Genomic DNA, 144179 nt, shown 5'->3' with positions numbered 1-144179 from the left:
AAACACGGCATCCAGGAACCTCCAGGCATTTATTAACTATTTACAAATGTGTACAGATTCAGATAAGCACGAGGCTCCTTCTCGAAGTAACTCTCTCTGAATCCCAGTGACAGCTGATCTGATGTCACTGATGATGCACATTAGTCATCAGCTTAATAGCTATTACCCTTTAGAGTATAATCATGTTATGGAAACTAATGGGAGTTTTCTGCAGCAAAGGACCATTCCAAAGTCATGCAACCCATTCACTCAGAGAAAACATTTCTCTTGGGTACCAATTATCCTCTCTCAGAGTCTCTAGCACATGACTATTTATATCACTGTTATATCATGATACATGTCGCTGATCATTACCATAACCATTCTATTAAGCTATTATAATACAAAGGTATGGTATGGGATACGGTCGCCTATTGGTATTGTCACTAGACTGGTAAACCAGAGACCCAGGGTAATGCTCTGTGAGAGTGGGTTTGAATCTCACCATGGCAGATGGTGGAATTCGAACTACATTTTAAAAAAATCTGGAATTGATAGGCCAACGATGGCCATTGTCGATCGTCGGCAACAAAACTGGTTGACTCTTAAATGCCCGAGCAAGCCTCCCAGTTCAAGGGTACTTAGGGAAGGGCAACAAAACCCACGCCCGCTTCCTGTAAATAAATAAAGTAAGAAGGTCAGGAGGACACGATAATAGAGAAAGCTCACTAAAGCTCGGCAGCAATAGTGAAACAGTTTTGACCTCTCAACATTCAGATTCTGAGTCTGTGGCTCCCCTCACACAAAGCTCTGATGGTAGAACCCACATCCCAATTTGGACTAATTTTAATATGGCGAAATCATTGGCAAATCCATCTCTACACATGCAATATTGGTGAACTGTTGACTTGGCCGACTTAATAGCGCTCGCATGTGTCTGAGGCCGAAGGTTTATACCCTATCGTTCCACATCTTGGCCGTATAATCCAAAATGGCATTTTGGTGTCGCGTTGGCCGGGCCCTCTCTTTTAAATACGACATTAAGTTAAGGCTCTGTCTGCCCAAATGGACATAAAATGTCCCATGATTCTGTTGTCATAACCACCACCCCCTCCCCACCCACGAGGATGACCGGGAAATCACCATTGATCTTCCCGTTGGGTTCATGGAGTACAAACTCCCCAGGCCACCCGCCTGGGGCTCATTACGTACTGACATAAAAGCCGGCCCAAAGTGGGGTGGTTAGTTCTCCCAGAGAGGACGGTGCTGGGAGCGATATGCCACTTTGGGCAGAACTCTGTAAATAGTTTAATCAATTAATGTTCATTTACCACCGGCGTCCTCCAGTTGCTAAAACCGTATGAAGAGAAGATGGGAGTTGGTTTGTACATGCTGTCCAACAATCCTCCCTCAGCCATATTTTCGCTAAGCATGTTTGAATATAAGATCAGCTTCTTGCAATATCATATTGCCGTGATAGGTGTGTTTATTTTAATATAAATTTAGAGTACCCAATTCATTTTTTCCAATTAAGGGGCAATTTAGCGTGTTCAATCCACCTACCCTGCACATCTTTGGGTTGTGGGGGCGAAACCCACGCAAACACGGGGAGAATGTGCAAACTCCGCACGGACAGTGACCCAGAGCCGGGATCGAACCTGGGACCTCGGCGCCGTGAGACTGCAGTGCTAACCACTGCGCCACCGTGCTGCCCTTAGGCGTGTTTTTTTTCAACAAAGACTTTTCCACATGGGGTTTGAATGTTTAGTCATAAACTGAAATTCTTCTCATAAATGTATAGGGCATGAGTAAGATGTAACTGGGAAATCTATTGACGTGCATTCATCCTTGCACTTCAGACTCAATAATCCATTTATCAGTGACGCTGGGGACATATAATCTTTTACCTGAGTTGCAGGATGTGTGACTAAGGCACGGGGAAGATAGTTCAGTTCTAAAGGTGAAGCATCTCAAAAGATAAAAACAGGAATCTCTCCAGGAGTTATCAAGATATGGAATTCATCCCAGTGAGCAAGGAATGACACAATGTGCTGAGTTCAAGACTTGTCAGTGACTGATGCTACTCAGCAGACACTGCTACTTCCCCATTACTTCCCCATGAGAGGTATGGACAGGGTGGATAGCAACAAGCTTTTTCCAAGAGTGCGGGTGTCGATTACAAGGGGTCACGATTTCAAGGTGAGAGGGGGAAAGTTTAAGGGAGATGGGTGTGGAAAGTTTTTTACGCAGAGAGTGGAGGGTGCCTGGAACGCTTTGCCAGCGGAGGTGGTAGAGGCGGGCACGATAGCATCATTTAAGATGCATCTAGACAGATATATGAACGGGTGGGGAACAGAGGGAAGTAGATCCTTGGAAAATAGGCGACAGGTTTAGATAAAGGATCTGGATCGGCGCAGGCTGGGAGGGCCGAAGGGCCTGTTCCTGTGCTGTAATTTTCTTTGTTCTATTACAGAACCTCTCGAAAAAGAGGCAGACCACAGATTTTTTTATAAATGAAAGGTGGATGGTTTTAACGCTCTTCCACTGCATATCTTCAGAAGTGATGAAAGAATCCAGGTAAGCAGTTTAAATAGCAGCAAATACAGGACTGATAAAATAGTAACAGGTGTGAAGAGTTACACATTATAGCAACATAGTGAATAGGAGCAGGAGGCCATTCGGCCCTTCGAGTCTGCTCTGCGAATCATTATCATGATTAACCATCTAATTCAGTAGGCTGATCCTGCCTTCAACACCCCCCCCCCCGCCCCCCCACCCCCACCCCCGCCCCCCACCCAATATCCTTTGATCCCAGTGTTAAAAGATGAGGTGAAATTTCACCGTCCCGTCTGGCAGTGGCAAGGGAGGGCCACAAAATGAAATGCTGTGATACATTCGAAAGTCTGTTGACTCCAAAAATCCCACCAGCTGGAAGGGTTGTAAAATTCTGCCCACGATGTTCAGTTATTCTGCTCGGTAATTCTCTGTTTTAATTTAAATTTGGGCTAGGATCGGGGCCGCGAGAAACTCGGGGGGGGGGGGGGTGGGGGTCGCGAAAGCAGCGTCGTCAGTGCGCGTGGGGCGGCGCCGATTAAATGACGCGGTCGGCGCCGTGTAACTGGCGTCACCCGCGCATGTGTGGTTGCCGTCCTCCCCGAGGCTGCCCCGCAAGGAGATGTCGGATGGATCTTGCGGGGCGCGGAGGAAAGGAGGTCCTCCTTCAGGAGGCTGGCCCGCCGATCGGTGGGCACCGATCGCGAGCCAGACCCCTTTTGAGTCCTACCCCGGTGAAAGAACCCCCCTCGCCCCCCCACAGGCCCGCCCCCCCCCCAGCGATCCCGCGCTGTTCCCGCCATCAGCGACCAGGTGTGGATGGCATCGGCGGGAAGCCATCGTTTTGGGCAGGCCGTTCAGCCCATCCGGGCCTGAGAATAGCGGGTGTAGCGGAGAATCGCCATTTTGGGTGTCCTGGGCGATTCTCCGGCCTGTGCCGTGCAGAACTTTACGGGGCCATTCTCGCCACTTGGGTGAATCGTGGGAGGGCGTCGGACCATCGTCGCGGGGAAAAATGGCGCGCCAGGGGATTCTCCCAACCGGCGCGGGAGCGGAGAATCGTGCCCAATGTGTGGGGGTTACGGGGAAATGGAAGGGAATGGCACTAAGTCAAGATATTCATTCGGAAAGCCGGTGCAGAAACAATGCCCCGAATGGCCTCCTTTGGCGCCGTAACAATTCTGTGATCCTGCGAATGAGGAAAAAGTCCCGGTGCCCAATGTGAAACAAAGTTCACCAGTTGCGGTTACATTCTAGTCATGTGAGCTACTCACGTGAAAAATTAAAAAGGGCAGATGAAAGTCAAATCTTAACCGTTGACGTTGCAGGACTTCATACTTAAAGCATCGGGTTTCCTAAACATCCGCGGTGATTGCCCCTTTAAGGGCAACACAGCAGAGTAAGGGTCACCTGACCTCGGTGACCAATCTGGGCTCAGGGTGGGGAATCACCCCAGAGGAAGAAGTCTCCGAGGCAGGAGGCATTCCAGAACATGCTGCAGGCATGCTGCTACTCTTGTAGATCCCTGTAAATAAACCCTTTGTCGTTCACTGTTGAAGTCTCTGACAGTGCATCATTTTAAAAATCCTTTCAGTGCTAAGAAATATTTTGATTTGTTTTTTAAAAAAATCTTTTATTAGTGTCACAAATAGGCTTGCATTAACACTGCAATGAGGTTACTGTGAAAATCCCCAAGTCGCCACACATCGGCGCCTGTTCGGGTACACGGAGGGAGAATTCAGAATGTCCAATCCACCTAACAAGCACGTCTTTCGGGACTGGGGGGAGGAAACCGGAGCGCCCGGAGGAAACCCACGCAGACACGGGGAGAATGTGCAGACTCCACATGGACGCGACCCAAGCTGGGAATCGAACCCGGGTCCCTGGCGCTGTGAAGCAACAGGCCTAACCGCTGTGCCGCCCAAGCAGGAGCTGCTGAATGCAGGATGTAACTGTACAAGGATATGTATATCTTTTTAAAGCAATAACTGTAAAAGTTAGAATCAAAGGGAAAAGTTATATTTAAGCCGATTGGTGTTTCACAAAAAAATTGAATTAGAGCAAAGGGCGGAATTCTCCGACTCCCCGCCGGGTCGGAGAACCCCTGGGGGGCAGCGTGAATCCCACCCCGCCGCTCCGATGCCGGCTGCCATATTCTCCTGCGCCGGTTTTTGGATGAGGGCAGGGTTTACGCCGCACCAGTCGGGGGCCGTTGGCAGCAGCCCCCCCCGGCAATTCTCTGGGCCCCGATGGGGCGAGCGGCCATCATTTCCTGGGCAGTCCCGCTGGCCTGAAATGGACATGGTCTATCACGGCGGGACCTGGCTTGTCGGCCGTCTAGCGGGGTCCTCGGAGGATCCGGCTCCGGGGGTGGGGGACCAACTGTGGCCTGGCCCACGATGGGGGCTCACCGATCTGCAGGCGGGCCTGTGCCGTGGGGGCACTCTTTCTCTCCGCGCCGGCCTCTGTAGGGCTCCGCCTTGGCCAGCGCAGAGAAGAACCCCCCCTGCGCATGCGCAGGAACACGCTGGCCAGTCTGCGCATGCGCGGAACCACGCCGGCGTTTCTGCGCATGCGCCAACCCATGTCGACCCTTCGGCGCTGGTTGGCGCGGCGCCAACCACTCCAGCGTCAGCCTAGCCCCCAGAAGTGCGGCGTCAGCCTAGCCCCCTTGGCACTGGCGTCGGGCCATCCGGCCAGTTGCGGGAGTATCCCGCCCAAAGTGTCTGAATCGATCAAACATTTATATCATATGCCATTAATGTTTTCTTCCCTATTAAATGTTACAATAGCATTGCAGATTTGGAGGGCACACCAGTGGTTCAAGCAATTATTTCACTGGACTATCTACACATATATGACTTTCCCTAGAGTGATTTGCAGTGTATTCTTGTAAAAAAAAAACTAATATTATTCGCTGTTCTGGTGGGAGTTCTTGCAACAATTCTCGATGATCACCCATCATCTGTTACCTGAGCCCCGGATTTTTGAGTTCCCTCCATGCATCTCTTTGCTTCCCCATCTGGCTCACCTCCTTTAAGACATTCCTTAAAACCTACCTCTTTGACCAAGCTTGTGGTGTTGTGACTCAGAGTCAAGCATTGCTACAGTCACATGACTTTGCCTTGGGACATTTTAGGCCGTTAATAGACTCTGGGCGGGATTCTCCACTCCCGCGCCGAAGTGCCCACGCCGTCGTGAACGCCGTCGAATTTCACGACGGCGCGAAACGGCCCCGATCCCGACCGATTCAGGCCCCGACAATGGGCTAGGATCGGGGCCGCGTCATCTACACGCGCCAGGCCTTGTCGCCGCGTAAAGGCGGCGGCGCGTAGATGACGTGGCCGGCGCCGCAAAACTGGCGTCACCCACGCATGCGTGGTTGCCGTCTTCTCTGAGTCCGCCCCACAAGAAGATGGCGGACGGATCTTGCGGGGCCGCGGAAGGAAGGAGGTCCTCCTTCAGAGAGGACGGCCCGACGATCGGTGGGCACCGATCACGGGCCATGCCACATTTGAGGTATCTCCCCGGTGCAGGATCCCCCCTCACCCCCCCCAGCGTTCCCGCGCTGTTCCCGACGGCAGCGACCAGGTGTGGACAGCGCCGGGGGGAACCCGCCGTTTTGGCCTGGCCGCTCGACCCATCCGGGCCTGATAATCGCGGGGGTGCCGGAGAATCGCCATTTTGGGTGTCTCTGGCGATTCTCCGGCCTGCGGCCCGCGGAACTCGACGGGACCATTCCCGCCGCTTGGGAGAATCGCGGGAGGGCGTCGGACCGGCGTCCCGGGAAATTTTGGTGGCCCAGGCGATTCTCCCAACCGGCGTGGGAGTGGAGAATCTCGCCCTCTTTGTCATAGAACATGCAGTGCAGAATGAGGCCATGAGGCTCATCGAGTCTGCACCGACCCACTTAAGCCCTCACTTCCATCCTCTCCCCATAACCCAATAACCCCTCCTCACCTTTTTGGACACAAAGGGCAATTTATCATGGCCAATCCACCTAACGTGCACGTCTTTGGGCTGTGGGAGGAAATCAGAACAGCCAGAGGAAACCCACGCAGACACGGGGAGAACGTGCAGACTCCGCACAGGCAGTGACCCAGCGGGGAATCGAACCTGGGACCCTGGAGCTGTGAAGCCACAGTGCTATCCACTTGTGCTACCGTGCTGCCCGTGCTCGTTACCATACTCTCTGTTGTTTGGGAAAGCCAAGAGAGACAGTTTGTGCGGACGCTGAGATTTTTCAATTCGAAATTTTCAACAAAATGCACTCTGGAGTATCGATAGAACTGTGGAAGCAAACTAGGGCAGTAGGAGCAGACGGTTGTGCAATAAGGCTTTGTGTCACCTGAGACGGAAGGCGGGAAATATGGCGGACGCATCTTTCTGCAGTAGGTATTCTGGCGCAGTTAGCCTGTCTTTATGTTAGTGAATATTTCGTATGTTCCCCCTCACTTCTGCTGGAAAGCTATTGGTGACCATTCCTCTAGCGACCGAGGCCCTTAGCTGTGGAATTCTCTTCCTGAACATTGATGCCTCTCTTTCCTCCTTTAGGATACTCGTCAAAACCTAACATGTTTATCAAGCTTTTGAGGGCAGCACGGTGGCGCAGTGGCTAGCACTGCTGCCTCACAGCACCGAGGTCCCAGGTTCGATCCCAGCTCTGGGTCACTGTCCGTGTGGAGTTTGCACATTCTCCCCGTGTTTGCGTGGGTTTCGCCCCGCAACCCAAAGATGTGCAGGGTAGGTGGATTGGCCACGCTAAATTGCCCCTTAATTGGAAAAAATTAATTGGGTACTCGAAAAAAAAAAAAATTTTAAATCAAGCTTTTGGTCACCTGCCCCAACATCTCCTGATGTGTCTCTGTGTCACATTTTGTTGGATAACTTCGCTCCTGCAAAGTACGCTGGGATATTTTGACATTGTTCACTCAACTTGGCCAAATTTCACCCAAAGAAACCTCGAAAAATTGGTGCCAGCTGGTCTACAATGTTATTTGCCTCGAACTCAAAGAGTTCAGTTGTCATAAATTGCCCGAAGAAGTTCTATTCATTAATGAAGTGGCGCCAGGTAACTAACTTCATTAAATTAGCAGAATTCTGCTAATCAGTGGTTTTGAGAAGCCAACCATTAATCAGGGAAGCTCTGTCGGTGACCTTCGGAGTCAGAACAAAGGAGAAAAACTGGATCTTTACACCTTCCTGAATCAACCAATTTGTCAGGTTCGAATACGCGGCAGTCACGTGGCGGTAGGCGGCCTGATAGCCAATCGAATGACCAAAATTCTCTGCTGCATCAATGACTGAATTTAACAGCTGCTCCCAACAGACTACAAAATAATGGCCCTGTCATAAACAAAAGGGGGAAGATTAATGGTCCCTCGGTTTGGTCTGTCAAATTAGAGAAATCTATTTGTCCACCGCCTAAAGGTGAGCTCAATCATTCTCATGCAGCCTCCAGCCACCAATGTGGAGACCTTGAGGTCTTGTCTAGGTTTTGACCTTGAAAGAAACAGGGAAGAAGTTCCTAACCATCCAAACCAGTTGTCCAATGTTTTCACCGGGCCCCTTTTGCGAGTTGGCGTGACCTAATGAACCCCAATTCATTAAAGTCGATTCAATGAATGACAGTGCCATAATTAGACATTATGTCAGTCTGAATGAGTGTGTAATAATAACCATCCCTTGGGGAATGTAAGTGTTTTTATTCTGTCAATGACCTGGGTTAATGCTAACAATGTAATCAATGATGTGGAAATGGTGGCGTTGGACTGGGGTGAGCACAGTAAGAAGTCTTACAACACCAGGTTAAAGTCCAACAGGTTTGTTTCTAATCACTAGCTTTCGGAGCACTGCTCCTTCCTCGGGTGAATGGAGAGGTAGCTTCCAGAAACATATATGTAGACAAAGTCAAAGATGCAAGACGATGCAAACTGTCCTGGCTTGAGACAATTCACACCTCTTCCACTTGGGGTTACCCCTCTCTCTGGCTCTGTAAAGACTAAATTACCTGCAAATGCTCGCATTCAAAGTATCGTCTTGCACCTTTGACTTTGTCTTCATAAATGTTTCTGGAACCTACCTCTCCATTTACCTGAGGAAGGAGCAGTGCTCCGAAAGCTAGTGTTTGAAACAAACCTGTTGGACTTTAACCTGGTGTTGTAAGACTTCTTAATGTAATCAATGGATGTTAATATAGTGGCCGAATACTTTGAAAACTGACTTATAGGCGGTGCTTCCTGCACATGGTTCATACGTCCATGTAGGCCTAGTTTATATGGTCTTTTGCTTTCCAAGAAAGCGGCACACCTCCAGTCCTGGCTGCCCGCATGTTCTCAATTTGCATTGTCCTCCCTTTGGCAGCTGTGTGTTGAGCTGCTGAGGCACTAAGGGCGGGATTCTCGCACTAACAATCTCCATCTTTGGCTTTGCGTATTCCCCAACTGGAAGCCATGATTTAACAGGGAGATCCACGCCCGACTGAAGTCTCGGTCTGAGGCATTCAAGACGGGCAACCCTGACCTATACAAGAAATCCAGGTACGATCTCCACAAAGCCATCATGGACGCCAAGAGACAATACCAAATCAAGCTGAAGTTGCAGATTAACGACAGGGACTCTCGTCAGTTGTGGCAAGGCTTAAACAAAATAACGGGCTACAAAGCAAAGCCGAGTAGAATCTCCGGCAACAGAGCAGCCCTCCCCGATGAACTCAACTAAGCTCGGTTCAAGCAGGAAGCCAACAAACCGTTGTCAACTGCCCCAGCAGCCTCGGATACACCCTTACCTACCGTCACAGCCTCAGAAGCCAGATCGTCCTTCTTGATAGTGAACCCACGGAAAGAAACGGGTCCTGACGGAGTCCCTGGGCACGGCACTCAGATCCTGTGCAGACCAACCAAAAAGACGCGCACTATTTTCTTTTTAGCTGAACCCGCTAATCGCAGACTCCCCAAGCAGGGGAAATAGGGCAGAACTTTATGGCCCAGTCGTGGAGGGGGTGGGATTGGAAAATCTGGAAAGTCATTCATCTGTCCATTAACTTCAGCGGGTGAGGAAATTCCCACTGGCAGAAAATCCCACCCATATTTTCTCTCTACCCACTCTATCTGTGCCTCGTAATATCGTCAAAGCTCAGGCCTGGATTTTTCTCCAACTCCCCCCCCCCCCCCCCCACCACCACCACCACCACCACCACCACCACCACCACCACATGGAGGGTTTCCTGCGACGGAGGCCCCTCATCCTTTGCCACCAGTGGGTTCTTCCGGTCCCTGTGAAGTCAATGGCCTTGCATTGCTCGCCAGTCGCGCCACCGGGGAACACGCAGCAGGGGGTGTCTTCCCGACCTGCTGGAGAATCCTGCCCTTAGATCAAACCATCTTCAGCGTCTAAATTCCAGGGGATACAACCCTAGCTTGCTTAATCTTGCTTCGCAATTTAAATCTTCCAAGTCAGATATCGTTCTGAGCCGTGACAATTCTGTGAAAGTCTCCAGGCCTGAAACTGTTTTGAATATACTGAGATAAAAACTAAACACTAGAAACTAAAAGCTGAAACATGGGCAGGATGTTTTCCCTCGGGAGAACGGGATTCTTCGGTTCCGATTCGGCGAATGGAGTTTTGGCCGAGCACCAAGTTCGACGTTCTCGCTGGGGGCGGACTTGGATCGGTGAACCCCGGCCACTAACTGCCCCTCACCCACATTCCACCTGACCTGCAGTCAGTTCCCAGCGTTTTGGGGGTTTATTACTTAAACGTTCTGGGCTGCGTGTCCTCCATCCGGGAAATAAAGTGATGAAGGTTAAAAAAGAAGATTTGTAAAATAAGGCCAGAATTTTACTTTTGCAAATCAGGACCTCTGCCATCTCGTACATGCGTAAAATTCTGCGCGGTGACGTCAAGGTCCCATAATATGGTAGGTGGGCGGGCACTGAAATTGGCCGCCTGCCCACCATTTAAGAAAAAGAATGATTGACAAGCAATTGGGCTTGTTGGCAAGCCAATTGATCCAAATGTTACGCTGCCCGCGACACAATCTGGTTGGCATGGGCAAGCAAGCGTGAGTGGGAAGTTCGCTTTGTCAACATCTGGGGTGGATAAAGCAGGGAGGAAGGGGATGTACATCATCTGGGGATGCCCTGTGCCCATCAGGGGTGCCCTCCTCCAGTGTGATGCCTTCCTTCCCTTTGTACCTGCCCGGACTTCATAAGACTGCGCCCCCCAGCCTAACCCCAAACCCTCCCCCGGGCGCCTGGCCCCTCCACGCCCACAATGTACATGTGCATCCCCGTGTCCAGGATCCACTGCTCTCTTCGCCAAGGGGCTACTTGCAGTACCAGCGGTGGCCACGAATGAGATCTGGCACAACTAGGATTGCTAGACCAATCAGATTGACCCGGAAGCTCTCAATGGTGGGACTCCCTCCCACTGAGGGGCAGTGACCCCCCCCCCCCCCCCACCACTCCTCCACCACCAACCCCTCCTTGTATGTTTACTCACAGGGTGTTATCATTGTGGGGCTGCTTTTTAAAAAGTCAATCAGCTCTGCAGGAAATAGGCCCACTCATAAAATCCAGCCCTAAGATGAAGAAAATATTTTCATGAGGTAATAAGATGAGATATTCCACCTGGGGGCATATAGACTGAAGGCGAGGGGAGTTAGTTCCTGTATTAAAGCTGACAATCAGATCAGAAAAATGTTTTGGCGGAGTAATTATTTAAGTATTGATGCACTATCAATTACAACGAGACGAGAGTAGACTGTAATCGAGGCTTTATTACACAGAGATGTGTGGCCTCCTACAGCAGCTTACGAAATGGCTGCTGTTCGGAGAGCACACACATTTATACTCCGCCTCCTGGGCGGAGCCAGTAGGCAGGGATCTACCCCCGTACCTGTAGTACAGGGGCCTTACCGTAATACCCATATATACAATATAATACAACAGTGGTGACTACCACAAGTATTTCTAAGATTCAACAGATTTCATTCAACTTCACTTAATTACCTTCTTTGGCATAACAATTTTAATTAACAAATTTAATCCTGCTGATACGAAACACAAATTCCCAGATTCACACAAAATAATTGCAACTCAAAAGCATTATTTGATTTTAAAAATTAACTTTCACAATGAGTTTAGTTAGATTAACAATTTTTACTACATGGTTTCTACTAATCACCACGGAAACCGTCGCAGGCGGGGCTGGAAGATTTGACAGATCATCCAGTGTGTGGGAGATCTCACCCAGAACCATGGGATGTTTAACATTCACTGGGGCCAATGGAAGAGCCAGGCAGGACCTCCATTTAACATCTCAATTAAAGGGTGGTTCACTATCCTAGTTTTGCAGTAGAGTATTAGCTTTCTTGCTGCGGGGTCTTAAGCGAGGCACTTTGGTCTCGGAAATGAGAGTCCTATGAACTGGACCAAACTGATGCACACAAGTTCATGACTAAACATTGCACCAGTTGTAAACAGACTGACGGTTGCCATCACTACACTGTTGCAACACATTCATGTGTCTTTCGCCTCACTCCCATCCATCAGCCAATCAATTTACTCGTGAGAAGTGATGAGTGGCCTTTACTTGAACCAAGTGATTACTCTCTTCTCTGATGTCATTGGGGAGAAGACAAAATATGATCAATAGCTGTCATCTTCAAGAACTCAATGCTTCCTCAAAGGCAAGACTACTATTGATTTTATCTGCTTTTTTTTGAAGCAGTCTTTTAGGTTGATTAGTTTAAATTGATCAGATTTTCCATAACATGCAGGCTAAGTAAAGTAAGGAGTCCTGAGGAAGTTTTGACCAAGATAGCTCTTATATATGTGGGTTGTTATTGTTGCGTTGTTGCATGGTCCCTTGAAGAGTTGAGTCACCTGGTGTCATCGGCTACTTTGCTGTCTTAGAGTCAGTCTAGACCAAGACTTTGTGCAGTTAACAACCATCTTCTAAGCCTCTGTTGATTATTGTGTTCAACCCACGTGCTTCAGCATTTCCTTTCTGTTATCCTGCAAGTACAACGCACAACAAGATCCGTCCATGATCCACCTGTGTTCTCCAAAGCTTTCCCTCGACCTGAGCGTTTTCGGCGATTCCCTCTATTTGTGGAGGGATGCGCACTGCGGCTCGATTTTTCACTTCAATTCACTTCCCAGGCCCGTAATCCACTGGATAATGATCCGAGAATGTGGAGATTCCCCATGTGCACCATATGCGTTCACAAGGATCGCACTGAGAATAAACCCAGGATGCGAGGTCAGAAGGAAATTAGTTCTTATAGAAACTTCCACTAGAAGCACCCATTTTGTTAATAACACATCATTCGTTAACATATCATTCCCCTGGGGGAATCAGTTCTTGCTTCTATTTTTTTAAGAACACCAACAAGGGCTCCATTTGTATAGGGTACGATTTGAACACTTAGTTCAATGTCTGTGTCCAATAGAGATTACTGAAAAGCAATCATCACAGAATTATAGAATTTACACTGTAGAAAGAGGCCATTTGGCCCATCGAGTCTGCACCGGCCCTTGGAAAGAGCACCCTACTCCACCCTATCCTCACAACCCAGTAACCCCATGTAACATTTTTGGACACTAAGGGCAATTTAGCATGGCCAGTCCACCTAACCTGCATATCTTTGGTCTGTGGGAGGAAACCGGAGCACCCGGAGGAAACCCACGCAGACACGGGGGAAACGTGCAGACTCCGCACGGACAGTGACCCAAGCCGGGAATCGAACCTGGGATCCTGGAGCTGTGAAGCAACAGTGCTAACCACTGTGCTACTGTGCAGCCTCAAAGAGAGGCTGGATTTGACTGGCTTAACAGGGGGGGAAAGCAGAATGAGATGTGCACAGTCCATTTTCTCGCATCTTCACCGTTACATACTGTCAAATTGAGCATCATCCACCAATTAGCAGCCGACCAGCGGGAATGCCAGCTAATTGGCATGGTGCAGGAAGGCTTTGCGGTAAATTGGGTGCCAAAGGCGGGTTGGGGGTTAGGCCATGTACCAGAGGTCACTCCTGGCCATCAATGTAAAGGATTCCCTACACTACCACTCTCTCCTGGATTGTTTCCTCAGCCTTTTCGGGCCTGAACAAACTAAGGTTGGAGGCTGGGAATCCTGGACGAGTAACCCACCTCCTAACTCCTCAAAGCCTGTCCAGAGCCTGCAAGTAACAGCTCAGGAGTGTAATGGAATACTTTCCACTTGCCTGGATGAGTGCAGCTCCAATAACATACAGGAAGCTCGACAGCATTCGGGAGAATGTAGCCCCACTTTTGATTGGCATCCCATCCGCTATCTTCAACATGGACTCTGTCCACCACCAATGCACAGTGGCAGCGGTGTGGGCCATCTACAAGTTTACTGCAGCAACTCACCAAGGCTCCTTGGACAGCACCTTCCAAACCCATGACCGCCACCATATGGAAGGATAAAGGCAGCAGACACATCATAATACTATCACCTGGAGATTCCCCTCCAAGTCACTCACCATCCTCACCAATCACTCACCGAAATATATCGGTCGCTCCTTCACTGTCGCTGAGTCAAAATCCTGGAACTCCACTCCTGACAGCACACTGGGTGCACCTACACTGCATGGACTGCAGCGGTTCAAGAACACAGCTCACCCCCACTTTATGGACGGACAATGAATGACAGTCTAACCAGTGGCGCCCACCTCCCATAAGTGAACATTTAAAAAACACTAACGTCCAAATGCCTTCTACAGGCTGGTAGAGCCTTGTGCCTGTTTTCAGGCCTTTTTGTGCACTCTTGTGCCACCTCTCTGCTTATCCTGCACACCTCATCCCCAATGTTTTTCCCATGTACCTGCAGAGAAATGGAGTGGGGCAGGAAAAATCAAAGTTGACCAGGTTTTTAACAAGCTTCACACCTTGTGATTTGACCCTTCCGTGAAGACTTTTGGCCTCTGATTTTGGGATCCGCTAACCTTCCGCATCATCGGCGAATGGCGGGGTGATATTGGATGGTCATCCGAGTGCCACTTTTCCATATTTTATGCGGGCTTCTAGCGGGTAAGGGGGACTGCCTGATTTGTCTATGTAAAATCCAAGGGTGGAGAACATTGGTTTATTCCATTGGCGTGGAAGGCTGAGTCAAATTGGAAGACCCTCGCCCGATCCCACAGCCACCCCAGCCGACATTAACAAACTGAGCAGAGTCAGGAGATGGAGCATTGGACAAACCGGATGGATACAGTCTGCCCGAAGGAAGTCCATGTTTGGTTGTGCAGTCTCGTATTATTTGTAAATAAAAAACAGAAAATGCTGTGTGATGAATGTAGAAATTGTTATTTATTCTATTTTACATTCTGTTACAGCAATGTGGCTTAAAACCCTAGTTTAAAATGCATACAGGAAGTATGTCTGCTAAAGCTGTAATTAAGGAGTTGTAAAAGGTGAGGTCATGATTCATTGCAACCACTTACTTGATTACAGATAATGGTATAACAGAATATTGTTATGATTGCTGGGGATTCCCTGGATAGTAGATAACTTATGAGGGAGTGCAATTTAGTCCTAGCTAAGCAGGTCATGTCGAACTTAGTGGGATACAAATTATGTAATTAATGGAAGAAGCCAGGTCTGCCTGTAGTTTTACAGTTTGATATAGGATTTTAAGTTGAACAGCAGTTTTGCCAAATGCTGCTGGGTTCAGCAGAAGTGGACTGGTTCCACTCTTGAAAGAATCCTTCTCTCCAAAAGTCTCAACACGGCTAAGCAAGTAATCTGTTAACTTTATTTATAAGTGCCATTTGAACTGTATTTGGTTGCTTAATTGGAGTAAGTGCCGAGTATAGATAGTAAGTTCAAGTTTTTCCTTTTGTTGAAGAACTAGTTAACTGATAACTGCAAAGCTATTTCTTTGATGTTAATGTGGTTAACTCTGTGTTTAAATAAAAGTCTGTTTTAACACAAAAGATACGTACTGGTCAGCATCATCACTCCTGAAGTATCCTTTCCATGCAGTTTTACAAATTTAAATAAATTGTTTGGGGTATTCTAACAAATGCTCGATCTCGCCAGGTATCCTAACAGCTGGATAACACAGTAGGTCCGGCAGCATCTAGGGAGAAAAGAACATTTCAAGTCCACATGACCCTTTTGCATCCGTAGTACTTCATTGATATCATTTGGCGGGATTTGCCTCCCACCCCCGCATCGTTTTGCGGCACCGGAGGTGACCCACCATTGGCCAGCATTGGGATCTTCCCGTTCCGCCGCTGACAATGTCACTGTTCACCCCGGCCGCCACTAGGACCCACGGCGGAGGGTCAGCATGTCCGTCAGCTGGAGCGGTTAGAAAATGATACCCTTTTGTCTTTGTTTAATCGTTAAACATGCCGCCGTCAATCCTGAAATAGATTTGGGAAAATGACAGAGGGGAAGCAATGTTGAATTCTCAATGACATCTGCGTAGATTTTAAATACTCCTGCTTTATGGCTGGAGAGTTAATTGAGTTAGTTTTATACTTTTGGCCAGCCTCTTACAGCTGCTGTCTCTGTCAATCAATCAGAATAAATGTTGAATACTTCCTCACTAATTAGTGCACTCAATATATGCAACTGCATTGACTGAAGCATGTTTGTCTTGTGGTAAAACGATCGAGAGTATTTGGGAAGAAGTGAAGCCTTGAAGGATTTGCCATCCATTTGCACATGAATTAGCAGTGAATAAAATGTGGATTTAAGAAAATGGCTTATTGTCACAAGAAGGCTTCAATGAAGTTACTGTGACATCTTAAAATCCTGTTACTGCCACATTCCGGCACCTGTTCGGGGAGGCTGGTACGGGAATTGAACCCTGCTGCTGGCTTGCCTTGGTCTGCTTTAAAAGCCAGCGATTTAGCCCAGTGCTAAACCAGCCGATGCATGAATTCAGATAAAGTATGTCATATTCAAGCCTAGAAATGGAACGCAGAAGGACCAGAGCCCTGATTCCTTCTCGGCTTTTCAGGATTTTCTGATGCTGGAGGAGGCTCGCTGATGGCCGCCAGTAGGAACTTTCAAACCCGCTGCCGACGAACCCGCCCATAGAATCTTTTTTAACAGCGGATTTGTCCTTTTTCTCTCACGGGATGTCAGCACGCAATTGTTGCTCTGACTGACGCAGAGAGCAGTTGAAAGACATCGCTATGGGCTCTGGATTCACATGTAAGGGTGGCAGATTTCCTTGCCGAAAGACGCATTAGTTTTTAGAACAGCAATAGTTTCATGGTCACCATTACTGAGACGGGCTTTCAAATCCACATTTACTGAGCGAATTGAATTTATCCTCCACCAACTGCCGTGGTGGGATTTGAACCCGTGTCCCCAGAGCATTAGCCTGGGCCTCTGGATTAATTGTCCAGTGGCATTTTCACGAAGCCACCATCTCTCCTTCCGGTTGTGTATACAGTTGAATATTAGGCTGGTACAGTGGCACAGTGGCTAGCACTGCTGCCTCACAGCTCCAGGAACACGGGTTAAATTCCGGCCTGGGGTTCACTGTCTGTGTGGAGTCTGCACGTTCTCCCCGTGTGTGCGTGGATTTCCTCCGGGTGCTCCGATTTCCTCTCACAGTCCAAAGATGTGCAGGTTGGGTGGATTGGCCACGATAAATTGCTCCTTAGTGTCCAAAATTCGTTTTGTGAAAAGAGGTTTTTCACAGTAACTTCATTTGAAGCCTACTTGTGGCAATAAGCAGGGGCTATTTAGCACAGGGCTAAATCGCTGGCTTTGAAAGCAGACCAAGGCAGGCCAGCAACCCAGTTCAATTCCTGTATCAGCCTCCCCGAACAGGCGCCAGTATGTGGCGACTAGGGGCTTTTCACAGTAACTTCATTTGAAGCCTACTTGTGACAATAAACGATTTTCATTTCAAAAGGTTAGATTGGGTTAAGGTGATGGGGTGGTGGACTGGGCAAAGGTAGGGTGCTCTTTCAGAGGGTCGGTGCTGATATGATGGGCTGAATGTCGTCCTTCCGCACTGTATGGATTGACTGATTCTTTTTTAAAAATTAATTTACTGGCTGTGGGCATCGTTGGTTAGGCCAGACTTTAATACCCATACCTTGTTGCCCTTCAGAACATGGTGGGGAGTTGCCTTCTTGAACCATTGCAGTCACCAAGGTGTAGGTACGCCCACTGTGCTGTTATGGAGAGAGTTACCGGATTTTGCCACAGCGACAGTGAAGAAACGGCAATAGAATTCCAAGTCATGGTGGTGAGTGACTTAGAGACCTCCAGGTGGTGGGGTTCCCAGGTGCCTGCTGCTCTTGTCCTTCTAGATGGTAGTGGCCATGGGTTTGGAAAGTGCTGTTTAAGAACCTTGGTGAATTACTGCAGTGCATCTTGTAGATGGTGCACACGGCTGCCTCTGTTCGTCGGTGGTGGAGGGTTTGAAAGTTTGTGGAAGGGGAGCAATTAAGGCGCTGCTTTGTCCTGGATGGTGTTGAGCTTCTTGAGTATTGTTGGAGCTGTGCTCATCCAGGCAAGTGGAGAGGATTCCATCACACTCCTGACTTGTGCCTTGTAGATGGTGGACAGGCTTTGGGGAGTCAGGAAGTGAGTTACTCACTGTATGGTTCCTAGCCTTTAACCTGCCCTGGTATCCACAGTATTAATATGGTTAGTCCAGTTCAGTTTCGGATCAATGGTAACCCTCAGGAAGTTGAGTGTGGGGGATTCAGCGATGGCAATGCCATTGAATGTCAAGAGGCGGTGGTTAGATCCTCCCTTGTAGGAGATGGTCATTGCCTGGCATTTGTGTGGGGCGAATGTAACTTGCCTCTTGTCCGCCCAAGCCTGGATATTGCCCAGGTCTTGCTGCATTTGGACATGGACAGCTTCATTATCTGAGGAGTCGCAAATGGTGCTGAACATTGTGCAGTCACCGCAAACATTATGATTCTATGAAGTTATGCATCTAGAAAGTGCAAAAACATTACGCCTTTATACTTTCAGCAGCTGGTCAGCTGGATGTTATGAAAACAGCCTGGTCTTGTCACTCAAAACTGCTAAACAGATAATCAGCTCAAGAGCTTCTTCCGGGTGATTCACCCGCAGAGTCAACAACTGGATGGAGGGGTTGCCGTGACAACCTGGCCCTCTGCGGAAGAAGCCTAGGTTATGTTATTAACCAAATGTGATCGCAAATAGACACCAGCGTCTGACACTTCTTGGCGTCAGAAGGCCGTGGGTTGAAACCATACTCCAGAGACTCGAGAACACATTATGATGCAGGCTGAAATTCTAGTGCAATGCCGAGGGAATACTGCACTGTCGGCGGTACCATCAATCAGGTGGAAAGTTGTGAAAGTCTGCCCAGTTCAGGGGACGTTAGTTTTACAGAGGGAAGGCTGTTTTCCCAGAGGGGGAAGATGGAGGAGAAGAAGTGAAGAATCACAAGGTGGAGAACAGATTGTACGATGAATAGGGCAGCACGGTAGCACTATGGCTTCACAGCGCCAGGGTCCCAAGTTCGATTCCCCGCTGGGTCACTGTCTGTGCGGAGTTTGCACGTTCTCCCCGTGTCTGCGTGGGTTTCCTCCGTGTGCTCCGGTTTCCTCCCACAGTCCAGAAACGTGCAGGTTAGGTGGATTGGCCATGATAAATTGCCCTTAGTGACCAAAAAAAAGGTTAGGAGGGGTTACTGGGTTAGGGGGATAGGGTGGAAGTGAGGGCTTAAGTGGGTCGGTGCAGACACGATGGGCCGAATGGCCTCCTTCTGCACTGTATGTTCTATGAATACAGTGGAGACAGGACTGATGAACTAAAAGCACAAAGTGCTGCATTCACATCAAATGATGCTCAATGGTAGTGAGGAACTTTGCTGTGCCACATCTGAATTTCCTGCCTATGAATGGAATCACGGAATAATGCTGCAGAGGAGTGCGATGTTCTTTGGCTGTTTAAATTAATATTATTAAGGTTGTAGTGTTGCTGCAAAGAACACGCAGATTTTGTGCTAAATCAAAGCTAATTTATTTACACTACACTATAAATTGTGAATTCTTAAGTATGCCAAAAAAGTTAAGAATTAGGTTAAATAATTACAATACACAGAGCTACTGAAAAACACGACTGACTCCAACCCTCTCTACTAACTAGTGGGCAGCACGGTAGCACAGTGGTTAGCACAATTGCTTCACAGATCCAGGGTCCCAGGTTTGATTCCTGGCGTGGATCACTGTCTGTGCGGAGTCTGCACGTTCTCCCCGTGTGTGCGTGGGTTTCCTCCGGGCGCTCCGGTTTCCTCCCACAGTCCAAAGATGTGCAGGTTAGGTGGATTGGCCTTGCTAAATTGCCCTTAGTGACCAAAAAGGTTAAGTGGGGTTACTGGGTTACAGGGATAGGGTGGAGGTGTGGGCTTGAGTAGGCATCTTTTTCTAAGGGCCTGTGCAGACTCAATGGGCCGATTGGCCCCCTTCTGCACTATAAATTCTATGATTCTATAAACTCACTCCCAAGACCATGTGGACCACCGTGTGGGTTATGAGATGTGCTCTTACTCCATCTAGTGCCTGGATGCTGTAATTTCACACTATTCTACATGATCATTCATATATACACAGATGATATACTCTATATCATTACGAGGAGGAGGCCATTTGGCCCATCAACCCTGCACTGGCTCTTACAACCAATCCAGTTAATCCCATTCCACACTTTCATCATGTCCCTTTCATGTATTCATCCAATTCCCTTGTGAAAACTACTGGTGGATTTGTCTTCCACCCTGTCAGTGCATACTAAGTTCTAACCACGTGTTTGTTCTCCGCCATCATTGTTGATTCACATAATCACAGAAAAATACAGTGCAGAAAAGGCCCTTCGGCCCATCGAGTCTGCACCGCCACATGAAATGAAAAATGAAAATTGCTTATTGTCACAAGTAGGCTTCAATGAAGTTACTGTGAAAAGCCCCTCGTCGCCACATTCCGGCGCCTGTTCGGGGAGGCTGGTACGGGAATTGAACCGTGCTGCTGGCCTGCCTTGGTCTGCTTTAAAAGCCAGCGATTTAGCCCAGTGTGCTAAACCAGCCCCAAACCAGCCGGCGAACCCGCCCATTGAATCTATTTTAACAGCGGATTTGTCCTTTTTCTCTCACGGGATGTCAGCACGCAATTGTTGCTCTGACTGACGCAGAGAGCAGTTGAAAGACATCACTATGGGCTCTGGATTCACATGTAAGGGTGGCAGATTTCCTTGCCGAAAGACGCATTAGTTTTTAGAACAGCAATAGTTTCATGGTCATCATTACTGAGACGGGCTTTCAAATCCACATTTACTGAGCGAATTGAATTTATCCTCCACCAGCTGCCGTGGTGGGATTTTAACCCGTGTCCCCAGAGCATTAGCCTGGGCCTCTGGATTAATTGTCCAGTGGCATTATCACGAAGCCACCATCTCTCCTTCCGGTTGTGTATACAGTTGAATATTAGGCTGGTACGGTGGCACAGTGGCTCGCACTGCGGCCTCACAGCTCCAGGAACACGTGTTAAATTCCGGCCTGGGGTTCACTGTCTGTGTGGATTCTGCACGTTCTCCCCGTGTCTGCGTGGGTTTCCTCATGAAAGGCACCTGATCTGCCAATCGTAATCCCATTTGCCAGCATTTGGTCCATTGCCTCGTGAAAATGTGCCAGGTGCTCATCCAGGTTCTTTTGAAGGGATGCGAGGCCACCCGCCTCTACCACCCTCTCAGGCAGTGCGTTCCAAACCATCACCACCCTCTGGGTAAAAAGGTTTTCCTCATGAAACAATTCATTCATTCCAGGTATCAATCTAGTAAACCTCCTTTGAACCACCTCCAACGTCTTTACATCCTTCCTTGAACAAGGAGGCCAAATCTGCACACAGTATTCAAGACGGAGTCTCACCAATGCTCTACCTAACTGAAGAATAACATCCTTACTTTTATGTTCAATTCCTCTCGTAATAAAGGATAGTTTTCCACTGGTCTTCTTGATTACATGCACACTAACTATTTGTGACTCAAACACAAGGAACATCTGAATCGCTCTACACCTCGGTATTCCGCAGTCGTTCTCTCTTTAACTGATACCCTGATTTTTTAAAATCTATCCTATGTTAACCACCATAAACCTGTGCCCTCTGATTATTCATCCTTCGGCCATTGGGAACAGTGGCCGGAATTCTCCGGCCTTTAGGATTCTCTTTTCCCGCCGGCAGCGCACCCCTGCCCATGAGGTGCCTTCAACGGGAAATCCCAAAAAAGATTCAAGGCGGGATTTAAACTTCCTTTAAACTAAAACAGAAAATGCTGGACACACCTCAGCAGGTGTGGCAGCACCTGTGGAGAGAGAAGAGAGCTAACGTTTCGGGTCTGGATGACTCTTTGTCAAACTTGTTGCTTGCTATCATGTATTCTGGGAATACTGCCTGCTAATGGGACATCATGCGGCCTGCGGCGACGTCAGTGGAGTGTTTTTGCGCAGACTCTCAGCTCGCCATCTTATGCCGGAGAAGCAACATCTCGGAATAAACCCTGCACTGTGTTTTACGAGCGTGGCACCTCTACTTCTTTTCTCTTTGCGGCTGACAACAAATAGTAACGCTTATGCAGAACGCAATTAAGGGACAGACTCGGGCAACTTAAAATTGTGGCCCTTAATGAGTATTAAAATATTCAGTGACATTAACATTGGAAATATGAAAAACCTGTATTTTCAGATCAAGGGATTGATAGTGAACATGTTGCTGAAAGATGGTTTGGGGATAGACATCCTAGAACATAGGAATATACTACCAGGAGTAGGCCATTCAGCCCATCGAACCTGCTCTGCCATTCAATATGATCATGGCTGATCATCCACTTCAATGACTTTTCCCCCACATTATTCCCTTCACCTCAATGCATGTTGGCAAAGCTTTTTGATTTGCACGCATCAGGACAAATTTAAAATTCCAAACAATTACAACACTTGATGATGTTGGAGAAAAAGGTGCAGATTGGTTAGCAAGCCAATATCCATTGGCCGAAGTGCTGTCATGGAGAGAGTAATGAGGGACTATAGGCTCCCCAAGCTCCCGGGTCATTTAAAAAAAAAAGTGCAAAGCTTGAACATATTCCTTTTGCTTGCAGGGAACAGGTCCTTGAATATGAATGAATGTCGCTTCTACTAATCGTAAATGAGCCACTTTATGAGCTGAATTAATTATCTTAAATCGAGTATTGGTGTAGCAATTAGCACACTCTGGATTATTTGGCAACTGCTGCCCAAGCACAGAATCACATCTACGAGTAGACTTGTTAGGAATGTAGGAACATAGCAACAGGAGTAGTCTATTCAGCCCATCGAACCTACTCCGCCATCCAATATGATCATGGATGATCATTTTTATAGCATTTTTTCCACACTATCCCCATATCCCTTTGCATCATTGGCATTTATAAATCATTGCTTTAATCATACTCAGTGACTGAGCTTCTACATCCCTCTGAGGTAGAGAATTCCAAAGGGTCACAACCGTCTAGTACAAATAAATTTCTCCTCATTTCGGTCCTACATGGCTTCCTCCTTATTTTGAAACTCTGTCTCTGCTCAGAGACTCTCCAACTAGGGGAAACATCTTTCCTGTATCTACCCTGTCTGTCTATTCCTTTAAGCCATTTGTAGGTTTCAATGAGATTACTTCTCATTCTAGAGAATACAGGTCCTTAATCTCTCTACAAAGGACAGTCCCGCCATCCCGGGAACAAGTCTTGTCAGCCCTCCATGGCAATAAAAGTAAGGGGACCAAACCTGCACACAGTACTCAAGGTGCAGTCTAACCAAAAGTTCAGAATAATTGAAGCAAGACTTCACCACACTTGTGTCCTCTTGTGATAAAGGTCAACTTACAATTAGCCCTCCTATTTGCCTGCTGAATCGACATGCTAGCCTTCAGTGACTTATTGACGAGGATACCCTTTTGTGCATCTACACTTTCTAATCTCTTACCATTCTGTGCATCAGTTCCTCCTATCAATTCCATCTACCAGATTCTTGCTCACTTTCTTGTTTGTTTTGGGTTTCGTAGGGATGGGCCGGGTGAGAACGGTCTGTCCTCTGCATATTCTGAGCAACCGGAGAAAGACGCTGTTTGATTTGATCAGCCTCCTTTTTGGGACGTACAGCCGTTGCTCCTGGCATCGCAACAGCACTGACATTGTGGGGTAGACAGTGGGGAGCCATTAGTTGTCCCTGCTTTCCTCATGGGTGGCATGGTGGCACAGTGGTTAGCACCGCTGCCTCGCAGCGCCAGGGACCCGGGTTCAATTCCGGCCTCGGGTGATGGTGTAGAGTTTGCACGTTTTCCCCGTGTCTGCGTGGGTTTCCTCCGGGTGCTCCGGTTCCTCCAAGTCCCGAAAGACGTGCTTGTCAGGTGAATTGGACATTCTGAATTCTCCTTCCGTGCACCAGAACAGACGCCGGAATGTGGCGACTAGGGTATTTTCACAGTAACTTCATTGCATGTTAACGTAAGCCTATTTGTGACAAGAATAAAAATTACTAAAATTACATTAGGATAAATTGGATTGGCCCTGCTATATTTTTCCCTTAGCATCCAAAAAGATTAGGTGGGGTTACAGGGATAGGGTGAGGGAGTGGGCCTGGGTAGGGTGCTCTTTTGGAGACTCGATGGGCTGAACGGCCTCCTTCTGCACTGTAGGGGTTCTACGATTCTATAGCAACGCCTCAACCAATCAGAGTCGATTTGTCATCCTTTTTCTCCAGTAGTATAAATTGTTGTCATCATTTGAAATTTGGTTTTCTTGCATTTGTCCTGACGAGTGCAAAGGGGAAAAGCTTCGAAAGCATGTCTTTCCAGCGATATTCAGTTTCTATGCCAGAAGGCGACCGAGCGACACCAGTAACTCAGTCCAGCCTCAATCTTCACCTCACTGTGAAGTTGGGCCTTGATGGCGGTCATGATATAAATCCAATAGACACGCTCTTTTACCCTCTATGATGTATTCACTGGGGAGAAATAATACTCTTGTGAAAAGAAATATACTTCTTCCATCCTTTCCATAGTCCCCTTGTCACCATGCTAATGACAAAGAGAAAAGCCGAGATTGATGAACACTTAGATTGTATTAAGTAATACTCAATTACAAATGATAGGACCTTAGGGTAATTAAGCTGCAATCTTCAATACCAATATGATTAAACATTTTTTTTTCTGATTTCATTTGATTCCGCTGTTTTGGTAAATTTATTTTAAAGGGCTTAATGAATGGCTGAGCCTGACGGGAATATTCGTGGCTAATTACAATTTTGTTTTGTTCGTACAGATGTATTTATAACTATCTGGAGCTCTTGGGAACTAAATTTATGGCCGAGGCCTTCGGAGTCTCAGGTTAAATAAGGTCGGCGGAGAGGAACTATTTCTGCCAGTCACAATCCTCAGGGCAAAATTACTGCTTATCTCTATCTTAAACGGAAAACTCCTTAGGCTGGATTCTCCGATTTTGAGGCGATATCCGGAGGAAGTGTCTAGTTTTACAATGAAAACGTTATCACCGCCCCCGCACCGATACTCCGCCTAGTGGGGGGCTAGCAGTGGCACTGGGTAAAACCCCCGGTATTCCCGACATAAGTGGCCGGAGAATTGCCAGGTCCGTGGCCGCGCATGTACGGAGCGACGACCTGCTGCAGTCGCCGGTCGCACACGGGCCCCGCCGGCCAAATAGTGTCCACCTGGACCTCCCCTTGCCACCCCCGGACCACCCCCCGCCAGTCCCCCCAAGCCCTCTCTGAAGCCCCCCCTGGCAGCAGCACGGGGGGGGGGGAGGGCCTCAAAGCGACACGCTAATGCCATCACAACGGCGTGCGCGGCGCTCGTAGATGATGCCGACTTGGAGCGGGCGGAGCATCCGAGAAACACGCTGACTCCGGTTCGGTCGCAGACAGGGATTCTCCGCCCGATCACCGAATACGATTTTGGGTCGAGCAATGGAAAATTCCGCCGGGGCTGAATCGTACCAGTTTTACGATCCCCTTGAGGTCGTAAAGCGGGATGCAATTGAGTCTTCCACACCAGGCGAATTGATGCATGATGTGGAATACGAGGGACTCCCAGGGAATCCCACTATTGGGCCGGCCATCCCCCTGACCCCCCCCCCCCCAACATCGCAAACAGCCCTGGCCCCTCACCCCCCACTTCACAGCAGTCCCCCACCCCCGGATTGCCTGGGTGCCCCCCTACCACCAGTATTACAGGGGTGACCCGCCCCTCCCCAGGACCCCTGTAAAAGGGGACCCCCCCCCCCAGGGACGCCTGTGGTCATTAAGACCCATTTGAATTCATTTACGTCCCCCCCACCAGCACGCTTCGTGGATCCCGTTCACGCCACCGCAGTGGATCAGAGCATCATATGCAGATCGGCACCTGATTTTGCCCCCATGGCCTGTTCTCCGTCCCATCGGGGAACACATTCTGGGTGTCCAGGGATGGAAAATCCCACCCCTTATTTTTAAACTTAGTCCCCTGATTCTACTCGCTAGTACCCTCAATAACGACATGAGAGTGTGGAATGGTAAATGAAGGCTTTAATAGGCAGAGAACTAGACAAGACGTGTGCTTACTGGGTGCTGCCTACAGGGTGTCACCTTGTATATGGTTCCTTGGTGGGCGGAGCCAGAGGCGGAGTCCTCCAGGGTTCCAAACCCGGTCTTAAAGGGGCATCACCTACATGATGTTAAGTGTACAGTAACCATTCATCACATATTCTCTCCCACAAGGAGAGCAAAGATAGTCAGGAATATGGAGCAAAGGAGAGTATAGGGAATTAGGTCACAGATCAGCCATGATCTCATTGAATGGTGGGACAGGCTCGAGGGACTAAATGGCTTCCTCCTGTCCCTACGTTCCTATGACACTGGGTGAAGGCTAACAATCCATTCAGACGATCCAATGGGGAGAAGGCAAACCTTCTGCTTTCAGTTCCTGAACTACTTTAGATTTGTGTTGATACAGCATGTAATCCTGTCCTTAGAGCTTCCCAATAGAATCGTGTTGGATCCTGAATTGGCCCCCGGGCCGCACAGTGAGGAAACAGCTAATCACTATGGGGGAATTTACAGGCACTCATCTTTGCCCCGTGGATCTGCTTAGCAACAACTCCAAGAGTAGGAGTAGACTGGGCCAAAGAGAAGTGGCACTTGTAACATCAGTAACAGACATTGAATGGTGCGCCAAAATGGCTTCCATAAAAATGCATTCAAGGGGGCTAATGTTAATATTTAAGCAGTCTGTATGATGTGCATCCTGATTGTATCAAACAGCTCTACTGTACAGTCCCCACCACTTACACCATCCACGTTATCAGAGGCAGCCACCTATGTTGAATGGTGCGAGGCATTTTCCATAATCATAAAGAGTTAATAGCAAAGTTCATAGGGCAACCTGGGCGAGCGAGTGGGCCGCATGAGTGACCCTCCTTCATCTCAGTGGGCCACAAGTGGGGCTTGTTCACTAAACATGACCCCATGAATAAGATTAAATACGTTTAATATATGTTGAATATTTCATAATGAGTTATAGGAAATGCTTCATCATTTATATATTAATAGAACTGTCATCAACTTCAAATGGCAAAAAACAAAATAAATATTTACCCTTTGGACGCAGAGGGAGCGCCCGGCTCTCGCAGTCAATGTTGTGAGTAACCAGCACGCACCTCACTTCACTCACCCTCACTTTACGTGCGAATCACTTCAGTCGCACCGGTAGGAAAAAAACTACACGGACGGGAATCAGCGGAATGTGGCGACCCTGCGCGTGGGCAACGGTCAACAGAATGTCTGGTGAGGGCCGCACTCAGAACCCAGATGGGCCGGATGTGGTGCCAGGCCGCAGGTTGCCCACCACTGGTTATTAGAGATGGGCAATAACCGCCGGTCTTGTCAGTAATGCCCGCATCAAGAACGATCGTTCTTCTGTTCGCTTCCTCTGATAGATTTTCTGTATTGGGTCTAAAATATTGATGGCAGTTCTTTGACTGACAATCAAGAATCATCCAATCAGGTAACAAAGAATCTGTTTGCTTTCCAATTGGCAGGAAGGCAACATGATTGACATGCCGACTGACCAATAGCATGAACCTCAGGCGGGATGGTTGGAGCTGGGAAGTCATACGATGAAAACTTCCACAAATAAATTGAACCAAGATGTTGGTAACCCCAAAGCCTTATGCCTCAGGAGAATGTTACGTTTTTAAAAATAAATTTAGAGTAGCCAATTAATTTTTTTCCCAATTAAGGGGCAATTCAGTGTGGCCAATCCATTTACCCTGCACACCTTTGGGTTGTGGGGGTGAGACCCACTCAGACACGGGGAGAACGTGCAAACTCCACACGGACAGTGACCCGTGGCAGGGATGGAACCTGGGTCCTCGGCGCCGTGAGGCAGCAGTGCTAACCACTGCACCACATGCCGCCCATAGAATGTTATTTTTAACAGTCTTCTAACTGTTAGGGTTAGGGTTAGTGTTAGGCGATTCTGCGTTTTCGCGAAGCGTGGTACATTGGCAAGACCATGTAGACGCTGCGACAACGAATGAACGGACATCGTGCGACAAACACCAGGCAGGAATGTTCCCTTCCAGTCGGGGAACACTTCAGCAGTTAAGGGTATTCAGCCTCCGATCTCCGGGTAAGCGTTCTCCAAGGCGGCCTTCAGGACGCGCGACAACGCAGAATCGCCGAGCAGAAACTTATAGCCAAGTTCCGCACACATGAGTGCGGCCTCAACCGGGACCTGGGATTCATGTCGCATTACATTCAACCCCCCCGACCATCTGGCCTGGGCTTGCAAAATCATACCAACTGTCCTGGCTTGAGACAATTCACACCTCTTTAACCTGGGGTAACCCCTTGATGCGACCATCAATTCACTCGAAGACACATGGAGAAGTAAACCGTGGCTTTAATCAGCTTAGAACTGAGCCTGCCTGTGACCGGTGCAACACTGAAAGCGGCCCCGCAGGTCGGCAGCTCTTATACTTCCTGTAAAGGGGGTGGAGCCATGGGCGGAGCCTGTACATGCCCCAACATATCCCCTGTGGGTGAAGCCACACAATGGCCCATAGGTAGAGCCCACAGGGTTAATAACATAACACAGTGCACTGGTGAATTATCAGTAATTATACATTCACCACACTCCTATCTCTGGATCTGTAAACACTTAATTAACTGCAAATGCTCGCATTCTAAGCATTGTCTTGCATCTTTGAATTTGTCTATATATACGTTTCTGGAACAGACCTCTTCATTCACCTGAGGAAGGAGAAGCGCTCCGAAAGCTAGTGTTTGAAACAAACCTGTTGGACTTTAACCTGGTGTTGTAAGACTTCTTACTGTGCTCACCCCAGTCCAACGCCGGCATCGCCACATCATGACTAATTAAAGTAGCTTATTCTTCAAAGGTTATGCCCAACAGAATCTTTGTTGATTTTCGTGCTCATTGGGATGAGTTGGGAGCTGGTGTAAACCTTTTAAACCTTTGGCACCGATTGCCAGGATCAATGCTCGCAAAATAGGAAGTAGATAGTGAGTGCCAGGGTATAGCGTCAAAGTTGTCAGCCCACCTGCCATAGATAGAGATAATCAAGGGATAATTAGGCTTTCTAACAAAGTCATTTGACCTTGATAATACACGATCCACATTAGAATCCACACCTCCGCAAAACCACACCCTCCAAGCCCATGATGGTTCTTACTCATGGGTGGCACGGCGGCACGGGTTGCTCAGTGGTTAGCACTGCTGCCTCACAGCGCCAGGTACCCGGGCTCAATGCTGACCTCGGGCGACTGTCCGTGTGGAGTTTGATCATTCATCCCATGTCTGCGTGGGTTTCCTCCGGGTGCTCCGGTTTCCTCCCACAGGCCAAAGATGGGCAGGTTAGGTGGATTGGATATGGTCAATCATCCCTGGGTGGTGTTACAAGGGTGGAGGAATTGGGCCTCGGATAAGGGTGCTCTTTCAGAGGGGCGGTGCAGATTGGATGGGCCGAATGGCCTCCTTCTGCACTGGAGGGATTCTATGATTCTATGAATGCTGCAGAATGGGTAAGCACAGGTTAGCGAGCTGGTGTTTGATTGGCGGATTTATCCTCCAAATCTACAGGCTCAACTTCCCACTCTGCAGTCCAGCCTTGTTTGGTGCCTTGCTGGATTTACATCTGATGCAGTAGTTACTCAAAGCAGGTACTCCTCATACCCCCGCACCAGAGCCACAGATCAGACCAAGCCGAGGTTCTGAGTTCTCAACCTCTCTGCTTTCCTTCTCTCTCCTCTTGAGTTGCTCCCAGCCGCTCTTTGACCAAGCTCTTGTTCACATCTTCTATTAACTCCTCTGGTTCGGTGTTAGATCCTATAGGGCAACACTCCCATAAAGCGTCATGGGGCTTTTTTTTAGTGAACTGCCCTTAAAGGCACTATACAAATGCAAGTTGGTGTGACAGATTTACACTGTCAGCTTAGTGGGGCGTAAAGTGGAAATTGTGTCACAGTATTGTTGAACAACCAGTTGGGCAGCACGGTAGCACCGTGGTTAGCACTGTTGCTTCACAGCGCCAGGGTCCCAGGTTCGATTCCCATTTTGGGTCACTGTCTGTGCGGAGTCTGCACGTTCTCCGTGTGTCTGCGTGGGTTTCCTCCGGGTGCTCCGGTTTCCTCCCACAAGTCCCGAAAGACATGCTGTTAGGTAATTTGGACATTCTGATTTCTCCCTCCATGTACACGAACAGGCGCCGGAATATTGCAGCGTTAATGTAAGCCTACTTGTGACAATAAAGAAAGATTATTATAAAAGCAAATCCAGGTGAGTTTCCTTGTTCCAAATCTACTCCACATTGTACTTTAACCTCACATTTTGGAGAAAACATTGGAGTGAATTCTTATCGCCACGCCTCACTGGTCTTCAAAAATTTCTGGGTTCTTCAGTCACAACTCGGCATGACTATTGCCGCTAAAGATTTTCTCTCGGAGCTAAATGCTACATTTGATTATCATTTTTTGCCGCGACTCTTGAACTTTGTCCTGAAGCGTAAAAAGTGTTATGGGCCAGGGCTTAGAAACTCCCAAGTGTATTATGAAGTCCACCTGACCTACAACCTTTACGTTGAATTGGGCTAGGATGCGCACAAGAGCCTTCCCTTCAGGTGTGATTCAACACACTTCCTGGACACTTTAATCAAAGCTTTATTCTAAGAACTTAGATAACATATATATATACAAACACAGAGCAAGAATTTTTCATCAATTACAAACATAATGACACCACACAGCTATAGTAATCTATGTATAACACTTAATGAATTCCCCCATTAACTGTTCCAATTCAAAAACTAAATCTAATAAACCAAAAAACCTTTTTCCAGGGCGTGGCCCAGCACTCTGCAGTCTCACTTGAATAAGACTGGCTTTTCCTGAGATTCTGATCCCGCCTCACCAGCAGATTTAAATTCCTTCCAGAAAGCAAACTATATTTTTTAAGTTACCAAAGCAGGTAGCTATAACCAATGGTTTTTTTACTGGAACAATGCTTTGAAATGAAACCATACAAAGACAGGAAAAAACCCCACTTCTTTCTCCCTCTGAGTCCACAGCAGTCAAAACTGAAAATGAAACTGAAAACCCTCACAGCCACAGCTCAGCTCCACCCACAAAATTACATTACTGAAGCCATGTGATAAGACAAAAGCCTTTCTTAAAAGGGTCACTCCCATGACAAAAGTGCTAAGGTTTTGAGCCGGCAGCAAATAGTCCCAGATAAGAGGAGCACGCAAAATCCGGCGTGGATCTCCCTCCGTTGCACCCGGTGTGTGCCTCAGCCCAAATCTCTGAAGGCGTGTTCTCGTTACGCCGGTGCGAGATTTTCCACTGACTGTCCTGGTGCCGGGTGGCCTCCCCGAGCAAGGTTAGCGAAGGGCAGGCTCATGGTCTGACACGGGGAAGCCACCGACAGGCAGCTTGCCGAGTCCACGAGTCTTTGTGTGGGGGGGGGGGGGGGGGGGGTCCCACGAGACTAACTGGAAAATTCAACTCGGCCTCTGTAAATGGCCAATTAAAGTTTAGATTAGATAATTGGTTTCTTGAAAAACCATCATGGCGGCTGACTGTGAATACGATTCGAATAAAACAAGTAATCATAATTCATAACATGGTTACAGATAATAATTCAAGTAAAGAGTGTAAAATAATAAAGGATTGCTCAATCATGATACAAATAATTACAATGCATTGCAAAATACAGGTTGCCTTCCCTACAGAATGCAAATGAATACCGAGCACTGTGGTCCAAGCATGCTGTCAGGTTAAGTTTATTTAATTCGCAGGCATTTGTTAGTTTTATAAAGTTGGGGATTTAGCTGTCTTAAAGTCAAATAGTCTTGACTTATTTAGCTGCTTGTGGGCGGGAAGCCCTTCTCACCCCCATCCAGACTCTGGAAAAATGGGAGAGGGCGGATTGATGCCAGGGAAGAGGCACATCAGCCGGTGACACAAGCTTTGTTAATGCCAAAAGTACATGAAGGAGGGATAATACAGCAGCCTGGCCTTTGGAAAGTTCATTCAGCCTTCAGCTCAGCAGAGACACCAACTCCTTATGGTTTCCCCCCTACCCCAACTGTTCCAGTTCTGTCCATTCATACTCTTTTGGAGGTCGAGCCAATCACCACTGTCTGTCTTTAATAAGGCAATTAGCTTAACAATGTAATTGCCAATGCACCCGCTTGCTGATACATTGACACATTAACATGTGTTTCCTCTGCTCACCTATGTGCTCACTTCTAAATATCCAGTGCCATTTGGCACTGCATATGCTATCTAAGATATGTCATGGGAATGACCCTTTAAGAAATGTTTTGTCTTCTCAAATGGCTGCAGTGATGTCATTGTGTGGGTGGAGCTGGGCTGTGGCTCTGGGTTTTACTTTTGTTTTGAGCTGGGAGCTGGCTGTGGCTCTGAGTTTTACTTCCGGTTTACACAGTTGGAAGCTGGATTCAGACAAAGCAGGTTTCTTTGGTCTCTATCTCTGCATGTTAAAAGGTGTCCAGATCACTTGATAATTTAAAAGTGATAACTGTTTTCTGGAAAGAACTCAAACCTACTGTTTTGGTATAAAGGGTGTTTTGGTTTTATTGGATGTTATTATCAAGTTGAAACAGCAGAAAGGGAAGTTATTAAGGGTTATATATAGGGAACCGTAGCTGTGTGGGGTATTTATGTTTGTAGTTGATAAAATACTTACTGTGTGTGTTTTTAGAAATGTTAACTGAATAAACTTTGTTTTTGATTAAAAGTGCTTGAGGCCTCTGTTGAACAACACCTGAAGAGTAGGCCCTTGGGATCCTCGTAACTAAAATTTAGAAACAGTTGTGGGTCAGGTGAACTCCATGATATACTTTGGTGTTCTCTAAACCCTGGCCCATAACAGATATAGGAGCAGAATTAGGCCATTTGGCCCATCGAGTCTGCTCCGCCTTTCGATCATGGCTGATCTCATCCTGGCCTTAACTCCACCGTCCTTCCCGTTCTCCATAACCCTGCAACCCATTACCAATTAAAAATCTGTCTAACTCCTCCTTAAATTTACTCACCGTCCCAGCATCCACCGCACTCCGGGGTAGCGAATTCCACAGATTCACGACCTCATTTTAAACTTGCTGCCTCTCGTTCTAGAATTCCCCACCAGAGGAAGCATCCGCTCCATGTCTACTTAGTCCACACATTTTATCATCTTGCATACCTCAATTTGATCTCCCCTCATTCTTCTAAACTCTAGAGAGTATGGGCCTAAACTGCTCAATCTCTCTTCATACGACAAACCCCTCATCTCTGGAATCACCCTAGTGAACCTCCTCTGAGCTGCCTTCAATGCCACTACATCTTTCCTCAAATAAGGGGACCAAAACTGTGCGCAATACTCCAGGTGCGGTCTTACCAGTACCTTGTACAGTTGCACCAACACTTCCTTACCTTTATACTCCATTCCTTTAGCTATTATTGCCAACATTCCAGTGGCTTTACTTGTTGTCCTGTTTTGGGCTCCGATCCCATGTTTGCACCGGGTTTTCAGCGCAAATCTACGGCAGACATAAGGGGCGAAATTCTCCTGAAACGGCGCGATGTCCGCCGACTAGCGCCCAAAACGGCACCAATCAGACGGGCATCGCGCCGCCCCAAAGGTGCGGAATGCTCCGCATCTTTGGGCGCCGAGCCCCAACATTGAGGGGCTAGGCCAGCGCCGGAGGAATTTCCGCCCTGCCAGCTGGTGCGGAAATGACATCTCCGGGTGGCGCATGCGCGGGAGCGTCTGCGGCCGCTGACAGTTTCCCGCGCATGCGCAGTGGAGGCAGTCTCTTCCGCCTCCGCCATGGTGGAGACCGTGGCAGAGGCGGAAGGGAAAGAGTGCCCCCACGGCACAGGCCCGCCCGCGGATCGGTGGGCCCCGCGCGCGGGCCAGGCCACCGTGGGGGCACCCCACCGGGGCCAGATCGCCCCGCGGCCCCCCCCCCAGGACCCCGGAGCCCGCCCACGCCGCCTTGTCCCGCCGTTCAAAAGGTGGTTTAATCCACGCCGGCGGGACAGGCAATTTATCGGCGGGACTTCGGCCCATCCGGGCCGGAGAATCCAGCGGTGGGGGCCCGCCAACCGGCGCGGCCCGATTCCCGCCCCCGCCGAATATCCGGTGCCGTAGACTTCGGCAACTGGTGGGGGCGGGATTCACGCCGGCCCCCGGCGATTCTCCGACCCGGCGGGGGGTCGGAGAATGACGGCCAAGATTCCTCCCACATCTGAACTCAAACCCAAAGGCCAATATCTAAACCAACCCACTCCTCACCCTCCATTTTGAATGATCCGTAACGATTGTTCATTTTGTTTTAAATGCCTCAACTCCAGTCTGGTGCCACGAGCTTTGCTACGGTAGTTTTTAATCAAGGCAAAATGAACGATTAGGGGAAAAAGTAGATGTCAATGGAAAGTACCTGGCTTGGAACCAAATACTTGACTGGCATGCCCGACTCATCTCCTATCAGCAGCACATTATCAGCAAAGAAATGAAGGACTCACCATTTGAATCCCAGCTATAATAAACTAAAAGGATTCGCAGTCGCAGGTGTGCCCAAGGCCAATTGCTCTGAAGTAAACTGACAGCCTCCCGTGTCGAAATGCAAAGAGATCCACTCGGCAGATGTGAATCAAAGTTAAAGAGAAATTTAAAGCTGCGATATCACCTGCTCCATGGGCGACCTTTAGGTGGGATTGTAGTGCGAGATATGATTCTGTTGAAAGGAAGAGTTTTGCTGAGAAGAAATATATATTTTTTTTAAATTTAGAGTAGGCAATTCATTTTTTTTTCCAATTAAGGGGCAACTTAGCGTGGTCAATCTACTTACCCTGCACATCGTTCGGTTTGTGGGGGTGACACCCACATAGGCATGGGGAGATCATCCAAACTCCACACGATCAGTGACCCGGGATCGAACCCAGGTCCTGGGCACCGTGGAGAAGAAATATATTGCTTTATAGAATTGTGAGTAAGTTGCTTACAGGTGGCCCGGTGGCACAGTGGTCAGCACTGCTGCCTCACAGCGCCAGGGACCCAGGTTCGATTCCAGTTTGGGTCACTGTCTGTGCGGAGTCTGCACGTTCTCCCCGTGTGTGCGTGGGTTTCCTCCGGGTGCTCCGGTTTCCTTCCACAGTCCAAAGATGTGCAGGTTAGGTGGATTGGCCATTCTAAATTGTGTTTTTAGTGTCCAAAAGGTTAGATGGGGTTACGGAGATAGGGTGGCGCATGGGCTTAGGTAGGGTGCTTCTTCAGAGGGTCGGTACAGACTTGATGGGCCACTGTAGTGATTCTAAGATACGCTATTATCAACAACTGTTAATTAACTCAAGAGGTTTTCAATTGACTCAAATGAAGCTATAACATGTATTCCAGTGTAGTATAGCATTGCTCAAATCGAAGTTCACTGGGGGAGTTTTCCCACTTTGGTGCGTCTAACATATAACTGTCAGTACCCAGCATTGTAAGTGGGTATATCAACATTGTATCTTACTATGCCTGCTGTCACAATGTACTTGCAGATCCTCACCGCCAGATGGCTCTGTGGAGTGAGTTTCTAAAGTCTGTCGATTCAGGTTTAATGAGACCTCCGAATAAGTCGGCAACTTTAGCAAAGTTTCACACTGAGGCCAATTTAAAGTAGGCAAATGGCCATCCGGTGAAATGTGACAGGCTATACGTCCCATCGAGTCTGCACCAGTGTTTTTCTGCCTCAAATCACAGAATCACAGAACTGTTACGAGGCAGAAGGAGGCCATTCGGATATGCATCAGATTTGCTCCTTTTCAAATCCTTTTAAATCTGTGCCCTCTCGTTCTTGATCCTTTTACGAGCGGGAACAGTTCCTCCCTAACTGCTCTGCCCAGCGCCCTCATGATTTTGAACGTCTCTTTCAAACCTCCTCTTGGCCTTCTTCACTCCAAGGAGAACAGTCCCAACCTTGGGCGGCATGGTAGCCCAGTGGTTAGCACTGTTGCTTCACAGCGCCAGGGTCCCGGGTTCGATTCCCGGCTTGGGTCACTGTCTGTGCGGAGTCTGCACGTTCTCCCCGTGTCTGTGTGGGTTTCCTCCGGGTGCTCCGGTTTCCCCCCACAATTCCCAAAAACCGTGCTTGTTAGGTGAATTGGACATTCCAAATTCTCCCTCCGTGCACCCGAACAAGCGCCGGAGTGTGGTGACTAGGGGCTTTTCACAGTAACTTCATTGCAGTGTTAATGTAAGCCTACTTGTAATTACCTCTCCAACCCACCCTCATAACTGAAGTTATGATCCAGTATTCCAGTTCACATTCCACACTCTTTTGGTCAAGCAACTATTTAATCCCCTTTGAAAAAAAACTCTTGAGTATCTAACCTCCTTAATTTTCTTTCCTGATTATTTCACGTGCGTTTCTTAATGCCACGTGGTTGACCAGTGGAAATAGACTTCTCTTGAATTGTAAAACGCTGCAAAATAATGCTGGAATTGTTTAGTATAATTCCACTACTGCAGACATATCGATTGCCGTGGGGATATACGAGAATTTTATGAAGTTCCCAATACCACAAAATCCTGAACAATATATGGATTGGATTTGTTTATTGTCACGTGTATCGAGGTACAGTGAAAAGTATTTTTCTGCGAGCAGCTCATTAAGTACGTGGGAAGAAAAGGGAAGAAAAAAGAATACATAATAGGGCAACACAACATATACAATGTTACTACATAAGCACTGGCATCGGATGAAGCATACAGGGTGTAGTGTTAATGAGGTCAGTGCATAAGAGGGTCATTTAGGAGTCTGGTAACAGCGGGGAAGAAGCTGTTTTTGAGTCTGTTCGTGCGTGTTCTCAGACATCTGTATCTCCTGCCCGATGGAAGAAGTTGGAACTCTGGACAAAATAGGCATTCATTTATCAAAAGCGTGTTTAATTTGCTTGGGAAAGAAATCATTTTGGGTGTGTCGGCAGAGGGAGTTTAGATGTGCAGGCCATGCTTAGAATACAGGATTTCTTGCCAGAAAACATTATTCATGCATTCCTTTCAAAGGAGATTGAGCGGGGCTTGACAAAATGATGAATATTAAAGCATATTGAAAGCAAACAGGAGCACAGGATTAGAGGAGGTGTTTCATGCATAGGAAAATGCTAGCACAGGTCAGATGGGCCAAATGGCCTGTTTGTGTGCTGTCCCGTTTTATGAGGTGGAAACTTTTTCCAGTCTAGGTTGGCCTCAGAGCCGAATTTATATCACGCTGTTGAGTTGCTTCCTCCACCGATTGAATCTAAACACTTTTTTCCTATCAGCAGAGTTTTCTGTACATAAGAACTAGGAGCAGGAGTCGGCCTTTTGGCCCTTCGAGCCTGCTCCGCCATTCAATGAGATCATGGCTGATCTTTTGTGGACTCAGCTCCACTTTCCCACCCAAACACCATAACCCTTAATCCCTTTATTCTTCAAAAAACTATCTATCTTTATCTTGAAAACATTTAATGAAGGAGCCTCAACTGTTTCACTGGGCAAGGAATTCCATAGATTAAGAACCCTTTGGGTGAAGAAGTTCCTCCTAAGCTCAGTCCTAAATCTACTTCCCCTTATTTTGAGGCTGTACCCCCTAGTCCTGCTTACACCCGCCAGTGGAAACAACCTCCACGCGTCTATCCTATCTATTCCCTTCATAATTTTATATGTTTCTATAAGCTCCCCCCCCCCCCCCCACCCCCCCCCCCCCCACCCCGCATCCTTCTAAATTCCAAAGTACAGTCCCAGTCTACTCAACCTCTCCTCGTAATCCAGCTCCCTCAAATCTGAAGGGTCAGCACGGTAGCCCAGTGATTAGCACTGTTGCTTCACAGTGCCAGGGTCGCAGGTTCGATTCCCAGCTTGGGTCACTGTCTGTGCAGAGTCCGTACGTTCTCCCCGTGTCTGCGTGGGTTTCCTCCGGGTGCTCCGGTTTCCTCCCACAATTCCCGAAAGACATGCTTGTTAGACGTGCTTGTTAGGTGAATTGGAACATACCTCTTCATTCACCTGAGGAAGGAGCAGTGCTCTGAAAGCTAGTGTTTGAAACAAACCTGTTGGAGTTTAACCTGGTGTTGTAAGACTTCTTACTGTGCTCACCCCAGTCCAACGCCGGCATCTCCACATTATGGACAAACACGCCAAGATCCCTTTGTTTTTTGTTTAAGATTGCAAAGATATCTTTAGCAGCAGCTATACAGAGAAAACATATGCTCAAGGGGCATGACTTGCCTGGGTGGTAAAGCTAAAAGTATATTCAGTAGTTTTAATCTAGTATTCATATATTCTGTTCTTTTGTTCCCTATGTATTTTTAGCATTTGGAATGAATTCCTGATCTCTACTGAAGACTGACTGAATGTCACTTCCTTTAGAGCTTGGCTCCCAGTTACTTATTGTAGAGCGCGTCTCGTTTACCTAAGTGTGCTGCCAAATAAATATTCATCCATCCTCCTGGAAAGCAGCCATAGAATCACTTGGACAATCCAAGTGAATAACAATGGTGAACCAACAGTCACATTGTGCCCATAAACAAAGCAACAACACAAAAAAGTATATGATCAAAGGAGAACGGAGAATGTTTATTCATGCGAAAGGCATGAGCCCTTCCACTGAAAATGTGTACCTTCGGCCCAAAATGAGCATGATGAAAAGATGAGATTTAGAAATTCTTCTGGAATGCCTAAAACTGATACGAGGCAACCCATTTAACAATGTATAAAACACTGGTTCAGCCACAACTGGAATATTGCGCCCAGTTCTGGGTCATAGAATCATAGAATCACTATTGTAATAATAATCTTTATTATTGTCACAAGTAGGCTTACATTCACACTGCAATGAAGTTACTATGAAAATCCCCTAGTCGCCACACGGCGCCTGTTTGGGTACACGGGGGGGGGGGGGGGAGGAGAATTCAGAATGTCCAATTCACCTGACAAGCACGTCTTTCGGGACCTGTGGGAGAAAACTGGAGCATCCGGAGGAAACCCACGCAGACACGGTGAGAACATGCAGACTCTGCACAAAGAACCAAGTCAGGAATCGAACCTGGAACCCTGGCACTGTGAAGCAACAGTGCTAACCACTGTGCCACCTTGTCGTCATGGTGCAGATAGAGGCCATTCGACCCATCGAGTCTGCACAAACCCGTCGAGAGACCACTCTACCCAGGTCCAGTAACCCCATCCAACCTTTGGACACTAATTTAACATGGCCAATCCATCTAACCTGCACACCTTTGGACATCTTTGGAGGAAATTGGAGCACCCAGAGGAAACCCACGCAGACACGGGGAGAACGTGTAAACTCTACACAAACAGTCACCCAAGGCCGGAATCAAACCCGGATCCCTGGCGCTGTGAGGCAGCAGTGCTAGCCAATGTGAAGGCATGAGCGAGGGTGCAGAGAAGATTCAGGAGAATGGTTCCAGGGATAAGGAACTTCTGTTACTTAGATAGATGGAAGAAGTTGAGCTGTTCTCCCTGGAGAAAGAAAGACTGAGAGGTGATTTGATAGAGGTGCTCAAAATCATGAGCGGTCTGGACAGAGTAGACTGGGGTGAAGGGGGGGGGGGGGCTGTGACGTTCTGCGAGGTTTTGCTAATGTATAATGTCCTCACGCTGACCGGCAACAGGGAAAAATACATCAGCAACATAATAAAGACAAGGAGACAAGAGAAAATCAACTTCAGTCAATGACTTCTGTCAGAATAGACATTACCGCCATCCATTGGAAACATTCGTGTCTCGGATCGTGTTTTCGGGATCCTTAAGGGGGAGGGGGAGCAGCCCCAAGTAGTGGTCCACATAGGTACCAACGACATAGGTAGGAAAGGGGATAGGGATGTAAGGCAGGAATTCAGGGAGCTAGGGTGGAAGCTTAGATCTAGGACAAACAGAGTTATTATCTCTGGGATGTTACCCGTGCCACGTGCTAGCGAGACGAGGAATAGGGAGAGAGAGGAGTTGAACACGTGGCTACAGGGATGGTGCAGGAGGGAGGGTTTCAGATTTCTGGATAATTGGGGCTCATTCTGGGGTCGGTGGGACCTCTACAAATGGGAAGGTCTACACCTGGACCAGAGGGGTACCAATATCCTGGGGGGGGGGAAATTTGATAATGCTCTTCGGGAGCGTTTAAACTAGTTCAGCAGGGGCTTGGGAACCTGAATTGTAGCTCCAGTATACAGGAGGTTGAGAGTAGTGAGGTCATGACTAAGGTTTCAAAGTTGCAGGAGTGTACCGGCAGGCAGGAAGGTGGTTTAAAGTGTGTCTTCTTCAATGCCAGGAGCATCCGGAATAAGGTGGGTGAACAGGGTTGGTACCTGGGACTTCAATGTTGTGGCCATTTCGGAGTCATGGATAGAGCAGGGACAGGAATGGTTGCTGCAGGTGCCAGGGTTTAGATATTTCAGTAAGCTCAGGGAAGGTGGTAAAAGAGGGGGAGGGGTGGCATTGTTAGTCAAGGACAGTATTACGGTGGCAGAAAGGACGTTTGATGAGGACTCGTCTACTGAGGTTGTATGGGCTGAGGTTAGAAACAGGAAAGGAGAGGTCACCCTGTTAGGGGTTTTCTATAGGACTCCGAAAAGTTCCAGAGATGTAGAGGAAAGGATTGCAAAGATGATTCTGGATAGGAGCGAAAGCAACTGGGTAGTTTTATGGGGGACTTTAACTTTCCAAATATTGACTGGAAACGCTATAGTTCGAGTACTTTAGATGGGTCCGTTTTTGTCCAATGTGTGCAGGAGGGTTTCCTGACACAGTATGTAGATAGGCCAACGAGAGGCGAGGCCATATTGGATTTGGTACTGGGTAATGAACCAGGACAGGTGTTAGATTTGGAGGTAGGTGAGCACTTTGGTGATAGTGACCACAATTCGATTACGTTTACTTTAGTGATGGAAAGGGATAGGTATATACCGCAGGGCAAGAGTTATATCTGGGGGAAAGGCAATTATGATGCGATGAGGCAAGACTTAGGATGCATCGGATGGAGAGGAAAACTGCAGGGGATGGGCACAATGGAAATGTGGAGCTTGTTCAAGGAACAGCTACTGCGTGTCCTTGATAAGTATGTACCTGTCAGGCAGGGAGGAAGTGGTCGAGCGAGGGAACCGTGGTTTACTAAAGCAGTCAAAACACTTGTCAAGAGGAAGAAGGAGGCTTATGTAAAGATGAGACATGAAGGTTCAGTTAGGGCGCTCAAAAGTTACAAGTTAGCTAGGTAGGACCTAAAGAGAGAGCTAAGAAGAGCCAGGAGGGGGCATGAGAAGTCTTTGGCAGGTAGGATCAAGGATAACCCTAAAGCTTTCTATGGATATGTCAGGAATAAAAGAATGACTAGGGTAAGAGTAGGGCCAGTCAAGGACAGTAGTGGAAGTTGTGCGTGGAGTCTGAGGAGATAGGAAAGGTAGGATGTATAATCATCTGGAAAGGAATAATTTGATTAGAGATAGTCAACACGGTTTTGTGAAGGGTAGGTCGTGCCTCACAAACCTTATTGAGTTCTTTGAGAAGGTGACCAAACAGATGGATGAGGGTAAAGCAGTTGATGTGGTATATATGGATTTCAGTAAAGCTTTTGATAAGGTTCCCCACGGTAGGCTACTGCAGAAAATACGGAGGCATGGGATTCAGGGTGATTTAGCAGTTTGGATCATAAATTGGCTAGCTGGAAGAAGACAAAGAGTGGTGGTTGATGGGAAATGTTCAGACTGGAGTCCAGTTACTAGTGGTGTACCACAAGGATCTGTTTTGGGGCCACTGCTGTTTGTCATTTTTATAAATGACCTGGAGGAGGGCGTAGAAGGATGGGTGAGTAAATTTGCAGATGACACTAAAGTCGGTGGAGTTGTGGACAGTGCGGAAGGATGTTACAAGTTGCAGAGGGACATAGATAAGTTGCAGCACTGCGCTGAGAGGTGGCAAATGGAGTTTCATGCAGAAAAGTGTGAGATGATTCATTTTGGAAGGAATAACAGGAAGACAGAGTACTGGGCTAATGGTAAGATTCTTGGTAGTGTGGATGAGCAGAGAGATCTCGGTGTCCATGAACAAAGATCCCTGAAAGTTGCCACCCAGGTTGAGAGGGTTGTTAAGAAGGCATACAGTGTGTTAGCTTTTATTGGTAGAGGGATTGAGTTTCGGAGCCATGAGGCCATGTTGCTGCTGTACAAAACTCTGGTGCGGCCGCATTTGGTGTATTGCGTGCAATTCTGGTCGCCGCATTATAGGAAGGATGTGGAAGCATTGGAAAGGGTGCAGAGGAGATTTACCAGAATATTGCCTGGTATGGAGGGAGGATCTTATGAGGGAAGGCTGAGGGACTTAAGACTGTTTTCGTTAGAGAAAAGAAGGTTAAGAGGTGACTTAATTGAGGCATACAAGATTATCAGAGGATTAGATGGGGTGGAAAGTGAGAACCTTTTTCCTCGGATGCTGATGTCTAGCATGAGGGGACATAGCTTTAAATTGAGGGGAGATAGATAAAGGACAGATGTCAGAGGTAGGTTCTTTACTCAGAGAGTAGTAAGGGCGTGGAATGCCCTGCCTGCAACAGTAGTGGGCTCGCCAACATTAAGGGCATTCAAATGGTCATTGGATAGACATATGGACGATAAGGTATTAGTGTAGATGGGCTTTAGAGTGGTTTCACAGGTCTGCGCAACATCGAGGGCCGAAGGGCCTGTACTGCGCTGTGATGTTCTGTGTCCTATTGATAAAAGCATGTTGCTCCAATCTGTGTGATTAGACAATTTCACAAGATTTTTTTTATTCAGAATACCCAATTCATTTTTTCCAGTTAAGGGGCAATTTAGCCTGGTCAATTCACCTACCCTGCATATCTTTGGGTTGTGGGGGCGAAACCCACGCAAACACGGGGAGAATGTCCAAACTCCACACGGACAGTGACCCAGAACTGGGATTGAACCTGGGACCTTGGCGCCGTGAGGCAGCAGGGCTAACCCACTGAGCCACCGTGCTGCCCTATTACACAGGATTGTATGGCTTTTTAGTCCTGACAGGCAAGTCTGGGGTTGCTTTGCATTAACTGGGGTTTAATTTAATTGAGGTTTATACAAATTGCAGACAAAAAAGACTTGTCCATTTAGCATGATTTGGAGTGGCGAGAATATGAGAGAAACATCCTTCACTGAAAATCTATTTATTTAATCATTACTTAGAAATGATGCTGCGCAATAGAAATTGATTTAATCCTTGTTTCAAAATACAAGGAAAAAAGTAATTTAATGTGATGTATTCAGCGTTGGTACACCAACAATACATAGCTCAACGTTTAGGCTTATACCTTTGACGAAATAATCAATACCCAGCTAAGAAGCAAAGGAAAAATAGAAAGTTAATTGCAGTGGGGTTGGGTCAGCCAGTGTTCTCTGTTTGATAGTGCAGAACACACCGTGAATTTGCATATAGGGGAAACAATCTTCTAAAAGTTTTTTTAAAATAAATGCCCAGGTTTCTAAAATCGTCTTTTCGAATTACCTCCATCCCACAAAGAGGAACACAGGCCATCTTATTCATGCAAAGTCGTCTTTTACTGAAAACAATGTGGATTATATAGAAATTTAACCAAAGTAATTTAATCAACACAGGGGGTGATTTTAAGCTTGGAAAACATTCTGAAATTAAATACCGCCTTTATATCCAAATCGTACAACATCAGGTTAATGGAAGGGGACTCCAGAGGCTCGGCAAAGATAGGTTACCTAGGGAGGAGGTGGTGTTGTCACTCGGTCAAAGACCCAGAGCAAAGCCCAGAATAATGTGCCAATCGATTCCCGTCACGGCAGATGGTTGACATTTGAATTGAATTAAAAAGTCTAATTATGACCGTGAAACCATTGTCAGATTGTTCTAAAAACACATCTGGTTCACTCATGTCCTTTAGGCAAGGAAATCTGCCATCCTTACCTGGTCTGGCCTACTTGAGACCCCAGGCCCACAGCAACGTGGTTGATTTTCCAGTTGCCCTCTGGAATGGCCTACCTAGCCATTCACTAGGGGCTTTTACTTCATTGAAGTCTACTTGTGATAATAAGTGATTATTATTATTATTAGCCATTCAGTTCAAGTGCAATTAGGACTGGGAAAACAGTTGACTTTAATTTTATAACAATAAATGAAATTGAGTAACCCAAAAATGAACACCACTTCACTCACACACGTTAACACACTCAAGAAATGCACGGCGGCACAGTTCTTAGCACTGCTGCCTCCCGGCCGAGGACCCGGGTTCGATCCCGGCCCCGGGTCACTGTCCGTATGGAGTTTGCACATTCTCCCCGTGTCTGCGTGGGTCTCATCCCCGCAACCCAAAGATGTGCAGGGTAGGTGGATTGGCCAGGCTAAATTGCCCCTTAATTGGGAAAAAAAAGAATTGGGTACTCTGAATTATTTTTTTTTTAAACGCACTCAAGAAATGTTACGGGGGAAAAAGGTAGTGCAGGTACAATTTATAATCAAAAGAAAATAAATGTTCATTGATCACTTGCCTGATGCAATTGGATGATTAAAGTTGTCGCCCCAATCATAGATCTTCATTTGTCAAAGGATCAGATCGGGGATTTCTATGAGGTACATGAGGTTTGTGGGAATTTCTTTTGATGGATGAAGATCGGTGTTTGATCGATCGGTTGAACAGCCGGTGATTTGGGGTTGATGTTCGGGTACATAGTCATCTTTTATTCAATCAGTCTGCAAAATACCTGACTTGTTCTTGCTGTGCCCCAATCAGCTTGGCTAGTGTAGTCAGAGCGGTAATTTAAAGGTTTTCTTGGGGGGAAAATTTTCCTGCGGCAGCGGGGGGTGGGGCTAGAAAATATGGTGACTGATCATAAGACTATAAGCTATAGGAGCAGAATTAGGCCACTCGGCCCCATCCGCCATTCAATCATGGCTGATATTTTCTCATTCCCATTCTCCTGCCTCCTCCCCATAACCCCTGATCCACTTATTGATCAAAAACCTATCTACCTCTGTCTTAAAGACACTTAGTGATTTGGCCTCCACAGCCTTCTGCGGCAAGGAGTTCCACGGATTCACCACCCTCTGGCTGAAGAAATTCCTCCTCATCTCTTTTATGAAGTCGGATATTGTGTCCTCTGGTTCTAGTTTTTCTGACAAATAGAAACATCCTCTCCACGTCCACTCTATCCAGGCCTCGCAGTATCCTATAAGTTTCAATAAGATTCCCCCTCATCCTTCTAAACTCCAACGAGTACAGACCCAGAGTCCTCAACCGTTCATAGTTGGCATAGGTCGTAGTTGGCAGAAGGCGCAGCTTGCTGTGTATCCTGGCCTCTTCCATCCCTGTGGTCAAAATAACAGTTTGATGGTATTATTTTAAAATATTTTTGAACTCGAACCATAGTGGTTCTGCTCTGATTGTTCTAGAATATGTTATTCTTTGAGAGACAGTAAGTCAGTTTCCTGACAAGGTTCTGGAATCCACGTAGCTTCTCTGTTCAATGCCAATGTTGAATAAGGTCCGAACTTTTAGGTTGGTACGCCACGCCATTCATGACAGATGTGATTATTAAAACGTTGGTGAATAATTTAGCGTTAGTTAGCAGTCTTCATTCTCCTTTAATTGGGGCTGCAGAAAGTGCGCAAGTTACTGGTAATCATAGCCATTAGTAGCAAAACTCCAGCCTACTCAAAGAAAACATTGGCCTTGAAATTATTCTGTGTGAATATTGGCAACTGAAGAGTTCAATGCATTTGTGTGACATTTCTTGCTTTTTTAAAAGGGGTTGTTAACTTGCTTAAAATTAATTTGGCATCAAGGAGCCCGGGCAAATCCGCAGTCAATGGGAATCAGGGGGAAAGCCGTCCGTTGGTTGGAGTCATACCTAACACAAAGGAAGATGGTCGTGGTGGTTGGAGGTCAATCATCTCAGCTCCTGGACATCACTGTAGGAGTTCCTCAAGATAGTGGCCTAGGCCCAACCACCTTCAGCTGCTTCAGCAATGACCTTCCGTCCAGCATAATGTCAGACGTGAGGATTTTCGCCAATGACAGCACAATGTTCATCACCATTCACGACTCCTCAGTAATGAAGCAGTCAGTGTCCAAATGCAGACGTCCTGGGCAAAATCCAGGCTTGAGCTGACAAGTGGTAAGTAACATTCGCAAGCGCAAGGCAAGGACCATCTCCAACAAGAGAGGGCATTGACATTCAATGGCATCACAATCACTGAATCCCCCATAATCAACAGGTTACCATTGATCAGAAATTGATCTGGACCAGAAATACCGTGGCTACAAGAGCAGGTCAGATGCTAACTCCCCAAAGACTTTGCACCATCTATAAGGCACAAGTCAGGCGTGTAATGGAATACACTCCACTTGCCTGGAAGAGTGCAGCTCCAACAACACTCAAGAAGCTCAACACCATCCAGGACAACACAGCGCACTTGATTGGTACCCCTTCCATAAACATTCACTCCCTCCACCAGCAATGAACAGTGGCAGCTGTGTGCACCATCTACAAGATGCACTGCAGCAACTCACCAAGGTTCCTTAGGCAGCACCTTCCAAACCCAAGACTGCTACCATCTAGAAGTCAAGGGCAGCAGATACCTGGGAACCCAGCTATCTGGGGGTTCCCCTCCATGTCACTCACCTGACTTGTTAAAGTATCGCCATTCCTTCACTGGCGCTGGGTTAAAATCCTACAATTCCCCCACCCCCATTAACAGAGTACTGGGCTAATGGTAAGATCCTTGGCAGTGTGGATGAGCAGAGAGATCTCGGTGTCCATGTCCATAGATCCCTGAAAGTTGCCACCCAGGTTGATAGGGTTGTTAAGAAGGCGTACGGTGTGTTAGCTTTTATTGGTAGAGGGATTGAGTTTCGGAACCATGAGGTCACGTTGCAGCTGTACAAAGCTCTGGTGCGGCCGCATTTGGAGTATTGCATGCAATTCTGGTCGCCGCATTATAGGAAGGATGTGGAAGCATTGAAAAGGGTGCAGAGGAGATTTACCAGAATGTTGCCTGGTATGGAGGGAAGATCTTATGAGGAAAGGCTGAGGGACTTGAGGCTGTTTTCGTTAGAGAGAAGAAGGTTAAGAGGTGACTTAATTGAGGCATACAAGATGATCAGAGGATTGGATAGGGTGGGCAGTGAGAGCCTTTTTCCTCGGTTGGTGATGTCTAGCATGAGGGGACATAGCTTTAAATTGAGGGGAGATAGATATTGGACAGATGTCAGAGGTAGGTTTACTCAGAGAGTAGTAAGGGCGTGGAATGCCCTGCCTGCAACAGTAGTGGACTCGCCAACACTAAGGGCATTCAAATGGTCTTTGGATAAACATATGGACGATAAGGGAATAGTGTAGATGGGCTTTAAGGTGGTTTCACAGGTCGGCGCAACATCGAGGGCCGAAGGGCCTGTACTGCGCTGTTATGTTCTATGTTCTATTAACAGTACTGTGGGTGTACCGACACCACATGGACTGCAGTGGTTCAAGAAGGCAGCTCAGCACCACCTTCTCAAACGCTGGGTCAGCATTTGTTACCCATCCCTAATTGCCTTGGAACTGAGTGGCTTGTTCGGCATTTCAGAGGGCTGTGGATCTGGAGTCACGCGTCGGCCAGACCAGGGAAGGACGGCAGATTTACTTCCCTAAAGGACATTAGTGAACCAGATGGATTTTTTGCAACAATCAATGATAGTTTCATGGTCACCATTACTGAGACCAGCTCTATGTTCCTTATTTTCTATTAGATGAATTGAAATTCCACCAGCCAACATGATAGGATTTGAACCCATGTCCTCAGAACATTAGTTTGGGATTGTGGGTTATTAGTCCAGCAACATTGCTGCTATGTCGCTGTTTTCTCACAAGTTGTCACCTTTTACAATCTTTCCCACCAATGTCCCAAACTCCCCCACGCCACTACTGAAACCCTAATCAATGATTTGACCACCAACCTGATTCCTCCAACACTTGCATCACAGGCCCCCAAAACTCTATTCAACGACACCAATGCATCCAGAACACGAACTTCACTTCCTGTTACAGGCCTCTATGTTCCCCGCCCTCAATGCACTCCATTAACTTTGGGTCAGAAAGTATATTGGTTTCAAAATCCTCCCTTTCAATTCTCTTTCTGATCCTGCTCCGCCACATCAATGAAATGTCGACCGAGTTTGAAACCCAGCAGACAGCATCCACTCTTCCAGCTCCAGCACACCTCCCACACTCTCTTCTCACTCAATGCTTTGACTAATGATTAGAAAGGGAAATGTCTGTGATGATTGCACAGTGCTCAGTACCTTTCGGAACACCTCAGCTACTGAAGTATAACACGTCCATATTCCATGGACAACATTCAGATTGGGCTGATAACTGGCAAGTAACGTTCTGCACAGTTGGCAGGTATTGACCTTCTCCATCAAGAGATAATGTAACCACTTCTCCTCGGCATTCAATGTCATTACCACCACTGACTCCGTCACCATTGACATCCCAGAGGTTAACATTGACCAGAAACCTAATTGGACCAGCTATATATATTCTATGGCTTCGAGAGCAGGTCAGAAACTTCTGGGTAGCTCCGTGCTTGACTCTTCAATGCCTGTCCACCATCTACAAGGTACAAAGTCAGGAATGTAATGGAATACTCTCCATTTCCCTGGATGACTGCAGCTCCAACAACACGTGGGAAGTTCAATGCCATCCAGGACAAAGGAGCCCACTTGATACTCCATTCACGACCTTGAATATCCACTCCCTCCACCACACATGCCCAGTAGCAGCAGTGTGTACCATCTACAACAGTTTTCTTCAAACTTTTTTTCCAGTGACCCATTTTTACCAACCGGTCAACCATCGGGACCCAACCCGGCCGACCTTTGCGATCCACGCCGGCCGACCTTCGCGATCCACGCCGGCCGACCTTCGCGACCCACGCCGGCCGACCTGCGCAACCTACCATTTTCTCTTACCTTATTTGCTGCTGACAAAAATGGAGTAAATGGTTTGGGGTCCCTTTGGCCCTCGTACACGCTCCTCCAATGGAACCTGCTGGATGAAGGTGAAGCCTCTGGTGTCGGAACGTATGGCGTCTCCATCTGTCCAAAGTTCTGCATTTTTTTCCTGTAAAATTTTATCAAATAAAACCCCCCCGAAATTGTAAAAAAAAGTAAAAATCAAATGAATAAAATAAATGGATAAAATTAATAAAGCCGCCCCGAACTTGAAAAACAAAAAGCTGCGGCCGTTTACAAAAAAAGTGGCCGCACTGCGCATGCGCACCGATGATTGGGCACGCTTGCGCAGTGCGGCCGCATTTTTTTATATGTTCATGGCCATTTTGAAGGCCGCTTGCAGCCGGCATTATTAACAGCCGGCTGCTGCGCGCAGATTTGCGCGATCGGGAGCGCTGCGGCAGACGGCTCCACGACCCTCCCTTGGGTTGTGCCCCCAAGTTTGACAATGCCTGATCTACAAGATGCACTGTGCCAAGGTTCTTTTGACAGCACCTTGCACACCTGTGACCTCCACCATCTAGAAGGACAAGGGAAGCAGCTACACTGGAACACCATAGGAACGGAGGAATTAGGAGCAGAAGTCGGCAATTCAGCCCTTCGAGCCTGCTCCGACATTCAATCAGACCATGGCTGATCTCTTCCTGGTCTCAAATCCACCTCCCTACCTGTTCCCCATATCCCTTTAACCCGTTTTGTTGATCAGAAATCTATCTATCTCCTTCCTAAAGCTATTTAGTGACTCAGACTGCACTGCACTATGGGACAGCGAGTTCCACAAATTCACCACCCTCTGCGAGAAGTAGTTCCTCCTCATCTCAGTTCTAAATCTACCGCCTTTCACACCTATATCCGTGACCTCTCATTCTAGATTTCCCCATTTAACATTTTTGTGGGCAGCACGGTAGCACAAGTGATTAGCACTGTGCCTTCACAGCACCAGGGTCCCAGGTTCGATTCCCTGCTGGGTCACTGTCTGTGCGGAGTCTGCACGTTCTCCCCGTGTCTGCGTGGGTTTCCTCCAGGTGCTCCGGTTTCCTCCCACAGTCCAAAGACGTGCAGGTTGGGTGGATTGGCCATGATAAATTGCCCTCAGTGACCAAAAAAGGTTAGGAGAGGTTATTGGGTTACGGGGATAGGGTAGAAGTGAGGACTTAAGTGGATCGGTGCAGCCTTGATGGACCGAATGGCATCCTTCTGCACTGTATGTTCTATGTTCATAGGGGGGAACATTTCTTCTACGTTTACTTTATCAATCCCTTTTAGTATCTTATACACCTCGATCAGATCCCCTCTCATCCTTCTAAACTCCAGCGAGTATGAACCCAAATGTTTAATCTCTCCTCATACACCAACTCTTTCATCACCAGAATCAATCTGGTGAACCTCCTCTGAACTGCCCCAATGCCACCACATCCTTCCTCAAGTAAGGAGACCAAAACTGGGCACAATACTCCAGATGTGGCCTCACCAACACCGCCACCTGGAGGTTCCCCTCCGAGCCACACGCCACCCTGACTTGAAAATATAACGGCCGTTCCTTCATTGTCGCTGGGTCGAAATCCTGGAACTCCCTCCCTAACAGCACTGTGGGTGCACCTACAGCACATGGACTGCTGCGGTTCGAGGTGGGAGCTCACCAACACCTCCTGAAGAGCAAGTGAGGTTGGGCAACAAACGCTGGGCATGTGATTGATGCTCTCCTGAAAGAATAAAACAAAAAGTGACCTTCTTACGTCCCAAATCCTCTTCCTGAAGTACTAGATTTCCAATCCAGCCCCCCAATGTCAGAAGTATGCAATTCGCTCCTCAACTATTCTTATGGCCATGTTCCCTAATTCACTCGCTCTCCCTACTGAGGTCCTGTTATTCGTAAAGGACTTTGCGACAGGCCGTGAAAGGTCCCACAATATTACAAGTGGCTTATTGGCACGGTGCTCTGCAGAATCCAAGAGTTTCACTGGATTTCTTGCTGGTTTTGTTCGTTTTTCTGGAATCAGCTCCGGTTCCTCCGGAATGCAGCAGAAACGTTCAAGGGTGCTGATCAATCTGTCAAAGATTACACTTCAAAAACCACATCGCTATAACCATCAGATCCGTGGTTTGAAGGGAAATGACACAGGGACTCTCATCTTTTATGAATAAGCAATTGCATTTAAAAGGTTTTATGATGTGGATCACTGATAGCTGATTGATGGGGCAAAGTAAAGAACAAGCGGGTTGCAAGGACACTACCTATCAGGGGAGGGTTTGAATTAAGAAAAATGATGGCGTAAAAGACGTATCGTTCGTTGTTGATGAATTTTATGTCAAAAAAGTTAATGAGGAGGGAGAAGGACATTTGAGGGCAGTTTTCCGCTGATCACAGGGTTGGCGACATCTCGTTTCAAATTATTAATTCTAAAAATATCAGAATAAGGATATTCTGGTTTAGCACACTGGGCTAAATAGCTGGCTAGGCAGGCCAGCTGCATGGTTCAATTCCCGTACCAGCCCCCCCGAACAGGCGCCGGAATGTGGCGACAAGGGGCTTTTCACAGTACCTTCATTGAAGCCTACTTGTGACAATAAGCGATTTTCATTTCATTTCATTTACATAAGGATATCAGCAGCACTTAATAACCAAAGGAAGTCTAACCCCATGCAAACCCTGGATCAGAGTACAACCCTTGATCATCGGAAAAGGGGATGCTGCGGATAGGGGCTAGTTCAGCAGAGTGGGCTAAACAGCTGGCTTGTAAAGCAGAACAAGTCCAGCAGCGCGGGTTCAATTCCCGTACCAGCCTCCCCGAACAGGCGCCTTGTGACGATAAGCAATTTTTATTCATGAGGGAAATCTGAAGTTAAAAATGGAAAAGGCTGGGAAAATCTAACAGGTTGTGAAAACCAGTGGAGATAGAGAAATAGTGCTAATGTTCCAGGCCTCTCATCAGGCCTGGGAAAAGTTGGAGCCGTAATAGGTGTTATGGGCCAGGGTTTAGAGAACCTCAAAGTGTATCGTGGAGTTCACCTGACCCACAGCTTTTATTAGATTGTGGTATGGGGAGCACACGGCCCACTCTACAGGTGTGGGACAGCAGAAATGGAAAAGTATTTTTTAAAACAGCAAAACAATGTTTATTCTATGAACTCAAGTTAACCTTTTTAAAACATACAGTGAACATCTTAGCAACCATCAATTCAAATACAACCCCCAAAGAATACAACACTAAGTAATCCGTAAGCTGTCCTTTTAACACCCAGAAGACTTAACAAACCTTTAAACAGAAGCACATCAGGGTTTACATTCACTACTGAGAACATTTATAATTCTGAATTCACCAAATGATCCAGAGATAGTCTTTCATGGCAGAGAGCTCAACAGTACACCTGCTCTGTCTGGCTTCAGCTGCAACACACTGAAAAACGAAACCGAAAAGACGCAGACACATCCAAGCTTTTCTCAAAGTGAAACTAAAAAGCAGAGCCAGAGCTCAGCTCCACCCACACTCTGACATCACTGCAGTAACATGAGCAGCCAAACATTTCTTAAAGCGACATTCTCATGACGTAGGTTTTGAGCACGGGGTGGGTGGGACAAGGGCCAGAGAAAGGCCTGTGATTGGGCGAAAGACAGGGGAGGTTGAGCGATAGAAGAGTTAGTCCGGCAGGGCAAAAAGGGAAAAAGGTGTTGGGGGAAGAAAAGAAACAAAAGCTATGCCGAGAGGAGGTGCGCACAGTATCTGGAAAGATAAACAAGCAAAGAAAAGAAAGCAAAATGGAGCACAGATTGTGTTCTAAAGTGTTTTCTCGAAATGCCGTTGCATCAATGGAAGGAATGCTGAAGGCAAAACATAATCCTGACCAAAGGGCTCCCAGAAACTAATCATACTTGGACAGTGTACACGGAATGACGTGACGGGGAGGTGTGGGGTGGGGGGGGGGGGGGGGGGTGGGGGGGCGGGGGGGGTGTCACTGATAATCTCAGTTGGTCACAACAGAATTCTAAAATTTTAACTGAAAAAATTTCACATGAAGCCATTTACTGCACAGAAATAGGCCATTTGCCCAACTGGACGACGCTCCACAATAAACTCCTTCCATACAATGGCATCCAACTCAGTCTACTTATTTTGCAATTCCTTTCTCCCCATGTATTCTGCCGAGCTTCTCCGGCGTGTACTCTGCCGAGCTTCTCCACCGTGTACTCTGCCGAGCTTCTCCGGCGTGTACTCTGCCGAGCTTCTCCGGCGTGTACTCTGCCGAGCTTCTCCGGCATGTACTCTGCCGAGCTTCTCCGGCGTGTACTCTGCCGAGCTTCTCCGGCATGTACTCTGCCGAGCTTCTCCACCGTGTACTCTGCCGAGCTTCTCCGCCGTGTACTCTGCCGAGCTTCTCCGGCGTGTACTCTGCCGAGCTTCTCCGGCGTGTACTCTGCCGAGCTTCTCCGGCGTGTACTCTGCCGAGCTTCTCCGGCATGTACTCTGCCGAGCTTCTCCGCCGTGTATTCTGCCGAGCTTCTCCGGCATGTACTCTGCCGAGCTTCTCCGGCGTGTACTCTGCCGAGCTTCTCCGGCGTGTACTCTGCCGAGCTTCTCCGCCGTGTATTCTGCCGAGCTTCTCCACCATGTATTCTGCCGAGCTTCTCCGCCATGTATTCTGCCGATCTTCTCCGCCGTGTACTCTGCCGATCTTCTCCGCCGTGTACTCTGCCGATCTTCTCCGCCGTGTACTCTGCCGAGCTTCTCCGCCGTGTACTCTGCCGAGCTTCTCCGGCGTGTACTCTGCCGAGCTTCTCCGGCGTGTACTCTGCCGAGCTTCTCCGGCGTGTACTCTGCCGAGCTTCTCCGGCGTGTACTCTGCCGAGCTTCTCCGCCGTGTATTCTGCCGAGCTTCTCCGGCGTGTATTCTGCCGAGCTTCTCCGGCATGTACTCTGCCGAGCTTCTCCGGCATGTACTCTGCCGATCTTCTCCGCCGTGTATTCTGCCGAGCTTCTCCGCCATGTATTCTGCCGAGCTTCTCCGCCGTGTACTCTGCCGATCTTCTCCGCCGTGTACTCTGCCGAGCTTCTCCGCCGTGTACTCTGCCGAGCTTCTCCGCCGTGTACTCTGCCGAGCTTCTCCACCGTGTACTCTGCCGAGCTTCTCCGCCGTGTACTCTGCCGAGCTTCTCCGCCGTGTAATCTGCCGATCTTCTCCACCGTGTACTCTGCCGAGCTTCTCCACCGTGTACTCTGCCGAGCTTCTCCACCGTGTACTCTGCCGAGCTTCTCCGGCGTGTCCTCTGCCGAGCTTCTCCACCGTGTACTCTGCCGAGCTTCTCCACCGTGTACTCTGCCGAGCTTCTCCGCCGTGTACTCTGCCGAGCTTCTCCACCGTGTACTCTGCCGAGCTTCTCCGCCGTGTACTCTGCCGAGCTTCCCCACCGTGTACTCTGCCGAGCTTCTCCACCGTGTACTCTGCCGAGCTTCTCCGGCGTGTACTCTGCCGAGCTTCTCCGCCGTGTACTCTGCCGAGCTTCTCCGCCGTGTAATCTTCCGAGCTTCTCCGCCGTGTACTCTGCCGAGCTTCTCCGCCGTGTACTCTGCCGAGCTTCTCCGCCGTGTACTCTGCCTAGATTCTCCGCCGTATACTCTACCTAACGTCTTTGCCATTACTCTATCTAGCTTCTCCCTCGTGTACTCTATCCAGCTTCTCCCTCGTGTACTCTATCCAGCTTCTCCCTCGTGTACTCTATCCAGCTTCTCCCTCGTGTACTCTGTCCAGGTTCTCCCTTGTGTACTCTGTCCAGCTTCTCCCTCGTGTACTCTATCCAGCTTCTCCCTCATGTACTCTATCCAGCTTCTCCCTCATGTACTCTATCCAGCTTCTCCCTCATGTACTCTGTCCTGCTTCTCCCTCGTGGACTCTATCCAGCTTCTCCCTCATGTACTCTATCCAGCTTCTCCCTCGTGTACTCTATCCAGCTTGCCCCTCGTGTACTCTATCCAGCTTCTCCCTTGTGTAATCTATCCAGCTTCTCCCTCATGTACTCTGTCCAGCTTCTCCCTCGTGTACTCTATCCAGCTTCTCCCTCGTGTACTCTATCCAGCTTGCCCCTCGTGTACTCTATCCAGCTTGCCCCTCGTGGACTCTATCCAGCTTCTCCCTCATGTACTCTGTCCAGCTTCTCCCTCGTGGACTCTATCCAGCTTCTCCCTCATGTACTCTATCCAGCTTCTCCCTCGTGTACTCTATCCAGCTTGCCCCTCGTGTACTCTATCCAGCTTCTCCCTCGTGTACTCTATCCAGCTTATCCCTCATGTACTCTATCCAGCTTGCCCCTCGTGTACTCTATCCAGCTTCTCCCTTGTGTAATCTATCCAGCTTCTCCCTCATGTACTCTGTCCAGCTTCTCCCTCGTGTACTCTATCCAGCTTCTCCCTTGTGTAAACTATCCAGCTTCTCCCTCATGTACTCTGTCCAGCTTCTCCCTCGTGTACTCTATCCAGCTTCTTCCTTGTGTACTCTGTCCAGCTTCTCCCTCGTGTACTCTATCCAGCTTCTCCCTCATGCACTCTATCCAGCTTCTCCCTCGTGTACTCTATCCTGCTTATTCCTTGTGTACTCTGGCCAGCTTCTCCCTCGTGTACTCTATCCAGCTTCTCCCTCATGTACTCTATCCAGCTTCTCCCTCATGTACTCTGTCCAGCTTCTCCCTCGTGTACTCTGTCCAGCTTCTCCCTCGTGTACTCTATCCAGCTTCTCCCTCGTGTACTCTATCCAGCTTCTCCCTCATGCACTCTATCCAGCTTGTTCCTTGTGTACTCTATCCAACTTCTCCCTCGTGTACTCTGTCCAGCTTCTCCTTCATGTACTCTGTCCAGCTTCTCCCTTGTTACTCAATCCAGCTTCTCCCTCGTGTACTCTATCCAGCTTCTCCCTCATGCACTCTATCCAGCTTCTCCCTCGTGTACTCTATCCAGCTTCTCCCTCATGCACTCTATCCAGCTTGTTCCTTGTGTACTGTATCCAGCTTCTCCCTTGTGTACTCTGTCCAGCTTCTCCCTTGTTACTCAATCCAGCTTCTCCCTCGTGTACTCTATCCAGCTTCTCCCTCATGCACTCTATCCAGCTTCTCCCTTGTGTACTCTATCCAGATTCGCCCTCATGTACTCTATCCAGCTTCTCCCTCATGCACTCTATCCAGCTTCACCCTCATGTACTCTATCCAGCTTCTCCCTCGTGTACTCTATCCAGCTTCTCCCTCGTGTACTCTATCCAGCTTCACCCTCGTGTACTCTATCCAGCTTCTCCCTCGTGTACTCTATCCAGCTTCTCCCTCATGTACTCTATCCAGCTTCTTCCTTGTGTACTCTATCCAGCTTCTCCCTCGTGTACTCTATCCAGCTTCACCCTCGTGTACTCTATCCAGCTTCTCCCTCATGTACTCTATCCAGCTTCTCCCTCGTGTACTCTATCCAGCTTCTCCCTCGTGTACTCTATCCAGCTTCACCCTCGTGTACTCTGTCCAGCTTCTCCCTCATGTACTCTATCCAGCTTCTCCCTCGTGTACTCTATCCTGCTTGCCCCTCGTGTACTCTGTCCAGCTTCTCCCTCGTGTACTCTATCCTGCTTGCCCCTCGTGTACTCTGTCCAGCTTCTCCCTCGTGTACTCTATCCAGCTCCTCCCTCGTGTACTCTATCCAGCTTCTCCCTCGTGTACTCTATCCAGCTTCTCCCTCGTGTACTCTATCCAGCTTCTCCCTTGTTACTCAATCCAGCTTCTCCCTCGTGTACTCTACCCAGCTTCTCCCTCGTGTACTCTATCCAGCTTCTTCCTTGTGTACTCTGTCCAGCTTCTCCCTCGTGTACTCTATCCAGCTTCTCCCTCGTGTACTCTATCCAGCTTCTTCCTTGTGTACTCTGTCCTGCTTGCCCCTCGTGTACTCTGTCCAGCTTCTCCCTCGTGTACTCTATCCTGCTTGCCCCTCGTGTACTCTATCCAGCTTCTCCCTCGTGTACTCTATCCAGCTTCTTCCTTGTGTACTCTGTCCAGCTTCTCCCTCATGTACTCTATCCAGCTTCTCCCTCGTGTACTCTATCCAGCTTCTCCCTCATGTAGTCTTTCCAACTTCTCCCTCGTGTACTCTATCCAGCTTCTTCCTTGTGTACTGTGTCCAGCTTCTCCCTTGTTACTCAATCCAGCTTCTCCCTCGTGTACTCTATCCAGCTTCTCCCTCAAGTATTCTATCCAGCTTCGCCCTCATATACTCTATCCAGCTTCTCCTTCATGTACTCTTTCCAGCTTCTCCCTCGTGTACTCTATCCACCTTCTCCCTCGTGTACTCTATCCAGCTTCTCCTTCATGTACTCTATCCAGCTTCACCTTCAATGTTGATGCAATGTCCACGTCGACCAAGAAAGCACAACAGCGCCTATACTTCCTCAGGAATCTAAGGAAATTCAGCATGTCCACATTGACTCTTACCAACTTTAACAGATGCACCATAGAAAGCAGCCTATCTGACTGCATCACAGCCTGGTATGGCAACTGCTCGGCCCAGGACCGCAAGAAACTTCAGAGAGTCGTGAACACAGCCCAGTCCATCACACGAACCTGCCTCCCATCCATCGACTCCATCTACACCTCCCGCTGCCTTGGGAAAACGGGCAGCATAATCAAAGACCCCTCCCACCTAGGCTATTCTCTCTTCCAACTTCTTCCATCGGGCAGGAGATCCAAAAGTTTGAGAACACGCACCAACAGATTCAAAAACAGCTTCTACCCCGCTGTTCCCAGACTCCTGAACGACCCTCTTATGGACTGAACTGATCTCTCCACACATCTTCTCCACTGAGCAGTACTACACCCCGTATGCTTCACCCGATGTCTGTGTATTTACATTGTGTATTCATCGCGTGTCCTGTGTTTTTTCATGTATGAAATGATCCGCCTGGACTGTACACAGAACAATACTTTTCGCTGTACCTCGCCACACGTGACAATAAATCAAAACAATCCGAAAAATTCCAAAATCCAATACACGCTCGGCCCCAAGCATCTCGGGTAAGGGATTTTCAACCTGCATTCTGCGGAATATTTCAGACAGGTACCAGAGAGCCTTGCTAATCGTTGCTATCCCACATGCATAGTCAGCATCGCAGTTTGACATTGTAATTTGTTAAACAGCCTGCAAAGTTGTAGGCGGAAGGAGGTGGGTGGGACAGTTTAAAATCTGGAGTGCTAATTGTTTCTCACTTTGCTTCCCGGACTGTCACACCACCGACCTAGTGTACTTCAAATTGATTTTTCAACATCCGAAGATGTCAGAAACGGACATTTGTGCAAATGGCTGCATCTATCTGATAAATCAGCAAAATCACCACATTTTGTAACTCGGAACAAAATCCTGCTTGTCTCATTAGATATAAGAAGTCAAGGGAGACGGCCGGAGTTCAATGGCAAAACTTTTGAATGGACGAATTAGTCATCGAGGTCTGCGAGGAGCATTACTTCCCCTGTTTCCGTACTTACGGTCCGGTGAATTCTCAGTCAAGGTTCTTGTCCAGTAAGAGACTGCCACCTGCAGCCCAAAATGCTGTAGTTGCAAAAAAAAGAAAGTACTTGACAAGCTCACGATGTCCTCAGAATCGTAGGAAATGGCTCCGAAGCCCACGAGAGGTGCTTCTAAAGGATTGACTTGCGGGGAAAGGCAGTCAAACTTGGGGCTGCAGGTAAAGAGGGACCTCCGGCTTTGAAAACCTTATAAAGGACAGAGAAGGTAAACCAGAACAGTGCTTCAAACGCAGTCAGGGGGGGGAACGAGCAGACTCCGCACAGACGGTGACCCAAGCCGGGAATCGAACCTGGGATCCTGGAGCTGTGAAGCAACAGTGCGAACCACTCTGCCACCTTGCCACCCATAAGGAGTGAGTAACTTGGAATGGATTTCCAGGGAAGGCAGTGGAAGCGGCAAATATAGTGTCAGGTAGAATCGGGATGGCACAGTGGCGCAGTGGTCAGAACTGCTGTCTCATGGCGTCGAGGACCCGGGTTCGATCCCGGCCCCGGGTCACTGTCCGCGTGGAGTTTGCACATTCTCCCCGTGTCTGCGTGGGCCTCACTCCCACAACCCAAAGATGTGCAGTGAAGGTGGCTTGGCCATGCTAAATTGCCCCTTAATTGGGGGGATAAAAGAGTTGGGTACTCTAAATTTACTTTTTTAAAAAGGTAGACACTGAACCATTGGCTGTGGCGAGCGAGGGAAGCACAATTGACCCCGACGTGATCCATATAATTAATCTTTTCATGATCTTGAAGACTTTTCTATCAGGTCAGCCGTTAACTATAGTATAGGAGAGCTCCAGCAAAAAGCGGCCACAGCTTTGCAGGCCTCCTATCCATCCCGTGATCCAACCATCTTCCCAAGTTATCTTGGGTGCTTTATCATGCATCAATACTTTTGGTAAAGTTCGACTCAATGCCCTCTTTATAAATTTTCCATGACTACGCACACCTGAAGTTCTATTCCTAACGTTAGGAATACTGGGACAGTTGGCGCTAATTCAAGTTTGAGGTCCTCAAAGCATCGCAGTAAACAAGAATGAAATATTTTGAACTATGTTGTTTCTCCAGTAACCGTAGGTTGGATTTTACATGGACGTGGGGCCCGAACCACCCCCCACCCGCCTTAAACATCAGACATCAGCCTGTTGAACCAAGCCAATATTATGGCCTTCAGACCATTAATTGGTCCGGGCAATGACTTATGTCCCCAGTTGGGAAGAAGTCCTGCCTCTCTCTGGCTGGTATCTCTCTGGAGGGCTGGAGGGATTGGGAGGACGAGACATGGGAAGGCAGGGTTGGGGGAGGAATTGGGTCTTTCTTGGGAGGGATTCCCCCCCCCCCCCACACACACACACACACACACATGTACAAACTTGCACAAATTACACCAGATCTTACCCAGAAGTCTTATCAAGTGCCCTGTGCTTCCTCATGAATTGGCCCAAGGGTGGGAGACCAGGAAAATACCACCAGACAATGGATAGACAGCAGGCAGGGCACCGTGCGCAATGACACCAAATGTTAGCCCCCCCACCCCATCTGCCATCCCTCTCCTGGGGGGTGGTGGGGGGCAAAATTCCACCCCTAATTTTTCTACCATAATTAGACGTGCAATTTCAACACAAATTAAAATTGGATATGTACTGGTGGGAACTTCTGTTTTTGCAGAGTTGTGGGGGAAAAATTGGGGAAAAAGGTTAATTGGGAAGACCATCAAACCAGAATAGCAAAAGTAGGCCATTCGACCCATCAAGTCTTCTCTGCCATTCGATGAATTTATGACTGATCTGGTATGATAATCCGCAACCCCACTTTTCTGCTGTATCCCCGTAGCCCTTGCTGCACCAAAATCAGCAGAGGAATGATGGGCTGAATGGTCTCATTCAGTGCTATATCATTCTATGATTCATATAAATTGTAAAGTGCAGGTTGTTTATAAAGTCAACTTGAAACTTCAATAACTTTGAAAGTACAGTGCACATGATGGACGTGATCAGTTAACAGCTTTTGGAAGCATAATTCATCATTTTTTTCAATTAAAGCGTTCTTAATGCTGTATTCATATCTTCATTGTACTTCAGATGCCACAACTGACTGAAGATTGTGACAGTGGAAGAAAAAGTGAACCCTGGTCGTCGTCGGCTGCCCCTCGATCCGAGGATGGCGTCTACTCAGGGTTGCGAGTTTCTGCCATGGGTCATCATGTGACTGAACAGGTCGATTCTCAACCCGCAGGTCGTTGGGCCTATGGGGAAGGATGTGCCACGAAGTGGCGGGATCTGGAGGGCAGGATTTTCTTCCCTTTTCTTTTCCTCCTCTGTCGCCGTTCTGCCTCATCATTAAGGTGTTCGGACCCGTGATGCAGCTTGAGCGTCTAGTTGGCACCATTTTGAACGATTGTTAGCAAGCTGCTTCCAGACATTAAGGTCAATGCGACCGCCCCTCAGGGAGAGCTTCAGAGTGTAGTTGAGGTGGTTTCTTTACTATGGCTGGTAAAGTTCAGAATATTAAGGCATTCATAAGACCATAAGACATAGGAGCACAATTAGGCCACTCGGCCCATCACGTCTGCTCCGCCATTTAATCATGGCTGATATTTTTCTCATCCCCATTCTCCTGCCTTCTCCCCATAACCCCTGGCATTACTGAGTCGCCCATTATCAACATACTGGGGGTTACCATTGAACAGAAACTGAACTGGAACCACATTAATACTGCTGCTAAAAGAACAGGTCAGAGGCTGGGCATTCTGCAGCAGGGGACTCGCCTCCTGACCTCCCAAAGCCTGTCCACCATCTACAAGACACAAGTCAGGAGTGTTATGGAATGCTCTCCACTTGCCTGGATGAGTGCAACTCCAACAACACACAAGAATCTTAAAACCATCCAGGACAAAGCGGCCCGCTTGATTTGTACCTCATCCACAATCATTTAAACCCTCCACCACCGATGAACAATGGCAGCCGTGTGCACCATCTACAAGATGCTCATTAATATTCCTTAGACAGCACCTTTCAAACCAAATGACTGCTACCATCTACAGGTTCAAGGGCAGCCAATGCCTGGGAAAATCACCATTTGGCACCCCTCCAAGCCGCTCACCATCCTGACTTCGGCCGTTCCTTTCCTGTCGCTGGGTCAGAATCCTGGGATCTCCCTCCCTAACAGCACTGTGGGTGTACCTACACCATGCGGACTGCGGCGGTTCAAGAAGGCGGCTCATCACCACCTTCCCAAGGGCAACTAGGAATGGGCGGTAAGTCCACACGTGCTGTAAATATTAAACGTAAAGTGTTACTGTGTATAAATTGAAAATACCAATAAAAATATATTTTTTTAAAGTGATGGTCAGCAAATGCTGGTTTAGCCAACGACGTACACATCCCGTAAATGTATTTTTTAAAAGTTTAAAACAAATGCTTTTACAAGCTCTTTACATTTTATTCTAATATAACGTCCATATAATGTAGTTTAAAGTTGCACAAGGATTTTATAAGCCCCCTGCCACCCCACCCCAAAACTACATCAATAGGTGACAATACTTAAGCTCTAGGAGATAATTTATTCCCCAGAAATAATAATTATTTTGCACTTTTTGTAGTCCTTCCCTTTTATTCATTCCTATTTCCCTGTTCCATCTTCCATGTCATCAACACAAACTCAAGCATTCACCTCAGTGTGTGTCTCTATTAAAGTATTGAAGGGGCGGTACGGCAGCACAGTAGTTAGCACTGCTGCCTCACAGCGCCTGTGACCCGGGTTCAATTCCAGCCTCGGTTGACTAACTTTGTGGTGTTTGGACGTTCTCCCCCGTGTGTGCGTGGGTTTCCTCCGGGTGCTCCGGTTTCCTCCCACAGTCCAAAGATGTGCAGGTTAGGTGGATTGGCCATGCTAAATTGCCCGTAGTGTCCAAAAGGTTAGGTGGGGTTACAGGGATAGGGTGGGGGAGTGAGCCTCGGTGGATGCTCGTTCAGAGGGTCGGTGTAGACTCGATGGGTCTAATAGCCTCCTTCTGCACTGCAGGGATTCTATGATTTTATCGTCGACTCCTGCACCAAGAGCTGATGGTGTACTGGTGATGTCACTGGACAGAGTATTCCAGCGGCCCTGGATAATACCCTGGGGACATGTACACAAATCCCACCTCAGTTGGTTGTGTAATTCAATTGATAAGTCTGGAATTATGAAGCTTGTCTCAGCAATTGTGGTCCTCAAACTATCACAAAGCAGTTAGTTCTCTGCTGTCCTTATCCGGTCTGGCCTACATGTGACTCCAGACCCACAGCAATGTGACTGACTCTTACATGCAGTCTAAAATGGCCTGACAAACCACTCAATTCTAAGGCAATTGGGGATGGACAACAAATGCTGGCCTTGCCAGTGACGCGCACACCCCGTGGAATAAATGGGGGAGAAAGATAGAGACAGAGAACATAACTGGGAACACAGGTACTAAACACCGATACCCGTGTACAGGTACACACATACTACACAGGGACCCGGCTTCAATTCCAGCCTTGGGTGACTGTCTGTGTGCAGTCTGCACGCTCACCCCCTGCCTGCGTGGGTTTCCTCCGGGCGCTCCTACAGTCCAAAGATGTGCAGGTTAGGTGGATTGGCCAGGCTAAAATTGCCCCTTTGTGTACAAAGACATGTAGGTTGTGTGGGCTTGCAGGGATGGCGGGGGGGGAGGGGGGGAGGGGGGGGGGGCAAGGTAGGGTGCTCTTTCAAGAGGGTTGGGGCAGACTCGATGGGCCAGGTGGTCTCCTTCTGCACTGCAGGGATTCTATGGATTCTTCTATGGCTGAACAAAAGAGGATATAATGGGACAGTGTACGTTCCGATTCACTGCTCTGTCGGTTTTGCTTCAAGGAGTTCAACACGAAACAATAATATTGTTTACTTATAGGACTTAATGGTCCAATACATCAGGACATTTCAGAATTTCTTTTTAAAAGAATTCTACTCATGAAGCCACAGACTCATGGTGGGTACCTGCCAGCCAATGTCAAGTATTACCTCATATTTTACGGAAATGGCCATTCTTTATATGGAAATTAAAGAAAGCTATGTGACTGTGGGAGGCGGGGCAGGGAACATTAGAGCAGGGCACAGTCTTTTCGCCTTGCAGGTCCTGCCGGACAGAAATCGGGAATGGGAATCCAGGCTGACGTTTCCCCGCCCCCTGGCACTGAGGCCAAACCAGCACAGGCTGCAGCTACCAAGGGCTCGGGACGAGGCATCACGTCGAGCAGCCACAAAAAAAAGCGAAGTGCTGTGCGGGAATTTTCTAGTGTTGCCAAGCATTTACGCTGCACTGGCCTCCACCCCCACAGTCTATATTTGTGATGTGGAGATGCCGGCGTTGGACTGGGGTGAGCACAGTAAGAAGTCTTACAACACCAGGTTAAAGTCCAACAGGTTTGTTTCAAACACTAGCTTTCGGAGCACTGCTCCTTCCTCGGGTGAATGAAGAGGTCTGTTCCAGAAACATATATGTAGACAGATTCAAAGATGCCAGACAATGCTTGGAATGCGAGCATTAGCATGTGATTAAATCTTTACAGATCCAGAGATGGGGTAACCCCAGGTTAAAGAGGTGTGAATTGTGTCAAGCCAGGACAGTTGGTAGGATTTTGCAGGCCAGATGGTGGGGGATGAATGTAATGCAACATGAATCCCAGGTCCCGGTTGAGGCCGCACTCATGTGTGCGGAACTTGGCTATAAGCTTCTGCTCGGCGATTCTGCGTTGTCGCGGGTCCTGAAGTCTGCCTTGGAGAACGCTTACCCGGAGATCAGAGGCTGAATGCCCTTGACTGCTGAAGTGTTCCCCGACAGGAAGGGAACATTCCTGCCTGGTGATTGTTGCGCGATGTCTGTTCATTCGTTGTCGCAGCGTCTGCATGGTCTCGCCAATGTACGACGCTTTGGGACATCCTTTCCTGCAGCGTATGAGGTAGACAACGTTGGCCGAGTCGCACGAGTATGTACCGCGTATCTGGTGGGTGGTGTTCTCACGTGTAATTGTGGTATCCATGGCGATGATCTGGCATGTCTTGCAGAGATTGCCATGGCAGGGTTGTGTGGTGTCGTGGTCACTGTTCTGAAGGCTGGGTAGTTTGCTGCAAACAATGGTTTGTTTGAGGTTGCGCGGTTGTTTGAAGGCAAGTAGTGGGGGTGTGGGGATGACCTTGGCAAGATGTCCATCTGGTGTTGAAGGCACATATTTAAATGTGTGATAATTTAAAAATATTTGTGAACAGTGAATGCCGCAATGTGTCTGAAAACGCTTACCAATATCACCGAGCAGATGCTCCTGTTGATCCCTCTAGTTCGGTGGCTCTCCTCAAATGCGGTAAATCGCTGTCTCTGAATCATGTCCTCCAGACAACCGCTTCCGCTCGAGTCCCGGTCCAGCATTTGAATTTCATTAATGGCTTTCGAAGGTTCATGTCTTCAGGGACACTATTTTCTTGAGCAATTTTTAAAAATAATTTAAAGTACCCAATTCATGGGCAGCATGGCGGCACAGTGGGTAGCACTGCTGCCTCACGGCGTCAAGGTCCCAGGTTCGATCCCGGCTCTGCGTCACTGTCCGTGTGGAGTTTGCACATTCTCCCCGTGTTTGCGTGGGTTTCGCCCCCCCCTCCCCCCCCCCAAGCAGCCCAAAGATGTGCAGGGTAGGTGGATTGGCCACGCTAAATTGCCCCTTAATTGGAAAAAATGAATTGGGTACTCTAAATTTAAAAAGTAAAAAAAATACCCAATTCATTTGTTTTTCCAATTAAGGGGCAATTTAGCGTGTCCAATCCACCTACCCCGCACATCTTTGGGGTTGTGGGGGTGAGATTCACACAGACAAGGGGAGAATGTGCAAACTTCACACGGACAGTAACCCGGGGCTGGGATTGAACCCGGGGCCGGGATCGAACCCAGGTCCTCGGTGCTAACCACTGCGCCACTTCTTCAGCAAATTTAGTTGAAACCAAAAACAATTAAACAGTTGTTCTCCACTCAATATAAAGCTTACGCTGCCTGCAATACTCGGAAATAGGAGTTTAGACAACACGCTGTTCAGGCATTATCTTATCAAATGGCGGAGCAGGCTCAAGGGGACGAATGGTCTACCCCTGCTCCTAATTCTTGTGTGTTACTCGTTTCACAGGCCACGTGTGGAAAGCGAATCCAAGCTGCTGGAGCTCAACCGGCTCATTAAGAATTGTTTATTTGGATTGTTAAAGGGCAAGGCCCCAGGTGAAATATTTATATTTCAAAAATACTTCAGCATAAATTAAGGGATTGGACCTGAAACACGCGAGGAAAGTTTAGTGAGGACACGGGGAGTCACCATAAAAATAAAGTTTTTATTCACAGTGCAGCACATAGCCACCATATCCATATCTTGTTCCTCTCTAGACGGTGCCTTACTGACTGACATTTTACAAAGGTTAATACAGACCCTCTGCCCCTAGCAAGGGAGCTCCTACTCTGCAAGGGCCACAGGGAAGATAACCTTTCCTATCCTGTAGGTTCAGTGCGGGATACTACGGAAAGAATCAATGGCAGACCGTGAATAGGTGTCGAGTAGCGAACCAAGGGGGAAACCTCATGGTGGAGTGGGTAACACCCGATCTCTGGTCCCAAAGCTCTGGGTTGGGAGTCCCACTTCAGGACATGTCATAGATTTTAGAATTTACAGTGCAGAAGGCCATTCGGCCCATCGAGTCTGCACCGGCTCTTGGAAAGAGCACCCTACCCAAGGTCCACCCCATCCCCATAACCCAGTAGCCCCAACACCCAACACTAAGGGCAATTTTGGACACTAAGGGCAATTTATCATGGCCAATCCACCTAACCTGCACATCTTTGGACTGTGGGAGGAAACCGGAGCACCCGGAGGACACCCACGCACACGGGGAGGATGTGCAGACTCCGCACAGACAGTGACCCAAGCCGGAATCGAACCTGGGACCCTGGAGCTGTGAAGCAATTGTGCTATCCACAATGCTACCGTGCTGCCCAACAGGTTATGCACACAACCTCCATGTCCATGGAGGTTGTGTGCATAACCTGCCCAAAAATGGTTTACTATCAACCTGTGAATCCTTTCAACACACATGGCGGGAGGTGGTAAAGAGCAGGGGTTTCCTCGTCAGCCAGGCTGCAAAAGGCAACGGCAAACCACTGCAGTACTTTGCCAAGCGTGATCACAGCCCAAGCCGATGGAAGGCACGGTTGCCAATGATCCTCCTAGGGCGTGGCACCTGACGTAGGGATGGTGAACTTGGGCTCAGAACTTCTAATACATGTTGATGAAGATACCGAGAGCAACTGGAAACGTAACAATATAAAAATGTTGACGGGAGGCACGGTGGTGCAGTGGTTAGCACTGCTGCATCACAGCACCGAGGACCTTGGTTCGATCCTGGCCCCAGGTAACTGTCCATGTGGAGTTGGCATATTCTCTGCATATGGGTCTGTGTGGGTCTCATCCCCACACCCCAAAGATGTGCATGGTTGGTGGATTGGCCATTTTAAATTGTCCTTTAAGAACAAAATGTTGACAAATGAGGCTGGTACAACAGATGTTACGAATTTGGGATTGAATGATAAATTTAACATTACGCTCATAAATGTTAAATATTGGATGTTGAGTGCAACAAGTTAAAACCCAAGATTAGAGGACCCCAATTCATAATTACACTTTATCTGTGCAAGGCTGTGCATTTAGTTTGCAAGGTCAGTTCAGCAGTCACTGAACAAGAGCTTAAATAGATCTTACTTGTCTATTCCAGTAGTTCAGAAAAGAACTTGCACCACTATGTGAAACATTTCTTCCTACCGTCACTGCCAAAAACACAAACTAGCTTCAGGTCATTGCGGCCTTCAAGATCTTGATCCGTGCAAAATAGCTGCCACACGTGGCAAGAGGAATGCGAGCTGCAAAGCACTGTTACTCACTCAGGAAGTGGTGTAATATAAATTCTCAAGTCTGTTTCAATGAACTGTCAGACAATTGATAATCATATGTATTGAAGGAGTAATAGTGAGTGAAGGATGGGGTGAGGGATAAGAGAAAAATTGATTTTTTTCTTTCCCTGTTATTGAATCCCACCAAAGCCAGTGGCGTGGTTGTTACTGATTCCACAACCAGGGCAAGCCTCGTGCTCCTGACAGACCAGTCTGTATTTATGAGAGAACATGACCTGGTGCAAATGGCAGTGGCAGAACGTCTGCTGTTCAAACAAGATCACTCGAATTGCAGTCTGTGCAGTAGGACATTGCCGTTTCACCAGCATCAGTACTCAAGTTTTAAATCTTTCGTCAAAACACAAATTCCCCAGTCTCAAGCTACCCGTAACATGCTCATCTCCCAGTGTGAGAAAAGAAATTCCAACTTTCCGTTTTGCTTGCCAGTACTTAGCAAGTCTACTGTGCCCCTGGTTAATGATTCACTTACTCGTAGAAATGGAATTTCATCTCATGTCCCTTCAGCTGCTGAATGCCACCGATATAGTTTCAAGGGAATCTTTGCTCTCATGACAAAATCCACTCTGCCACCATCGAATTCATCCCCATTCATAGCAAGTGAACCTATCCATTTGCACCCTTGCTGTCAGACTTGACCCCAGGGGTCTCCACCACAGAGCTGCGGTTATCAGTAAGGCCACCTATTCTCACCCCTCAACTCCGCCCTTGCCTCAAACGCACTTGCTGCTGAACTCATGCACACTGTTACTTCTGATCATAGAATCCATATAGTAGGCCATTCAGCCTCAAGTCTGCACTTAAACTTCAAAAGGAGCACTCTACCAGTTTGTTCTCTGACCTACAACAGTTTCTGGTTAAATGCTTTAAATTTAAAAATTCTCATCCATATTTTCAAACTCCCCATGGCTTCACCGCTGCCCATCTCTGCGATGTATCTGACATCTACTCATCGAATGCTGGCTTCCTGGCCTCCCAAATTTTAAAATGCAGCATTGGTAGTTGCACTTTCAGCTGTCAGCCATAGAAACCAATCTCTTGGACTAAATAGCTGTCAAACTTCGCTTCCTAATGCTCCAGAAACATCCCAGGCCACTCATTACATTGAAGATAATAGATGGGTACAAGTGGTGGTATAACAGTGCCCACCATCTACACCCTCCTGAAATCAGATACCTAAATGGATCATCCATTCAATTTCTGGGTCTAATACACAATATTCAATCCACTGAAACATGCCAGGTTAATGGCAGTAACACCGCACACAGCTAGAGCAGAGGACCAGTCTGAACAAATGTGTCACGATTTCAGAGCCCCGCTACATCATAAGAACACTTCAGAATCTAGCGGACTTGAACTTGCAATTCTGGCTTTCTAACCAACTGATGCTGGCATCACGAAATGCGATTTGAGTAACATATGGCACAATGGTTAGCATTGCTGCCTCACGGCGCTGAGGACCCGGGTTCGAATCCCAGCCCTGGGTCACTGTCCGTGTGGAGTTTGCACATTCTCCCCATGGCTGCATGGGTTTCACCCACACAACCCAAAAGTGTGCAAGATAGGTGGATTGGCCATAGTAAATTGTCCCTTAATTGGAAAAAATAATTGGGTACTCTAAAATTATTTCAAAACACATACCCAGAAAATAATACCAGCTGCAAAGAATCAACGCTCGCCTCATATTTGCAGTCGGCAGGAAGATGTGAAGGGAGTGCAGTGACCCTCTTAGATCAAAGCCTAATGGAGGGTCACAATTAAGTCTAAGGAGACAGATTTTCAGAGGCCACCGTTTGCCTGGTATTATAATCGGATAAGACTCAAGAGGTGATGATGCTGGAACTTAGAAACTGGCAAGGTGTCAACTCCGTAATGACAAGTATCCAGAATAGGAGCTAAAGCCCTTTCAATACAATAGGATAATGACTACAGAATCTTTCCATCAATCTCCATAGCTTCAGCTCAACCAACACAGCGGAGTGATGTGGGTGACAACATGAATTAGCTGCACTATTCATATTTTTGAGTCCAGACAGGACTCAAAACACGTTGTTCCTTTGTGACTTCTCAATTCAGGAAACTAGGAAAGCAGGGGTAGTATGGGAATGAGACCAAAAAAATATATAATCAATGCTGAATGACAGTCTGCAACAGAATCTAGTGGTTCCCTAGAATGTATTATTGGCGCACAAGCAGTATCTTTAACTATGGCAATATTCACAAAAGATGATCCTGGAAATTAACACTTTGCTTTCGTCAGCGAGCACAGAAAGCCAAAACTGCTCCTATTCAGAAGTAAATACTCCAGAAGCTGGAAATCTTAAATAAAACAGGAAATGCTGGAACTCGGTCTGGTGGGAAGTCAGTGTAGAGCCAATGGGCCTCTTTCTGCGCTGTAGGGATTCTATTGAATATTTCCAGCATTGTTTCTACTTCTACTCTTAACCCCTGGAGACTGCTCAACTGCAGGGGTTTCCAGATTCATCTTCAACAAACACAAGTTTACATCAAATGATTTAGGAGGAATAGTCACAGAGAACAGCTTTTTCCAAGTTCTAACGAGCAGAATGGCGAATGTTAAAAAGATGGTATTTTGAACACCAGAGCGGAACTTCATGACCCAAAGGAGTCGCTCTTCAACTTCCCATTGCAAGCTAAATGGAATAGTTGATTTAGTCATCAATCGGGGACAATTTTCCATTTTTACCCCTTAACCCAAAGCTGCCTGTACTCATTTCACATTGTGCCCTTGTAACCGGATGTTCCTCCTGGTGTGGGACGGCTCTATTGGGAAACCGGCAGCACCCAATTAGACAGGGTGAAACAGCAACTTAGAGGATAGCCAGTAACGGGGTTTTAAATGTTTGACATGCCATTATATTATTGAGATCACAGATGGACCTCCTAGTTTAAAACATCTGTTGTTTGAAAAAAGATGAGACAAGGATGAAACTTGTGGGATGTAGCTTTTATTGATATCCACCACGGGCAACAATTAAACTGCATTTTACTCCTATATTCACAGAAGCATGTTGTACTAAGTGAAACATCTGGTCTAAACTCCATAATTGCAAACAGGCTGAATTTAAACAGTATTGTACAGTATCTGAATAATGCACAAGTAATGTAACCAAAGCCTGGTCTGAATAACGGTGCATTATTGGGCATAATTTTTTTTAACGATCAACCACAAAAATATAAATAAAGGTAAAGGTTTGTGAAGGTGCACTTAGTACAACAATAATACACTGACTGAAACATTTATATAATAGTCTTACATCAGACAGTCAGGTGCAGTATAGAGTAACTTGATAAGGAGCTGAACTTATGACCAAAAACACTGCATTCTTTTGTTTGCTTATGTAGAGGTGCTCAGAGGTTAGCAGCTGGCAGTTGCACTGCAGTACATAAAGCGGTAGCTGCCTAAAAAAAAAGGGAGGCGGTACTGCAGTGGACATCAATGGGAGATCCTAGCCGTTCAGGGCACTTGCAGGACGCGCATGGTGTTGGTGGAACCAGATCCTGGGCGCCAGCCTGTCAGCACGATCACCAGGTCGCAGCACTTGAAGAAACCACGAGACTTGCCTGCAGGTTAAAAATTATTCAAGCAATTATGCAGAACAAATAAAAAGTGACGCAATCCACAAGTCATGATGTTTAACCCACCCCCCCCCCCAAAAGGAAATAGTTCTGAAGAGTCGCAAGTTCATAAGATATAGGATCAGAATTATGCCATTCGGCCCATCGAGTCTGCTCCACCATTCTATCATGGCTGATATGTTCCTCATCTGCTACTTACAATGTTACAGTAAGAAGTCTTACAACACCAGGTTAAAGTCCAACAGGTTTGTTTCAAATCACGAGCTTTCGGAGCACTGCTCCTTCCTCGGGTGAATCCTCACCCGAGGAAGGAGCAGCACTCCGAAAGCTAGTGATTTGAAACAAACCTGCTGGACTTTAACCTGATCTTGCAAGAATTCTTACTGTGCTCATCCCAATCCAACACCACCATCTCCACATACAATGTTACAGACCAAGAGCTGGATTATGAAATCTGCCAGAGCATCTCCTCCCTAAAACACATGACTTCAGAGCCAGAAAAGGCAATTTAGCCTCCTGAGCCCAACACCCTCAATGTGATCATCCTGGCCTCAACTCTACCGTCCTGCCCATTCATAACCCTTCAACCCATTACCAATTAAAAATCTGTTTCCTCACGGTCTCTGCAGCACTGCACTCTGGGATAGCAAATTCCACAGATTCTCAACCCTTCGGGAGGAGTAGTTTCTCCTCAAATCCGTTTTAGATTTGCTCCTTCTTCTAAGATTATGACCTCTTGTTTTAGAATGCCCCACAAGAGAAAACATCTACTCCAAGTCTACTTTATCCATACCTTTTAGCATCTGCATACCTCAATTAGATTTCCCTCATTCTTCTAAACTCCAAAGAGTATAGGCCTAAACTGTTCAATCTCACCTCATACGACAAACCCCTCCTCTCTGGAATCAATCTAGTGAACCTCCACTGAACTGCCTCCAATGCCACTGAATCTTTCCTCAAATAAGGGGACCAAAACTGTGCACAATATTCCAGGTGCGGTCTTACCAATGCCCTGATTGTTGCAACAGCACTTCCTTACCTTTACACTTTTGCTATAAATGCCAACATTCCATTTGCTTTCTTTATTATCTGCTGCACCTGCATATTTGACTTCCTTTCACTCCAGTTACTGCCAGACCCACTAAGGTGGGCAACACCTTGCATTCTGCTGCGCTCAACTTACCGACTTCCATGGCAAAATTCACCCTGTGGTCAACATCATCAGACCATACTGCATCGGTCGCCTGCCTGAAGATGACCGGGAAAATGCCGCGGTAAAGGTGGGCCTGACGTGCAGTCTGAGCTTCACGGGTTACAGCAATGATGGGAGCTCGTGGGCGGTACCGGGACACCAGGTGCGCAGACCTAAACAAAAACACCCATCAGTACACTAAAACATAAACAGTTACGGTTGAAGGGTTTTTCCAAATTAATCACGCTTGAAAAATCAAACCTCAAGATGAGGCCTCGGATTTGGCCTTGGCTACATCTTGCCCAATCTAAGGAAACATTATACAGTCAGGTTTAAAATGATTCGCCAACACAAAAACAGCGAAATGCTGGAAGACCTCAGAAGGTCTGGCAGCATAGGAGGGAGAAAATGGAGCTAACGTTTAGAATCCCTATGTGATCCCTAAAGACTCTAGTGTTAACCCGGTTTTCTCACTCCACAGACAATGCCAGACCTGCCGAGGTCTTCCAGCATGTGTTGTCTTTGTTTCAGAATCCAGCATCCGCAGTCTTTCACGTTTTATTAAGTGTTTCATTGCCTTCAGGTCTAAGAGCTAATAGTCAACTACCACCAACAGGTTATGCTACCCCAATGCCTGGTTAGGCTAGGATTTTGAGGGCTAACTGAACTGCAAGATCTGCTGATCAGTCAACAAAACGCCAGTCAGCCTCATTGTTGCCCAACGTCAGCAGTGAGCAGTCAAGTCCCTTTTGTCCTCTTGCAGCACAGGGGATGCAGATTCCTTAAATGTTAGTGTATTGGAATCAAACTCAGAACCTTGAAATGCAAGGCTGGTTTTGCACAAGAGTATATAGTCAACTGTACGTTGTGCAAGTCCCAGAGAGCTTTTTTTCCCCCCTTTCCGTGATGGGGAGCAGCCAATCAACCTCTATCTGTTTGTCCTATTCCATCAAGTCTCGGGTGCCTTATTCCCCTCACCGGCCATTGGCAGCACAGGTTCAGTGGCTCTCAGCCTCCCAATGAGTTTAAGAGCCTCAAATAAGCAAGGCACATCTTGACCGCAGACAAAATTTGGTTTAATCGAATTGCAGGCAGAGAAATCGAGCCAAGTCTTTCCAGAGCAAACAATTCCCAGGGCTGGGAGAAGAACTGGGGTTCTGCCCAGCACCTAACCTAAAAGCATCCTGTTGGATTCGCAGTTTTGTAACTTGGGACGATTATCTGAGCAGTAAGGAGTCAGTAAGCAGGGCAGGTTTTCTACATGCCCCATAGCAATCCTGCCCCTTTTCCAATGCACTTCAGTCCAGCTCTCAGAATAATTAAACACAACGGGTCAATAATTTGGACTCGTTTGTCATTGTGACATTGGGTTCGATCGTTATACAAGACACCATGGGAGGCGATGCGTCACTACAGACTCCTACCCAGTTGCTGGACAGAGCAGAGAATCCATCTAGTTCATAACATCCCATGTTCTCCAAGTCAGCAGCAAATCATTATTTGCAGGGAACTGAAATGTAAGAGCGCCAAGGTGCATGTTAGTCCTCAGGTTAGATTAAGAGTGATGATTAATCCAATCTGAAATTTTGTCCATAAAACTGATCCTGACAGTCTATCCAAGGTATTTTACTTCTTTTTCCAATCTTGTAAGATTTAGAGGCACTACAACACTAGGACCCCATGGACAAACCAGGTCATGCTCAATATATTTGGAGCACAATTTATTTTAGTCATACAGCAGACTTGGCCTAGTGACACCTACCGGTAGTCATATTGGTGGCAAGCAGCAGTATTCAATTCCAAGCCCCCTTGTGAACCATGGAAGCCCTACGGCGCAGAAGGCGGCCATTCAGCCCATCGAGTCTGCACTGGCCCTCTGAAAGAGCATCCTACCTAGGCCCACTCCCCCGTAACCCCACCTAACCTGCACACCTTTGGGCTGTGGGATGAAACCGGAGCACCGGGAGGAAACCCACGCAGACACTGGGAGAACGTGCAAACTCCACAGACAGTCACCAGAGGCTGGAATCGAACCCGGGACCCTGGTGCTGTGAGGCTGCAGTGCCAACTGCACTGCTCTCGTTTAAAAGCAGGATAATGACTGTTGCCGGTAATAAGGACTGAAATGGTAATAAGGGCTGAATTGCATCCCACTTCAAATGTGAAGTTTTAAAATGAAAGAAAATGCATTTTCTACAGGTTTAAGAAACAAAATTGGGAGAAGAACTGATTAATGCACTACACAAGTTGTATCGGGGCGGGGGGGGGAAACTATCATCCCACTTCAACCCAAGGAAAGGTTTGCTGCAGGTGCACACAGTCACAGTTGTCTCCACTTCTTAAATTTACATCCAATAAACCAGACCACTGACCACTAAATGTTTCACAAGCAGATGGAATAGACTCTGGATCCAATGCCCCGCAGAGTCTGATTAAAGTGAAGTTGGGACAGGGAAGAATATTGCTGCTGCGTGACAATGGAACGTGGGAATGCTGCACTACAGCTGCCGCCATGCACCAGACAAACCTGCATGCTAGATGAAGGAAATGCGACATCATGGACAAAAGGGGCGAGCGTGAACTCAATCCGAGAAAAGGCAGATACACAAATAAAGGTTGAACGTTAATGTGAGAAGTTTTGAAAATAAGATTAAACAGACAAAGAAACAAATGAACACGAGGATTAACGCATTTACTAGGTTCCCCAATAACATGTAATGGGATGTATAGAATCACTTAAGGGAGACTGATTAGGTCACTGAGACCCAAAGGGAAAATGTCAATAATATAAGGCAAGATGGATTTTTACAAGGTCGAAAAGGAGACAACTAGTCAAACTGGAGGATAAATCCTGGATCCAGATAGAGGAACAGTGGCAATGTTCAAATTCATCAGGAAACAAAGAATAATGTCATAGAATGGGTGGACAATAAATAGAACCTTAAAAGGCTATTTAACCCAAGGAATTAAATGAGATCGGTTTCAATGGAAGCAAAAAATCCCAGAAACCTTTTAACAGATGGCCTTGGATGATGAATATTGAAATAATAATCAGAATAGATCTCAAAAAACGAAGGACCCTTAACAATTGCATTCTATTCTTTAAAAGTGGTCACAGGCATGGCATGACAGACTTTTCATAAAGCGCAGAAAAGGTGCCACAACCTCACGGCGCCGAGGTCCCAGGTTCGATCCCGGTTCCGGGTCACTGTCAGTGTGGAGTTTGCACATTCTCCCAGTTTGAGTGGGTTTCGCCCCCACAACCCAAAGATGTGCAGTCTAGGTGGATTGGCCACGCTAAATTGACCCTTAATTGGAAAAAATGGATTGGGTACTTAAAATTAAAAAAACAATTTTTTTTAAAGTGCCACAAGAGATGTCCATCATAAGGTCAAGAGAAGTGGAGTCTGGGACAAGATAACAAAAGTACCTACAGGACAGAAGCTTTCTCTGGTAGAACTGGGAAATGGGCCCTTGCAGTGACCACCAAAATATTTTCAGAGTTGATGAAACAAATGGGATAGGGGACAGAGTGAGAGAGAGAGAGAGAGAGAGAGAGTGAGAGTGAGAGAGAAATACTGAAAGTTAAGAGTTAAAGAGTGTAGAAGAACAAAGTAGAAGAAAACTTGGGTCAGCACACACTTGAGCAATGCTGCAATTCTGGCCGCTGCACAACAAAAACATGTGAAAGGCACATGACCAAGTGCTGAAACGCATCCAAGTATGTTATCAGGGTTAAGATGATGCACTGAAGGAACAAAAAGTGTGGGGGTTCTTGCCGAGATGGAGAGTAAGAGGGAGGCCAGATAGATTATGAAGGCATTCAATAGTACGGGCATAGAGAATGTGTTCAGCTCAAGCCAGGAACATTCGGACATAATTAAAAGCCAGTCGCCAGGAGGTAACAGATAACGGAGGACTTTCTTCTACACAATAAAGGTGATTGGAACTCCCTATCACAGGAAATGGTTGATTCAGATGTGAAGCATTTTTGGCAAGACCAGATGCATTCACGGAGGGAGATAGGAAGGGGATACAGGGGTGAGTTGAGAAGAGATAATTAAAAGTGGAAGGAACATAAAGCATGGGCACAGCAGGTCAAAAGGCCAGCTGATTCTACAGGGTTCATTTTAAACTTCTGGTGCAAAACCGTCAAAATCTAATTGGTGATCTGTTATATCAAGTTAGTTTGATTCAAGTCTGTAGACTCTACCTCTCCTCTCTCTCTCCCTCCCCCCAATGTGTACTGGGGATGGGGTAAAGAAAGGAAAAGTAGGAGAGATCAGGGAACACACTTCACGAAGATGACCTGAAGGCAAGACTCAAAAGAGCATAGCTAAACATGCCACTTCGAAGAATAAAGGAAGTGGTCCGTGAAGTAAACTGGCGATAAATGGTAAATGAATGCATACTGCATCAATTCCATTGATCTATGGAGGCATTACCACACACAAAAACCATGTCAAGAGCAATAGGATTACATTTATCTCACGCTTGCAGCAAACTTGTAAAGCAGGGAATCCAGACATTAAGGCTGGAAAGGATTCAAGGAAGAGGCGAGTAATGTGTTTGTGCCATTTGGAAGCTACAGCTCCTGGCTGCCCTATTTGCCTAGAATGAACAAGTAGCTGCAACTTGAAGAGCCAATACATTTTTTAAAAAGCAGATTTCAGATCCAGTTGTCACACCAAAGAATCCACAGGTCAGAGCTCAGGTTTCTCGCTGGTTGGACACCAGTTTCAAATTACATCTTCAAAAACGCAGAATACCGAACGCAATATGGCCTTGCAAATAATTTTAATGAAGTACTGCAGATATCAACAGTTTAAAATCGGACTGACATTTGCAGTTTGGCCTGCCTGTGCACCCTGTAAGGAAAGGGGTGACCAGCTGACGGGACAAAAATAGGCGAGTGAAATGTCAACAGTTCAGGGACAAGCAATGGAATCATTCCTACCTTCCAGACTTAGTCAGCACTATCACAGCTGCAGCACAGCACTTGAAAGAGGCCTCCACGGCACCAATGGCTGCTACTTCTGTTGGATCTCGGGAGAGGGGTACTAGGCGACGCAGCTCTTCGAATAGCTGCCTGTGGTACATGGCAGCCTCAGCCTCACGAGCAATCTGCAGATGCCACACCAGGGAAGGGAACATTCCGGTCAGTCACTACCACTTCTGCTCCATTCATCCTGCCTACGCCTTGCACAGAGCTTCAGGCTTCCTCCACCTACCTTCCAGCCAGGTTCAGCACAATTGGATGTGCTCCCTTCATTGGACGTGGCCAACTACCTGGTAGCTTAACAAAATTCAGCAGGCTCCCTCAGGATCAATGAAAGGAACACTGGGGTCATTTCATATATCCAGCTTACTTTACTTTCTAATTTCCGAAATCCCGATTGAAAAGCTCTCTCAAATGAGCAATAATTGACTATGCAGCTGCCAGGTAATTTGAATGATCCAAGAACCCTGCAAGGAGAAATGGTTAATTCTAAACCTTCTGCATAGTTATGACTCCTTGGCTACTCTACCTGCCAGATTTGGTCAAGACTATAATACCAGCAGCAAGGCATTTAAAAGAGGCCTGCACAGCGCCAATGGCAGCAGTCTCCGTAGGGTCTACCGTAGGAGGCGCGAGATGAGCGATCTCCGAATACATCTGTCGGTGATACATTGCAGCCTCTGCCTCACGAGCTATCTGTAGGCCACAAGACAGGAACAGAGAAAGATGCAAGAGAGTCAGGTATACGTGACACATTAGTGAAAGATCTAGGTAATTGTGCAACATTTGCTGAGCAGGAATACAAGTGGAATGAGAATAAATACCACTTGTTTTGATGCCTTGGGGGATAAACTAATTTGGCACCTAATTAAATTAGAAGCACGTTGGCTCCATCATTTCAACCTGCACCAGACATTTAAAAGCAGTGCAGATTTTAATATTTCATTGGTAAAGGTGGTCAATCTGTACAGGTTGCAAGTTGGGGAAGTGTTTTATTGAAAGTTACATGTATATTGCACAACTGCCATCTAAACACGCCAGTGTTCTAAAACATGCAAAAGAAGAAGTTGAATACATGCAAATTTAATGTTTAATTGAAAGGTTAGAACACAAGGCAAATCATAGTATTCACTGGCACTGTTAGTTGGTCTACTAATTAACTGGGATGGGATGGGTCCTTAGATAACTAAGATTGGAGATGAAGATTGCAGAAGGCGAAAAGGGAGAAATGAGGGGGATTTAAAAAAAAAAATACAGTGAGGTCTTCCAGGGAAAGGGTGTGGAGACATCCTATTAATTCTTCATGCCCGTTTGGTTTTGGATCATTCCCACAAATCACAAGATTTACAAAGTCAAAGATCTCAGGTAGTGATATGGAATGGGTTCAAAAGCATCCACAAAAAAATAAATTTGCCCCAAGTTTGCTTCCACATTGGAATAGTCAAACTTGTAAAAACAAAGTTTCAAATGGATCCTGGGTTAAGTGCACGTAGCAAATGGGTACATGAATCACAGGGAATATGCATCACACCTTGTTTTGTGCAATGTTAATTGCAATGGGTGAACAATTAGTTGGGATGCACGTTGGGAGTCACGAGACAGAGTTAATGCTTTGTGGTGCATCTTCTGGTAGTCCCACTGTTCTATATTTTTAATGCACATTTGGCACCAAAGCAGCAAAATATTTGACATAACTGGGATGGGAACATAATTTGGGATCCACCCGTTAGTTATAATTGGAGTTTAAAACTTCTCAAACAAATTCTAACAGTTAAGAAATCCTTTATAAACTGGCTTCCAACCCCCTTCAGCTACAAGGAAAATACCCAGTCAACACCATTGGCTGGAGAGAGACAGCGACCATTGGGGCCGGACAAGGTTCTTCTTCCTGCAAATGTCATTACTTTTGATAACAGGTCAGCTACTGCCAGCTGGGGTGCTGTCCACTAGTGGTACTTCATACTTCCCGTTCACTCCCCTAAATCGGAAGGCGGGCAGCAGAAAGAAAACCAATTTTACTTTGTGGGAAAAAAAACATCTTCTGTTAGCAGAGCAGCTTCCAATGATTCATGCAACGGCTTTTGAGGCGACTGCGGATAGGTTTGAAAATCTCAATGGGAAAAGACGAGCACAATTACAGCAAACTCGTGCTCAAGGCTCTAATTTGGAAACTGGACCTTTGTGAGCAGAGGGGGCTTTTGGGTGTGACCAATTCGTGCAGAGGATATGGGTCAATTAGATGCATAATCGTATGTGTACGATTGGGCAGAAATTCCAGGCCATCAACTTCCCAGGTGAAGGGAAACATTGAGGATAATGGTACAGTTCAAATCAAGGTGGAATGATGTGAAAGAACCAAACCATTTCAGCCTGTTCACCTCTGCCAGACCTGTTGGTTACCAATAGAATGTTGTTCCCAAATAGTACACTGCTCCAGAGGTGAATAGTTACAGGAACCATTATTTACCAGCAATACCTCCTTTCCAAGATTACTCAACTAAGTTAAATGACAATTTAACATTAGAACACTCATGCATCAAGACTCCCACCAAAGCAATGTAAACCATACATCTTCCAAATTCCACTAGAGGATGCTTTGTTTCCCCTGAATAATCAGCAAGAGGTTGAACACTTGGTGTTATTGTCCTTTCAACTGCCCAAAGCATATGTCAGTTTCATGTATCTGCATGACTGAAAGCAGTATCAGCAAGATAACAGTGAGTAGCTTCATGGACTGAAGGCAGGATTAGGAAGACAAACATGAACTGCCGTGCGAAAACTGGTGTCTGCGAATTTGTAAAACTTTGAACCCTGCCAATAAACAATGAAACTAGAAATCAGTCAACCCAATATAGCTGCAGAATGATTGATTATTGCATAATGTCTTCACTGCTGACAAGAGGCAGAATTAACACAATATGGGTTTCACCTGGCACATGCAGAGACAGCAAAGTGCCCCACATTGTTTCCTTTTGGAGAGTACACTGCATTCCCGTACCAGCCTCCCCGAACAGGCACCGGAATGTGGCGACTAGGGGTTTTCCACAGTAACTTCATTGAAGCCTACTCGTGACAATAAGCTATTTTCATTTCATTTTCACTAATGACAACTGGGCAGGACAGTTCTCCACAAGATCAAGGACACCAGGTGAGAAAGTCCCAGGGAGAGATCGGGAGCACTACTTGGAGGGTGGCACGGAGTACCTTTGAACAAGATATCTCTTTCTCTTCTTTCTCCCCCCAGGAACAGCAGGGGAAGAGGGACATTGGTGTAGATTACTGAACTAGTGACCAGTGATCCGGGCACCAAGGCTAAAGACCAGGGACATGGGGACAAATCTTTCTAACAGCAGCTGATTGATCTTTTCAAAAATCTATTCATAATCTGGAATTGAGAAGCTAGACCCAGTAACGGTGATCATGAAACCACTGTCGACTGTCACAAAAGCTCATTTAAGTTCACCAAAGTCCTTTAGGGAAGGAAATCAGCCATCCTTACCTGGTCTGGCCTATATGCAGCTCCAGACCCACAAACGTTTAGCTGCCCTCTGAAATAGCCTAGCAAGCCACTGGGTTCAAGGGCCATTAGGGATAGACAGAAAATCCTGGTATTGCCAGCAACTCCAACATCCAATTTTTTAAAAACTTAAAGATCCTCAATTGACATCTGGGCAGAGAGACCATCCACAAACCTCCACGCAGTGCCACCATGGGCAAATTGAGGCAGAAGGATTGATTACCAGCCTTCTGCCCGATTAAATGCCCACCTGCCAAACTTTCCTCCCGGAATGGCATTAAACCCACCCGAGTACAAAACCATTTCCCTGAAGAAAATAGGTTGTATACAATCAGTCTACCCCCTAAAAAACTAATCTCTGGAAGAAGTGGAGCAGACTGCTATCCACTTTCTCCCAATACTACACAGGGTTCCAATCAACTGCACTCGCATACTACCCTGACGACTGAACTTTGGGCATAAGTCAAAACTAATGATCAAGCTGAACACGAAGCAATAGGACTGGGAAAGCCAATCGAGAGTGGAGGAAGTACAAAATATTGTGGGTTAAGAGGAAAAAGAAATTTAGCAGATGCACTGATCTCGATCTCCATGAGAGCAGTACAACCACAAGCAACTTAAGTGTGTAGAAAGGGACTACTGCAGAGCCAATTCACAATAAATTCTCTTAAGTTTGACCCCTCAGTGGCTAAAATTAATTCCATTTCACTTTGCAAGTGCTCATCAATGGGAGGGAGGACAAATCCCTCCCGCTCCATATCTGAACTGCAGCATTTTGGGAATAAAATTGCAAGTCTGGCAGAACATCGACCGGTGCTTCTACATTCATATATGCAATAATCAATTAGATTTCATGCAACAAAAAAAAAAAAAAAAGTGTTAAATCTTCAACTGAAGCCTATATGCAGTCTACTTAATTCGAAGCAGCAAATTCCTCCTTTTTTTGCATTGACTAACAGAATAATTTACATTAAGCAATCCAAACACAGATCTTCTTGCCATAGCACTGAAAATTTAAAACATTATCAATGCTGCAATATTTGAGGTTTAAGAGTAAAACATTTTGCACAAGTTTAGATGACCAGCTTAATCAGCACGTACAAGATGCGCAACTTAAGTTTTCCTTTATCAGTATGCAGCAAGATTTAAGTATTGGTTTGGTTATTATGTGGAGATGCTGGCATTGGACTGGGGTGAGCAAATAGAGTTGGTAGGATTTTGCAAGCCCAGGCCAGATAGGGGGTGAACGTAATGCAACATGAATCCCAAGGTCCCAGTTGAGGCCGTACTCATGCGTGCGGAACTTGGCTACAAGTTTCTGCTCGCCGATTTTGTGTTGTTGAATGTCCTGAAAGCCGCCTCGGAGAACGCTTACCCGGAGATCATAGGCTGAATGCCCTTGACTGCTGAAGTGTTCCTCGACTGGAAGGGAACATTCCTGCCTGGCGATTGTCGAGCGATGTCGGTTCATCCGTTGTCGCAGCGTCTGCATGGTCTCGCCAATATACCACGCTTCGGGACATCCTTTCCTGCAGCGTTATGAGGTAGACAATGTTGGCCGAGTCGCACGAGTATGTACAGTGTATCTGGTGGGTGGTGCTCTCACATGAAATGGTGGTACACATTGTCTTGCATCTTTGACTTTGTCTATATATATGTTTCTGGAATCTATTCACCTGAGGAAGGAGCAGTGTTCCGAAAGCTAGTGTTTGTAACAAACCGGTTGGACTTTAACCTGGTGTTGTAAGACTTCTTACTGGGTTTATTACGGTCACTGAAACATTTCGAATTTAACATTTGGAGCATGCCAACACCAAAGCTTAATAAAATCAAGGCTTAAAGGTCAAGCTGATGTGTTCTAGCAGATAGATAATTGGGGCCAGAACATGCCAAGTCATTTCAGGTGACATTTCCACCTGCAGCAAGGCACAAATGCAAGTCTCTCTCGATTTAAGCTTAGCGTTCACCAGACGGGATGTGGGAGGGTGAAGATTACAGCAAGGGCAAAGATGGAGATCACTTCAAATAGAATACTTGCGACCATTTTAATAGGCATGGTGGTTCAGTTGGTTTACTGGACATCTTAATTTAGTTATACTCTGTACAAACAGAAGTGCTGAACATGGCTCCTGGAAAGGGTGGGCATGCCTCTACTTTGGTCAGCAGATGACATAGGTAGCCCAATAGAGTTGAACAAAGTAGTCCAGTTGGAGTTTAAAGTGTGTCAATCAAGGAAAACACCACAACCGTACCACGGGATTAACCTTTTTTCATGTTACCTGATGAATTGGCTGCATTCCTGTAGGCAAAGGTATTTCGTGGAGATGGTGTTCTGCTTTGGGACTTGTCACTACAAGTTCTTAATGGTATGTTTGCTCTTCAGATCATTGGAATTGAAGGTAGGGCAAGGCTGAGCAAAGTAAATAGCATAGGCAAAGATTGGAGGGACAAAATAGGTCTACATCTAGGTGATTTGATATGGATTCATGCACTGCTGCATGTGGATGGAGCCGAGCATTTGCGTACCTTGCAGCAGGGTTGCAAATGTAAGGCTTTTGGTGGGAGACCTAGGTGCCAATTCATTTATTCTCAAGGTTTGCACTTCCAGTCGAGGAACACTTCAGCAGTGTTAGTAAGCCAACTGAACGACCATGCCTATTAAAATGATCGCAAGTATTCTATTTGAAGTGATCTCCATCTTTGCCCTTGCTGTAATCTTCACCCTCCCACATCCCGTTGGTGAACGCAAAGCTTAGAGAGAGACTTGCATTTGTGCCTTGCTGCAGGAGGAAATGCCACCTGAAATGTCTTGGCATGTTCTGGCCCCAATTATCTATCTGCTAGAACACATCAGCTTGGCCTTTAAGCCTTGATTTTATTAAGCTTTGGTGTTGGCATGCTCCAAGTTTTAAATTCGAAATGTTTCAGTGACAATAACCAACCCAGTAAGAAGTCTTACAACACAAGGTTAAAGTCCAACAGGTTTGTTACAAACACGAGCTTTCGGAACATTGCTCCTCCAGGTCAATGAAGAAGTAGGTTCCAGAAACACATACATATATATACACACACATAATATATATATATACATATATATATATATATTATTATATAGAGAGAGACAAAGTCAAAGATGCAAGACAATGGGTATCACCATTACATGAGAACACCACCCACCAGATACACAGTACATACTCGTGCGACTCGGCCAACATAGTCTCCCACATGCGTTGCAGGAAAGGATGTCCCGAAGCATGGTACATTGGCGAAACCATGCAGACGCTGCGACAACAGATGAACGGACATCGCTTGATAATCGCCAGGCAGGAATGTTCCCTTCCAGTCAAGGAACACTTCAGCAGTCAAGGGCATTCAGCCTATGATCTCCGGTTAAGCGTTCTCCAAGGCGGCCCCAGGCAAAATTGCCGCGTATTCAGTAGCTCAAGGCTATTGGAAAAGACAAGATTGCAAGCATGCAATGGGAACCAACTTATCTCAGCATGAGGGAGCGGTTCAGAAGAATGCCAGCAATTTAAAAGGCGCTTTATTGGCACAATAAAAGGGAGACTATGCCATGGTGGATAATGTCACTGGACTAGTATTTCCAGAGGCCTAGGCTAAAGCTCAGTGGGACATGGGTTCAGATCCCACCATGGCAGCTGGTGGAATTTGAATACAATTAAATCTGGAATATAAAGCTAGCCTCAGTAAATGATGACCATCAAAGCTTCACCCAACTGTTGTATTAATGCCCTCTGCAATGGCCTAGCAAGCCATTCAACTCAAGGGCAATTAGGGAAGGGGAGCAAATACAGAGCTTGCCAATAACACCCTCTTTCCAAGAAAGAATATATATTTTTAAAAAGGTAAAAACATGCGGCTTATTAATCTAGTACAGATAAATGATTAGATTTGTCCCAATGCATAGACCAGGAGTGAGATCAATTATATGGAGTACTAGGAACATGAATACAAGTCGTAAAACGTCAGAAGTCAATTTTCAGCAATGTGGAACAGATTGCTGGCTGCAGTTTAGACTCGAGCTGGACAGGCTCCAAACCAATATTGACTAGTGTTTAAAAAAAGACAGCCTGGGGGATGGTTTTGGACAGGGATGGCTTCAGTCTGTGAGCCAATCTGGGCTCCTAGATCTCTCACACTCACTTTCAGGTGTCATAGGATTAGTGTTTCAATCTCTTCTTGCCCCCAAATTAGTTAAGGGTTCTCCCTCTCTCTCTCCTCCCCCCCCCCCCCCCCCCCCCCCACCCTCTTCCTCACCAACTATCCCAGGAGATGAGTGATGCAGATGCAATCCACGGGGAAACATGTCCGTGTCCTGCTGTATTTCAGTGCCCAGAAGCATACACTGATTTCAATACTCAGAAACCAATACTCAAAATCTTGTTGCACAGCACATTCTAACCCACTGCAGTGAGCCAGCAACTTTCCAACCATTGCATGCATAGATGATTCAGCATGACTTTTCACATAAAATCAGTTACGTTGATCTGGCAATTAGATGAAATAGCAATTAGTCAGATGGAATAAAAACAAATCAGTCAACTTGCTATATGGCAGTTAACGTGAATTGAATAAATATCTAGTTGCCCCAAGACAGACAGCAAAGCATCATGTGCCACAACTATTCAAACTAATATCTAACGCAACAGTTCAATAGCCCAGGAACATGCAGATTTGAATAACAAATGCAACACGAATATCGCTGCAAGTCATTGCATGAATGCCAAATTTCCCCAAATTGTTTCCATTGTTCTCTGGACAGGAACTGGAAGTAGGCATCTTACACTACTTTTACACTCATTTCACATTTAAGAGTTCTTCGATCAAATTCCTACCTCTACTCTTGCAAAATACATACTGCTTCTAAAGTGGCCAACACAAGGTTACTGTTAACTACGTACCAGATGCTGCATTTTCACAGCCTCAAGAGGGTAGTCTCCTTTCGCAGTCTCTCCAGAAAGCATAATACAGTCTGCGCCATCTAGTACAGCATTAGCTACATCACTGCCCTCAGCTCGGGTAGGTCTGGGTTTCTTGATCATGCTCTCCAACATCTGAAAAGGTGGGAAGAAGTGTCTGTGTCAGATTGATTTCAAGCAAGCATGTCAAGCTCAAGTCCACCGCACTGTACAATTACTACTGTGAAACACATCCTGCAATGCTGAAATCTCAATTCTGCTGGACAGCTAGCATTCTCGGGGCAGCATGGTGGCAGTGCCTCACAGCGCTAGGGACCAGGGTTAGATTCCAGCCTCATCGGTGTGGAGTTTGCACATTCTCCCCGTGTCGGCGTATGTTTCCTCCCACAGTCCAAAGATGTGCAGACTAGGTAATGTTAAATTACCCCTTCGTGTCCAGGATGTGTAGGTTAGGTTAAAGGGACAGGGCAGGGGAGTGAACCTAGGAAGAACAGCACTAAGCCAAGCTGGGTAAAGATTTTGAATATTGCTGAAGTGGGAAGGCATTGCTGGTGAAGCTTTTCATCTTGCACTCCCAAGTGCCAAATTTCCCTGCACAATGTGGACTTTAGCAGAAATAAGCACCCTTTTTTTCTTGTAGTATAAATTGTTGAGAGTTTGAAATTTGACATTCTTGCATTTTTTCCCCGGCTGCTGAGTGCAAGATTAAAAGCTTCAGAAGCCTCTTCTCTTTTCAGCAATATTTATGTAAAGATCCAAATTAGACAATCTTGAAATCCTTGTGCATTCCCCAATCTAGGATCACAGAAGAATGATTTTTTGAAATTTCAATTACACTTTTTTGAAAGCACAAACGGAACAGCAAATAATCTTCACAAGTTTCTACCAAAAAGAGGCCAGCTTCAGATATTTTACGGGCATTCAGTTAAGGCAGAAACCAATTCATTATAAATGTATAATTGAAACGTAGCCCCAGCAAATATTCTAGGATGGATTACAAACCTCAACCCAGCAGCAAGTTATGGAGAGCTTTTATGTTTGAAAAAAGGTAACTACATACCTGAGTAGCACAGATGACCGGTTTGCCAGCTCTGTTGCAACGTCCAATCATCATCTTCTGAGCAAGGAAAACCTTCTCACCAGGAATTTCAATACCCAGGTCTCCACGAGCAACCATAATGCCATCACTAGCCTCCAGGACCTCATCAAATCTGAAGGAGAGAAATAGCCACTTGAGAAGTTAGTTTAATGATGGACTCTGGGCTCTTAAGTAATATCCAAGGCTGGTTGCTAAAATAGTTCCTGCACAAGTTAGTTGATATCACTTGATGGGTCAGGTTCGTTCCAACATGAAACAGGAGTTGCATTTCAGCCTCTGAACAATAGGTGTAAGCAGATTTTACAAAAGAAACAGGCTGGAAGTGATGTGAGCCAAAAATAATCCAAAATACCAAGACTAATCTATGGTCTTAAAAGTTCTAGTATTTATGCTGAGCGGTGTTAGATAAGTTTATTCAATTCTGAAATATATCCAGAAGACCTCCCTTCTCAATCTGAGAATTAGAATGATGGAATGAACAATTTAATTTCCTGAGTTACAAGCCTTAATCTATCAGCCTATAAACTAGTAAGAAATCAAGTCATTAAAAAAACCTCTAATGCTATCTACGCACATGGACTCCAGCCAAGTCTGGGTATCTGGCACTCCTAATACACAGTCAGGGTATTTGCTCCAAAGCCCTGGTCATATTATTAGATAATGATCTTGAGGTACTGATTGGTCACTCACCGGCGAACTCCCTCATGGTTCTCAATTTTGCTGATAATTTTGATGCGTTTTCCATTTTCACCCAGCACGTCCCGGACAGCATGGACATCAGCACCCTTGCGTATGAAGGAGGCAAACACCATGTCTACACCTTGCTCCACGCCAAACTTTAAGTCAGTTATATCTTTCTCAGACACCGCTGGAAGGTCAACCGCTGCTCCGGGGAGGTTTACACCCTTCTTACTGCCCAGGAAACCTCCGTTCTCAACCTCAGTGTCACAATAGTCTGCACCTGTAATCAAACAAAGCAAGTTATGGATGCTCAAGCTGCACAGAAAGTACTGAATACAGATATCAAGAGTGAAGAGTTACTTCAGTGCAGGCAAAGGCTTTGGAAAACCTTCGGTAAAATTGATAACAGTTCTGACTACCAAAACATTTTATTGACTAAGTCACATTCGTCTGAAGATTGTTTCATGAGGAATTATGACGATGAAGCCATCATAAATACCCTTCAGGGAAGAAAATTTGCAAAACCACCTGGCCTGGCCTACATGCAACTCCTGACCACAGCAATGTGATTGACTCTTAAAAGCCCTCAGAAATGTCCTAGGAAGCCACAGTTTCTACAGCAGCCAGAGAACACTGGAGGTATTTTTCAACGCATCTTTGCTCATTAAAAAAAAAAGTAGCATTCAGGGAATTAAAACATCTCATCATATACAGGACAAGGATTTATCACCAAGTAGTAATCACCGGGACTACTTGTTTATTAAATAAACTTTAAAAACACACTTGTGCAACGCTGAGCACACATTCAGCATCTGGCCCAAAGTGGGCGATGCAACATTCAACCACAGTTTTAAATGCTCAATCATCTTGCTATCTGCTGCTGGGCAGCACAGAGGAGCAACTGGGGAAGTCAAAAAGAGCACTCCTGTCTGGTATTGAAGGAAAAGTGCACTAAATGACTGAGCAAACTCCATCTGTGAAAAGTCATAAAGAAACAGGAGATTTTAGGTGCAAAGAAAGCTAGCTCGACAGAAGTTGTGTGGCGGGAATCAGAATATATCTTCATAAAGCACTTACCTTTCTCCAACACACGGAGCGCAATTAAGCCATCATCCACGTAGATAATACTACCTATATCAACCACTTTAGGCAGATGTTTGTAGTCTAACCACAGTAAATTTTCATCACATTTCTCGCTATACGCATCGTCTAATGTGATTTTCAGTTTCGCTCCCTTCTTCAGTTCAATTTCAGCAGTGCCACTCTACAAAAGAGGATAATTGGCTTTAATGACCCCCGACTTTCCAAAGTTCATCTTGCACTATTCAGAAAGCGCATTGGGGAATCCTTGTGGATTATAGCTGGAACTAGTTTTAGGATGGTATCCTCAATCAATTGTTTGATGTTTCAAAATGGGCCAAGCGTCGCTTAGTAATACAGAACTTGAACGGTGTTTAAGCTTTTTTTCTTCATCTTGCACTCATCAAGACAAATGCAAGAATGCCAAATTTCAAACAAAACAATTTAGAAGGATGCATATTTCTCCTGTAGTATAAATTGAGATGGTTTGAAATTTGGCTTTCTTGTGCTTGTCCTGATGCAAAACAAAGAAGCTTCGGCAGCAAGTTTTCTTATTTCTTATCGGCTATAAAGCAGGCCGAGTTCCTCGTGGAAGTTGAGCAATTTGACAAAAATTACAGCCATTTTTTTTTTTTTAAAACATGAAAAAGTTACTTTTACTTTGCAAAGGAACTGGGTAAATAATAACTAAACAATTTCAGAGTCTCCACGGTAAATTATTTGACAAAAAAAAAACTTCCCGCTTCACCTGGAAATATACCAGAACATTGTTCAGGCACCAGCAACTTGCACACATTCAAAATTGTAAGGATTTTTTTCAATGAACAGAAAATACAAAAGGGAAACAATATTTTTAAACAAATGATTCTACCTCGAGCAGCACAACTCTCCAGTTTAAATACTCGATCCTACAGAGCACACAAATTACAGAACAGTAACACGCATCTTTTAGAGTACCCAATTCATTTATTCCGATTAAGGGGCAATTTAGCATGGCCAATCCACATCTTTGGGTTGTGGGGGCGAAACCCACGCAAACACGGGGAGAATGTGCAAACTCCACCCGGACAGTGGCCCAGAGCCGGGATCAAACCTGGGACCTCGGCGCCGTGAGGCAGCAGGTCTAACCACTGCACAACCGTGCTACCCGTGTAATGCACATCATCAACACAGTGTTTACCTTTCAGTGAATGTTTGTGACGGCACTTTGTAGGATGCAGTATTAAACTGCAGTTATACTGAGAGTTTATAATCAACTGTGGTAGCCTCTGGCTCAAGACAGCACTGTATGAGCGGAATATATTATATCGGACCACGTACCACATTATGTGGACGCGAGGTTAGAAACAGGTCAAGACGGCGGTCTCAGTGGGGGTTAGATTCGGCATTCCTGGCAGTCAAAAAGTTGTGTGAGAAGGTAATCTCGGCAACAGTGCGTTATGTGGAATGCGGAGGTTTTGGGAAGAGGGGAAGGCAGTGATTAGGAGGGAGGCAATTTCAAACAAGGGCCACAGGAGGGTGGCCGATGCTATTTTGGAAGTGGGCCAGCAGTACTCAGCAGCCCCGACAAAAGAGATGTTGCGGAGAGAGGCGCTGCAGGCGGAGTTCTGCTTGGTATCGGTGGGAAGGCGGTGAACCAGCTGCCGTCACTCAGGGGATGTATTCTACGAGTATGGGGAGAAGGCCAGCCATCTGTTAGCTCACCAGTTGAGATGAGAGGCGGCTACATGAGAGATAGCTTAGGTTAGGGATGAGGGGGGGATGGCTGGTGACGGCTCCCGATAAAATCAATGGAGTATTTTATCCCAGCAGAGGACTGAGATGGAGCAGTTCTTAGATGGGCTGGATTTTCGAGTGCAGGACAGGAGGCATCATCGGGACCGCAGAAGACAATGGAGTGCATTGGTTCTATGCAATTGGGAAGGCACCAGGGCCAAATGGCTTTCCAGTGGAATTTTATAAGTAATTTGCAGCATTGCTGGCATCACGTCTATTGGGAATGTATAAAAAAATGTTGTCATTTGGGGGGGGGGGGGGTAGGGAGGGAGAGAGAGAGAGAGAGGAGAGAGAGAGAGAGAGAGAGAGAGAGAGAGAGAGAGAGAGAGAGAGAGAGAGAGAGAGAGAGAGAGAGAGAGAGAGAGAGAGAGAGAGAGAGAGAGAGGGGAAGATAAATGGCACAGTGCCCATTTCCCAGATCCCAAGGAAGGATAAGGACCCGGTAGGCCCATTTCCTTGTTGATGTGAAGGTGCTAGCAAAGGTTCTCGTGTGGCTCCTGGAGGGGTGTGTTCCGAAGGTGGTCTCAAGAGGATCAGGCTGGCTTTGTCAAGTGGCAACAGCTGTCAACTAACATTAGGCAGCTTTTGAACGTGGTCATGACCACATCTAGGGGGAAGATGCCAGACGTAATTATTTCCATGGGCGCAGAGAAGGCTTTCAATCGAGTGAAATTAGGTATCTTTTGAGGTCCTGGGGCAGTTTGGATTTGGGCCAACATTTTCCTGGGTGAGATTGTTACAAAATACCAGCACATGCCGTGCGTTAGGATGACTGTAGTGAGCTCGGGATACTTCCAGCTGTATACAGGAACACGAGACAGGGATGTCGGTTATGGCAGGGGTTTGGAAGAGCTATCGAACCCCCAGCTATCGCAAGGTCAAAGGAATGGAGAAGCACTGAACGTAGGGGGAGAGAATATACGGTGTCCCTTTATGCGGACAACTTGTTGCAGGACTTTCAGACCCTCATCTTCCTCATGGGGAAGAGGATTTGGTGGTTAGGAAAGTTTGGAGCCTTCTCTGGGTACAAACCAATTGGCCAAGAGCAAAGTCTTCCAAGTAAACTCCCTGGGTAGGTGCGCAAACTTGGGAACCTTGCCATTCAAACTGGCAAGAACATGATTCAGGTATCTCAACATTCAGGTGGCTCACGAGTGGGACACAATGCACAAATTTCAGCCAGTCTGGTGGCGGGGGCGAGAGGAAAGCTGAAGTGGTGGGATACTCTCCTGCTTTCCTCGGCAGGTAGAGTACAGGCGAGAAAAACAAACATTCTCCCCCAAGTTCTGTTCCCGTCTCTCCCATCTTCCTCCCCAGAGCGTCTTTTGAGAGGGTGGATAAGTTAATTGCGGCCTATATGTGGGCAGGTAAGACACCGAGGATCCAGAGAGCTTTCCTGCAGAGGCGACAGCGATTGGTGGGGTTGGCACTGCCAAATTTATTGTATTGCCACTGGACGGAGAATGCAGAAAAGGTCAGGCAGTGGTGGGGGTAAATGGAGGCTTCTTGTGTGGGGGTGTTTAAAGGCACTGGTCACTGCCCCTCTCCTGTTTTCCCCTGCCTGGTATACAGCAAGCACAGTTATGGTGGCATCTCTTAAAATCTGGAACCAGCTGATGCAGCACTTGGATTGGCGGGGCATGTCATTATTGTCGCTAATTTGTGGAAATCATTGATTTGCACCATTGGGGACAGACGCAACTTATAGGAGCTGGAGGGGGTCGAGAGGATCGGGGATCTGTTTGTGGAGGGTGGTTTCGTTGGGCTAGAGGAATATCAGCTCCCGAAGGAGAGCAGACTTGGGTATATGCAGCTGTGGGAATTTGTTCGCAAAGGTTTTCCTTCATTCCCTTGGCTACCGAGGCATACGTTGATGGATAAGATTATCATGCAAGGAGCTAGGGAAAGGGAAGATCTCAGGTATATGTGGGTGGTTGCTGGTGACAGAGAAACTCCATTAGAAGAGAGAAAGGGAAAGTGGGAGGAGCTGGGAGTGGCACAGGAAGGGGATCTGGAGTGCAATACTGAATCGGGTGAACTCTACCTTCTGTGGCAGGACGGGCCAGATTCAATTTAAAGTGGTTCACAGGGCTCATGACCAGGGCCCATATGAGCAGGTTCTTTCCTGACGTGAAGAACAAGTGCGAGGGGTGCTCAAGGGATTCGGCGAATCATGTGCATGCGTTTTGGTCCTGCCCAAAAACTGGTTGAACTCTGGGCATCAGTGTTTTGAGAATTTGTCGACAATCATGGGGGTTGAGGCCCTGTCCTTTAGTGGCGATTTTTGACATAATGGAGTTGCCGGAGGAGAAGAACGGGGCTGATGTTGTGACTTTGGCCTCCGATTGCCTGGCAAGGAATCTTTCTAGGATGGTGGTCAGCGGTGCCACCCAGGGATTCAGCGTGGTTGGGGGATTGGCAAATTAAGTTTGCCTTTCAGGGGTCAGAGGAGGAGTCCCATTCGAGGTGGAGTGCGTTCATCTCTTGTTTTCAAAGATCTGTTTGTCACCAGCAATAAAATATATGCTTTTTATATATGTACGCATAAAACTAAGTTTTATAAAAATCGCCCCAAAATATTTGAATGCATACAAGCTGCACCTGGTAAAATGGCATTGCTCTCCATTTCATTTTTTGACTCAAGCCGACAATAACAAGCCGCTTTCCTTGAGTTTGTCACACCGTTTCATTTCTGGATCAACCAGTTGGTGTTTATCAGAAGTAACATAGCTGATCACCCCCAAACCTTGTTGAGCTATTTATTTCCCACCATCCAGAAGAATGGTATTCCCTCCATTTTAAGTAAATGAGGATTGGGTTAAAGAGCAAGCATTGCACAAAATACTTACTCCCTTGATAAGTCCAGTGCGGATTTCAGGTCCCTTTGTGTCCAGAGCAATAGCAACTGGTCTGTAGTGGACGGGGTCGCTAGCAAAACTTTCTGTAGCCTCACGGACATTCTTGATGGTTTCTGCGTGGTACTACAAGCAAGAATTCAGTTTAACTTCTGAAAGTTGATACCAAAATTGCCAAGTGGCTTTGCGAAGACTTCAGGTAAACTTTAGCTTCTTAAAAAAAAACGTTGTTACACAGGTTCACTAGCACGAATATTAAACCCAAATAAAATGCAATTTTCCCCACTAGGGAATGCCTTTTCAAGTGCGTTGCCAAGTTTTCTAAAAACAGATTAAATTTAGTGATTGTACAGCATCTTAAGCAGATGAGAAGCCATGCCTAAAAGGAAAAAGCAACTTGATAATTTGCTTCAAGTCAAAACCTAAAATCATCCAATCAATTTCCATACCAATACTGTCAGACACCAAATATTAGATAGGCAAGCGATATTTGGCTCTAACTTTGAACATTCCCCACAGTACAAGTGCAACTTATTCTCAATTCTACTTGCATGCAGTCCAACAGAATCAGTTTCCGTAACAAAGATATTGCAGGCATCCCAGTTACCAACCCTTCTACCATGTCCCAAAAGCAGAGTCGGAAACATGTCACTTCAAATATTCAGAGCAGCTATCTCAACAGCAGCGAATTCTGGAATGTGCCCCAGTTAGCCATTCAGGCACGCCTAATTTTTAAAACCAATATACAGTAGCTCGAATGCGAAGCAGACTACAACAGAAGTTTTGTATCGACACAAGTTAGCAATGTTTATCTATGAACATTCTGTTTATACAGTAATGAGATTAGAACAAGTCAAGTGACCCCAGTTCAAAATTTGGTTATCTTCATTGATGAGATGCTGTCAATTTTAACTTTTCACTGCCAGCGACGTGTCCATTTGAACAAATACAATGCTGTTTTCTACAAATATTTCAATAGCTCCCTCCACCTGGGAGCACAGAATAGTTCACTCTCACTGCAAAGACCAGACATTAGAGAACTGAATTGTTCCAAAATATTAGACACGAGAGATCTAGTCTATCTGATCACTGACAGCATTTTTGTTAATTATTTTACTTCCCTGAAAAAAATGTTTAATCTGCAAACCCATGGGTAGAAATCAAGAGAAATTATTCCATGAAGTTGTGCAACAATATTGCAAAATATAGTTGCGTTTGGGGCATTGAAGCTATACAGCAATGGAACCCAAACAGTTGAACACAGCAAACAAACTCATGGGATGCTACACAACCTCATCAGGCACAACCTCTGGCTGAACAATAAACTATAGCTGCATTTCCAGGCAGGTCCAGGGTCAAGTAGTGCCTTGCAGTGCCAGAAAGCAGGTCAGATTTGGATTGCTTCAAAATATCCTACAACGGTGCCAACTTGTGTTTGGTTCCTGGTCGGTACACTATTAAAGCATTCACACCCAATTTGAGAGCATCAAGTCACCCACAGAGGAAGCACAAATAGGTATGGACACATTTAATGACCCAAAAGGGATGAGCATTTCTGTTCCTTTGACAAGAAGCTGCTTAACTACATTGCAGCTCCACCAAAAGGTGACAGAGTAAACAACAATATTTTCCACCTCTAATTGTTAGACATTGTTTTTTGATACAGACAAAGTAACTCAATTATAACTTTGCCCACAAAGTCTAGTCATCGAGGCTTATCTAATGCTGCCAATTAAGAAATACCGTTTGGTACGGCACTGAACCATTTTAGCAAGATTTGATGTATGATGTTTCAGTCAGGAATTATATCCTAATGTAGCGGAGAGAAACAACAGCGGCAATTTTGATTCAGACTAGAAACAAATTAAAAACAGAGAGTTCTGCTGTGATGCTTCCACTCAGAAGTCACCAACATTTATGGTCTACACAAGAGAAGCTATCTACTTGGGAGAGACATTGGAGGACAACACATCAAACGGCAATACAGAAGTTTTGTTTCTCTCTCTCGCTGTCTCTTCCTGCTCCTCTCTTCTTTCTCCCCAACCCCCCCCCCCCCCCCCTCAGGTGAGAAGTCAAAATATGAAAATATTTTAGATTACCATTCAAAATACATAATATTAATTCTACGTTACACTAATTCTACAAAGGGCCCTGTTACTCCTTACAAAATGATGCCTGGGTAAGGACATTCTTATTATATCTTAGGGAACAGCAATGAAATATCACCTTACACAAGAAAGTGAATAAAGCCAAAGGCAAACCCACTAATTCGGTGATAAGGGTGACTTTCAGTCAAGAATTTTCCCTCAAATCAGTACAGTACACTTTGTCAGCAAGAGCTATAGCTGTCTGGCACACATCCCTCACTAATGCACTAACTGTACTGAAGTTGCATTATTAAATAGTCTGGACAGGAACTTAAAACTAGGCCAAATTTCACGATTGTCCACACTAACATGGTTAATTTTCCTTAGATCTTTCTTGTGCATTATTTGGAGCATCAATTCTACCACAAAACGCCCATTACTATGGGGCACCCCGATATTCAAACGCGTACGGAAATACACAAATTTGTTACACAAGACAGCCACAGATCCTATAAATAGACAAGCCAGATCAATGGAGCATATTCCATTTCAGTTGACCTCTACTATACAGGCCAAGTGACACATTCCAGTCTTAACAGCTGAAAAGGTCTAGCAGACAGTCAGCCAGGTTCACTGAACAGCCTGCATCTGATAGGCCAAGTGTGCGATATCCTGATCGGAGATACCCTCAAACCAGATATGCTCAGTGTACTCTGAACCGGCAATTAGTGTCTTGTATTACAGTACTAACTCGTTTGTCGTGATGACCGTTGCCATGCTGATCAAGATACCGCTATACAATTCAATACTTGCTGCCTCAAGGTCAAAAATAATGTCTTGTTACCTCCTTTCCAAACCACAAACAAAATCAAAGTACTGCAGATGCAGGAAATCTGAAAAAAGAAAAAAAGAATAGGCTGGAAATGCTCAGCAGGTCAGACACCATCTGTGGAGAGAAACAGAGTTAATGTTTCAGGCATCATCTGGAGATAAGCGAGAGGTAATGTTTCAGGCATCATCGTGGGAGAGAAAGAGTTACTGTTTCAGGCATCATCGGTGGAGAGAAACGAAAGTTAATATTTCAGGTCGAGATGATCTTTCATCAGAACTGATGCGCTGAGTATTTCTAGCCCTTGTATTTTTGCTCTTATTCCAAACCACTAAGCTTTTCTTAACTACTCCACAGCAGTCTGCATTCACTGCAATCAGTCTACGTACAAAGCCCCCAGTTTTTAGCCAGAGCCCCAGCTACTCAGCCACAAAAGCACCAAAAAGCAAGCTTTATAAAGTTGGAAACACGCGAGGTATATCCAGTGTAACATTTAACCCAATGCTTTCAAGTGAAACTGCAGGCACTAGTTACCATGGGTTTAAATCTTCCATTTTAAGTACAGCTACAGGCAAATCAATTTCAATGCGCACCATCTGCATTTTTTGCAAGTGGCGACATTAAAATACCCAGAGAATACCCTAACCGTTCTGGCAAAAGAAACAGCACCCCACACATTTAAATAATTATTTTTCCCTATTAAGGGGCAATTTAGCGTGGCCAATCATCCCATCCATTGACTGTCTACAGCGCCCGCTGCCTTGGGAAAGCAGCAGCATAATCAAAGACCCCTCCCACCCGGCTTACTTACTCTTCCAACTTCATCCAATCGGGCAGGAGATACAAAAGTCTAGAACACACACACGGACTAACAAATTCAAAATCAGCTTCTTCCCAGCTGTTAACAGACTCCTAAACGACCCTCTTATGGACTGACCCGATTAATACTACACTCCTATATGCTTCACCTGATGCCGGTGTCTATGTATTTACATTGTGGACCTTGTGTTGCCCTATTACGTATTTTCTTTTTATTTTCTTTTGTTTTCATGTACTAAATGATCTGTTTGAGCTGCTCGCAGAAAAACACTTTTCACTGTACCTCGGTACACCTGACAATAAATAAATCCAAATCCAATCCAATCCACCTACCCTGCTCATCTTTGGGTGGTGGGGATGAGACCCACACAGGCACAGGGAGAATGTGCAAACTCCACAGACAGTGTCCCGAGGCCAGGATCGAACCCGGGTCCTGGGCGCCGTGAGGCAGCAGTGCTAACCATTGTATCCCCATGCCACCCCACCACCACCCTACGCATGAACACAGACCTGCATAGCTATTTGATCGATCAAAAGTTTAAAGAGATTGAAAGAAATCATGTAATTTTAAGTGTCACTGCAGTAGGTAATTAATTTCAACAATATTGGTTTTGATTGGATTTTTAAATAAAATAATACACACATCTTGCAAGAGTTTGAAATGAGCCAGGGAAAGATTTGTTCAATTACAGTGCTAATGGTAAATGCAAGTAAAATTTTACGCCTTCTCAAAAAGTAAACATCGGGCATCTTGGTGATTAATTAAAAACAAGTGTGCAGTTATTTCATTTAATTTTACACAATTGCTGACTGGCCAAAATACTACCCGTAAATTCACTGAAATTTTCTCAGGGCAAGACATTTTGATCTTGCTTGGGGCAAGAAATTGGTCTTTTATGAACAGAGGAACATGGATGCATTTTTTTTTTTTTTTAAATGCATAAATTCTGTCCTAAGAATAATCTCCCTTTCTAAAAAAAAGGCCAACTCCTTGGTCAACAGTAGTCCTTTAGTGCCTTGCCCACAGAGCCAATCTTAGTGGACTGCTTACCCACCAGACGGCAGCTTTATACTTGGAAGCTTTTTTTTTTTTTTTTTGCAGGCCCTCCCCCCCCCCCCCGCCCCACCCCACAGGCAACCCATGTGCTAACAGGAGTCGCAAAAAGCAAATTGTTTAATGGTCACCCCAGCGAGTCAGCTCACTATCAAACCAAACAGTTCTGACCGACTTGTGTATCTCAGCGCTACACTTAGCAGCCCGACATAGCATTCCAGGCTAGAGTTGAATAATGCTAATACCTCATGTGTTCCATGCGAGAAATTCATCCGTGCCACATTCATCCCAGCTTTGATCATCTCCTTCAGCATATCAACAGATCTGGAGGCAGGCCCTTGGAAGGTAAACAGCAGAATTACAACCATCCCTTCAAACTGGTGACTGATATTCACTTTCCTCTGACAGATGACCGAGGGCATTGTTCAAACGCCATGGCTGACAACCAGACTTCCTCCTCCACTGGGAACTCAGTCGGGGCAGAAATGCTTTGAAGCTCCTCAAAGCAACCCCTGAAGAATCAATCTAAACCCAGTAAACGCATGTGAGTTTGTGATTGACCAAAAGGGAGAAGGCTCATTCAAGAAGTCACTGAATCCAGAGAAACGTCGTCAGGAATGTGGAGACACAAAGTTTGAGGCACTGGAGGAAACCAGCAAATCACAAAACAACTTATCTAACATTCTAGAGCCCCACATCTGAAACAGTCAGCAGATCACACATTGGATTCATCAGTCATTACAGAACCTGTCACACCAGAATGGAAGCAGCCTTGGTCTCAAAAACTGCTCAGACAATGGGACATTAGTATATACTGGAATTCTCAACGTAGGCTGATGGGCTGACCCTCTTGGGAAATGCACTACAATAGATTTGGACTGCAACAATGAATAGAAAGATAAAACGTGCACAACAATCAGGTGAGCAGTCAAAATGGACAGGAATCAGACAATGACCAAGTATGTTTTAATTAGGCCACCAGATCTGGAAGAGGTTAACAGTAGAGCTTTATACTCCAAGGAAAGCATGTTAATTACTCAACATTAACTAAGGAATGGGGAGTTGGAAGGTCCATGTTGAAGAAATGGAGTACAATATTTTTGAACAGCAGATATTGCTACAGAAGCTTGTAAGAAGTCTTACAACAAGCTTGTAAGAAGCTTCTGCAGGGAGGCAATTATGGATAATTGGGTTAAGAAAGGTTGCACATCAAAACAACAGACTAAAAATCTGAACCAACCCCGCACCGAACGAACACCAAATCTTAGGAAATATTTTGTGGCGATTCTGCACTACTTACCAATGGTGCATATAATGCCGGTGTTCCGTGCAATTGTTGCTTCAGAGTCAATATCCAACAGACACAGGTGCTCCAGGAAAGTGTCAGCCATGGCAGCATTCAGCTGCTGATGCCGAACACCTGTGCCCATTTCGTGCGGAGTAGGTTTTGTGGTTGGCATTGCGGCTGTAGATTCTATCCTGATGGGAAGAGAAAATAGACAACACTTAGTCTGTGCTGAGCTGTATTTAGCAAACACCACCCAACATTTTTTTTCCCCCCTTAAGACATGCCACCAATTTGGGTCCGATTACTCTTGGAAGCCCCTGGGATGTTTTAATACACTGAGGGTGTTAGGCAGCAATGCAAGTCAAAAAGTGCACAAGTCCATTGAAAGATTATCGCACAACCAAGTAAAATCTGTGAACTCCCCAAGATTCAAAAAGGAGGAAATTAGATTGCTATGATCATCCTGATATTTAGAGGTGGATCTCAGTTTTAATTAAGAGCTGCATCCACATACCAGCTCTTGTTTAAACGATCAACACCCTTTTCCTGGCACGAGGATTGTAGGCCCCAACCCCCTGTGGGATTTTTGACCCACGTGCGAGTGGAGCACTCAAAAACACTACATTGTTGGAATGCTGTCCTCGAAATTCATTTTAAGATTATGGCCCCGACTTCTCCCAGTGTCTGCGTGGATCTCACCCCCACAACCCACAAGATGTACAAGGCAGGTGAATTGGCCACGCTAAACTGCCCCTTAAATGGAAGAAAAAGATTTGGGCACTCTAAATTTATTTTAAAAAGTTTATGGCCCTGATTACTAAAGTGGCTCAAATGAAATTTGAAGATCCCTTGCATAGACTGAAGTGCATCTGATTATGAAAGACAATTTTCCTTCTGTCAACTATCACCTGCTCCTCATCTCATATTTTGAACTACACGGGCAAAATGGCCACTGTATTGAAAAGTTACTTCATTGCACACCAATGACATCACTGAAATCACTTTACAAGGACCTTAAGGAATTCAGCAAGGACAAAGCAGAGTTGCTGCTGGCTGTGCTAGATTCACGCTTCAATGGGCAGTCACACCACAAGCACACATTCTGTAAACAAATCACTAAATAAATTATATGTTTGTAGGTATTGTTGCTAATGCGTAGTTCCCACATCGAACAACATCAAGACCACTAGCTTTTTGCCAGTCAGTTGTGCACTCTTTTCAATGTTAAGGTCACAACAGCTCTACTGTGCAGCTGAATATATTAAGCTTATGTAAAAGCTGTGCTCATAGGATAATCTTTACCAAGGACACACGGAGGCCTTATACTGACACGCCCTGCTTAAGTAGAGGACATCATGGCTTTAAATAGTTGGCAGTGCACATTGGTAACCAATTTTTTTACTAACTACCTGAAGTCAAGTCTTTGCATTTCACAATAAGATTACAAACTAACGTTGTATTTTCAACATTCTTCACTGCACAAGTTCAAATGAAACCAGTTAAATAAGTTTTCTCTGGCTGCACCTAGTGTCCCAGTTCGTATACAAAGGATTTTCTTAACAACAAATTCTGCGTGGCAAGAAAATTAGAGGGTAAAAGTTTTGAACAATTTTTTATAGAGCATGTTTAATGTGAAGGATTAAAGTGATCAATAAGGAAACTGAATGCTAAACCAGGGAAAGGGCCACTCAGTTAGCCAACAGCCTTAGTGAGTCCTGGTTTTCAGAGGGTTTTAGAGAGAGAATTGAGGAAGAATTTCAGGGAGATAGACTGGTGGACTGAAGTGAATAGAAAGCAGTTATGAATAATCAAGTGAGGAGAGCTGGGTTAAGTAAAAGGAGGGAAAATACAGAGGCCAGGGCCAATTCCTTTTAGGTTGGAAGCAGAGAGTTCACGAAGGGATTCAAAAATAGTTATTTGAAATGAAGCACGGAGGTTAGGAGCCATGGGTCAGTGAGGATAAGGGTCTTGGGCAACATGTGCAAGATTTTGTGCAGGGTTTTGAACAGGAAGCGCATGCTTCAAAGACTTTCGAAGGAGGCCAGGGCAGACAGGAGCAAGTTGGATTTGTGAAAAGATGCACGGCTTGAAGTTCGGCAAGGTTGAGCAGAGCTTCAGGGTTGCAAAGGAGAGCCCAGCAAGGCTATGGACAGGGGGAGAAATGTCATCACTGGTGAGTGAGACAGGAGGCAGAGATAATAGCATTGGTCTTTCCAGAATTGAACCAAGGAATTGCAAGACTCCCGCAAGGTCAGATCGTAACAGAACACCAGAATTCCTGAATTCAAAGTCAACATGAACTAAGGGTTCAATATGCAATCAAACTGACTCAAAGGAGAGAAAATAGGTTCACTAAAGTTTGGCAGTTAAAGGCGCTTGATACCCAACTTCCATATCGTTAAATTAATTTACTGTCTTCCGCCATCATCCTTAAAGGTCCTCCTGCAAATTCACTCCATTTCAAATTCTACTACAGCTCAGCATCAGATTTTCCTCTGGGACATCTTAAAGGGGCTAGAGCGAAGAGTTACCAAAAGTACATTTATATTTATCAACCACTCCTGATTCCAAGTCAGAAATGTTGCCGACACCTTCCTATACAATCTTTTTTTTTTTAATTCATCGATGGGATGTGGGCGTCGCTGGCTGGGCCAGCATTTATTGCCCATCCCCGAGAGCGTTTAAGAGGCAACCACATTGCTGTGGATCCAAGTCACATGTAGGCCAGATTTCCTTCCCTAAAGGACATGAGTTAACCAGGTGGGTTTTTACAACAATAGACAATGGTTTCATGGTCACATTTTAGACTTTTAATTCTAGATTTTTTTTAAAAATTGAATTCAAATTTTGCCTTCTGCCATGGCGGGATTCGAACCCGGGTCTCCAGAGCCCGACTCTTTGGATTACTAGTCCAGCGATAATACCACTATGCCACTGCCTCCCCTCATGTACTCAATATACCAGTAGTGAATTCATAAATGCTATATTTAATAATGAAAAACTCGATGAAACATTACCACTTAATTTTTCTCCTTGGATTTTTTTTGCACCATTTTTATTGCCATCAATGATTAACATGCTGCAAGAATCCATCCCATATTTAAAAGCCAAATCTTTAGATTTTGCCACCAGTCCACAAGAAAGCCCAACATACCTTCCCTGCTGCATATCTCAATAACCAACAAAAGGTCAGCTGGCTTACTTAGATTCCAATGTAGAGAGAAAAGGCTTCATCGTTGGCTTCTTCAACCAGACCTCCACAGAGGCACTTACAGACTCCAGTCATTTGGGTCCAATACCGGAGTCACACCTTCCTGCACGAAAGTGACTAAACGCCATGGGTGGCGAAGCACTTTGCGTCTTTCTAACCTCAGCTTTCCAACATAAATGCAAGTTCTGTTTTCCTCTTCTACTATAGCTTTCAGGACATTACACAGACAACTGCGAGTCACTGATTAGTAATCTTGCCCAGTTTACTGCCCCTGCAGTTATCAGTTTGGCAGCATGAACTGTAAATTTCAGGGCTTTCCAGAAGCTCATTTTCTAGTTATGGCACTGCGTTAACCATGGGAGACTCCCCAGTACTCCTCCTCAAACCACAATAGGTGCAAAAGGAAGAAACCATACTCACAAGTGGCAGCAGAAACAACTAGTTTGAGAAAGTAACTTTCGTCAGCAGGAAATCTTATGTCACTTGAACTTAATTGTGGGGTTATACCCATTGAGAAAGGAGAAACAGGCTCACTCTTTTCTCTGTATATAACAAAAAAGCTTGACCTAATAGGAGGTCTTCAAAATTATGAAAAGTTTTGAGGTAGAAGACACCTAGAGTGTGCAAAAGACACACTTTGAGGTAGAAGACACCTAGAGATGTAACAAAGTCCCAAGGGCACCTCCCCAGGCCAAAGCTACATAGCATGTAGAGCAATTGGCAAGCCAGTTAGGAGCCAACAGGCACCAAATCGGGCAGGTTTAAGACAAAATAGCAGGGGAAAATAGCAGACTTCAGAGTTTGAAGTTTAGGAAAAGTGAAAACTAGATTGTAAAACTACAAGTGCAACGCGAAATCTGTGCATAAGCACCACATGGGCTTCATGCCTATAATTGAAAGCTATAATCCACTACAATACTGCAACGAATGCACTAGAATTAGTCTTCATTAGAGATCGGAGTGCCATATATTGATAATGACTAGTGCACCCAAGAGAAATGTCTAGTGAGAGATAGCCATCATCAAGAACGAACGACCCACAAGATTAAGGGACCCTTTTTGAGCTGAGATGCTAAAAGCAGATTGCACTGGGTTTCATGATTTATAGAGACCACCTATACTGGATTCCCAACTGCAAACAGTCTATGGCATAATAACCTAAGTGTAATTGCAATATGGAATAATACTTGTTCAACATTTTCCATCAGCTAATTATTACAATACATAAAGCTTAAGTCATTGCATCACAGAGCTTTACGGCTCAGAAAGAGGCCCTTCGGCCCATCACGTCTGCACCAGCCATCAAGCACCCATCTACTCTTATCCCATCTCCCAGCACTTGGCCCGCAGCCTTGGGCGCTTTGGCGTTTCAAGTGCTTATCTAAATGCTTCTTTCAGCATTTTAACCGAACGAAAGAACTCAACAATTTACCCTGGTGTCAATACAAGGTTGATCTAATAAACTGTTTGCATCAGTAAACATTGATCATTCAATGATACTGCAGAAAGCTTAAGGTCATTCGGCCCGGTTGGGAAGGGGGGGAATTCTGCGCAGCATGTCACTGGGTGCAAGCATTAATCTAAACTCAATTATGCTCAAAACATCCTGATGCAGGGAACTGTTTTCTGATGGGTGGTGGGGACAAAAACGAAAGGATGGGGTAGGGGGAGAAACATTGCCTTTATATATGAATTGCCACGCCTGCAAACAAATTTCTAATGTCCATCACCATATTAAAACAGCGAAGCACCAGCAATGACATGTCAAGGTCATTCATTCCAGACGATTTGGATCAGGCACAGGGAAAATATAAAAACAGCCTCTCTCTCTCCTCTCATACCGTGGTCTGGCATTTCGAATTTCCAGCATCCGCAGTATCCATTAAATTCAAGTGAAATAGGAAATGGAATCTGCAAATCAGCCTTCAGCAAAAAAAAAAATGCAGGACAAGGAAAGGTTGGATGTCGTCGACATGAGATGATGCTCTTTAGCTCTCTGTCTTGTCTGCAGCACTAATCTAGGTGCTGTGGCAGTCACGTCTCAGTAGCACTGAATGTACGTGCCGTCTGCCTCGCATCCACATACCCTGACTCAGAGGAAGAGGCGGAAAAAATAGTTTCTTTATATAAAAAAAACGCGCATCGGAACAAAACGGGTGACCGCTGCAAAAAAAAAAAAAAAAATAGCTGCTCAGGAAGACGGCCCGAAACCTCAAATGACTCAACCAAAAGCAAACATTCTAACGGTGAATGAACAGGGAATGGTGGGGGAGGGGATTTCCCCAGTGAACCGAACCCGCTTCTCTCATCCAAGGGCAGGCTTGAACGCACGGCTACTGCTGCAAAGGACTCGCATCCGAACAGGAGCGAAGCGTTTACAAGCTCCTGTCCATCTCCCCCCACACAAGACACACAAATGCAGAATCCTGCAGCAGACTATTCCTGTGCGAACTCCCTCTGCAGGCTGGCACCGAAGGAAAATGCTCGTAATTTTAAAACCTAAAGTGACAATTTTAATTTAACTAGAGATTGGGGGGGGGGGGGGGGCTGCCTGGGAAACGCAGTGGAAAGACAGATAACCTTTATGTGTGTGCGAAGTTTGTGAACTCACAAGAATCACAGTGCATTTATCAATCGTGGCTTTATAAAGAGATTGTGGGGGGGGGGGGGGGGGGGAGAACACCTCTCGCAAGAAATCATTCAAGGATTTGGGTGGGAAGACTAGGCGATTTGCTCTGGCAGACAGCTTCATTTGAGTGCTGCAGGGGTCATTAATCTTTTGCCTGGAGGGAGTGAGATCTGCGAAACATTTTTGTTCGGGACATGGGTTGCCCCATGTCCTGGGCCACTTCAGGCCATCACAATTTTAAAGCTAGGTTAACCCCCTGTTTCACATTTGCTGGCCACGAGGGATGGCGACTCGCCTCCTCCAGCATGGATGGCCCCTGAAATACAGCATCTACCCTCTCTGTAAAGTACTCCCAGCTACTGGAGATTGAAATCAGAGGGAATCTTGCAGGTGCAAAGTTTTGGAAGTGACCTGACCATTGGAATTGGGGAGGGGGGGGTGCAATCCCAGCGTAAACCAGAGGCAATTTCGATTTGAAACGCAGGCTGGGCGGCTTTAAAAAGGACAAGTTAACAGGCACACGGTACATACAAACACACTACATTTCATCTCTCTCTCTCTTTCCCCTGCCCTCTGTGGATATAGCACGACCCACCGCAACACAGTTCAGCAGCATTTAAACGCGGGTCGAAGGAACAGGCAAATGCAGCTGCCGTCGCACATTACATTACAAGCCTGGTGTATCATTTCAAACATTGAAAGAGGAGACTTGCGGCAGGAGTTCGCAGGTCCCAGGCCCGCCGCCTACGTGCGAGTTTAGTGCCGCATGAGAGGTCGCAAGAAAAAAAGCGTCCTTCAGAGGGGAAAGGGGCAATTTTAAGGGCAAGGAGCACAAAAGACAAATGTTAAAGAGGGAGGGGGGGCATTCAAGGCAATGTTTAAGGGGAGGGGGACATTCAAGGCAATGTTTAAGAGGTGGGGGACATTCAAGGCAATGTTTAAGAGGTGGGGGACATTCAAGGCAATGTTTAAGAGGAGGGGGGACATTCAAGGCAATGTTTAAGAGGAGGGGGGCATTCATGGCAATGTTTAAGAGGGGGACATTCAAGGCAATGTTTAAGAGGGGGACATTCAAGGCAATGTTTAAGAGGGGGACATTCATGGCAATGTTTAAGAGGGGGCATTCATGGCAATGTTTAAGAGGGGGACATTCAAGGCAATGTTTAAGAGGGGGACATTCAAGGCAACGTTTAAGAGGGGCATCCATGGCAATGTTTAAGATGAGGGGGACATTCATGGCAATGTTTAAGAGGAGGGGGGCATTCAAGGCAATGTTTAAGAAGAGGGGGACATTCATGGCAATGTTTAAGAGGGGGGACATTCAAGGCAACGTTTAAGAGGGGCATCCATGGCAATGTTTAAGATGAGGGGGGCATTAATGGCAATGTTTAAGATGAGGGGGGCATTAATGGCAATGTTTAAGATGAGGGGGGCATTAATGGCAATGTTTAAGATGAGGGGGGCATTAATGGCAATGTTTAAGATGAGGGGGGCATTAATGGCAATGTTTAAGAGGAGGGGGGCATTCAAGGCAACGATTAAGGGGAGGGGGCATTCAAGGCCATTTTGAAGGGGAGGAGGACATTCATGGCAATTTTCAGAGGGGGGATTGAAAAATGGGGAAAAGAAATCCTGAAGGAGGGGGTAAACCTTTGAAAGGGAGGACTGGGATCTAAACGTGGGTGAGGTGTTTGGGGGGGGGGGGGGGGGGGATAACGGCCGGCGGCAGCCATGGGGCCTGGGAGCGGATCGGGGCGCCTTCCTCCCTCTCCCGTTAATAATAACCGAGCGGACCCCGGGGGTGTGGGAATGGAGATGAGAATCAGATTCGCTTCCCCATCATCCATCTTCCCGCCGCCGCGCCTCCAACAAACCTGACCGAGTTTAGACCAGATCCTCCGACAAAACGCCCCTCCTGCGCACGCGCCTCCTCCTGATATAGACTGCGGCAGCCGCCTCACAGCCCGGCACTCGGGGACGCTCCGCCTGGGAGGACCTGGCACGCGTATCCATCCGCCAGGCGCTGGCCTCCGCCGCTCACCCGCCCCGTCACCCCCTGGTCCCGCCCCTGGCCCCGCCCGCTCCTTCAGGGTCCCGCCCCATCCCCCGGGGCCGGAATCCCTGCGCCGGAGGACCGCCTCACCCTCGGAGGACCAAATGCCGCCTCGCCCTCGACGGGCCCGCTCGACTGCAAAGTACAAATCCGACGTCCGGCCCCTCATTCCCCAACCCGCCTCCACTCGACGGCCTCTTCGGGACCGAGTCCCGGGCTCGAAGGCGGAGGGACTACAGTTCCCTCGCGGACGGGTTTGGTTCTGCAGATGGGGGTGACGCGGCCGCTGCGTGGCCACGTGACTAGGCTCAGCCCCTCCCCCCTCCTCCATGGCCCTGACAACTGCTCCTCTTGCTCAACATGGGATTGAGATAGAATTTATGTGTTGCTGTCCACTCCCATGAATAAAAAACCCAATGCAGCAGCTTTGAGGTTAAATGGGCTGGCCACTCTTGTTTCTTCACCTTCAATCCCACCTCTGAAACATCACCCCTGTATTATTGGTTCAAAATCACATCAAGGCTTTGTCTTAGAATCCGTAAGGCGCAGAACAAGGCCTTTCGGCCCATCGCTTCTGCACCAACCCTTCGAAAGAGCACCCCCCCCCCCCCCCGCCCCACCTGCTTAAGCAGGGTGCTCTTTCCCAGCACCGCCACAGCCTCGATGGGCCGAATGTCCTCCTTTGCACTGTAGGGATTCTATCATTCCCTCCACCTGGCCTTCGGGCGCTGTCACTCACGGCCGATCCACGCGGCCCGCACACCTTTTTCTTTTGGACTGTGGGTGGAAACCGGAGCACCCCGGAGGAAACTTCCCCTCCCCGCCCCTCCGCAGACTCAGGGGGGACACGCAAACACTGCGCAGGCGGTCACCCCCTCCCACCCAGGCCGGATTGAACCCGGGCCCCTGGTGCTGTGAGGCAGCAGTGCTGGCCGCCCTTGAGGGACATATTCCTTGACCGTGGCAGGGTTAAGTAGCTTCACTCAAAATGGCCGGGTTGCTTGTTCGGAGTGCCGGTGCAGACACGATGGAATGAGTCAATGCCCCACCCTCCCCGCACCACCCTACCACCGCGCCGCAAGATTCCGCGAATCTTCTCAGAACTCCCTACCTCATAGGGACATACGAGAGATGTGGCAGAATTGCAATGGTGCCGAGGAGGTCACTCAGCCTCTCGCTTCTGCGTTGGCTCTCACTACAGCTGGCTCTCACTGCAGGTGCAGATATTATGTTGTGTCATTTCGCTGCCCTCGCCCTCTTCTAAAAGCAGGAGGCGCAGGAGCATAAGCAGGCCACTCGACCTACTGGGCCTGCTCCGCCATTCAATGGCTGATCTACAGGAAACCAACAAATTCCCTTTCAAATGCTTCGGTTGATCATGTCTCCACCATGCTGCCGGACATTGCATTCCAGACCTTAACCACCCGCTGCCTGAAAAAGTTTTTCTGCATCTCGCTTTTTCCTCTTTCAATCTGCCACACTCATTCTCAATCCTTTCACGAGTGGATGCTCATTGTTGAATATATTTAAGGCGTGGGTCTATCTCTCAGATGAAGGGATACAGGAAGCAGGTGGGAAAGTGGAGCTGAAGCCAAGATCAGCCATGATCGCGTTGAATGGTGGAGCAGGTTTGGTGGGCCGAATGTTCTGCTTTTGTCCCTATTTCTGGTGTGCTTGTGAAATGAATGCCCTGAATACTGAAGCATAAATTAAGAGGTAACAATGAAGTAGCAACATTGTGGTTGATAGATTTTTTTTAAGCAAGGGTTTTAAGAGTTAAGGAACTAAAGGTGGTGTTAACATACAAGTCTACCATACTATAATTAAATGGTGGAACAAAGGAAAGGGGCTGAATGGCCTACTCCCATTTTATAGTCCATCGGGTGGCACAGTAGCACGAAGATGTACAGGTTAAGTGGATTGGCCATGTTAATTTGCCCCTCAGTGTTCAATGGTTGGATGAGGTTACTGGACCTAGGTAGGGTGGTCTTTCGAAGGGTCCGAGCAGACTCAATGGGGTGAATGGCCTCCATCTGCACTGTGGCGGCACGGTAGCACAATGGTTAGCACTGTTGCTACACAGCACCAGGGTCCCATGTTTGATTCCAGGCTTGGGTCACTGTCTGTGCGGAGTCATCACGTTCTCCCCATGTCTGCGTGGATTTCTTCCGAGGTGCTCCGGTTTCCTCCCACATGTCCCAAAAGACGGGCTTGTTAGGTGAATTGGACATTCTGAATTCTCCCTCAGTGTAACCAAACAGGCGCCGGAATGTGGCGATTGGGGTATTTTCACAGTAACTTCATTGCAGTGTTAATGTAAGCCTGATTGTGACAATAAAGATTATGATATATTTCATTGTTCCTTACTCCCATGTACGCATGTAACAAAATGTACAATAACATGATTTTATTTTATGGGGCGGCATGGTGGTGCAGTGGTTAGCACTGCTGCCTCACGGCGCTGAGGACCCGGGTTCGATCCCGGCCCCGTGTGGAGTTTGCATATTCTCCCCGTGTCTGCGTGGGTCTCACCCCCACAACCCAAATATACGTGTGGGATAGGTGGATTGGCCACGCTAGATTTGCCCTTAATTGAGAAAAAAAAAAGACTGGGGCACTCTAAATTTATTTTAAAAAACATGATTTTATTTTCACGTAAGTTGTATCTATGTGACGCAGTTGAGGGCGAGAGCATGCCAAGTGAAACAGCATGATTATACATAGAACTGTACAGCATAGTGCAGGCCCTTCGGCCCACGATGTTGTGTCGAACTAGTCGGAAACTAAGATCAAATCAACCTACTCCCAATCATTCTAGTGCACTCCATATGCCTATCCAATAACCGCTTGAAAGTTCCTAAAGTGTCCGACTCCACTACCATATAGAACATAGAACTTAATAGCATGATTATACATTTGGAAGACGAGTCCTTTAATTGTATGAATTTTGGGGGACTTTGGGTGGAGGATATGCAGAAATTTGAAGCAGAAATGCTCCCAACTGCAGATCAAGTTGGGCAACATCTACAAACAAAAGGGACAGGTTTATGTGTAAGCTGCACACACCCTCTTGAGCAGGTTTGTCAGATTGGGTGTTAAACCGAGGCACTGCCTGCCCTCTCAGAGCCCGTGGCCCCAGGGTTCCGCAGGGAGTGCTCCTTTCTTAACTGGCCGTCAACCAATGTCACCAAAAAAGATCATTTTCCCATTGCTGTTTTTTTCGATCTTGCTGTGCAGTTCCAACATACGCACAAACATTCAAATCAGGAGCCAGGAGTGGGCCACTCGGCCCCTCGGGCCTGCTCCGCCACCAATACGATCAGGGCTGATCGACTGCAACCTCAACTCCACATTCTCGCCTACCCCTGCTAACCACCTTGCTCATCAGGAATCTATCCACTTCTGCCTGAACAATATTCAAAGAAAGGTATGGTCTCCACCCACCACCTTTCAGAGTACCAAAGACTCTCAACGCTCGGAGAAAAAAGATTTCTCCTCATCTCAATCTCAAATGACGTCTCATTTTTGAACGGTGACCATTTATTTTAGATTCTCCCACAAGAGGAAACATCCTCTCCACACCCACTCTGTCAAGACCCCTCAGCATCTTCTAAGTTTCAATCAAGTCGCCTCTTACTCTGCTAATTCCTACATTAAAACAGCCACTGCCCTTCAAAATTATTCAATTGGTTGCAAAATGCTTTGAGATCATAGAATCCCAACAGTGCAGAATGAGGCCATTCAGCCCATCGAGTTTGCGCCGACCCTTTGGAAGAGCACCCTACCTAGGCCCTGTATCCCCTCCCAACCTTTGGACACTGAGGTGCAATTTAGCATGGCAGTCCACCTAAACCTGCACATCTTTGGACTGTGGGAGGAAAGCCAAGCACCCGGAAGAAACCCACGCACACACGGGAGAAAGTGCAAACTCCTCACTGTTACCCGAGGCCGGAATTCAACCCGGGACCCTGGCACTATGAGACAGCAGTGCTAACCACTGTGCCACCTCATGTCCTGAGGTCATGGGAGGCGCTATATTCAAGAACAATTATTTGGAGACAGAATGTTAGCTTGCAAATTTGGAAGGGTCAAGGCTTAGGTTTTCTGAGGTTTACTTGAAAAATAAAGCTAATTGAATGAGAAGAAACAGCAAATAATAATAATAATTATTGTCACAAGTCGGCTTCAATGAAGTTACTGTGAAAAGCCCCTAGTCGCAACATTCCGGCGCCTGTTCGGGGAGGCCTTAACGGGAATTGAACCTGCGTTACTGGCGTTGTTCTGCATTACAAGCCAGCTGTTTAGCCCACTGTGCTAAACCAGCCAAATGCGGAGAGGGAGCCATTTACAATGTCAACGAGGATAAGGGCCAGGAAAGGAAGTTGGATGGTCACCATAAAGTAAAAACAGAAAATGCTGGATGAACTCAGCAGGTCTGGCAGCCTCTGTGGCGAGAGCAACGGAGTTAGCGTTTCCCGTTTGTGTGACTCTTCTTCAGAAGAAGAAATGTTTCCTAATCTCACTCTCTTCAGAAGAGGAGTTAACTCTGCTCCTCTCTCCGCAGGTGCTGCCAGTCCTGCTGACTTGATACAGCCTTTTCTATTCTTATTTCAGATTTCCAGCATCTGCGGGTATTTTGCTTTTATTTGGGTGGTCATCAGTTTAGTCAGGACAGGACCAAAGGAGCAGGAGAGGCAATCTCATTGATGAGATGGGCTTGGAGATGGCCTTAGAGGAGGTAGGGAAGAAGTAGAGAAAGATGCAGGGTCAGACAGAGAACAAAGAAAATTACAGCACAGGAACAGGCCCTTCGGCCCTCCCAGCCTGCGCCGATCCAAATCCTTTATCTAAACCTGTCTTCTATTTTCCAAGAAACTACTTCCCTCTGTTCCCCAGCCGTTCATATATCTGTCTAGATGCATCTTAAATGATGCTATCGTGCCCGACTCTACCACCTCCGCTGGCAAAGCGTTCCAGGCACCTACCACCTGCTGCATAAAAAACCTTCCACGCACATCTCCCTTAAACTTTCCCCCTCTCACCTTGAAATCGTGACCCCTTGTAATTGACACCCCACTCTTGGAATAAGTTTGTTGCTATCCACCCTGTCCATACCTCTCATGATTTTGTAGACCTCAATCAGGTCCCCACTCAACCTCCGTCTTTCTAATGAATACAATCCGAATCTACTCAACCTTTCTTCATAGCTAGCACCCTCCATACCAGGCAACATCCTGGTGAACCTCCTCTGCACCCTCTCTAAAGCATCCACATCCTTCTGGTAATGTGGCGACCAGAACTGCACGCAGTATTCCAAATGTGGCCTAACCAAAGTCCTATACAACTGTAACATGACCTGCCGACTCTTGTACTCAATACCCCGTCCGATGAAAGCAAGCATGATGTATGCCTTCTTGACCACTCTATCGACCTGCGTTGTCACCTTCAGGGTATAATGGACCTGAACTCCCAGATCTCTCTGTACATCAATTTTCCCCAGGACTCTTCCATTGACCGTATAGTCCACTCTTGAATTAGATCTTCCAAAATGCATCACCTCGCATTTGCCTGGATTGAACTCCATCTGCCATTTCTCTGCCCAACTCTCTAATCTATCGATATTCTGCTGTATTCTCTGACAGTCCTCCTCGCTATCTGCAACTCCACCAATCTTAGTATCATCTGCAAACTTGCTAATCAGACCACCTATACCTTCGTCCAGATCATTTATGTATATCACAAACAACAGTGGTCCGAGCATGGATCCCTGTGGAACACCATGAGTCACCTTTCTCCATTTTGAGACACTCCCTTCCACCACCACTCTTTGTCTCCTGTTGCCCAGCCAGTTCTTTATCCAACTAGCTAGTACACCCGGGCAGGGGATCACAGGAGGTTTCTAGCACTAGCTGTGCATACACAGTATTTCCTCTGCACCTAACTTGCAATTTTTTTGAGATTTGTACACATCCTGAAGCTTTGCAATTAAATCAATAATAGCATGGAAGCACTTGCATTTGTATAGTCTTTTGCGTGTCTTTATGACATCTCAAAGCATTTGACAACCAACAGATTATCTTTTGCTGTTGTGCCTGCATGGCTGGCACCCTATCTGTTTGAGCAAGGTCCATTAATAAATGACAATAAGGTGAATGAAGTGCCACAAATTTGTCTGGTATTTTGTCCTATACCGTGCCATGGCCTGCACATTATGCACTGCCAAAATGGTTGGGGTAAGGGAAGGGAACGCTAGAACAACTTCGTTTGAAGCTTTTAAGGAATGGAGGGGAAAAGATAGAGAGAATCTGGATTAGATTTCCCGGTTATTCCCGCCTCGATGCCGGAAATCGCTGGCCAAGGTCAACGGGCCTTTAAATTGGTTCGTCAAATTTTCAAGTTTGCACGTTCTCCCCGTGAGTGCGTGGGTTTCCTCCGGGCGCTCCGATTTCCTCCCACAGTCCAAAGATGTGCAGGTTAGGTGGATTGGCCGAGATAAATTGCCCCTTAGTGTCCAAAGATGTGCAGGTTAGATAGGGTTACAGGGACAGGGTGGGTGGAGTGGACCTCGATCGGGTTCTCTTGCAGAGGGTGGGTGCAGTCTCAATGGGCCGAATTGCCTCCTTCTGCACTGCAGAAATTCTAGGATTCTATGTTGTTCTTAGGAAAAATAATCTTTTTTTTGTTCCATTCACTTGTTAAATGGTATTTTATTTTGTAAATTACTTTTATGTTATAATATATGTATGGTGAGGGCGGGGGTGAGGGGGGAGCGAGAGGGTTAACGTTCCACAGAATTTCACATTGTAGGGTCCCTTAACCAAAGATTGAAAACCTTAATTGAACACTGAAGATTCCATCAAATTCTTAGGCGGGAAGATGACTGTAACAGCTGAGTCACTCTTATCCATATTTATACGACAGCCGAAATTGCAATGCTCCAAGTACTGTTTGCATTAAAATTCGAGAATGGCAAAGCTCATTCCAAGTTCCATCACCACATCATCTCATAATAAACTTATTTGAACATAGGAAAATATATAGCTTTCTGTATTTGATTAGTGTGACATTTTGAGTGTACTGTGAAAAATATATATTTCAGTGCGAATCTACTGCAGATAGGTGCCGGATTCTAAAGGTGTATTAACATCGCCATGGTAATTCAGCAAAGTATATTTTATAAAATTAATTTAGACTATCTGATGTATCATCAATAATGACAGAAGATGAGTTGAGAGTGAAACTGTGGCTTTAATTAGCTTAAAGATACCTGCTGGCAGCTGGACGCAGACTGAAGGCAGGGCCAGAGGTTGGCCACCTTTATACCTGAGCCCGAGGGGAGGAGCCACAGGCGGAGCCAGCAGGGGCAAGCCCAAGCATGTTACATACAGCAGGTATAATACAATACAGTGGTTTACCACACTACCCAATTATTTTTTTCCAATTAAGGCGCAGTTTAGCGTGGCCAATCCACATCTTTAGCTTGTGGGGGTGGGACCCACGCAGACACGGGGGAGAATGTGCAAACTCCACAAAGACTGTGACCCGGAATCGAACTCGGGTCCGAACCCGGGCCCTCAGCGCCATAAGCAGCAGTGCTAACCACTGTGCCACCGTGCCGCCCCGTAATTCAGCAAAGTAGGCATCCCCGATTTAAATCATTGCACTGAGACGCCAAGGGCCTGTTGTCCAAAGTTTAGCATTAGGCAAAATGCTGGGAGGTTGCCGTGGGTTACTTTATCAAATCGCTGTGGAGAGGAAGCGAACGCAGCAATTACACTAAAACACTTGAGAGCGAGAAAAGGAGAAACAGAAACGCTGATGAATAGAACTGAAAGATAATCCCCCATCAATGAGATTTAGCCCCAGTAGCGACGACTCGAGCACATATCCTGCCATTCTGCAGAAAAAGAGGAAACAATTCAACTGCTCAAGGCCATGGTTGATTTGTATCTTAGCTCAATCGACCCTTGTTTCCGTAACCGTTAACACCCCGCCAAACGTAAATCTATCAATCTTGGTTTTGACATTTTTTACTTGACCCCCTCCATAGCACCTCCAACGTTTTTGGAAGAGAGAGAATCGAAACTTGCAATACTACATAAAGCTAAATTGCAGCTATGTGCTACGTACGCATTGTAGGCACGGAGCAGAGCTTCCCGGCAAGGGAATTTAAGACCCACCCCCAACTCTTGGCTGCTGCTTTAGGATTTATTGTTGAAGTAACTAAGGTAGGGATCTGAGGGAAAGCTATCCATCACACATTCAGCTGGGGAAATTGTTGCAACCCCAGTGGAGGTCCCGAGATCAGGACAGTACGATTTCCCATGATCGCCCCAAAATATGAACTTCCCCTTTAAGGGGTGGCAGGACTTCCCCTTTAAGGAGGCTGGGCTTCCCCATTACGAGGAGTGGAGAAATGTTATTTGTAATTTCCACTATCGTCTATGCATTCTAAATATCGCAAATTCAACAGCAATCAAGAAATGAAATGAAATGAAAATCGCTTATTGTCACAAGTAGGCTTCAAATGAAGTTACTGTGAAAAGCCCCTAGTCGCCACATTCCAGCGCCTGTTCGGGGAGGCTGTTACGGGAATTGAACCGTGCTGCTGGCCTGCCTTGGTCTGCTTTCAAAGCCAGCGATTTAGCCCTGTGCTAAACAGAAGGATGGAACATTTGCAAATGGACAAAAAAAGTAAGAAAATAATCTATCCCTTGGTAATCTTTCAGCTTAGAAAATAAAAGTCACTACTAAGAACTATTTGAGGTCCATTAAATGCCTTGGGCTAAACCTGTACTTTGAATACTATTATTGTGCGGTTTAGAATTTTGACTAAAGGCATTTTGGTGTGTGTACATTTAGTATTTTCAATATGGTCCACTTGGGAATACAATTAGACCATGTCTAATTGGAGAGAAGAGAGCTGACTCAGATACCACACCCTCACTCCCACCATGTATTATGATTAAGTTTGCCAAATCCGTCATTCGTGTATTTGAATGAGAGCATGTTGCAAATGAGGCCTTTTGTGGTATGTAACAGCTGTAAGGGGGCCATCTCATTGCACCTCTCTCCCAAACGTAATTTTAAATGGTGTCACTGATCTCTTGTGAACTAATGGCGGAGGGAAGGGACATGTCGACCCATGACAAACTGAATACTGCATGAGCGACATAGTGCAGGAGAGTTGCACTGCCAAGTGGTTGTGGTTTGCACTGTGTTTGAGGTTGGATGCCAAACTGAAGTCCAGTTTCATTCAGGTGCTTGTCAATATTATTGACAAGAGGGGGCTGGTTTAGCACAGCGGGCTAAACAGCTGGCTTGTAATGCAGAACAAGGCCAGCAGCGCGGGTTCAATTCCCATACCGGCCTCCCCAAACAGGCGCTGGAATGTGGCGACTAGGGGCTTTTCACAGTAACTTCATTGAAGCCTACTTGTGACAATACGTGATTATTTCTTATTTCAAATCTGCCTTGGTGCTATTGAAGGCAGTTGGTCTTGGCCGAAGTTCATCCCTCAACCAAAAACAGATTATCATGGAATGCTACAGAAGGCAGGGTGGATATTTGGCACAACCCATCTGTGCCAGCTCTTTGAAAGAGTTGCCCAATCAGTCCCATTCTCCTGCATTTTGCCCATGGCCCTTCAATTCCAAGCATATATACAATTCTCAGGGCGGCACGGTGACGCAGTGGTTAGCACTGCTGCCTCACAGCACCGAGGACCCGGGTTTGATCCCGGCCCCAGGTCACTGTCCGTGTGGAGCTTGCACATTCTCCCCGTGGCTGCGTGGGTCTCACCCCCACAACCCAAATATGTGCGGGGTAGGTGGATTGGCCACGTTAAAATTGCCCCTTAATTGGAAACATTAAAAAAGTTTTAGAAAAAGAAGAAAAGATACATATACAATTCTCTTTTGCAAGTTACGATTGTTTCCGCTGCCGTTTCGGGTTGCACATTCCAAATCACAGCAATTCAGTCACTAATTGAGGGCAGCACGGTAGCATTGTGGATAGCACAATTGCTTCACAGCTCCAGGGTCCCAGGTTCGATTCCGGCTTGGGTCACTGTCTGTGCAGAGTCTGCACATCCTCCCCGTGTGTGCGTGGGTTTCCTCCGGGCACTCCGGTTTCCTCCCATAGTCCAAAGATGTGCAGGTTAGGTGGATTGGCCATGATAAATTGCCCTTAGTGTCCAAAATTGCCCTTAGTGTTGGGTGGGGTTACTGGGTTATGGGGATAGGGTGGAGGTGTTGACCTTGGGTCGGGTGCTCTTTCCAAGAGCTGGTGCAGACTTGATGGGCCGAATGGCCTCCTTCTGCACTGTAAATTCTATGAAATCTATGAAATTGGCCATTGGTCTCATTTACCGTCTGTGAAACCCCCCTGTGATGGCCAGCTGAAGAGCAGTGGCTGTTTTACAAATGTAGATCACTGCTTTGAAGAATAGATGACACATAAATACAAGTCCTCGCTTTTTACCGAGTCAGTTATTCCAGATCTGTAAATTGTCAAAAGCAGTGCATCATTAGAAATCATTAGTGTCATAATATACACCACTATATCATGGTGCAGACACACACTGATGGACACACAGTGGGACCAATCAACACACACAACACCGCAGCCAATCACCAGTTAGAGCACATGCACTATAAAGACAGCGCATCAGAGTTCCCGCTCATTCGAGATGCAGCCTCCTAGTAGGACAGAGCTTACAGCTTACAGCACAGATCTTCACCATGTGCTGAGTGCATAGACTGGTTAGGACAAGGCATAGGTCTTTAGTTCAATCTAATATCGTGTTAACCCACAGTGAAAGTATGTTCAACAATTTCTGACTTAATAAAATAGTGTTGCACTATTTTAAGTGTTGGTGGCCTGTATGTGTTCCACGGATCCAGAGCACCCAACACATCAATCAGCTTTTACTAAATACAACCAGATACCACTTCTTGTTCTTTTTAAACGTTAACTTTGTTTCTCTCCCGGTGCAGGGACTTGAGCGCAAAAATCTAGTGGAATAAGAACATAAGAACTAGGAACAGGAGTAAGCTATCTGGCCCCTCGAGCCTGCTCCGCCATTCAATGAGATCATGGCTGATCTTTGTGGACTCAGCTCCACTCTCCAGCCCGTGCACCATATCCCCGAATCCCTTTATTCTTTAGAAAGGTATCTATCTTTTTCTTAAAAACGTTTAAAGAAGGAGCATTAACTGCTTCACTGGGCAAGGAATTCCAGAGATTCACAACCTTTTGGGTGAAGATGTTCCTCCTAAACTCGGTCCTAAATCTACTTCCCCTTATTTTGAGGCTATGCCCCCTAGTTCTGCTTTCCCCGACCAGTGGAAACAACCTGCCCGCATCTATCCTATCTATTCCCTTCATAATTTTATATGTTTCAATAAGATCCCCCCGCATCCTTCTAAACTCCAATGAGTACAGTCCCAGTCTACTCAACTTCTCGTCATAATCTAATCCCCTCAACTCTGGGATCAACCTAGTGAATCTCCTCTGCACTCCCTCCAGTGCCAATATGTCCTTTCTCAGGTAAGGAGACCAAAACTGAACACAATACTCCAGATGTGGCCTCACCAATACCTTATACAATTGCAGCATAACCTCCCTAGTTTTGAACACTTCAGTGCAATGCTGAGGGAGTGCCATACTGCCAGAGGTACCATCAATCATAGAATCCCCACAGTGCAGAAGGAGGCCATTCAGCCTGAGTCTGCCCTGGCCTCTGAGAGAACAATTTGGGCCCACTCCACTGCCCTAACCCCATAACCCCACCTAAATAAGCTACACGTTGCACAAAGGGGCAATATTAACAGCGCCAGGGTCCCGGTTCGATTCCCGGCTTGGGTCACTGTCTGTGCGGAGTCTGCACGTTCTCCCCGTGTCTGCGTGGGTTTCCTCCGGGTGCTCTGGTTTCCTCTGACAATTCCTGAAAGATGTGCTGTTTGGTAATTTGGACATTCTGAATTCTCCGTCCGTGTACCCGAACAGGCGCCGGTATGTGGCGACGAGGGGCTTTTCACAGTAACTTCATTGCAGTGTTAATGACAATAAAGATTCTTAAAATTAAATTAATCATGGCCAATCCACCTAACTTGCACATCTTTGCACTGTGTGAGGAAACCAGAGCACCCGGAGGAAACCCACGCCAACACGGGGAGAAAGTGCAAACTCCACACAGGAAGTCAACCAAGGTGGGAATTGAACCCAGGTTCCCGGCACTGTAAGGCAGCAGTGCTAACCACTCTGCCACCATGCCGCCCCGCAGGTGATGTTAAACCAAGGACTTGCCTGTTCCCTCAGAGACCCAGTACATTATTTCGAAGAAGAACAGGGGAGCTATCCCTATGTCCTGGTTTGAATGTATCCCTCAATCAACATCACAATATAAAATAGACTCTGTTATCAAATTGGGAGCTTGCTGTGCGCAATTTAGTTGCCACGATTCCAACGACAGCGACTGTATTTCAAAAGTCCCTCATTGGCTGCAGAGTGCGTTGAAAAGTCCTGAGGACACGAAAGGGTGCTTTATAAATGCAAATCATTTTTCCTCCACAGATGCTGCCTGACCCGGTGAGGAAGGAATTCCCCCTTAGCTGTGCGTGAGGTAGTCATGCAGCTGGGAGTAGCTCTACTCCAAGCTCCGCAATGGCAAGCGACCAAGAGGAGGGCAGAGGAAACGCGACAAGGACACTCTGAAAGGCTCCCTAAATAAATGCAACATCCCCACCGACACGCACAAATCGCTTGCCTTAGAATGCACAAACTGGAGAAGAAGCATCTGCGAAGGTGCTAATTGTAATGGTATGTATATAGTCAGGTTAGTGAAGGGTTAATAATTACATCACTGTGTAAATCAAACACTATAACAATAATAATCTTTTATTGTCACAAGTATGAAGTTACTGTGAAAAGCCCCTAGTTGCCACATTCCGGCACCTGTTCGGGTAAGGCGGTACAGGAATTGAACCCGTGCTGCTGGCCTTGTTCTGCATTACAAGCCAGCTGTTTAGCCCACTGTGCTAAACCAGCTCCCTCTTTTCTGCATTTAAGACAGCCTCTCAGGGAATTCTGGGAGTAGCATAAAGGAGAAAGCATGGGGAAAGCATAAGAAGAAGGTTAGAGTTAACATAAGGTAGATCGTAGTGTAGTTAGTGATTAGTAAGATTATTGAGTACTGTATATCAGATTCAATATCACTTAATTATTATCTGTAGCTCAGTAGAGTGTGTAAGCTTCATTTCATTAGCAGTGTAATAATAAATTAGTTTTGTTTCAATCTTTTGATTGGCATATTCTTTGTCAACACTACATTGGGTCATTAGAGCGCAGAGGACCAGCGTGAAGAGCACCGAATCCGGAGCGTCCCATCCACCCACCTCATCGAGCCTGCCAGACCCGTGGTCAAGTCTGCAGATCCAGGATCGGACTATTCAGCCATCATAGGACCCACCTCCCCGGGGTGGAGGCAATTCACCACCGGCCCTGAGGGACCCGCCCGAGAAGAAGTCGCGCGTCAATCTGAAATGTGCCCCACGCTGAAATAAACAGGCAGCTCTAAAGATTTGTCCACAGATACTTCCAGTCTTGGGTAAGCCCTGGCTTTTAATATGCAAGCTGCCTGTGGACAAAACGTAGTGCTCCAAGTCCGAGACTTCGACAGACTGTCTAATACAAAGAAAATGTGGAGGGAACGCTGAGCGTTTCCAGGACAGTCTCTCTTCCATTCAACAATTCCAGCAGGCACAGTATTTTTGCTTCAATTTTCACTGCTATCAGCCTGTACACGTGAAAGAAAACAGTTTAATCTTTGGAAATAAAGGGTCGGAACTTCGAAAAGCACTTTGACGTGTAAGCAGCTCGATCCGTTCTTTCTCAATAACCGCCGGTTCACATGAGCCTTCCGGCATGAATAGATGGAATCAATTTACACTTTTCGTCCTTGCAGCATTCATCCCAGTAACAAAGCAATTGAGATACACATTGAGGTCGTCTTTGACCGTCAATAGGGTCAATCCTCAGCTCGTGGGAATTTTCCGCCACCCATTGTTCTATCGGCAAACACTATGCATTAAAAGGGAAACCTTCAACTCTTAGATAGAAGATCAATCCTTCCTGGGAAGGTCAGCATAATGCATGTGCAAGATTGTCACAAAGGGTTCTTCCATTGCTGCTCAAATGACCCTCTCCTTTCACAAGGGCAGGCCCTTGGCTGCTGCCGCTGAATAAGATCGCTGTGGAGCAAGCCAACATTTCCTTCTTTAAAAAGCAAACTTCTACTTCTCCACCTGTCGCCTATTCGCATTCTGCACTCTAAGCCGGTTGCCCCTTTACTACTCCCAGGTTTTCTTCGACCTTGTTTGGTTGGGAAAGCTGTCTTTATGGAACTGCAACATAATCCATAGACTCCCTACAGTGCCCATTCGGCCCATCGAGTCTGCACAGACTCTCTAAAAGAGCACAATCTACCTAGGCCCACTCCCTCAAGCTGTTGCCATAACCCTGCGCATTGATCATGGCCAATCCACTGATCCTGCACATCTTTGGACACTAAAGGGCAATTTGGCATGGGCAATCCACTTAACTTGCACATCTTTGGACACTAAGCAGCAATTTGGTGTGACCAATCCACCTAACCTGCACATCTTTGGACAATGAGGGGCAATTTGGCGTGGCCAATCTACCTCACCTGCACCTCTTTGGACACTAAGGGGCAATTTAGCAAGGCCAATCCACCTAACCTGCACATATTTGGACTGTGGGAGGAAACCCGAGCACCCGGAGGAAATGTACGGAGACACGGGGAGAAGGTGCAGACTCCACACAGACGCAGATCCCTGGTGCTGTGAGGCAGCAATGCCGACTACTGTGCCGTTTTATTGCACAGGTGACGCTCTGGCCTCACCTGGTGAGCTGCGGGCAACCTTCTGCTTTCCAGTAATCAAACAGTGTTTAAAATGTTTTCATTTTATCCCTTTCTCATAGTTACGAAGCCAATGCACAGAGGGGACAGGGAAAGCCCTTCATCCAGCTCCTTGCTTATTCCAAAAAAACCCAATTCAAATTCAAACCAAGTCCAATTCATGTTCCCCACAAAAGAGACAGATTAGATCTAAGATGGTAAGACCAGGTGTGACACCTGAACTCGCAGCTGATCCTGTGCCATCTTCGCCAAGAAACATCTTTGCTAGGTGCACATGCAGCACATTGACTCCATTATGAACCCCCCACAGTGTGTGCCTTGGTTTTATCAAATGTCTCTTCAGTTAGAGCAGCTGCTCAGCAAACAGGTACGGGTGAGATGTGAATACATCTTATCACTTGCGCCGCAATCAAAAAAAAACCCTTGTTAATTCAACATTAAAATTTCTATAGATTATGGTCAGAAGCATTATAATAATCTTTATTAGTGTTGACTTACATTGCACTGCAATTAAGTTATTGTGAAAATCCCCTAGTCGCCACACTCCGGTGCCTGTTTGGGTACACTGAGGGAGAATTCAGAATGTCCAATTCACCTAACAAACACGCCTTTCGGGACTTGTGGGAGGAAACCGGAGCACCCGGAGGAAACCCACGCAGACACGAAGAAAACATGCAGACTCCGCACAGACAGTGACCCAAGCCTGGAATCAAACCCAGGTCGCTGGTGCTATGAAGCAACAGTGCGAGCCACTGTGCTCCCATGCCACCCAATGTGGGCTTGTTCTGTTGCCGGATTTGTTGTGTGGGGTGTTCCGATGCACAAATGATCCAGCACGGCTGTAGATGGTACAACTCTGTTTTATTGTCTTAAACAATAACAACTATTAACTGCTGGCTGAGGTTCGTGCTTCACCAGCTAACCTGTGGACCCAGCCCTATCACTATCTTAGTGAGGCACTCAGCTCATGGTCTATGTCTGAGTGGCACACTGTGAGCTCTGAGCTATCTCCTGGTAGAATGAGCGGGAACTGTGGTGCTCCCTGTTTTTATAGTGCGTGTGCTCTCACTGGTGATTGGCTGCGATGTTATGTGTGTGCTGGTTGGTCCAACTACCTGTCCATCAGTGTGTGTGTGATTGCACCATGATATGCTGATGTGGCTATCATGACAGGATTAATCTTAAGACCGAGCTCCATTTGCTTCACTAAACTCTCCTTCTGGGGACACTGGCATCGTACAAATTAATCGATTGACTTTTTTTCTCTTGTTGTTTTCCAATCATTTGTTTGTGGTCTGTAAAATAATTTAATTGTAGCTATGCTGGTAGAGTTTCCTCAGATCCACTTGCTTCAAGTTTGTCCTCTGCACCGCACAACTATCCTTTCATCTCCTCAATCGTGCTTTAAATTAATTGAAATAGATTTTAATTGGGATTAAACACCATTTCTGATCACATTAATGTGCCTTGAGTTCACTCCAGGATTCCAGCGCATTATTCAAGCTGACACTCCAGCACAATGCTGCTGAGGAAAGTACCAAGGTGGAAATTTGCGGTTCTCTGTGCCTGTTGCAGTGAGTTGTAAGGATATAAAAGATCCCACACCAGGGGCGGTCACGGCGGCGCAGCGGTTAGCACTGCTGCCTCACGGCTCCGAGGACTCTGGTTCGATCCCGGCTCCGGGTCACTGTCCATGCAGAGTTTACAAATTCTCCCCGTGTCTGCGCGGGTCTCACCCCACACAACCTAAAAAGATGTGCAGGGTATGTGGATTGGCCACGCTAAATTGCCCCTTAATTGGAATTATTTTTTTAAAAGATCGCACAGCAGTATTTGAGAAACGAGGCATGTTCATCTGTCCTTTGACCAACATCACCGAAAGCACTAATTCCGGCCTTGGGTGACTGTGCAGGGTCTGCACGTTCTCCCCCGTGTCTGCATGGGTTTTCTCCGGGTGCTCCGGTTTCTTCCAACAGTCGAAAGAGGTGCAGGTTAGGTGGACAGGCCAAGCTAAATTGCCCCTCAGTATGGAAAGATGTGCGGGTTTGGTGGGGTTGCGAGGATAGGACTGCGCTCTTTCAAAGGGTCGGTGCAGACCTGATGGGCCGAATGGCCTCCTTCTGCACTGTTGGGACTCTCTGATAATTTCCTGTTTGTTGGATCTTGCTGTGCACAAATAGGCTGCTCCAGTCACTTATATAATAACACTTGAAGCCACAACCTTCCAGCTCTGAGCCAACCAGTTCTGGGCATTCCCATGAGTGGCCTTGAGTGCCTCATGTTCAGACCCGTGCCCGGAGTATCTCATGATCCAATTAAACAATACAGAGAGGAAACAATGTTTATGCCTGGTGATTTGAACTGGATAATCTTTCAGTTGTTTGTTTTATTTTTCTTTTGGGATCTGGGCTTTGTCATAATATGCACCCATGCACATCATGAGGTAAAAGCAGGCAGTGACAGACACCCAGGTGAGCCAATCCATATACAGAACAGAACATGACCGGACAAGACAGGACACTAGAGGGGGTTTCCACCTAGAAAACACACGAGGCATCAGCACTCTGCCTCTTTCCACTGGTGATAGCTGTAGTGACAGTCAGGGTGTACAAATCATTCAACACCTCCTACACGTGGATCAGAGCTAGCCTGGTCTAGATAGTTAACTTTAGTTTACTTAGAGGAGTGTGTTTCGTTACCAGAGTTCAATAAAACGTTTGGTGTATACTTGATCAGTTAATTGCATCGGGTGCAATCCGCATTACCCCATGGTGAGCAGCACGACAGGCTTCACCAGCAGTGTCAGCATTTGTTGCCCAGCCCTAAATGCCCCTTTGAAGGCATTTAAAAATCAACCACATTGTTGTGGGCCTGGAGTAACATGTAGCCCAGACGGATTAAGGGTAGCAGATTTCCCCTGCCTAAAGAACACCAGTGAACCAGATGTGTTTTTAATAAGAATTGATGGTGGTTTCATGCTACCGAGACTTGTTTTCATTCCCAGATTTTTCCCACCGACTTCCTCAGAAGACAAACACGGGACACAACCGACAGAGCACCCTTCGTCGTCCAGTACTTCCCCGGAGTGGAGAAACTATGACATCTTCTTCGCAGCCTTCAACATGTCATCGATAAAGACGAACATCTTGCCAAGGTCATCCCCACACCACACCCCCACTACTTGCCTTCAAACAACCGCGCAACCTCAAACAAACCACTGTTTGCAGCGAACTACCGAGCCTCCAGAACAGCAACCACGACATCACACAACCCTGCCATGGCAATCTCTGCAAGATGTGTCAGATCATCGACATGGGTACCACTAGCACACGTGAGAACAGCGCTCCGAAAGCTAGTGACATCGAAACAAACCTGTTGGACTTTAACCTGGTGTTGTAAGACTTCTTACTGTGCTCACCCCAGTCCAACACCGGCATCTCCACATCAGATTTCTTTTGTTGATGGATTAACAAATGGAATTTAAATCCCAACAGCTGCCGTGCTGGGGATTGAACCCACATCCCCAGAGTGTTACCCCTATGCTTCTTGTATACTAGTCCAATGATATTACCACTATTATAGTAATCCAGGAGACACAAAGGTAAAGGTTAGACCAGATTTAGTTGAACTCAAAAGTAAAGCTGTACCCTCGGAATTCACGGTCCAGGTCTGTGGCACGGTAGCACAGTGGTTAGCACTGTTGCTTCACAGCGCCAGGATCCCGGGTTCGATTCCCGGCTTGGGTCACTGTCTGTGCGGAGTCTGCAGGTTCTCCCCGTGTCTGCGTGGGGTTTCCTCCGGGGGCTCCGGTTTCCCCCCATAAATCCCGAAAGACGTGCTGTTAGGTGATTTGGACATTCTGAATTCTCCCTCTGTGTACCCGAACAGGCGGCGGAGTGTGGCGACGAGGGGATTTTCGCAGTAACTTCATTGCAGTGTTAATGTAAGCCTACTTGTGACAATAATAAAGATTATTATTATTGTAAAGTGCTCAATAACAAGTGCCAGCTGGATGGGCCTTGCTCGCTATCGTGGGAATCCGTACTCCACGGGCCCCGCAGGGAGATCAATGAGTGATCCCCTTGTGGTCCTCGTGAGGGTTATCACAGCCACCATCTGCCCCTAATGTGCACTTCCCAAAACTATCAGAAGGCTGGCTGAAAGACATTCACAAGTCAAGGCCACAATTCAATTGTTAAACAGCTTTGAATTACTGTCAAGAAATGAACATACAGAGTAACATTCATGAATCGAATCTCACCTTGATTCCACTAACTTATAGAACACACTCCAAGAAAAAGAATAAAAATAGACCGCACTATCTATTATCAGGTTTGCTTAATCTTGCCAGCTCAATGTTTCTGGGCTCTTGGCTGAGATTCCCGATGTTATGCCGCTTTTCCAATCGGGAACGAGCTGTATCCCTTTATCCTTTTCTCCGTCTTCCCAGCCAGTTGTCGGGCTGTCCCTTCTGACTCCTTTCCCAATCACTGACTCAACAAGCTGGCTGTCAATAGAACCAACCATCTCGCCACCCACTCCTGGTGTGTAGCGATTTAAGGAAAACATCTCCCGCATTTCTGACATTGTGTCAAACAGATCACTTTCCGGGCAGCAGGTTGAGATAGGTTTGGAGCGCTGTGACATTCTACAATCTGGTTCTTCTGACTTTAATATACACTTTCAATGCCTGCAACTTTCAAAAGTGCACAATACTCACTTTGAACCACACACTTCAAGCCAAAACAAAGAACAAAGAAAAGTACAGCACAAGAACAGGCCCTTCGGCCCTCCAAGCCTGCACCGACCATGCTGCCCATCTAAACTAAAATCTTCTACACTTCCGGGGTCCATATCCCTCTATTCCCACCCTATTCATGTATTTGTCAAGATGCCCCTTAAATGTCACTATCATCGCTGCTTCCACCACCACCTCCGGCAGCAAGTTCCAGGCACCCACTACCCTTTGTGTAGAAAACGTGCCTCGAAAACCTTGCCCCTCGCACCTTAAAGCTATGCCCCCTAGTAATTGACCCCTCTACCCTGGGAAAAAGTCTCTGACTATCCACTCTGTCTATGCCCCTCATAATTTAGTAGACCTCTATCAGGTCGCCCCTCAACCTCCTTCGTTCCAGTGAGAACAAACCAAGTTTATTCAACCTCTCCTCATAGCTTATGCCCTCCATACCAGGCAACATCCTGGTAAATCTCTTCTGCACCCTCTCTAAAGCTTCCACGTACTTCTGGTAGTGTGGCGACCAGAATTGAACACTATACTCCAAGTGTGGCCTAACTAAGGTTCTATACAGCTGCAACATGACTTGCCAATTCTTATACTCAATGCCCCGGCCAATGAAGGCAAGCATGCCGTATGCCTTCTTGACTACCTTCTCCACCTGTGTTACCCCTTTCAGTGACCTGTGGACCTGTACACCAAGATCTCACTGACTGTCAATAGGGTTCTACCATTCACTGTATATTCCCTACCTGTATTACACCTTCCAAAATGCATTACCTCACATTTGTCCGGATTAAACTCCATCTGCCATCTCTCCGCCCAAGTCTCCAAACAATCTAAATCCTGCTGTATCCTCTGACAGTCCTCATCGCTATCCGCAATTCCACCAACCTTTGTGTCGTCCGCAAACTTACTAATCAGACCAGTTACATTTTCCTCCAAATCATTTATACATACTACGAACAGCAAAAGTCCCAGCACTGATCCCTGCGGAACACCACTAGTCACAGCCCTCCAATTAGAAAAGCATCCCTCCATTGCTACTCTCTGCCTTCTATGGCCTAGCCAGTTCTGTATCCATCATGCCAGCTCACCTCTGATCCCGTGTGACTTCACCTTTTGTACCAGTCTGCCATGAGGGACCTTGTCAAAGGCCTTACAGAAGTCCATATAGACAACATCTACTGCCCTACGACTCCAGACGACTCAATCTTCTCTGTGAAGACAACTAAGATAGTAAATCCCGAAACACAAAATATCCATTTTCACGCTGAATCTTCCCTAGATCAAGACCTCTGAGCAGGGTCATAAATCACCTTGGAAGTCATGAATGTCATGGGTGCATGTTCCCACCCTACAAGTGAGTTGGGTGGTTGGGTGCAGCTGGGGCATTGAGGAGTGAAGTAAATGGGCCCTGAAACGGGAAGAAATGGAGGCAGGTTGGCTGACAAGGTGCAACTTGATGGCAGCAGGGACTGCAGTGCTGCGACAGATCTATTTGATACAAAAAAGTGGTAATGTAGACATAAAAAGCTGCTGAGCACCAATGAAATGATAATAACCATCCTTTCGTTAGAGATCTCGTGGCCCTGTGGGTAGCGTCCCTGTCTCTGGGCCAGAAGCCCCAGGTTCAAGTCCCATCCAGGACTTGATGCATCGACGGACGCTGGAGGAGAGATGCTCTTTGGCCTTCCCGAAACCTGTTTGTCTTTTAGTGCAAAGAATTCTCCACAACCAACCGGCACAGTCCAAGATCCAGGACTAGGCACTGAGGGAAAGGTTGCTGTCTAGGATAGTGGTGGGCAACCCGTGGCCTTGTTCCATGTGCGGCCCATCTGGGTCCTGACTGTGGCCCAGGAGACATTTTGTTGATCATTGTGCAGGGTTGCCACATTCCGCTGATTTCCATCCATTTAGTTTTTTTCTAACTGGTATGACTGAAGTGATTCGCACGTGAAGCGAGGGCGAGTGAAGTGAGGTGCGTGCTGATTGCGCACAACATTGACTCTGAGAGCCGTGCGCTCCCTCTGTGTCCAAAGTCTAAATGTTCCATTTGTTTTTGCCACTTGAAGTTTCTATTAATTTTTAAATGAATAAGCATTTTCTAGAACTCATTATGAAATATTCGGCGTGTATTTAATGTATTTATTCTTGTTCATGGGGTCATGGTTAGTGAACAAGCCCCGATTTCAATCTTAATGCCCACAGTGATGAGGGCATTAGGCCCACTCACTGGCCCAGCTGTCGTGTTGGGTGTTCCGATACACAAACGAACCAACACGGGTGTAGATGGTACAACTCTGTTTTATTATTCTGTACAATAATAACTATTAACTTCTGGCTGAGGTTCGTACTTCACCAGCCAACCTGTGGACCCAGCCCTAGCACTATCTTGGTGAGGCACTCAGCACATGGTGTATGTCTGAGTGGCGCGCTGTGAGCTCTGTGCTCTGAGCTATCTCCTGGTAGAATGAGCGGGAACTGTGGTGTTCCCTGTTTTGTAGTGCGTGTGCTCTCACTGGTGATTGGCTGCGATGTTGTGTGTTGGTTGGTCCAACTACCTGTCCATCAGTGTGTGTGTGATTGCACCATGATATGTTAATGTGGATATCATGACACCAGGTTGTCCATCACTGACCTAAGACCTTACAGCAATGGTACACCCAGGGGCTGGAAACTGGCTAAAGCTCCTTAGGCTGCATGATTGATATGTAATAAATATTGTTTATATTAACAGTTCTGGTAAGCGTAATGAGGAACTTACAGCGTGGGAAGAAACAGATTTGGTTTTGCACCTTATGTAATGTCAGCTTTGAATGGTCATGTTTTATGTAACTTTTAGAAATAAAGTATATGGTTTGGAAAAAATATCATGGGCGTATTTAATAATAATCTTTATTAGTGTCACAAGTAGGCTTACATTAACACTACAATGAAGTTACTGTGAAAATCCCCGAGTCGCCACATTCCGACGCCTGTTCGGGTGCACAGAGGGAGAATTTGGAATGTCCAATTCACCTAACAAGCATGTCTTTCGGGACTTGTGAGAGGAAACCAGAGCACCAGAAGGAAACCCACGCAGACACGGGGAGAACGTGCAGACTCCCAAGCCGGGTCCCTGGTGCTGTGAAGCAACAGTGCTAACAACTGTGCTACCGTACAGCCAAGCTAACATCACACTAAATCTGGTCATTATTTCATTGCAGTTCATAAATCCATAGCCATGTTTTCTCCATGACAATCGTGATTTTAAAAGCTAAACACTGTGAGTCTTCCTGGGAATAAAATCTTCAGGAGTCCCGAGAAGGTCACACAAACAAAGGTTTATCTGGAAAACCAGGGTAAAGTCCGCAACACGGCATGGAGAACTGCTTATGCATTTTGGAAGGTTAGTGCCCAAAAAGGTTAGGAGGGGTTATTGGGTTACGGGGGTAGGGTGCAAGTGAGGGCTTAAGAGGGTCAGTGCAGGCTTGATGGGCCGAATGGCCTCCTTCTGCACTTTATGTTCTATGTTCTAATGCAGGTAGGGAATATACAGTGAATGGTAGAACCCTCAAGAGTATTGACAGTCAGAGAAATCTAGGTGTACAGGTCCACAGGTCACTGGAAGGGGCAACACAGGTGGACAAGGTAGTCAAGAAGGCATACGGCATGCTTGCCTTCATTGGCCGAGGCATTGAGTATAAGAATTGGCAAGTCATGTTGCAGCTGTATAGAACCTTAGTTAGGCCACACTTGGAGTATAGTGTTCAATTCTGGTCACCACACTACCAGAAGAATGTGGAGGCTTTAGAGTGCAGCAGAAGAGATTTCCCAGAATGTTGCCTGGTATGGAGGGCATGAGCTATGAGGAGCGGTTGAATAAACTCAGTTTGTTCTCACTGGAAAGACTGAGGTTGAGGGGCAACCTGATAGAGGTCTACAAAATTCTGAGGGGCATAGGCAGAATGGATAGTCAGAGGCTTTTTCCCAGGGTAGAGGGGTCAATTACTAGTGGGCATAAGTTTAAGGTGCGCGGGGCAAGGTTTAGAGATGTACGAGGCAAGTTTTTTACACTGAGGGTAGTGGGTGACTGGAACTCGCTGCCGGAGGTGGTGGTGGAAGCAGGGACGATAGTGACATTTAAGGGGCATCTTGACAAATACAGGAATAGGATGGGAATAGAGGGATACGGACCCAGGAAGTGTAGAAGATTTTAGTTTAGACGGGCAGCATGGTCAGCACAGGCTTGGAGGGCCGAAGGGCCTGTTCCTGTGCTGTACTTTTCTTTGTTCTTTGTTCTTTAAGTCCCAGCCGACAGTACCGATCATGCCGGTCACAATCCGGGCCGGCTTTTGTTTTATTCGTTCATGGGACGTGGGCATCGCTGGCTGTGCCAACATTTATTGCCCATCCCTAATTACCCTTGAGGGGGCAGTTAAGAGTCTGTCTGTCTGTGTGGGTCTCATCCCCACAACCCAAAGATGTGCAGGATACAATGGTATGCATAAGCAGTTCTCTATGTTAACATGTCAGACCTCCAACCTGCAGGTGACAGTAGAGATGTACATGATACTGCAGCCTCAAGGAGTCTGGGGTTAGGAGTCATCGTGGATAGTCATGCTTTCTATTAGCTCTCATATTATAGTTATCAACAGTTCATAGTTTAGTAGTGTCAGTATTGTTTTCCTTCCCACGTTATTGTAATTTAATAAATCTTTAACTGGTTACAAACTAGATATTCTCTGGTGCGCTGACTCAATCATTGCAACGCATTAGAACATAGGTGGATTGGCCATGCTAAATTGTCCCTTTAAAGAAGAGGGGTGAGTTAAGAGTCAACCACATTGCTGTGGGTCTGGAGTGACATGTAGGCCAGACCAGGTAAATGTCATGGACCTTTAAGAAATGGGTGTTTATCAGTGATGTCAGAGTGTGGGTGGAGCTGGGCTGTCTGTCAGCTTTTTACTTTCGTTTTAGGCTGTTTGCTGCAGGGTGTGTTTTAGTTTTGTTTTCAGAGCTGGATAGCTGCAGTCACATCCAGAAGGGGTATTAGTCTCTCTCTCTGTAATCTAAAGACTGCAAATCGATCCTTTGGTGATTTAAAACTAATAACTGCTCTCAGTAGTGACTTTAACCTGATGTGCTTCTGTTAAACGTTTTTTTTTACGTCTAATGGATGTTAAAAGGACAGCTGAAGGATTGCTTAGTGTCGTATTCTTTGGGGGTTAATTTGAATTGATGTTCACTGTATGTTTTAAAAAGATTAACTTGAGTTCATAGAATAAACATTGTTTTGCTTTAAAAAATACTTTTCCATTTCTGCTGTACCACACCTGTAGAGTGGGCCGTGTGCTCCCCATACCACAATCTATTAAACGTTGTGGGTCAGGTGAACTCCATGATACACTTTGGGGTTCTCTAAACCCTGGCCCATAACATAAGGATGACAGATATCCTTCCCGAAAGGACAGGAGTGAACCAGATGGGTTTTTACAACAATCGGCGGTGGTTTCATCGTCATCATTTAGACTTTTAATTCCAGATTTGTATTGAATTCAATTTCACCATCTGCCATGGCGGGATTCAAACCTGGGTCCCCAGAGCATTACCCTGGGTTTCTGGTTTCTAGTCCAGTGACAACATCACTACGCCACCGCCTCCTCAGTACAAGAATCGCAAGCCCCAGCTGTTAGGCCTCCGCACCTCAGTGGGAGTGTTCACAGTGCACGAGACCCACGAGGAGATCAATTGGGTCATCCCCGTGGGTCCCGTGAGGGTTACTACACTGGGTCTGTGAGGTGAGTTAAATAAATGCAAGTACTTTTTTACTGAGGGATCACTGCGCTGTTGACATGGGGGTCTTTGCACGTGACATTAAACCCATGCCTATTCAGGTGGATATTAAATACTGTAAAGCGTAATGCAGAGAAGAATTGGGTGTTTTCCCCTTGTTCTGGCCCATGTTCGTTCACTCACTGCTACTGCAAATCTCTTTGTTCGTTTGTGTCATGGTGCCGATGTAGATTGCCGGCTGTCTTTGTTTGACTCACAACAGTACGTCCTACATTTAAAAAATAAAAGGAATTACATTTACATGACTCTTCTCAGAAAGATCTCAAACTGGTTCAAGGACATCCAACATGGGTGCAGAAGTAGGCCATTCGGCTCCTCGAACCTGTTCCCCCCATTAAACGAAATGAAAATGGCTTATTGTCACAAGTAGGCTTCAAATGAAGTTACTGTGAAAAGCCCCTAGTCGCCACATTCCGGCGCCTGTTCGGGGAGGCTGGTACGGGAATTGAACCGTGCTGCTGGCCTGCCTTGGTCTGCTTTCAAAGCCAGCGATTTAGCCCTGTGCTAAACCAGCACCTGAGATCATGGCTGTTTGTGTTTCGAATTCCACATTCCCAAATACCCCCGGGTTATTATTTAAGTAAATAATTGCATCAAAAGCATTTTGATGTTTGAACGTGATTAAGAACAAGCTTGGTTGCTATTTACATGGAACTATTGGACCATAACTTAAGAAGATTGGGCCTTGGAGGGAATGCAAGGAAGATTTATCAGAATGGTACTTGGAGTCCAAAGTTAAATGTGAGGAGGGTTTATATGATTTAGGGTTATATCCGCCTTCCCTCAGCAGACTTTGAAAGTCATTTGGCAGAATGCTATAACATTCAAATAAGCACCAAGACGTAGATTGGCTGGTGAGAACAAGAAGGGCACGCCACCCTATTGTTCCAAATGCTCAGCGTCTCGCTGAGTCTGTACAGTGTCTTTGAGGCTACCATTGTGGGGAACACCCATCGCCCACCCCCTTCTGCAATGTGGCTCTGCAAAGCAGGGCTGGGGAAAGGCAAGCAAGTCGCTGCTGCCGAAGATCATCCCAGGCAGTTCCCCAATCCTGGGCTCCGTGACCTGTGGGGCGTTCCCAGGGGTTCACACCGAGAGAAACATCGACTGCTGCTGGCAGAACATCAAGTTGATGAAAGGATGGATTCTCCGATCCTGCGGCTATGTCCGCCCCGCACCGATCCTCCGCCCGGTGGGGGGCTAGCAGCCGCGCAGCATAAAACCCCGGCTTTACCTTGGGATACGGCCGCAGAATGGCCAGGTCCATGGCTGCACAAGCGCACGGCAGCGGCCGCGCGTGCAACATGGCGCCGGCGGCACGCGGACCCGGCCTGCCAGAAACTTTCCCCTGTAGCCAGCCTCGCCACCCCCGGACCACCGCTCACCAGTGCCCTCAGCCCTCGCCGGAGCCCCCGCTGCCAGCGGAACGGCTCCCACCCCCTCCCCCAGGATTCAGCCGCAGAGCGAGGTTCCCGAATGATGTGAGCACACGTGAGCGATGCCGTCGGGGGCGCAAGCATTGGGGAGGGCCTCAGGTGACGTCCTGAGTCCGTCCATGCGGCTTGCGGCAAAAACGGTGCCATCCCTGATTCCGGCGTAAATGGGGGTTCTCCGGCCGATCGCCGAACGCGATTTCAGCGTCGGCGATCGGAGAATCCTGCCCACAGTCTTTAGTCCACGTGAAATCTGCTGGCCTTCCAGTGCAAGGAACTGAGTGTTGCAGACTGGCACATTCCAAGGTCCAAGACTTCATGCTGAGGGGCGCACTAAAGCTTGGGCAGCCGCCACCAAGATTCAGTGGGGAAAAGCCACAGTCTAAGACCCTCCTGCCTTAGGACACTGACAGGCTGGAAACAGTGTAAAGCCCCTTCGGCTACATGTTAAACATGGAATGATTACTGTCAATATAAACCAGTAATTGTGAATGGAGTGAGGCACCCCAGGGTGCCGCATAATGTGTGGAAAGAAACTGATTGATTTTATGTAACAGTAAATTTGAATAGTTGTGTAGCGCCCTTTACAAATTTTATGAAGCAAGTTTATGTGCAGGGGGAGAAAAATACCCACTGATATTTAGGCGGTTAAGGGGTGATTTGATCAAAGTTTTCAAGATATGAAGGGGTTCTGGGAGAGACATTGAGCTGGATTTTCTTATTCTGGGGCTACAAAGAACAAAGAAAAGTACAACACAGGAACAGGCCCTTCGGCCCTCCAAGCCCGTGCCGACCATGCTTCCCGACTAAACTACAATCTTCTACACTTCCTGGGTCCGTATCCCTCTATTCCCATCCTATTCATGTATTTGTCAAGATGCCCCTTAAATGTCACTATCGTCCCTGCTTCCACCACCTCCTCCGGTAGCGAGTTCTAGGCACCCACTACCCTCTGCGTAAAAAACTTGCCTCGTACATCTACTCTAAACCTTGCCCCTCTCACCTTAAACCTATGCCCCCTAGTAATTGACCCCTCTACCCTGGGGAAAAGCCTCTGACTACCCACTCTGTCTGTGCCCCTCATAATTTTGTAGACCTCTATCAGGTCGCCCCTCAACCACCGTCGTTCCAGTGGCTATGTCCCCACGTTGGCATGGGAACGGTGGCAGAAGAAGTGGCACAAAACGGCCACCAATTCCCCGTTTTGCTGGGGTCCAGCAGGACGGCAGCGCAGAGCACCCGGCTCTAGCTGCCGATACGCCCTGGAGAATTGCCGGTTCCGTGGCCGTGCACGGCGGCGGCCCGCAGTGGCTGCGCTGTGCTTCATGGCGGAGGCTGCTCGTGGGACCGGCCCGCGAAATCGTCCCCCCCTTCGGCCGGCTCGTGTGCCCCTGACCGCCCCTCCACAGTGCCCCCAGCCCCGAATAATATCCACCCCCTGCCTGTGGATCGGACTGAGTCCACAGCCGCCATGCCGAGTTCCCGACGGGTGAGACCACACGTGTCCCATACCGTCAGGAACTCGGCCGGTCGGGGGCGGAGCACCGGGGCGCGAGCCTCAGGCAATGGCCTGAGGCCGTCGATACGCCGCTTTGGAGGGGACGGAGCATCGCGAATGCGGCGCCGGCCCCGATTCGGTCAGGAAACATGATTCTCCGGCCGTTCACCGAACGCGATTTCGCCGTTGGCGACTGGAGAATCCAGCCCATTATCTCCGCCTGATGAAAACTCTAGGACTACAAGCATAGTCTAGGAATTAGAACCAGTCCTTCTCAAGAGTGAAGTTGGGGAACACTAGCACCAATGGTGGGATAAGTTTGGCACTTGCTTCTGTACGTGGCAATTGATGCTAGATCAATTGTTAATTTTTAAAACTGAAGGTGATAGATTTTTGTTAGCCAAAGGTATTAAGGGGTAAAGGGGCAGGTATGTGGAGTTAAGTCACAGGTCAGTCATGATCTTGTTGACTGGCAGAACAGGTTCAAGGGACTGAATGTCCGACTCCTGTTCCAATGTTCCGGGTGCTCCTAGAGTTCGTGTAAAGAACAAATGTGAATTCAGACCAGGAAACTTTGTAGATGCAACTGTTTCATGGGCTCGATATGTAACTCAGCAAAGGGAAACGCTGAGAGTGCTGCCCCCATCAGAGAATTGGGACTGGTCTCCGCTGGCACTAGGAGTGCCCCCGACGTGCCATTACATGGCACTCGGAGAAACATATTTGGCAAATCGGACTTTCTGTGCCATTCCATGGCATGCCTGGATCCAGGCTGCAACTAAGAGGGACAGGACCTAATCTCTCGGATAGATGCCGCACCTCAGACCAATTCGCATTCCATTGCTTGCTAAAAGCATCATGATTGACAGCTCGCTGGAACAGCAATTCGATTAATCAGATTGTTTATTTCTTTGGCTCTGTAGTGATCCATTGAGTCAGGGTGGCAGCTGTTTTTCTAACCTCAATATTTTTATGAGTCTGCCTCTTTGTTCTCGAGGAAAGAACTCCTGTGGGGGCTGCCCCTTCACTTGCTATGAAGCACTCGAGCGAGCTGTCAGTCACAATGCTTTTAGCAGCCAATGGAGTGTGAATTTCAAAGTAAACAATCCAGTTCAAAGCATTCAGAATCCTAGCCACACACACTGGCTTCAACCCTTCAAAAGGCAATGAAAACCACTTCAAAGATTTTCATCACTTCAAAGGCATAACTTTCACCTTCAGCTCACAAACCTTTAAACTTGGCATACTGAGAGTTTTTAAAGAGTTTTAGGGATGCAGATAGGATGACTTCCACTTTATTATGAGAAAATGTTATTTCTGACATACTAACTTATTGTTTAAAGGGTTTAGGGGTAGAGATGAGTGCCTTATTACTTTATTATTACCTTGTGTTATTATTAGGGATGTGTGTTTATGAGCTAATGTGTGTCTGAATGAGCACATTTTCACTTTATTGTGGAAAAACTTAAAATTTTACATACGGAGTGACTGTTTAAAGGCTGCAGATGGGGGGGGAATCAGCCAAAGGAGCCCATCCCAGGGAAGACCCCTGACCTGAGCCCTCCAGCCCAGCACAAGACCCCCCGACTCCCACCTCCCATGAAAGACCCCCCTTCGACACCTTGGCGGCAATTGTTGGGAGGGTACCTACCACCTGGCCACCCCTCGGAACGCAAGCTGCCAGGTCCAAGCTCCTCAGGACTTGCACCAATTCTTGCCAGCAGGATGGGCACAGAGACACCCGCGACCATTATGCACCTGGCGCGAATCCCGATTTTGCCCCACCGTGGGATTCGCTGTCCGCTCTCAGCAATGGGGAGTAGAGAATCCTGGTCAAAGAATTTCTCTAATTTAGCATCAAATATCAAAGCAAGTTACAACCAGTTAAATACTTTTAAAGTGTAATGTAAAAAGAATACACAGTAGCCAATTTGTGCAGAGCACGATCCCATCAACAGCAATGTCTTAGTAACCCATTAGGGGGTAAGGGGGCAGTGCGTGTTTGGGAGGAGGGATGGGGAGAGTGGGGAAGACCATCATGAGAGTAGTGGGCACTCCGTGAAACCCATTAAAACATCTGCATCTCAACTAATATGGCACCTCTGGCACTTTCTTCCACTATACGGGGCCAGCACCAATCTAATGCCCCATCTCCCCAAACATGGGCGTCTTGGCGTTTTGCCCCCCCCCCCCCCCCCCCCCGCCCCCCGCCCCCCAGCCCCCCAGCACACCACATGCAGGTGATGGGTGTGAGTGAGCATTCAGCAGACAGGCAGAGGTCAGTCCATGGCATAGATTGGGGAGCACTGACACTCAGCTCTCTGCAAGCTTTCATCACCCCCCTGCCCTAACGGTGACCCGCTAACAGGGCCGTCACAGTCTCATCCCCCTGGAGTGATGTTACACAGTCCCTGGGAGGGTGGGAAATGGCAGGGGTAGGGGCTGGGAGAAGAAAGGTTGGTGAAAGGGGGGGGGGGTGCATAGGGATGGGGGTTGGTGGGGAGAGGAGGAATAATGGACAAGGCCACGTCCTATATGAAGCGGGAGAGTATGAGGGCTTGCTGGACCATCGCAGCTGCTTGCCTGTCCTTCATCCTCCGGTTGGTCCTGCGGGTCCTCCCTGGGCTCATCCTCCAGTCCCTGTTGGTCTGTCACCTCCTCGTCCTCCTCCTCCTCGGTGGCCACATATTCCTCCCTCTCCACCGCGTCTCCCTGGTGCTGTGTCAGGTCATTCAGGGCACTGCAGACCACCACAGAACGGATGAGCCTCTGGGAGGTGTACTGGAGAGCATTGGTTGAGGCATCGAAACCGCCTTTTGAGCAGTCTGATGCACCGCTGAATGACAGCCCAGGTGGCCGCATGGGCCTCATTGTATCGGGTCTCCGCATAGGTCACCGGCCTCCACCCAGGCATCATCAGCCAGGTCCTCAGCAGATACTCCTTATCCCCCAAGATCCAACTGGCCATCCTGGGCTGGTGCTCGAAGAGGCCGGGGATGTCCGACTGCCCCTGGGTGTAGCTGTTGTGCACACTCCCTGGGAAGCGCGCACACACGTACATGATCCTCATCTGGTGGTCGCACATGAGCTGGATGTTCAGGGAGGGGAACCCCTTCCTGGTGATTTGTGGGCACTCCCAGGCGGTCCTGTGAGGGTAAGGGGACATGCATGCCATCTGTGAGCTCCTAGACCTGGGGCACCCCATCAGTGGAGGAGAATCCTGCAGCCAGGGAATCTTGCTGGGCTTGGTCCTGGTCCATGTCAAAGTTTATATAGTTAGCTGCCCGGGCAAACTTTGTGGGCCTCCCCCCTCTGGGTCTCTCCCTGGTTTGATGGATGGCTTGTCCACAGGCCACCACCTCAGGCCTCTGTTGATGCTTCTTCTGCCACCTTCTCCCCCTGACCTGCCAGCAGCACCGCACAGGCACATTCCGCTGGGTCCAAAATATTGTCCATAAAGTGCAATATCTGTAAGGAATTGGGAGGGGGGCTGAGACTGAAAACCAGCGGCGTCTTCACTCTGGAACCCTCCAGTCCCCTCATTACTCCGCGCCCTCCACCATTTGGTGGCGATATTTGGAATTTCGTAGAAGCCGGAGCTCATGGAGAGGAGGAAGGCCGATGTCTTGGCCTTCGCCTCTCTGATTGCACGGCGGCAAATTTTACTGGAGTGGCGGTCGGCATCGCCACCGGGGGTACCGGCAAGGTTGGGTGACCTGTGCGACTTCCTGCGGTTAGGGAAGATAAAGTATGAGTTAAGGGGTTCTGTAGAGGGGATTGAGAAAAGGTGGGGGATGTTTGTGGCCGTGTTTGAGGAGCTATTCCTCGCTGGGGGGTGGGGGGCGGGTGGTGGAGGGAGGGGAGGGTGAAAAAGGGGAAAAATCTGTACAGACTGTGTAGTTGAACGTTGGGAATCCTGGGGTGTTTATTTGCTGTAACCTGCTTTGATACGTTTGAAATAAAATACGTTTAAAATTTCTCCACGCCCTCCCACCCTGGCATGCCCTGCCCACGCACTTCTGGCCGTAGCGGGAGCCCCTGCTCGCCGGACCCCACATCCTGCCCCCAGATACCCGCACGTAACATTACCTGGACCGAGCGCAGGTCCCCTCCCCATTGCACTCACCCACTCTCCAGCTGCGGTAATGTCCCTGGTGCTGGGTCCCAGCTCCTGGGTCTTCAGGTATTGGACGCTGCATCCATGGTGTTGCTTCCTGCAGTGTTCAAGCACAGTGTCCAGGCATCACGGTCTGATCGGGATGCTAGGCAATAGCTCCCACATGTTGCATGGCATGCCAACCCACCAGGACCCACTTGGGAACTGCGAAGTGCTCACTGAACTACAATCACCAGTTTCCAATTAGCAACAGCCTTCAGCCCGCACGGCCAGGGGCCTCCGCGGTCACTGAGAGTTATGGGTGTTCGATGATGCAGACAGATACGGACTAGGGTTGCCTGCGGAATGGGTACACACGATCCAGGGGTTGGCATGGCCGTCCCGCGGTCGATTAGACACCCCCCAGCCGAGAACAAGGGTGGCCACCCCACCCTGCTCTGCAATCCCCACCCCCCCTTGTGGCCCACCCCACCAGCTTCACCTTTTCAAAAAGGAGTATTAATCATCGCCCGCATGACCACTTGCTGGGGAGGGGATTTGATCACGGGAGACCGTTAGATAGGGGGGGTCGCTCCTGTTAATTGTATGGGGATTGGCCTTCAGTGGTGATTATTGGTTTCGCGAGAGCTCAGGCGAGATTCGGATTTCGCCAAGGGCCGGTTAGATCGCGAACTTATCGGTGCCCGGCACGGTTCTCATTTTTGGCCTCTCTCTCTATTTCACGGCCTCGTCGTGCTCTTGCTTAAGTGCAATGCAGCCAATAAATCAGGTCCATTCACTCCCTCCACCAGCAACACACAGTAGCAGCGGTATGCACCATCTATAAGATGCACTGCAGGAACTCACCAAGACTCCTTGGATGGCACCCTCCAAACCCATAACCAATATCATCTCGGATGACAAGGGCAGTAAATACATGGGAACAGCAGCACTGGAAGCTCTCCTCCAAGCCATTCCCTACCCTGACTTGAAAATATATCAATGTTCCTTCACTGTCGCTGGGTCAAAACCCTGGGACTCCTTCCCAAACAGTACTTTGGGTGTGACTACACAACATGCACTGCAGTAGTTCAAGAATGTAGCTCACCCCCACTGCCTTCCCAAGGGCACTTAGGGATGGGCAGTAAAAGCTGACCGAGCCAGTGAAACTCAAACCCCTTGAATGAATGAAGAAAAACTACGTTCACAGCTCGTTGCTGAGGGAATGCAAAGTATTCAGAGGGGCTGGGTTTTGGGTGAGATGTCAAATCAAGGTGGTGTCTGCCCTCTTCCATGGACATAAAACACCTTATCACAGTATTCCCAACAAGAGAAGGACCTCCCCCCCGTGCCTTGGTCTAAAGATTACTCTTCAACCAACATCACTAACAAACCCGACTATCTGATCATTATGATATAACTATTTATTGAGATCTTGCTGTGCATGAAGTGACCGCTGCATTTGCTACATTACAGCAGTGGCTTCACTTTAAAAGTATGTTGTTGGCTTCAAAGCATTGTGGTTAGCACTGCTGCCTCACAGCGCCGGGGACCCGGGTTCGATTCGGACTTGGGTCACTGTCTGTGCGGAGTTTGCACGTTCTCCCCGTGTCTGCGTGGGTTTCCTACGGGCGCTCCAGTTTCCTCCCACAGTCCAAAGATGTACAGGTTAGGTGGATTGACCATGCTAAATTGCCCCTTAGTGTCCAAAGTTGGGGGGGGGGGGGGGGGGTCGCGGGGATAGGAGGGGGGAGGAGTAGGCCCAGGTACGGCTCTCTTTCGGAGAATCGGTGCAGACACGATGGGCCTCCTTCTGAACTGTAGGGATTCTATCATACCCCGAGGTTGCAAAAAAGCGCTATATAAGCACCAGTCTTTCTTTTCTATATCTGCTTTCCGCACTTGGCTTTTGAAATGAAATGAAAATCGCTTATTGTCACAAGTAGGCTTCAAATGAAGTTACTGTGAAAAGCCCCTCGTCGCCACATTCCGGCGCCTGTTCGGGGAGGCTGGTACGGGAATTGAACCATGCTGCTGGCCTGCCTTGGTCTGTTTTCAAAGCCAGCGATTTAGCCCTGTGCTGAACCAGCCCCTTAGCTTTTCCTCGCCTTAAGCAATTCACTGATATGCTGAAAGCTCCTACCCAGCTGACACTCCTGTCAACTGCCAGCACTTAGATGAACCGCTTCACTATTGCATGTTTTCTCTGCCGCAGACACAAAACAGTAATAACTACTGAAGCCACATGGGTAAATATGTATTTATAAAACCCGCCTGAGTCTTGTAAGAGGATAATGGTTTAACGGTTAATCAGACACCAGATCATCAAATGAAATGAATGTAAAGTTCCTTATTTTCCAAAACCCAAAAGAGGAATCACCAAATACACATCGAAAATATTTTTAAAAATCATATTTGTCATGTCTAAATATAATATGAAAACATGACATGTCAGAAGATTGACCCAAAGGACCCGAGGGGGAAATGTTTGTGATTTCAAAATCATGTTGAAATAAACTTTTTCAAAGGTGTAAAACAAATGAGTTTCTATTTTTTTATCTCATACAGTACAAATTCTCCTTTCAAATCCCCACACAGCAACACAATGCACCGTTTTTAAAATTATATTTAAAAGACTATTCATCCAGAGTCATAATGCCTACTGCACCAGCTTCTACTTACACTCTGCCATTGCTCACAGCGTTGCCCATGCCAGGTAAACAGACAACTTCACTGTTCAATTTATTTTAAAAGGTTTGTAACATTCCTCACTTTTGCAGAGAAGGAAACATTGAAGGCTCAGGTTGCTCTCTTCCCCCATCACCAATCGGAGCCCCCCGAGGGCTGGGAGAGATGCTTGATTGACGTGTCCTTACAACCAATACCCTGCCAGAAGCTTGATTGACATTTCTAACCCACCAATAGTTGTCAAGAATAACACCAGCTTGGGTTGTCTTTTCCAATCACCTATCAGGCTTAACAGACACCAGGGGAGGGAGCTTAAACCAATGGGAATTTTGCAAAATAGGCTTTAAATAACAGCTGTCGGGCTGCTCTGCCTGATGTCTCACCCCTTCCTCGCCTGTGTTTGCATCTTTCGGATGAAGATGGGCAGATTTGGCTGCGTATTAATCTGCCACAATCATGCACAGCGACTATCTCAGTGTGAGGGGTCCGAGCTGTGAGGATTGTCATAGACGACTGTTGAGGACTAAGCTTAAAAGGGAGATACAAAGCCCACATTTGTATAAAGTAAATTAAGAAATTATATTTGATTTTTAAAAATCTTGGATTTGGATTTTGTTCGTTGTCACGTGTACCGAGGTACAGTGAAAAGTATTTTTCTGTGAGCTGCTCAACAGATCATTAAGGATATGAAAAGGAAAGGAAATAAAAGATTAGAACGATTGTAAGATAAGCAAAAAGAGGACCTGTTGGGGAGAGCACGCAGGAGAGTCGCCATGCTCCGGCGCCATCTTGCGCATCATCCTCTTCCCACAATAGGAGACTGCTAAATTGGCCAGTGGCAAAAAAAAAAGATCCTGGCACCCATTGGGAAACATTCGGATGTCCCAACGAGGAAACATCTTTTTGGGTGGCCCAGATATCGTTCCTGGTCCAGGGATGCCATTTCTATGATCGCACACATGTTAGTTTACCGGCAAAGTGGCTTGGGAGAGTGTATCACTGAGAATTAACACAACAGGATGTGACTGAACATGATGATGGGGCTGGTGTAAATAAAGGTGCTTGAAGACGCTGTTGTATTTCTGCGGTGGCACTCCAGGTGGCTGGGAAGAAGCTCAGCCCTGTCATTAGCACTGCAACCGCAAGAGGTTGGTGCTGGTGCCTGAGGTGCCACAGAGATCCAGCGCAGAGTCCCGGACAATATTTGTCCCTCAACCAACACCAAATATAAAACATATTATCCGGTCATCGTCGCATGTTGTGGGAGCTTGCTGTGCACAGGCTTACTGCCGTGTTTCCTGCATTCCAAAAGTGACCATGCTCCGAAAGCGCTGCGTTGTCTGTCAAGAACTTGGGGATGTTCTGTGCCACCTGTCAAAAATGCAAATATTTCTTTCCAGTTCTCTTATTTGTCCCAGGCACAGGCAGAGCTGCAATGGATAATGCCAACCGGCACTGCTGTAATTGTGTAGCTGCCCTGTTCCCATCCCCCCGCCATAGACTGGGAAGGGTGAAAACGGAGTTAGTCTCGTCCACCCACAGGAATTAGGAGCAGAGGTCGGC

At 47.0% G+C, this 144179-nt stretch overlaps 1 protein-coding gene across 9 annotated transcripts; it reads right to left on the bottom strand.

Moving 5' to 3' along the window:
* Nucleotides 1–70631: 70631 nt before the first annotated feature.
* On the bottom strand, nt 70632–142654 carry LOC140404400 (pyruvate kinase PKM-like). 9 transcript variants are annotated; one of them, XM_072492885.1, is made up of 11 exons: nt 142611–142654; nt 99507–99685; nt 98452–98543; nt 93412–93543; nt 88784–88970; nt 87716–87986; nt 86987–87137; nt 85909–86061; nt 77428–77594; nt 72462–72643; nt 70632–71263 (listed from the first exon to the last, which is right to left on the bottom strand). In XM_072492885.1, exons 1-11 carry the CDS (start codon nt 142637–142639, stop codon nt 71157–71159), a joined length of 1650 nt encoding a protein of 549 aa, XP_072348986.1. In that variant the 5' UTR covers nt 142640–142654; the 3' UTR covers nt 70632–71156. The 9 variants fall into 9 exon arrangements, with proteins under 9 accessions (XP_072348986.1, XP_072348989.1, XP_072348990.1 ...); XM_072492888.1 differs by lacking the exon at nt 142611–142654 and adding an exon at nt 120785–120804; XM_072492889.1 differs by lacking the exon at nt 142611–142654 and adding an exon at nt 107214–107376.
* Nucleotides 142655–144179: the final 1525 nt, after the last annotated feature.

This window comes from Scyliorhinus torazame, chromosome 30 (genome assembly GCF_047496885.1).
Source record: "Scyliorhinus torazame isolate Kashiwa2021f chromosome 30, sScyTor2.1, whole genome shotgun sequence".
Taxonomy (NCBI): Eukaryota; Metazoa; Chordata; class Chondrichthyes; order Carcharhiniformes; family Scyliorhinidae; genus Scyliorhinus; species Scyliorhinus torazame.
This window is presented reverse-complemented; position numbering and strand designations above follow the sequence as displayed.

Coding starts and splice junctions, on each gene's coding strand:
- LOC140404400 (XM_072492883.1), bottom strand. CDS start 107,181: ATGGATGATGGGGAAGCGAATCTGATTCTCATCTCCATTCCCACACCC. Junction 98,544..99,506: donor CGGCATTATATGCACCATTG/GTAAGTAGTGCA, acceptor TTACCTTCCAAG/GGCCTGCCTCCAGATCTGTT. Junction 72,644..77,998: donor GTCTTGACCAAATCTGGCAG/GTAGAGTAGCCA, acceptor GTTTTTGTTTAG/GTCTGCGCACCTGGTGTCCC.